Source organism: Taudactylus pleione, unplaced genomic scaffold (genome assembly GCF_031769625.1).
Source record: "Taudactylus pleione unplaced genomic scaffold, aTauple2 ptg000201l, whole genome shotgun sequence".
Classification (NCBI taxonomy): Eukaryota; Metazoa; Chordata; class Amphibia; order Anura; family Myobatrachidae; genus Taudactylus; species Taudactylus pleione.
The window spans coordinates 907,067-1,039,057 of NW_028284603.1; the positions used below are offsets into that span (position 1 = coordinate 907,067).

Below are 131,991 nucleotides of genomic sequence, written 5' to 3' on the forward strand. Positions count from 1 at the left end.
CGCTGTAGGGTACGCTCTGTGCAACGCATGCGCTGTAGGGTAACCTCTGTGCAACGCATGTGCTGTAGGGTACGCTCTGTGCAATGCAAGTGCTGTACGGTACGCTCTGTGCAACCCATGCGCTGTAGGGTACGCTCTGTGCAACGCATGCATGTAGGGTACGCTCTGTGCAAGGCATGCGCTGTAGGGTACGCTCTGTGCAAGGCATGCGCTGTAGGGTACGCTCTGTGCAACGCATGCGCTGTAGGGTACGGTCTGTGCAACGCATGCGCTGTAGGGTACGGTCTGTGCAACGCATGCGCTGTAGGGTACGCTCTGTGCAACACATGCGCTGTAGGGTACGCTCTGTGCAACACATGCATGTAGGGTACGCTCTGTGCAAGGCATGTGCTGTAGGGTACGCTCTGTGCAAGGCATGTGCTGTAGGGTACGCTCTGTGCAAGGCATGTGCTGTAGGGTACGCTCTGTGCAAGGCATGTGCTGTAGGGTACGCTCTGTGCAAGGCATGTGCTGTAGGGTACTCTTTGTGCAAGGCATGTGCTGTAGGGTACTCTTTGTGCAAGGCATGTGCTGTACGGTACGCTCTGTGCAACGCATGTGCTGTAGGGTACGCTCTGTGCAACGCATGTGCTGTAGGGTACGCTCTGTGCAAGGCATGCGCTGTAGGGTATGCTGTGCAATGCATGCGCTGTAGGGTACGCTCTGTGCAACGCATGCGCTGTAGGGTACGCTCTGTAGGGTACGCTCTGTGCAACGCATGCGCTGTAGGGTACGCTCTGTGCAACGCATTCGCTGTAGGGTAAGCTCTGTGCAACGCATGCGCTGTAGGGTAACCTCTGTACAACGCATGTGCTGTAGGGTACGCTCTGTGCAATGCAAGTGCTGTAGGGTACGCTCTGTGCAACCCATGCGCTGTAGGGTACGCTCTGTGCAACTCATGCATGTAGGGTACGCTCTGTGCAAGGCATGCGCTGTAGGGTACGCTCTGTGCAACACATGCGTTGTAGGGTATGCTCTGTGCAACGCATGCACTGTAGGGTACGCTCTGTGCAACACACGCCCTGTAGGGTAGAGAGCAAAACACGCGCTGTAGGGTATGGTCTGTGCAACACATGCACTGTAGGGCACGCTCTGTGCAACACATGCGCTGTAGGGTACGCTCTGTGCAACACATGCGCTGTAGGGTACGCTCTGTGCAACACATGCGCTGTAGGGTACGCTCTGTGCAACACATGCGCTGTAGGATACGCTCTGTGCAAGGCATGCGCTGTAGGGTACGCTCTGTGCAAGGCATGCGCTGTAGGGTATGCTCTTTGCAACGCATACGCTGTAGGGTACGCTCTGTGCAATGCATGCGCTGTAGGGTACGCTCTTTGCAACACATGTGCACTCTGTGCAAGGCATGCGCTGTAGGGTACGCTCTGTGCAAGGCGTGCGCTGTAGTGTACGCTCTGTGCAACGCATGCGCTGTAGGGTACGGTCTGTACAACGTATGCACTGTAGGGTACGCTCTGTGAAACACATGCGCTGTAGGGTACACTCTGCAACACATGCGCTGTAGGGTACACTCTGTGCAAGGCATGCGCTGTAGGGTACGCTCTGTGCAACGCATGTGCCGTAGGGTACGCTCTGTGCAAGGCATGCGCTGTAGGGTACACTCTATGCAACACATGCGCTGTAGAGTACGCTCTGTGCAACACATGTGCACTCTGTGCAAGGCATGCGCTGTAGGGTACGCTCTGTGCAAGGCATGCGCTGTAGTGTACGCTCTGTTCAGTGCATGCGCTGTAGGGTACGGTCTGTGCAACGCATGCGCTGTAGGGTATGCTCTGTGTAACACATGCGCCGTAGGGTACGCTCTGCAACACATGCACTGTAGGGTACGCTCTGTGCAAGGCATGCGCTGTAGGGTACGCTCTGTGCAAGGCATGTGCTGTAGGGTACGCTCTGTGCAAGGCATGCGCTGTAGGGTACGCTCTGTGCAAGGCATGCGCTGTAGTGTACGCTCTGTTCAGCGCATGCGCTGTAGGGTACGGTCTGTGCAAGGCATGCGCTGTAGGGTACGCTCTGTTCAGCGCATGCGCTGTAGGGTATGGTCTGTGCAAGGCATGCGCTGTAGTGTACGCTCTGTGCAAGTCATGCGCTGTAGGGAACGCTCTGTGCAAGGCATGCGCTGTAGGGTACGCTCTGTGCAACACATGCGCTGTTGGGAGTTTATAGGGATCTTCACTCACACGCACAAACAATTGCTTAACTCAGTGAACATCACATTGGGTTCAGCTATGAACCAGGCCCTTTATCCCCTATTCTGGATCCCAAGACCAAGGCACAACTTCACACAGGTCTGTGAGCTGTTTAAGAACCTCTGTGACTATGTCACTACTCAATAAGAAGACCTGGGCCCTGATTCAGACCTGCTCGCTAAGCTGCGATCGCTCGTTGCCAAAAGGGGCCGGGTATGCACATTCCGCGATCGCACTGTGCGGCTTAAGGATGCCCTCTGTCTTAGAGAGCGACGGCAGTGAGCGTACGCAGGATTATAAAGCCGTCCACCTTTCTCTCTTAGCACACGTCATCTCCAGGAAGTGTCTGATTAAACGGTAACATCGAGACCCATTGGAGCTGCTCGCGGACCTTGAGGTAGTCCCTACCCCACAGCAAGCACTGCGATCAGATCAGGCTCAAATACAACCATGTGACGTGTTCAATGACGCTACTTTGCTAATTATGCACACCCATTAAACTCCATTTAGACAGTCAGACACGCCTGTATTCGCACAACCGCTCCTCCGTTTACAAGCACATTCCCGTCACCACCCACAAACGGCGCTGTCACTCAAAGTGGCGTCCAGTCTGTGTACTGCGAGCGCATGATTCCCGGCCCCAGTGACTGGTTCGCGCATGTGTACTTTGATGCATATGCATGTGCGATAATCGCCCCTAGCGTGTCTGAATCAGGCCCTTGGTACGGAGGAACAAATGAGGGGGAGTTGGGACATTTTTGCCAGGAACCCAAGTTTGATAATAATCCGTCCCCGATGCTCAGACTCCATCCTTCCCATCTGTAGATCTACTGCTCGCAGTGTTAGTGCTCCTGTATGATAATACGGAGAGAGTCGCTCGTCAAACTGGCACTAGCTTATATAAGGCAGTATGACCTAAGGAGAATACAATGCACAATCCAATTATCGGTCCACAGATCGAAACTGGAAAGTCCTGGCCCTTTCTACCTAGGTGGGCACCAGCAAGATCCCAGTGAGTCTGCCCGATGTATTAAGGAGGCAATCATTAGGCAAAACCAGGTTGTTTTCACTTTTAAATGATTGTCACTTCAAAAACATTGGGCAGACTCGTTGGGAGCTCAGGGTCTGATTCAGAGCCGGACGCTATTCGCCCTCGCCTGTTCAGAAAAAGGGGCTGGCTATTTAAATTGACCGTTCGCTCTTTGCGGTCTGTTGACGCCTCGATGTCTGAACGAGCGAACAAAACATGCGCTCGCTATTTTGAAAAAAACACCCCCTGGCCGCTCGCATCATACGTCATCTCCGCTATTTATTTGATTAATCGAGTACATCGAACGGCGCATGAACTGCTCGCTATTCTTGTGGTAGGATTTTCCTACCGCAATCATGCGAGCAGTTCTGGCTAAAAGACAACCAAGTGACGTGGTCGATGACGCTGCTTGGTTAATTATGCACACCCTTAAAACGCCTGTTTTGACCTTTTGACACGCCTGCGTTCTGATCTCCACTCCCCGTTTTCAAGCACCTTCCCCTGTTACCACCCACATACGCCTCATTCTGTCACTCAAATTAGCAGGCATTCGCTGTTTTACGAGCGCACGATTTCCGACCGCACTGACTGGTTCACGCATGCGTATTACAACCCATACGCATGCGCAGATGTGCGAACATCGCTTGGAATGAACGAGCGGCCGCTTACGAGCGGCTCTGAATCAGGCCCTCAGTGTTGCCTGAAAGTCACAGGTTATTACATTACACCTACTGTACTGTAGGTCTTAAGACTTTTTGATCCTATCAAGGACTGTTTGGTCCATGACACTATGTCTAAGTCTATGTAGGCAGGTATACATTTTCTATTACAATGAAGAGATGGGAGTGTGGTGCTAAACTACTATGGGCCTGATTCAGAGCCGCTCGTAAGCGGCCGCTCGTTCGCACTGAGCTATGTTTGCCCAACTGCGCATGCGTACGGATTGTGATACGCATACGCGAACCAGTCAGTGCGGCCTAAAATCGTTTGTTCGCTATATAGCGAGTGCCTGCTATTTAGAGTGACAGGATGAGGCGTATGTGGGTGGTAACAGGGGAAGGTGCATGAAAACGGGGAGTGGAGATCAGAACGCAGGCGTGCTTAAAGGTCAAAACGGGCGTTTTAAGGGTGTGCATAATTAATACAGCAGCGTCATTGACCACGTCACTGGGTTGTTTTATAGTCAGAACTGCTCGCAATATAGTGGTAGGAAAAACCAACCACAAGAATAGCGAGCAGTTCAAACGCTGTTCGATGTACCCGATTAATCTAATAAATAGCGGACATGACGTATGGTGCGAGCGGCAAGGGGGCGTATTTTTCAAAATTTCGACCGCAAGTTTTGCTCGCTCGTTCAGACTTAGAGGCGTGAACAGACAGAAAAGTGCGAACGGTTCATTTGAATAGCCACCCCTTGTTTTTGAACGAACGACCGCAAATAGCGAGCGGCTCTGAATGAGGTCCTATGTTCCATCTGACGTTTCTCCTGCAATCCTCAAGCCTGTTGCAGACACCACTTGGAACAAGAAAATACACATAAGTCAATGAAACCCCGATTCAATTAATAGGGAAGTAATTCATAATACTTGTTGTGAGGACCACATGTCCTAGTGAGTTGTCTTAAATCACCTAGGCACATTGTTGTTATCAATAAGCGGTTTATTCTATAGATGGCAACACACACATGAGGATTATATACCCTTAAATATTCCCACCGTGTTGGAGCTAGTGTTGGACAGGTTAAGGGCAGTAGCCAGATTGTTATAGGTGGGAAAAATGATGTCTTAACTCTGTGAGTGTCCTTTCCTCATGGTGGTTGGTGCTGAGTGTCCTCCCTTCCTCCTCCCCCCATGGCAGTTTGTGCCAATCCAGGGCACCAGCACACACTGGACCTCATTCAGAGTCGGTCGTAAGCGGCCGCTAGGTCGTACGCCTAACGACCGCAAAACTGAAAAAAGGAAGCAATCGCACGGCCGGTCGATCGCAACCAAAGTGCCGCCCATACGTGAACAATGCACCTCCTCTAGCTAGCGAGTGATAGCAGCTAGCAATGGAGTCGATCGTTGTCAGTCGTTGTCCGTCGCTGTATGTTCATTTTCTTCTGAAGGTTGCGGCCGCTTATGTTGTGTGCAAATTACACCAAAAATTTACAAATAAATGCATAGAATAAGCCATCCCCATGAATCAATTACAAGCCAATTAGCAGTGTTATTAGCTACAACAAACGATTATTAGCTGCTTGCATTGTGTGGCACAAAATAGAAACATCAATCCTAACATCAGTAACATTCGATAGTATCGATTGTACTCTGGGGCTTGAGAGAGCACATACCCAACCTTAAGCTGTACGATCAGCCAGGCCTTGTACCTGCTCGCAGAGTGACGTTTTACTACTTCCGGCCTTCTATGTCGGTCGTAGCAGGTCATTTATGTACGCCCCTGAAACGCCCTGAAAACGGTGAGGAACGCCTGCGTTTTCAGACCACCACCCCCGTCAACACCCACCAACAGCCTTTCATGTCAATCAACTCCCGGAAGCCACTTCCTGCTCGTAAGCCGTACGATCAACAGCATTTTCGATCGCAAGGTCTCGTACACACATGCGCACAACTAACCGTACGCATGCGTGGTTTGGAAACATCGGATGCGTACGACTGAGCGGCCGCTTACGACCGACTCTAAATGAGGTCCACTATCTGAATAAAACACGCCACCTGGGAACATTTCAGAATAACTTGTCTAACTTATAGAACAATTAACATAAATATGCACTGCATACAATAACATGCATATATAGAAACAATAAATAATTATAAACTGAAAGGCATCAAAACAATGACACCTTGAAAAAGACTCAATTCTGGAGAGTTGAAACGCGTTGGTGTTATCCTGTAAGGGCGACATAAGCAGAGGGGAGTACTGGACTGAGGACATCTGTATGCAGACTTTGGAGGATTGCAGATTCCTGTACCCAGGAGTTTATTTCCATTAAGCGCATTTAGGTGTTACAGCAGTACACCAACTACATCTGTTACGCCTTTATTTTTAAATCAGTATCCGTTTTTTTTATTGTATCTTATTATGAATTTGTTATTATTAGGGGTGAGCGGGTTCGGATTTCTGAAATCCAAACCCCCCCGAGCCCCCCCGATCCGAGGCAGATCCGAGTCAGGCTCGACTTTTCCCGCCTGACTCGGATCTGAAATCGAGGCAAAACGTCATCATCCCGCCTTCCGAGTCTCGCGGGTTTTGGAACCTATATAAGGTACCCGCGTCGGCGCCATTTTCTCACTCGGCTGTGGACAGTGAAGAGGGAGGGTGGGAGTTAGGGCTGGCTGGGCTGTGTAGTGTAGTGTAGTGTAGTGCAGAGTAGTGTTGTGCTGTGCTGTGCTGTGCTGTGCTGCCCTGTTGTTGTCCACTACTTCAAAGTCCATAGGGGCTGGCTGTGTTGTGCTGTGCTGCTGTTGTTAATAGGGGCTGTGTCCACTACTTCAAAGTCCATAGGGGCTGGCTGGACTGTGTTGTGCAGTCAGTTCTCCATAGGGGCTGTGTCCACTCCAAAGTCCTGTGCAGTGTCCCAGTCCTAAAGGGGTGCTGTAGTGTTGTCCAGGGGGTGCTCTGTCCATCAGGGGTGCTCCCCCCAAGTGCTAAAAAAATAATATTTTTTGTGTGCTTGTGAATTGTGTGCGCAGTAGATGCACGTGCATCAACAAAGTAGTGCCAAGCGTGCGCCTGTGTCATAAGTAAAGGGACGGCTGGCTTGACCGTTAAAGGGTGCTGTAACCCCCAAAGTACACTCCAGTCCAAACCAAAAAAAAAATTATTTTCTGTGTTTGTGAATTGTGTGCGCAGTAGCCGCACGTGCATCAACAAAGTAGTGCCAAGCGTGCGCCTGTGTCATAAGTAAAGGGCCGGGTGGCTTGACCGTTAAAGGGTGCTGTAACCCCCAAAGTACACTCCAAACCAAAAAAATATATATTTTCTGTGTTTGTGAATTGTGTGCGCAGTAGCCGCACGTGCATCAACAAAGTAGTGCCAAGCGTGCGCCTGTGTCATAAGTAAAGGGCCGGGTGGCTTGACCATTAAAGGGTGCTGTAACCCCCAAAGTACACTCCAAACCAAAAAAATATATATTTTCTGTGTTTGTGAATTGTGTGCGCAGTAGCCGCACGTGTATCAACAAAGTAGTGCCAAGCGTGCGCCTGTGTCATAAGTAAAGGGCCGGCTGGCTTGACCGTTAAAGGGTGCTGTAACCCCCAAAGTACACTCCAGTCCAAACCCAAAAAATATATATTTTCTGTGTTTGTGAATTGTGTGCGCAGTAGCCGCACGTGCATCAACAAAGTAGTGCCAAGCGTGCGCCTGTGTCATAAGTAAAGGGCCGGCTGGCTTGACCGTTAAAGGGTGCTGTAACCCCCAAAGTACACTCCAGTCCAAACCAAAAAAATATATATTTTCTGTGTTTGTGAATTGTGTGCGCAGTAGCCGCACGTGCATCAACAAAGTAGTGCCAAGCGTGCGCCTGTGTCATAAGTAAAGGGCCGGCTGGCTTGACCGTTAAAGGGTGCTGTAACCCCCAAAGTACACTCCAGTCCAAACCAAAAAAATATATATTTTCTGTGTTTGTGAATTGTGTGCGCAGTAGCCGCACGTGCATCAACAAAGTAGTGCCAAGCGTGCGCCTGTGTCATAAGTAAAGGGCCGGCTGGCTTGACCGTTAAAGGGTGCTGTAACCCCCAAAGTACACTCCAGTCCAAACCAAAAAAATATATATTTTCTGTATATGTGAATTGTGTGCGCAGTAGCCGCACGTGCATCAACAAAGTAGTGCCAAGCGTGCGCCTGTGTCATAAGTAAAGGGCCGGCTGGCTTGACCGTTAAAGGGTGCTGTAACCCCCAAAGTACACTCCAGTCCAAACCAAAAAAAATATATATTTTCTGTGTTTGTGAATTGTGTGCGCAGTAGCCGCACGTGCATCAACAAAGTAGTGCCAAGCGTGCGCCTGTGTCATAAGTAAAGGGCCGGCTGGCTTGACCGTTAAAGGGTGCTGTAACCCCCAAAGTACACTCCAGTCCAAACCAAAAAAATATATATTTTCTGTGTTTGTGAATTGTGTGCGCAGTAGCCGCACGTGCATCAACAAAGTAGTGCCAAGCGTGCGCCTGTGTCATAAGTAAAGGGCCGGCTGGCTTGACCATTAAAGGGTGCTGTAGCCCCCAAAGTACACTCCAGTCCAAACCAAAAAAATATATATTTTCTGTGTTTGTGAATTGTGTGCGCAGTAGCCGCACGTGCATCAACAAAGTAGTGCCAAGCGTGCGCCTGTGTCATAAGTAAAGGGCCGGCTGGCTTGACCGTTAAAGGGTGCTGTAACCCCCAAAGTACACTCCAGTCCAAACCAAAAAAAAAAATATTTTCTGTGTTTGTGAATTGTGTGCGCAGTAGCCGTACGTGCATCAACAAAGTAGTGCCAAGCGTGCGCCTGTGTCATAAGTAAAGGGCCGGCTGGCTTGACCGTTAAAGGGTGCTGTAACCCCCAAAGTACACTCCAGTTCAAACCAAAAAAATTATATTTTTTGTGTGTTTGTGAATTGTGTGCGCAGTAGCCGCACGTGCATCAACAAAGTAGTGCCAAGCGTGCGCCTGTGTCATAAGTAAAGGGCCGGCTGGCTTGACTGTTAAAGGGTGCTGTAACCCCCAAAGTACACTCCAGTCCAAACCAAAAAAAAAATTATTTTCTGTGTTTGTGAATTGTGTGCGCAGTAGCCACACGTGCATCAACAAAGGAGCAGCGCCAAGCGTGCGCCTGTGTCCCATAAGTAAAGAGCCGGCTGGCTCATTTCTTAAAGGCTGGTGTAACCCACAAAGTGCACTACTCTCCAGCAAAAATAAAAAAATATTTTCTGTGTTTAGCCGCACGTATATATCAAATCGATATAACATAAATGGAGGACCAAACTTTCTCCGATAAAAATAAAATAGAGAAAGATCAAGAACCACTTCCTCCTAGTGCTGAAGCTGATGCCACTAGTCATGACATAGACGATAACATGCCATCAACGTCGTCTGCCAAGGCCGATGCCCAATGTCATAATAGAGGGCACATACAATCCCAAATGACAAAGTTCAGGAAAATGACCTTGAAAAAAACATTTAAATCAGCTGAAGAGAAAAATAAACTTGCCAATATGCCATTTACAACACGGAGTGGCAAGGAACGGCTAAGGTCGATCCCTAGTATGTTCATGACTAGTGGTTCAGCTTCACATGACGATGGAAGCCCTCCTCCCACTAAAAAAATCAAAAGAGTTAAGCTGGCAAAAGCACAGAGAAGAACTGTGCTTTCTAAGAAGATATCACAAATCCCCAAGGAGAGTCCAAGTGTGGTGGTGGTTGCGATGCCTGACCTTCCCAGCACTGGACGGGAAGAGGTGGCTCTTTCCACCATTTGCACGCCCCCTGCAAGTGCTGAAAGGAGCACCCACAGTCCACTTGCTGATATGCAAATTGAAGATGTCACTGTTGAAGTACAACAGGATGAGGATACTGGTGTAGCTGACGCTGAGGAGGAAGTTGGCGAGGAGGATTCTGATGGTGATGTGGTTTGTTTAAATCAGGCTCCGGGGGAGACAGTTGTTGTCCGTGGGATGAAAAAGCCCATCACGGTCATGCCTGGGCAGAAGACCAAACATTCCACCTCTTTGGTCTGGCAATATTTCTATCCAAATCCGGACAACAACTGTCTTGCCATATGTACCTTATGCAAAGGTGGAATAAGTAGGGGTAGGGATGTTAACCACCTAGGAACATCCTCCCTTATACGGCACCTGCAGCGCATTCATAATAAGTTACTGTCAAGTTCAGAAACTTTAGCTAAGACCGTAAGCAGTCCAGGGACACCTAAATCCCGTTGTCCTGTTGTATCCAAGCGCCTGCAAACCACACCGTCAACTCCCTCCTCGTCAATTTCCTCCTTAGTCAGGATCGGAAGTAGTCCTGCAGGCCATGTCACTGGCATGACTGACTCTCCTATCGGGGATTCCTCCGGAGGATCCTGCATTGCTACGCCTCCTGCTGCCGCTGCTGGAAGTCGTTTATCATCCCAGAGAGGAAGTAGGAACACCACTACTTTTACTAAACAATTGACCCTCCAACAGTCCTTAGCGAGGAGGATGAAGTACGACAGCAGTCATCCTGAAGCAAAACGTATAACTGAGGCCTTGACTGCTATGTTGGTGTTAGACGTGCGTCCGGTATCCGCCGTTAGTGCAGTGGGATTTAGACAATTGATGGAGGTAGTGTGTCCCCGGTTCCAAATCCCGTCTAGATTCCACTTCACTAGGCAGGCGATATCGAGACTGTACAGAAACGTCAGAAAAAGTGTCCTCAGTGTCCTGAAAAATGCCGTTGTACCCAATGTCCACTTAACCACGGACATGTGGACAAGTGGAACAGGGCAGACTAAGGACTATATGACTGTGACAGCCCACTGGGTAGATGTATCACCTTACACAGCAACAGCAGCAGCGTCACCAGTCGCAGCATCTCAGAAACGCCAGCTCGTTCCAAGGCAGGCTACGCTGTGTATCACCGGTTTCAGTAAGAGGCACACCGCCAACAACCTCTTAGAGAAACTGAGGGAAATCATCGCCCAGTGGCTTACCCCACTTAGACTCTCCTGGGGATTTGTGATATCTGACAATGCCACCAATATTGTGCGGGCTTTACATATGGGCAAATTCCAGCACATCCCATGTTTTGCTCACACAATAAACTTGGTGGTGCAGAATTTTCTGAAAAGCGACAGGGGCGTGCAGGAGACGCTTTGGGTGGCCCGAAAAATTTCTGCCCACTTTCGCCATTCAGCGACTGCGTGCCGAAGACTGGAGCGCCAGCAAACACTCTTGAACCTGCCCCGCCATCACCTGAAGCAAGAGGTTGTGACGCGGTGGAACTCAACCCTCTATATGCTTCAGAGGATGGAGGAGCAGCAAAAGGCCATTCAAGCCTATACATCCACCTATGACATAGGCAAAGGAGGGGGTATGCACCTGACTCAAGCGCAGTGAAGAATGATTTCCGTGTTGTGCAAGGTTCTCCAGCCCTTCGAACTTGCCACACGTGAAGTCAGTTCAGACACTGCCAGCTTGAGTCAGGTCATTCCCCTCATCAGGCTTTTGCAGAAGCAGCTGGAGAAAGTGAAGGAGGAGCTAAGACGGAGCGATTCCGCTCGGCATGTGGGACTTGTGGATGAAGCCCTTCATTCGCTTTGCCAGGATTCCAGGGTGGTCAATCTGTTGAAATCAGACCACTACATTTTGGCCACCGTGCTCGATCCTAGGTTTAAAGCCTATGTGGTGTCTCTCTTTCCGGCCGACACAAGCCTGCAGAGGTGCAAAGACCTGCTGGTGAACACACTGTCAGCTGAAGCGGAACGTGACACATCAACAGCTCCTTCTTCATTTTCTCCTGCAACTGGGGCTGCCAGGAAAAAACTTAGGTATCCTAAGCAACCCGCTGGCGGTGATGCAGGGCAGGCAGGACCAAGTTTGGACATCTGGTCCAGACTGAAGGACCTGGCAACAATTTCTGACATGTCTACTGTCACTGCATATGATACTGTCACCATTGACAGAATGGTGGAGGATTACATCGGTGACAGCATCCAAGTAGGCATGTCAGACAGTCCATACCTGTACTGGCAGGAAAAAGAGGCAATTTGGAGGCCCCTGTACAAACTGGCTCTAGTTTACCTGAGTTGCCCCCCCTCCAGTGTGTACTCCGAAAGAGTGTTTAGTGCAGCCGGGAACCTTGTCAGCGAAAGGCGTAGGAGGTTGCTTCCACAGAATGTGGAGAAGATGATGTTCATCAAAATTAATTATCAGCTCTTCCAGGGAGACCAGCCTCCAGAACGTACAGAGGGACCTGTGGTGGTGGATTCAAGTGGGGACGAGTTAATACTTTGTGAGGATGAGGATGTACACACTGAAGAGGGTGAGGAATCGGTGGATGAGGAGGATGAGGATGACATCTTGCCTCCGTAGAGCCAGTTTGTGCAGGGACAGATTAATTGCCAGCTTGTTTTGTGGGGGCCCAAACGAACCAATCATTTCAGCCACAGTTGTGTGGCAGACCCTGGCGCTGAAATGATTGGTTTGTTAAAGTGTGCATGTCCTGTTTATACAACATAAGGGTGGGTGGGAGGGCCCAAGGACAATTCCATCTTGCACCTCTTTTTTTTCTTTGCATTATGTACAGTTTGGGGCCTAGTTTTTCAAACTGCCATCCTGTCTGCCACTGCAGTATCACGCCTAGATGGGTCACGTGTTTGCGCCGCCCACTCGTGTCGCTTAGCATAGTCATCCAGCTACCTCGGTGCAACCTTTTGGACATAAAAACACTATTGTGAGGTGTGAGGTGTTCAGAATAGACTGGAAATGAGTGGAAATTAAGGTTAATGAGGTTAATAATAGCATAGGAGCAGAAAAACCTACAAATTCTGTGATTTTAGCTGTTTTTATGCTTTTTTTCAAAAAAATACAGATCCAAAACACAAAACCCAGAACCCAAAACACGGAAGGGTGGTTTTGGCAAAACCAATCCAGATCCAAAACACGAAGAAAGATCCAGATCCAAAACCAAAACACAAAAAGTGGCCGGTGCACACCCCTAGTTATTATAATTAAAACTGTAATACACTATGGTGGCATTTCTTTTGTCTCTTGTTTTCCATATATATGAATCCATACCGTAAGAGACTCTGAAAATCCACCTGACTACAGTGTGTTTGAAGCTCCTTAAGAAGATATTCAAGTTCCAATTATACTCCCCTACTACAAAGGAATTGGAACTATTAGACTTTGATTACGGATTATTGTGTGGACTATTGTATGGGTCAGAATTTTTTATTCTCCACCGTCGTTTTCTTTGGATCATCATCTATTTTGCGCTTGGGTGTCATTTTAGTTGATTGCTGTGTCTATTGAAGGTATTTTAGGGATTGCCTTGGTACACCTTGAGCAGCATTTCACGGCAGCGCAGGTTTCTATAAATCCTTTTTCTATCAAAACAATGACAGTTCAGGGTACACAGAAATGGGCGCTGGACCACAAGTGCCTTCATGCTTTAATCGCATCTCGTGGTTTCACATTCCTCCCCCTTCTTAAATCCGGTACATGAGTCCATTTGTCCTACTAACGGACAAGCGGCGGTGACTGGGCCAGGTGGGTAGAACGAACAGCATTTGGCTCATCTTGACGGGATAGTCCATCGGCATTCCCATGCCGGTTGCCCTTTTTGTGGGAAATGGTATAATTATACATTTGCAAAGCCAGACTCCATCGCAACAACCATCCATTTTCTCCTGCAGTCCGGTTGAGCCAACTGAGGGTATATGGTCAGTAACGACTGAGAACTCCCGGCCATTTAAATACGGTTGCAACTTTTTGAGTGCCCAGACTATGACCAAACACTCTTTTATGCATCCGAATACTTGAATAAGTTTGAGGATAGATAAGCACCCTTTTGATATGTAATTTTGTTAGGTAAGTTAAGGGTTAAAAGCTGGAGGGGGGTGCGGTTAGTTATTGGTCATTTGAGGAGTATAAGCCTATGGTAGGATTTCTGGGAGGGCTTAGAGGTCCCATATAAATAGTCTGGGGAAGGGAGCCATCTTCCTCTTCCCAGTTTATTCAACCAGGCTGGCTAAGTGTCATTTATATATTATATTTAATCTGCCTGTCTTTCCCTGGTCCATCTGCATTTTACACCTCATTTATCTACCCTTTTCTTACACCCTCTCTAGCTCCTGTCAGTATTTCTTTTATTGTTTATCTATTTTGCTTCCTTTCAGACTCTGTTCCACATTTTCCTCCTCCCTCCCCTGCTTTTGTGTTCATCCATCCCCTGTCCCCTGCCAGTATCTTCTCAGCCATGCCCAGCCATTCAGCCGCCCCCCACCCCCCGCCCGCCCGCCTCCTTATGGAAGCTCCCAGGCCTCTCCCCCTGCGGCCCCCTCGTCCCCTTCCAGTACCCCCCTCAGTTACTCCCAGGCCCCGCCGTTCAGCCAATGCCCCCCCCTCTGCCGCCTCTCACCACAGTGGCTTCCTCTTAGCGGGGCGCGCCCTGCTATAGGCCGCGACCGCGCACCTGTCTGCGCTCCCGCACATGGCCCAGATCATGGCCGTCTGGCTCTCCGGTGGCGCCGTGAGTAGCTCAGGCGGCCACAGCCCCCCGTCCCAGCACCGCAGATCACGGCCAGCCCGCTCCCTGCGCCGGCGGTTGGCCCCGGCCACAGGGTCACGGCGGCCATTTTATATATTTTCGGCCTACGCAGGGAGCCCTGCTTGGTCCTGTTCCCCCCTTCATCCGCCCCAGCACTCCCCGCTGTTCTTTAGTAACAGGGTTTTCCAAGGCCCCAGGTGCCCCACCCAGCAATCTTTCCCCTGTTGTTTGCCGGCACCCAGGGGCGGGAGTTATACCCCTTCGCCCCGTTTCTGGCTCAGCAGTAGGACAGGTCCCCATATTTATACACCACCACACTACACGCAGCATCCCCTTGAAATATACTGCCCCTTACCATCCTGCCCCTTCCGTGTACCATCAGTCCCCCCCTGCTGCAACTCCAGACCCTAACCCCCTTTTACAAGGTTTTTGCACCTTCCTATCAGGTTTTTTCACCCCTTTTCCCTGCCTCATGCCCCCGCACCTGTATATTCCCAAACTACACATATGTTGCAACCCTCCCCCCTTCTGTCCCCCCTGCCTTCCCCGCAATCTGCCCACACCCCCCACTGCCACCCATTGCCTCCCCTGTCCCCCATTCCGCAGGCACAGTTGCTGTGCGGTCCAATTCACCAGTTACTGTTTCAAGCCCCCAGGTAGGAGTTTCTGATCTTTTCAGTCGCGTTATCGAGGTCCAGCAGACGGATGATGCAGTGGTATCAGCGAGTCAAATCGTGGTGGGCGCACCGCGCAGCGAGGGACAGTTGGCGAACGCTCAGGAGGAAATGTCTGGTCCTTCGGCGGCAATTTCTGGTGAGCATGGTTTTTCTACATTTCGCAGCGCACATTCATCTTCCACTGATTCTAGCGATTCTTCCAGTTCATCTGATAGGCCGTGCAATTTCAGGCGTTACTTTGCGCAAAAAATAAAAAAATAAATAAAAATAAATAAATAAAAATTAAGGCAAAGCGGGGGAGCCATAAGAGGTCTAACACAGTGTCGGCAACTAAGGTGCCGGATGCATCGGGAGATTAGGTTCACTGCGCGAATATGGCTATCCTTAAGGGTTTAAGTTCTAAATTTAGGGAGCAGATCAAGAAGAGTAAATTTGTGCATATGTTTGCGGTTGCGGATTACGCAAGTAGGTCTTTGGATCGGACTTAGTCAGCTGGGGTAGTTGCGGAGGCGACATGTCGTTCTTACCAGAATTCGGTGGCGCGTGTATATGTTTTTGCGGCACGCCCCTTGAATCCAGGCCTGGGGAGTATTATGAATGTGCTAAAATACATGCACATGGTACACGGCTTAAAGGTACCGCTTGGCGGCAATACGATGCATTTAGGACACAGCAGGAGGGGTAGCAGTATTTTAATTCGGTTTCAAGGACGTCGAGGTTTGGCTTGCAGTCAATCAACTGCCTAACGCGCTTGCAGATTCCTCGGCTGGTCTGAAGCAGCCTTTTCTGATCCGCCCTGGATCTGCAGGCATCAGTTGCGTGTCGTGCTACACGTGTAATAACACGCAGCATCATGAGGGGCAGGCTGTGGATATTGGCATATCTGCATGCTCTGCGGGAGTGGTCACCCAGCCAAGATGTGCAGGGGGTCTGCGGCGCAGGAACAGGTTGAGGAGAATAGGGCAACGAGCATCGCGGAGGTGTTCAATGAAGCGCCGTTGCTGAGTAATTTGGGGGTTTTGAGGAGTTGTTTGGGTCGTTATCCCCTTGGGGAGGTAGCAGCCTTTTTTTTGGGGGGGCAAGGTTTTGGCGTGGGTTGGTGTTTACCTTTGACATGGGCGATATCTGGGTTTTCTAGGAGGATTCTGAAATCAGCGCATGTCCATCTGGAAGTCGTTAGGTGTACGGTGGAGGTGGAAGCCAGGTTAGGGCGCATGTGCGGCCACCTTTTTGCATCCCCCCCCTTTTCTGAAAGTTTAGGTGCACCGCCTTTAAGGCGGCGCCGTAGAGGGAACCGAGTAGATTTGGGTTGATACAGCATCTCTCTTGCCCAGATAGAAGGGTTGGGCTCCCACGCATGATGTCCATCAGATTGTCGTGTCGTTTGCCAATCTGTTTATAAAAAAAAAAAAAAAAAAACGCCCTGGAGATAGTACAAGGTTTCGGGGGGAGGGCTCTACTAGCTAAGGCAGATATAGAATCCGCTTTACGGCTGTTGCCCATTCACCCCGAGTCCTTTAGATATGTGGGAATTAAAGTAGTAGAGCTCTATTACGTAGACTGATGTCTGTCGATGGGCTGTTTCATTTCGTGTACTTTTCGAGGGTTTAGTTACTTTTTTGCTTGCCGGCCTTGTTCGTCGTTAGTAAGGTCTACTTATGCGCATATATTACTTGGATGTAGAAACCGATACCTTCATAGGGTTATGCCACTTGTCTATGGAGAGGGCGTGGCATTTCGGGGGAGTTGCTAGAAGCGTTCATTTCGGTAAAGAAGGTTTAGTTAATGTAGTTGCAATCGCTAAGTTTCGCATTTAGAGTCATACCTAGGAGTTGGGTTTTTTTTTCAGCAGATGGCTAGGAGGAACCTCAGCGGGGGTTAGGAAGCCTCATAACCTCATTCTGCATCTCTTTGGAGCTGAGTGAGGTTCTGCGTTTTTGGTTTGTTGTTTATGTGCGATTTCAATGGCGTAAAGATACGGCCTCCGGCATCTGTAGCCAATTCGAACTTCAACTGTTTACAGATGTGTCCGGTTCCTTAAGTTTTGGTGCATTTTGTAAGGGTGTGGTGCATGGAGCCCGGGCCGGTTACTTATGGGTTTCAGGGCCTAAACAAGAACATCCTTCTTTTAGAGAGTGTTCCCAATGGTAGGTAGCTGTAGGAGAGCAAGATTTGCAATAGGCGAATTCCCTTTTGGATAACTTAAGCGTGGTGTAGGTCGGTGCTAATCAGGGACGGACTTAGATCCGGCCTTACGGTTGTTGATGTATTTTACACTGCTAAGTGGGTAAGGAATATTGAATTTAGGGCATGGCAGGTTTCAGGCGCTGCAAACGGTATAGCGGACGCCTAAAATCTTTTTCAGTGGGACAGGTTCATTTTATCGTGCCTCCTGTTTAAATGGTTTAACCTTCCCTTTCCATGCCCGGCATTTCATTGGGCTGGCATCAAGGACCTCACACTGAAGTCATTGACGCCTAGTACATTAAAGACCTACACGGCGGTTTGGTACGATGGGCAGGGTCTTAGCTTCCAAGAGCTGGTGAGAGAGGACGATTGATGATTATATAGCAGATTTTGTCTGGAGCTGCCACGAAAGGGGTCATTCCAAGGCGGTTTGTCTTCAGCATTATCAAGTATCTCTAAATTTTTCCAGGCACGCCGTGGGTGGATCTGGCCAATTACATTATACTAAGCATGGGCAAGCTAGTTGCTGCTAATAAGCTTTATGCGCTAGCAGGTTTAAGGTTTAATAAGGTGGTTATTAAGCAGGTATTGATTTTATGCTAATTACATAGGTTTAAGACAGATTAGCTGGCCAAGGGGCGTTGCATTTCTATTCAGGCGCTTGCATATCTCGTGATTTTGTCCAGTTGCTCAGGCAGGGTGCTTTAATAATGTTCGCTCTCCAGGTGGCGGGCACTGGTTTATCCTTGCTAATCTAACCCCCTTTGTCCAGGTGGCAGTTTATAAGGGTGTTTCAGAATTATCTTATTGCTTTAGGTATAGCTACGGAGCTTTGCAGGACTCATTAATTTAGTTAGGGGCAGCAGCTTGCGCAGCGGGGGCAGGTGTTTCAGTCGACTTATTAAAAACAGTTAGGGTGGTGAGGTCGTATTTAAAGGAGGATAAGTTGCACTAGGTAGTTGCGCTCCTTGCGAGTTTGTTGGGAAACCCAGGGGCCTTATGCCTACTGCCGCTAGGGATTCTGAAAGGATTTTCAGCTTTTGCCCTCAAAGAGGTTTTGCTGTTTTTCATCTTCAGATGGGTCACCCAACTATTTTGTTTCCCTTTCCTTGGGGTTAAATTGTTGTTGTTATTATTACATACCAATTTCTGTCTGTATTAAATTCCAATATCTGTCTGTATAAATGTCAATTTATGTCTACGTGAACTCTCGGACAGGTTTGTCCGGGAATGCTAATTGTCGGGTGTGGGTAAATTCCTAATTTTTACTGGGCTAGCCAGCACCCCTTGGATTTGCAGGTCCAATTTTTTGTTGTGAGTGGGTAAGTTGCAATTGTTAGGATTACGAGAAATGCATTGGAAGCGCCTGCTATGGGCAGCAGACGAGACGTTTGGGGCCCCACTTGGGAGGCAATGATTTGGGCGCATGCATGGGTATTGAGCGGATATGGTCATTGCACACTTGTCATTTAGCATTGGCGGACGCGTCATGCAATACCCAAGTTTTTTACGTTACAGGGCGGAGAGCTTTCATAGACCCAATGGGGCTAAACTCCTGGGCGCGGGGCTAGTGCGGTTGATCAGTGACCTCTGCAGTTTCCCTTTATTTTCAGGAAGGTCACAGTTTGGTGGCGGGCCTGGTTCTGCGAACCGGGCTTTGGCGGGAAGCAGTGCTCACGGGCGGCCTATTATTAGCGCAGGAGTGCCTGTGGTAGCATCTTTCCTTTGAGAGCGGCCAGTTTGTCACCGCCTAAAGGGGGGACATGGTCTTTGTTCCAAGGGAGGGGCCAATGCTGTGCTAATTAGGGAAGGATGGTACTGCCCCAGGTCAGTCTGCGCAGGGCGGGGATCCGCCCCTATTATTTAGTATTGGTATCCATCGGGCTGTGGCCTTGGAGCACTGCTTTCTTCTTGCCACCTATTCTAAAATTTCAATTTGATCAATAAATTCTGGCTGTGACCTCTTTTAATTCCATACATGTGTCAGTGTGCTTATTCCTAGGTTTAGGATTAAGTTAAATTAACAAAAGGGAATAATAAAACAAATGGGTGACTTATCAATGGTGGAGTAGGCAATTTCCCTAGCCACCAGTGCCTTCATGCTTTAATTGCATCTCGTGGTTTCATTGGGGGGGACACATCATTTCTTCTTTAAATAAAGTTGTTTTTTTTAAAACACACAGTAACTGTTTTGTTTGCATGATTGTATATGATATACAAGCATGCAAACAAAACATGGTGTCAGAAGAAGTGTAAAATGGAATCTGCTAGTGCTTAGAGTGTGAGAGGATCCTGCAAAACTCTGCAAAGCTGTGATACTCAGTGTGTGATACTCTGCCTTGTGCTCTTGTCACATCAGACTGTGAGTAGCAATGGATAAGCTGTCTCCTCCAACAGGCATGCAAATGTCTGGTAACTTGTCTGAAAACTGGAAAAGATTTAAACAAAGGTTTAATATTTACCTTACTGCATGTGGAGCAGATAATGAGGAAGATAACACCAAGGCATCCATTTTCCTCCATGTGATAGGAGAGGACGTGCTGGACATTTATAATAGTTTTCAGTTTGCTGAAGGGCAGAATATGGTTTTAAACTCTATAATACAAAAGTCAGAAGACTACTTTGTACTAAAAAACATGTGACATATGAAAGATATAAGTTTTTCACCTGTGATCAGAAGAATGGAGACGGATTTGATCAGTATGTTACAGAGTTGCAATCACGCAGCAAACCTGTGAGTTTGGTGATTTAAAGGATTCACTCAAGGCTCTATTTGCTACAATCCGCATATTGAATGCATATTGTAGTGTGATATTAACAACTGAATTCACATTGCAAATTCAGGCAATATCACAGGGATTTACTACAAATCCCTTGCAGGGACAGAGCTTGCGATAAAGCTCTGTCCCTGCGAATCCCCTTCGGAGCCTTATCACGGTATTTTCACAAAAAATACCGTGACAAAGTGCCAGCGCATGCGCTGACCGGCCGCCGCTGCTACCCCCTGGCGCTAAGCCCCGCCCCCGCGATCGCAGGCCCCCCCGCGACCCACCCCTCCCTTAATTACACTTACCTGCATGATCTGGGCCTCCGGTGATGTCCTCCATGCCTCCGGTCAGGTGATCTCCCATACTGCACTGGGACCCAATCACCTGATGACCGGGCAGCAGTGCACTATGGGAGACCAGCTGACCGGAGGGGAGTCATCACCGAAAGCCCGATCACCGATCCCTGGAGTCAGGTAAGTACATTTTTTTTTTTTTTTGCAGTGATCAGCTTGCGGTCTGTTTAGACCACACAGCTGATTACTGGGACCGACTCCCGGCTCTGCTCTCCCCGTTAGAGCAGGGCAGGAGCCCGGTAACCGGGGTAGACCCTGTTTAGACCACACAGCTAATTACTGGGACCGACTCCCGGCTCTGCTCTCCCCGTTAGAGCAGGGCAGGAGCCCGGTAACCAGGGTAGACCCTGTTTAGACCACACAGCTGAGTACTGGGACCGACTCCCGGCTCTGCTCTCCCCGTTCGAGCAGGGCAGGAGCCCGGTAACCGGGGTAGACCCTCCAGATGGCGTTATTATCACAGGGCTTTCACCGATATTTTTTTACAATTTATTTTTAGTAACTTTGGCCGGATCACATTTCCCATTACAATTATGGGAAATGCGATCTGCTTACTAAAAATAAGTGATACTTAGGGGTTGGAGTAGACGAATTCTTTTTATTTTTTATTTTTTATAAACTCTTTTTATTGAGCAAATCACAAAGAAAACAGTACATTCCAACATTCAAAAATAAGGTACAGCACATAACATACTTTTATAATGGGAGCTGTACTATTTCAGAACAATAATATAATATAATAGAAGATTTCCTCAGTATAAGAAAATAAAGAATATAGAAGCAAGAGAAATATCTTGCAGCAACTGTGTGGCAATCCATTTAAAAATAGAAAAAAATAAAGAGAAAAAAGAAAAAGAAAGACTTTAAGAAAGACAAAGGAGAATAAAAGGAGAATAAAAGGAAGGGTGAACTCTATATAGGATCACTCTCTTTCAATATAAACATAATAGAGAAAAAATATATAAAAGGAAAATTTAATTGTTAAATGGAGAGGAAACGTTTTGGTATGTCAGCCAAGGGGACCATATTTTATCAAAGGTTTTGGATGTATTACATAATAAAGCTGTCATGTATTTCATCTTGTATATATACCAGATACGTGATAGTATTGCCTGCATTGGAGAGGGATGAGGGTTTTTCCAATCCGCTGCAATTTGGCAGGTCATAGCAGATACTATATGTCGGAATAACCTATTCTGAAACCGGGACAGAGAAGGCAGATTCAAGGGAAGTAGAAAATGCCGAGGATCAGAGGGAATCGTAATCTCGAAGAGGCGCGAGAGGAGATCGAGAACCTCCTGCCATATACTAGCTAGTTTGGGACAGGTCCCCCAGATGTGCAAAAAATTGCCCTCGCCACCGCAACCCCTCCAACATCTATCTGAAGCATCAGGAAACATTACTTGTAGCCGCGATGGTACATCACACCATCGATATAGCAATTTATAAATATTTTCCTTGATTTTGACGCAAATAGAACTGGTGGCAGCGTTGTCCCAGATCTCCGTCCAATCCTCAGCATCTATAGAGTGTCCCAAATCTCGTTCCCACGCTAACTCATGAGGATCCCGATTGGAGCCTACTTCTTCCCCTAGTAAGGAATAAATAGTGTTAATAAGACCCCTAGTGGAGGGTCGTCTCCAACATAAAGACTCAAAAGAAGTCAAAGATCTGCTAATCAGAATCGAGCTAATTTTGGAGTGGAAATGTCTAATTTGTAGGAATTGAAAAAAATCTTTGGATGGAACTGCCACTCTATCCCGGAAGTCAGAAAATTGTGGGAAATTAGTATCTATAGTGATATCATTTACATAATAAATATTGCCCGATGACCAGGCAGTAAAAGATGACTTGCATAAACCAGGAGGAAAAGATGGATTATGAAGTAGTGGTATCAAAGGGGACGGGGCTGGAGCGAACTTAAAACATCTATTGGTTAAATCCCAAATTGCTAAAGAACGGGAAATTACAGGGTGAGAAGAAACTGTCCGGGGATGATGAATCTTAGGTAGCCACAAGAGGGAGGATACAGTAGCCAGTCCCAACTCCTCGGCCTCGATAGCCACCCAGACCTTCCCCGCAGCGAAGTTACACCACTGAGCACAATGAGAGAGCTGCGCAGCATAATAATATTTTTTAAAATCAGGAATTCCCAAACCCCCACCCCTGGAGGGCCGCTGAAGCAACTTTAGTCTGATCCGCGGGCGTTTCCGGTTCCATATGAAATATGAGGTTTGGTACTGAAGGAATTTGAACACGTATGGAGGGATGTAGATCGGAAGGGTCTGAAATAGATAGAAGAGCCGAGGGAGAACGCTCATCTTAACTGAATGTATTCTACCTAACCAAGAAATAAAATAGTTGGACCAGTCACACAAATCAGACTTAATACAATCTAGAAGGCGAGGAAAATTTGCCTGAAACAGCTGATGATGATGATGAGTTAAGAAAACACCAAGATATTTAATCTTTTTGTTATGCCAAGTACAAGGGAGCATGGCCTCTAGGGTTTGCTTTAGGGTAACAGGGATATAGAAATGAAGAACTTCAGTCTTGGTAACATTAATTTTATAACCCGAGTGTTGGGAATATGAATTTATTTCCTCTAAAAGTGAATTTAGGAATTGGGCTGGGTCAGTGAGAGAAACTAAAATACCGTCAGCATATAATGCGATTTTATATTCAGAGGAGCCAGTGGAAACTCCTGAGATAGCTCTATTACAACGGATCCTTGCCGCCAGGGGTTCCATAATAAGAGCAAATATTAAGGGAGAGAGGGGACAACTCTGCCGAGTACCGTTAGTGATCCCAAAACTGGAGGAGTAGACACCATTAACCGAAACTCGTGCTGTGGGGGAACGGTAAAGTGCCACAACGCCATCTAAAAATTTGCCTGAAAATCCCATTTTGTCTAGGACAGCGAATACAAAATGGCCAGGAAATGCGGTCGAAGGCCTTCTCCGCGTCAAGAGCTAAAATCAGAGAAGGAAGTTTCCTTTTATGAATAGAATGTATCAGATCAATGGCCCGTCTGGTGTTGTCCAATGCCTGACGTCCAGGTATAAACACGACCTGATCCGGATGTATCAAATAAGAAAGCAAAGGAGCTAACCGAGTCGCTAAGATTTTAGCATAAATTTTGAGGTCGACGTTTAGTAATGAAATCGGTCTATAGTTAATACAATGAGTAGGATCACGATCAGGTTTAGGGATCACTACAATGTCGGCCCGAGTTGTATCAGGAGCAAAAGAAGCGCCCTCCAAAATATCGTTAAATAGAGATGTAAGATGTGGGGCAAGTTCCTTTGCAAACAGTTTATAATATTGGGCTGTAAACCCATCAGGGCCTGGGGCGGCAGAGGAACGCATTGATCTAATAGCAGCTATTGTCTCTTCATCTGAGATACGGTCATTGAGAATAGATAGTTGGGATTCTGAGAGCCTGGGAAGGGAAGTAGAGGACAAATATGAGCGCACCCCCTCGGCTCCAGCAGAAGTGGGATAGGAAGAATCTGATAAGTTATAAAGGGAACTATAAAAGGTCCGAAATTCCTCAGCCATAACCACAGGGTCATAGGTAAGAGAACCAGAAGATGGAGAGTGTAATTTGTCTATCGCACCTAATGCTTGTCTGCGACGCAGTTTATTGGCTAATAAAGAATCAATTTTGTCAGATTTATCATAAAAGCATTGACAAAGTTTTTGCAACATAAGCGCAGCGCGGCGAGACAGAAGGGCATTAAGCTGACATCGTAGTTTCTCAATTTGGGTTAGCACGGAGGCGCTAAGGGAATGTCTTATGTTGAATCAATAGTACTGAAATTTGTGACTCAAGGGAATGAATTTCCTGAACAGCCGCTTTCCTAACCGCTGAGGTTTTAGAAATGAGAAAACCCCGTATAGTAGCCTTATGGGCTTCCCAGAGGATACTAGAGGTAATATCAGGAGAGGTATTCTCCTCAAAGTAGCGGGTCATCGACACTTTTATTTCTAGCAGAGCGGGGGGGATGTTGTAAAAGGGAGTCATCAAGACGCCAGTTACGCTTCCCAAGAGGAGAGCGATGTACATCTAAAAGAATATAGACACCTACATGGTCTGTCCATGTAAAGGGGGAAATACCTGCTTCCGTAACCAGAGAGGTAATAGTGGAGGAAATGTGGATCATATCTATCCTGGAATAATGTTGGTGTGGAGCTGAAAAATGAGTATAGTCCTTGCTGTGAGGATGTTTAAGACGCCAGGAATCACAAAGGCCATAGTGTTTAAGGGAAGCCAGGAGAGTACGAGAAGCTCTAGGAAGAGACATCGGAGTAGACAAATTCTACTCCAATTGCCCTGTAATAACTCTAGGTGATACTAAAATAATGTAAAAAGGGTGTGAAAACAACCTTTTTCACTTTATTTTAGTCAAAATAATGTTAATAAATAGAGCCCTCAGAGAGAGATTGCTTAGAGCAAGATTTAACACCAGATAAGACAGTGAATATGTGCAGATCTGCAGAAATGACAAAGCTTCAAGCTAAAACCCTACACAAGGTAACTGATGGTGCTGTACATGTGGTGAAGAAAACAGAGCCAAACAGGACACCATTCTCTAAAATTAAACAGTATAAGTCACAGACTAAGGGGCATATGTATCAAAGCTTGATGTGAGATAAAATTGTGAAATATATATGACCGAGCAATCAACTTCTAACTTACATTTTGCAGGCTGTGTTTAAAAAATGATACTTAGGAGCTGATTGGTTGGTGATAGATATCTCACAATTTTATCTCACATCAAGTTTTGATACATATGCCCCTAACAGAGAAACGTGTAATAAATGTGGAAATAATCACAATCCTAACATGTGCCCATCTTATGGTAAAACCTGCATGAAATGTGGCAGAATGAATCACTTTGCCAAATGCTGTAAAACCAAAAGTGAAGCAAACACAGTGCACACTGTTACACACTATTACACACAGTGCACACTGTTACACACTATTACACACAGTGCACACTGTTACACACTATTACACACAGTGCACACTGTTACACACTATTACACACAGTGCACACTGTTACACACTATTACACACAGTGCACGCTGTTACACACTATTACACACAGTGCACACTGTTACACACTATTACACACAGTGCACACTGTTACACACTATTACACACAGTGCACGCTGTTACACACTATTACACACAGTGCACACTGTTACACACTATTACACACAGTGCACGCTGTTACACACTATTACACACAGTGCACACTGTTACACACTATTACACACAGTGCACAATGTTACACACTATTACACACAGTGCACGCTGTTACACACTATTACACACAGTGCACGCTGTTACACACTATTACACACAGTGCACACTGTTACACACTATTACACACAGTGCACACTGTTACACACTATTACACACAGTGCACACTATTACACACAGTGCACGCTGTTACACAAGCTGAGACTGAAGAGTTTTTTGTGGATTCCATTGAACTGTGCTGTGCAGATAAGAAGGAATGGATTGTTCCTTTAACAGTGAACGAGATTGTCATTCCCTTTAAGCTTGATACAGGTGCACAGGTTAATCTGATATCTTTTCAAGACTATAAGACTTTTAGAGTAAAACCTAAAATTCATCCAGCCAATGTGAAAGTTACAGGCTATACTGGTGAGAAAATTCCTGTAAAAGGTACATGCCTAGTGACATTGAAATACAGAGCACAACAATTTAAAACCTCTCTACTGATTGTGGATAGAGATGTGCAACCGATCTTAGGACTAAGGCCCTCATTCAGAGGCGGTCGCAAGAAATTACCGCTCGTTCTGAATGAGGGCGGCCGCTTCTTTTTTTTAAGTGCGGCCTCCTGGTCGCTAGCTAAGCTGTGGGTTACCACCCACAGCTTAGCGACCGACCAGGGTGATGGTCGCGATGGTCAAGACCATCGCGACCATCGGGGCTTGCGACGAGGCCCTAAGGATGGGTCTAGGCAGCCGCAAGCCCCAGGGAGCTTCCTGCTCTGATCGAGCAGGAAACTCCCCACTGACATCACTGCTGATGTCAGTGTGGCCGCCTACAAAACGGGGTGAGCTTTCGATCAACATCGACAGCCACCCCTTTTGTAGTGAGCTCCGGAGCGAGAGAGTTTCTCTCTCGCTCCGGGGCGGCCGCACGTGCAGTGCGGCCGTTGCTTTTGTGCAGGACCAAAACATTGAGTCGGTTGCGAGCGCTCAACGCTTGCGACTGACTCTGAATGAGGTCCTAAGTTCCTGTGAGAAACTTAACTTGATAAAGAAAGTTTTTATGGTGACATCACAAGTAGAAGATAAGTGCAAATCAGTGTTTACAGAATACAGTGACATATTTGAAGGCTTAGGATGTCTGCCGCCTGGTGAGCATAAGATAAATATATACACATGCTGTACAACAGACTACACCCACTTCCCAGCATTCCCCATGATCCTAGGGATCGTCACTGAAGATTCAGGCTTTCACATACAAGTTAGGGAGTAAATAACACAAAGCAAACCCTGAGCAAAAACCTTAATTGGGGATCACAGTCTTCTAATAGTATAATACAAATGTCCGCTGACACATGGACTAGAAAAGTTCTGAAATGTACTTCATAGGGAGAGAACTTCCCCATTCCCAAGATGCCGGGTATTTCTAAGGGTAGAAATAGCTTCTTAAAATCCAGACAGTCAGCCCAATCAAATTTGCCACTTTATCCTCTTCTCACACCAGCGTGCATATCCCTTGTTCCTCAAATGTTAAGAAGGGGAACAAAGATGGGTCGCAAATAGTGTGATACAGTTTTATTATGAGGGAAATTTCCTTAATTAAAACAATTGTGAATCAGCGTACCTCAAGACCAGGTGTATACAAACACCATCAAGCATTCAGTATAACTTTTACACAGGATACCTCCTGGGACCAAGAATCTACCTGCTGTAGCCCAGTCTGGATGGTCACCTCCTCCTGCATGCTACAATCGAGCAGGCGGCTTCAACGCCAACAACATTCCCACCACACCGTGGGATCCGTCCATTCTCATGGCCACCTCTCATTTACAGCCCAGAAACACCAATTTCATTGAATTTCTTACCTTTGCACAGTGTGCTGAAATTCGCAAGATCCGTCCGCAATTTGCACTTGCGTCTCGGCTCAGCGTCGGGGACGACTATCTTTTGCCAGTGGCCTGAACTTCCACCTTGTGTGATCACATTACGCTACTGCCCCACGCAGACAAACAGCTGACCGTGTTTTCATAGTGATTACACAACTGGAACGCTCTGTTTTGTGGCCGATATTTCACCAGTAAATGTGACGGATGCCAAAAAAAAAAACAACTAAAAAAACATGCAAAGAATTTCATGTTCTCTGGGGCAATAAGTGAGTTATTCCTATTTGTAAACATTTCTACAAAAATCAAGTGATCACAAACCCTGTTGATATATTTTCCTTTTAAATATACCAGTTGACTATTTGCCTCCTATGACTCCTAGGTCAAAGGCTAATGGTTCATGATGTCATTTATTTAATTTGCAGACTATTTGCTGTTTGTGTGTTGGAATAAAAGACAGACATTGCCCCTGGTTGCACATCTCGGCCCTCCTCATCCCCAATTATAAGTGGAACGGGAGCAGTCAGTGACAATTATTGCCAGCACTATGTCGCTCCTGCTGCGCTATCTGCTCCTCTGTCTGCTGTTGAAGTCCAGCGTTAGCAGCGACCTTTCTCCATCATGCAAATCCCTGAGAGATTACAACCACCAGCTGTCACAGGAAGAGGTGAGGTAACCCCTTGTCCGTCTGTCCACTCTGAGCCTATGGGGTAAATTTACTAAAGCGAGAGTTTTTAAAAGTGAGTTTTAGAATAGACGTTGCCAATAGCAACCAATCAGATTCTACTTAACATTTAACTAGCACCTTCTAGAAGATAATACCTAGAATCTGATTGGTTGCTATGGGCAACATCTCTACTAAAATTCACTTCTAAAAACTCTCACTTTAGTGAATTTGCCCCTATATGTCTAGACATGGCTTGTGTAGGTGGAGGGGGGGTGGAGGGCAATATGGCCTCAATGTGAATATAACAGGTAGGAACTCTCTTGTACTAGTTGGCGGGCCACTGGTATCTCTGCTACATTGGATCTCGGCAGACAAATTTGGGCTCCATCAGTAGCTCCTCGCTGGACCTTCACATCATCGATAAGGACCACGTGCAGGTCCGACAAGTTATAAAATAGTAAGTAGAACAGAAGAAACACTTTTTAAGTAGTCACAATATTCCATAAGATTTCAAATGTATTACTGAGACACCTGAAACCCTCCCTTTGTGACTCTCTCTTGGAAGCACCACTATTACAGTACATCGATTTTAGTAGCAAGCTAATGCAAATTTTCTATCAAATAATTTGTGGTATTATACATCCTATAGACACATCTACTATCAGTGGTTTAACCTTCTAAGTGGATCCTTCAAACTTCGACTTTAGTTTTTCCAGTAAATTGACCGACCACACTATTTACTACATTTAAATCACTTCTTACACTCCCCACATCGAACCCATCAGTGTACAAGATCATGCTTCCTATTTCAAGGATAAAATCCCAAATGAAATGGTATGCTCTTCTTCAGCCAGTGGCCTGCTCAGATCCTTCCCTGAAACCTCTGGTACCGACCATCGCTAAGCCCCGCCCCCGGTGCTAAGTTCCACCCCCCACGATAATGGACCCCCCGCTCTTTTTTTTTTAGCAGAGATCAGCGTGTGGTCTGTTTAGACCACACTGCTGATCACCGGGGCCGGCTCCGGGCTCTGCTCTGCCCGTTAGAGCGGAGCAGGAGTCCGGTAACCAGGGGGTGACCATGGATAACGCGACCTCCAGGTGGTGTTATCACAGGGTTTTCACCGGTATTTTTTCACATTTTATTTTTAGTAACTTTGGCCAGATCACATATTACAATTATGGGAAATGTGATCTGCTTACTAAAAATAAGTGATAATTAGGACTTGGAGTAGAATTTTACTAATTCTACTCCAATTGCCCTGTAGTAACTTTAGGTGATACTAAAATAATGTGAAAAGGGTGTGAAAACACCCTCTTTCACTTTATTTTAGTAAAAATAATGTTAATAAATAGAGCCCTATGTATCTACACTCTTCTCATCCTCCTACTCTGCTACCTCTCCTCTTGATCCTATACCCTCACAAATCAGTAAAACTCCTGTCTCCTGTGCTCATCCCAACCCTAACTAACATTTGCAATCTCTCTCTCTCTTTGTACTGGTATCTTTCCACCACTGTTCAATCATGCAGTGATTACTCCCATTTAAAAAAATAAATAAATCTGACCCTAAATCTCTCTCAAATTACCGTCCCAGCTCCCATGCCCCTCCAAGCTACTTGAAAGTCTTACCTACACACGCCTCACATGCTTTCTTCACTCGCACAATTTATTGGACCCACGTCAGGCCGGCTTTTGCTCCCAACACTACACAAAGTGAATGATCTGATCACTGCTAGGGCTAAAGGCCATTACTCACTTGTTATTCCTCTGGATCTCTCTGCTGCATGTGACACGCTGAACTTGCTCTTCTCTGAATGTACCTCCTCTTTGCTACCTCTATCAGAGCCTCATTTATCAATGAATTTTATAATTCATGATAAAACTCGGATATGATAAATGGTGCTCCAGCCACTCACTGAAGTACCGACCACCGGCCCCTGGATGCAGTGTTTTGTTTTTTTGTTTTTTACAGTGATCAGCCTGTGGTCTATTTAGACCACACAGCTGATCACAGGGGCCAGCTCCTGGCTCTGCTCTGCCTGTTAGAGCAGAGCAAGAGTCGGGGAACCGGGGGAAAGATCCAATAATGCCATCTCCAGGTGGCATTATTATCAAATCCCTCTGTATATTTTCACAATATATTGTTAGTAAATCTGGGCAGAAAACATTTCCCATTACAAGTATGGGAAATGCAATCTGCTTACTAAAAATATGTAAATTGAAGGTATTGGATTAATGTTTCACGAAAACTGCTCCAAAAGCCATTTAATACATTGATGTGATACTAAAATAATGTGAAAATGGTGTGAAAACATCTGTTTTCACAATATTTTAGTAAAAATAATGTTAATAAATATGTCCCTCATTGTTATGTCGGCCATACACGGCGCGATATTGAAACGTCACGATGATTTGTACGATTGCCCTTGAGATTCTTCCCTTGACATTCTCCATACGATGTTTTCAAATGGTGTGCGATTGATCGTTACGATCATACGATACGGATGCTAATGTGTATCACATTGTACACAATAGATCGCAATTGCTATACGACGGCGGGGATGCGAATCGGCATCAGAAACATACAGAGTCAACACACGATGTGCACGATTGATCGTTACGATTGATCGAAATCGTCCACATCGTGCAAAATATCGCACCGTGTATGGGCCGCTTAAGATACTCTGCTCTTCTCAATCTATAGTATACCACGTCTCTTGGCAAAATTATCAGCTCTTTCAGATCTCAATCATCTGTATGCGGATGATACTCAAATCTGGGGAAGATAGGTAGATCTGTCACCATCTGTGCTGGTCACTCAGTGGCAAACGCAGGATATCTAGAGGGGGGTTTCCAAATGCTTGATTTTAGAGTGTGTGTGGCCAGTCCATAAGTAGGGTAGAATTACCACTTAACCAGCTTTAATATGCGTCATACAAAGTATATTCCAGCATATACAGGACCAGTGATCACTATAAGCCATTAGATGGGGCAGTAGGGCCATCCTGCCTGAGGTGAATGTTTTTATCTTAGATGTGGGCACCATTCCAGAGCATGGGAGCAAGTCCGGGAGTCTGGAAGCAGCAGAGGAACCTAGCCCTGCCCTGGACATATATGTACATATTGGGCTCTATAGCAGCACATCCCTAATAGTGAATGTTTTCCAGATCTCCTAGTTGGTGCACAGGTGTATTTATTACTGGCTGATACATGTTAAAAGATCCACAGGTGGTGTTATTTATTTCACTTGTGATACTGAGAAGAACATACAGCACTAGTAAAATTATATTATATGACTATTTCTATTGTTGTCATGGTGTGTGCTGGGGAGGGGGTTTCCAGGCACACGGAACCCCCCCGCGTTTGCCTATGTCACTGAATGTCTTTCTGCCATTTCATTTTGGATGTCATCTCGCCACCTCAAACTTAATATTCCCAAAACAGAATTAATACTATTTGCACCGGCCAATAGTAGTTACCAGCCTGATATCTCTATCAGTGAGGTATGCGGTCAGGAAGCCGGCGGTCGAAATGCCAACCGCCGGCTCCCCGACTGTCAAATCCCGGCATGGGACTAATGATAGGCATTGAAATCCCAACGCCTATTACTATCCACCCGCCGAAATCCTGACGCCCGGCATACCGAACAAAGGTAAGCCGGGCGTCAGGAGCAGACAGCCGTGGGGGGGGAGGGTTAGGTTTAGAGGCTCCCGGGGGGGGGGGGGGACTTATGGTTAAGCACCCCTCTCGGGAGGGTTAGGGCTAGGAGAAAGGGGGGTTATGGTTAGGCACCCCGGGGGGGTAGGTTAGGTTTAGGCTGCGGGGATAGAAGGGGTTAGGTTTTTAGGCACAATTGGGGGGAGGTTAGGGTTAGGCACTAGGGGGGAGGTTAGGGTTAGGCACCCCTAAGGGAGGGTTAGGGGGGGAGAAGGTTAGGGATAGTATAGTTACTTACCTTGTCGGGATCTTCACTCTTTTGTCTTCCGGTGTCGGTATTACATCCGCCGGGCTCACATCCGGTGGTATGTCATACCGATTCCATCACTGATGATAGCATAAAGTTTTCAGCCTCCCAGGATGCACTAGGGTCCCCCTCCTATACCCCGCCCCCGAGCCAAGGCATCTCAGTTACGTACCAAGCCATAGGCCGGAGGAGGATAAGGAAGAGAGAGAAAAAAGATCTGGACACACACAAGAATCACATTCTCAACAGAGGGAGACGGAAAAACCGGTGACCAGAGTAAAGCCCATCTGCAGCACAGGTGCGACAGGGCGGGAGTCCTGTGGAACCCTATGGACTTCGTAGAAATAGAGATAACAAAGGTAAGTTCTTACCATATCTCATATTTTCTACATCAGGGTCCATAGGATATCCACAGGATACCTTGGGGATGTCCCAAAGCAGTATCCTTTAAGGGTGGGGATGCTCCTGTGCTGAAAGGAGAATCCGCCGCCCGAAGGAAGCATCCTGAGAGGCAAAGGTGTCAAACGCGTAATACCTCACAAAGGTATGGACCGAGGACCACGTGGCAGCCTTGCAGATCTGGACTGCAGAGGCCCCACATCGAGCAGCCCACGAAGGACCCACAGACCTAGTGGAATGAGCCCTCACAGAGGATGGAACCGGCAGGCCTTCATGAAGATAAGCTTCAGAAATTGCCATACGAATCCAACCTGCCAAAGTCTGCTTTGAAGCAGGCCAACCCTTTTTACGGAAGCCATAGAGGACAAACAAGGCGTCCGACTTCCTAAACGAAGAAGTGCGGTCAACATAAATCCTTAAGGCCCGCACAACTTCCAAAGTGGCCTCACCCACTGAAAGGTCAGGTGAGTTGAAAGCCGGCACAACGATTTCCTCGTTGATGTCGAAACTTGAAACAACTTTAGGAAGGAAACCAGGACGAGTGCGCAGCACCGCCCTGTTCCTATGAAAAATCAGAAAAGGGGGTCTACAGGAGAGAGCCCCTAAGTCAGAAACACGTCTGGCCGAAGCAATGGCCAGAAGGAAAATTGTTTTAGCTGTCAGCCATTTGAGGTCCACTGAGCCCAGTGGTTCAAACGGCGGTCCCTGGAGAGACCTTAGGACCACAGCTAAATCCCAAGGTGCCACCGGTGGAACAAAAGGTGGCTGAATTCAGAGAACACATCAGGGATTGCAGCAATCCTACGATGGAACCAGACGGACAGGGCAGACACCTGCACCTTCAGAGACGCAAGGCGAAGCCCATGGTCCAGTCCCGCCTGTAGGAAAGCTAACAGCCTAGACAGACGGAACTCCCGAGGAGCTTAACCTCTCGGTCGACACCACTGGAAGAACATATGCCACCCAAGATGGTATATCCTTGCAGAAGATGGTTTCCGAGCCCTTAGCATAGTTTGTACTACAGAGCTGGAAAACCCCCTGGACCTTAACATGGCCGTCTCAACAGCCACGCCGTCAAAGACAGCCGAGTCAGGTCCGGGTGAAGACAAGGACCCTGTGACAGTAGGTCCGGTCATAACGGCAACCGCAGAGGAATGTCCACGGACAGCCCCTGAAGGTCTGAGAACCAGTGCCGCCGGGGCCACGCGGGAGCTATCAACAGGAGCGTCCCTCCTTCCTGTTTGAATTTCCGGATTACCCGTGGAAGAAGGGAAAATGGAGGAAATAGATAAGCAAACTGGAACGTCCACTGGACGGACAGAGCATCCACCAGAGACGACTTTTCGTTTCTTGTGCGAGACCCGTACACCGGCAACTTGTTGTTGTGCCGTGACGCCATGAGGTCAATCTCTGGAAGACTCCACCTGTCCTCCAGAAGTTGAAAGACGTCCTGGTGCAGAGACCATTCCCCCGGATGAACGTCCTGGTGACTGAGAAAGTCCGCCTCCCAGTTTAGGACTCCCGGGATGAATACTGCTGATATGGCCGTGAGATTGCGCTCCGCCCAAACCAGGATTCGGGACACCTCTACGAGTGCCGCCCGACTTCGGGTTCCTCCTTGCAAAATTATGTAGACCACTGTGGTGGCGTTGTCTAACTGGACCTGCACGGGGTGACCTTGGAGAACCCGATGTGCCTGCTGGGGAGCATTGAAAACCACGCGGACTTCCAAGATGTTTATTGGAAGCTCTGTTTCCGCCTGAGTCCATCTGCCCTGGAACAAGTGTGGACCCGTGACTGCTCCCCAGCCCCGAAGGCTGGCGTCCGTTGTCAACAGGACCCAGTTCGCCACCCAGAATGGACGACCCTTGTTGAGATGGGTCGTCTGCAACCACCAGGCTAGGGACAGGCGAACTTCCGGAGTGAGCACCATCGTCTGGGACTTTAGACTCTGAGGCAGTCCATTCCATTTGGACAGGATCAATTGCTGCAGAGGTCTGGAGTGAAACTGGGCATATTCCACCATGTCGAATACTGACACCATGGAGCCCAGTAACCTCATCGCTGAGTGCAGAGACTTCCGGCGACTCTGCAGACAACTGCGCACCCTCAACTGCAAGGCAGAGATCTTTTCCCCCGTCACAAAGATCCTTTGCTGTCCGGAGTCCAATAAGGCTCCGAGGTGTAGAATCCTCTGAGACGGGATCAGGGTGGACTTTTGCCAGTTTATTAGCCAGCCGTGCCGTTGCAGTACCGCAATCGTCAGATCCAAATGGCGTAGAAGGAGTTCTGGAGATCCTGCTACCAACAGAAGGTCGTCCAAGTACGGCAACATGCGGACTCCCTGCAGCCGCAGGGAAGCCGCCATGACCGCCATAACCTTGGTTAACACACGTGGTGCTGTCGCCAGGCCAAAAGGTAACGCCCGGAACTGGAAATGATTGTTGCGGATTGCAAACCTGAGGAACTGTTGATGGTGTAAAGAATAGGGACATGCAGGTAAGCGTCCTGTATGTCCAACGACACCATGTAATCCCAGGTTCCAGCGCCAGAATGATGGACCGTAGGGTCTCCATCCGAAACCTCGGCACCCGTAAGGACTTGTTGAGTGCTTTGAGGTTGAGGATCGGTACGACCCATTAGGTTTCTGCACCAAAAACAGATTTGAATAGAAACCCTGGCCCCTCTGGGAGAATGGAACAGGCACTATAAGTCCTGCCTGGAGCATAGTGTGCAAAACCTTCCGCAATTCCATTGCCTTGTTCCGGTCTGATGGAAGACCTGTGATGAAGAATCGGGATGGGGGCCTGTGCCGAAAGGAGAGGGCATACCCGTGAGAAACCACCTCGTGAACCCAATTGTCTGTCGTGGTTACCGACCAACACTGGGGGAACTGCAGCAGGCCGCAGGCTTGTCATCTGACTTAGGGGCCTGACGTCTGGTACTCCAGGCCTGTTTCCGAGGCTTGGACGATTTTTTGAGGCCAGCCTGTCGGGGAAAAGACTGTGCTTTAGGCCTACCCTGGGCCCTGTAAGGCCGAAAGGACGACGTACCTGAACTGGAAGGAACTGCAGCAGACGGGAGACATGCAGATTTGGCTGCCGCCAGCGTGGCTACAATTTTGTCCAGATTCGGACCAAATAGGACTTCTCCATTAAAAGGCAAAGCTTCAAAGCCCTTTTTGGAATCAGCGTCCGCCTTCCAAGATCGCAACCATAAGGTGCGACGAGCAGCTACAGCCGCCGAAGAAATCCGAGAAGTTAGGGTACTGATATCCAAGGCCGCTTCATTAATGTAAGTGGCCGAATCCCGGAGATTGCCAACCAACTCGGTCTGCTCAGCCGAACAGTCGGAATCCAAAGACGCCTCCAAACTATCCGCCCAGCGCTCCATGGCTCTGGCTACCCAACAAATGGCCATAGCCGGCCTGGCTGCCCCCCCCCCCCCACGAGGGAATAAACAGACTTTAGGCAGATCTCCACCTTACGGTCCATAGCATCCTTCAAGGAGGACATGGAGGGCATGGGCAACGTGGCACTTCGGACCAGGCGTGTCACATGAGAATCCACCTGTGGAGGGGATTCCCACTTAGAAAAATAATTGTCCGCAAACGGGTAAGCCACCGCCAAGCGTCTCTGAGGCTGATACCGTTTACCAGGGTGTTTCCACGCCTCCTCTAAATGGTCTACTAACTGACCTGAAAGAGGAAACACTGTGGCGTCACCCTTAATATCCTTAAAAAAGGCATATTTTGACTTGGACACTGGAGGATCTTCATCCTCAATCACTAAAGCCGTGCGGACTGCCCGAATGAGTCCAGGAATATATACCTTGGACTTAGCATCCGACTATTTAGTACGGCGAGGTTCTTGGTCAGAAAGATCCAGAATCTCCCCATCATCAGACGTCCCGTCGTCATCCTCATAAGGAGCGGACAAAGACGCCACTGGCCGCTTATGTGGCCGCAACACAGACTCCCCTTGTAACACGTCCGACAAATGCTGTACAGAACTTGTCAGTGAATTAACCCACACAGGCTCCTGAGAGACCTGGGGAGGGGAAATAGGGAGACTGTGGGGTACCATCAATTGTCTCGGGAAACCCTGCATGGGTGATGAAACCACTGACTGCTGGGACAATCCCATCTGTGAGAACGCAGACTGTGGAGCTAACTGTCCCACCAGGGTTGTAAGTGCTTTGGCGAAACAAGCCCAGGGCGGCTCCTGTACCGGAGCCGTGACAGTAATTGGCCGCGCCAATAAATAACACTGTCGACATAGCCCCTCCGCGTTACCCTCCCCCTCCGCGTTACCCTCCCCCTCCGCTATTGGTACCTTACATGTAGTACACATAAGCTGGAGAAGAAAGTCACTCTCAGACATGATGGTAAGTATGTGACCCCTCTCACTGATACTTGTTAGTATAGTGGGAGAACCACTATCAGCGCTGATCCTCAACTACGCAGACACAGAGCCTGGTAGGACACAGCGCTGCATACACAGACCTGTACCAATGGAGGAGAGGTATGCCGGGGGACCCAGACCACGATGCCACCGATCATCAGCATCCAGCAGCGCTCACCATGCTTCAGCAAAGATGGCCACCGAGGAGCAGAGAGGAGGCCGGCCTGGGGGAGGAGCGCTGCCACAGGGTCAGTCAGCACAGTGCAGAGAGGGCAGTGTGCAGCGGGGGTGGAGCCGGCTGTGTACAGGGAAGGCGCGCTCCCCTGGCATGCAATTAACCCCTGGGATGCCGCAGCGCTACCACTTAACCGCGGTCCGCTGTCCCAGGGGGTAGTGGAAGCGCAGGTTAGTTACCTGGCTCCACGCTGCAGCCAGTCCCCAGGAAGCCCCCTGCCTGGGGACTCTGGACCATGTGCTCAGCAGGGACCCAGTGCGGGACCCAGCTGCTTACCTGCTGCCCCCTTGAATCCGACCATGGTCCAAAACATCTGGGGTCACCGCTAGCTGTGACCCCAGATGCTTACCAGCATCCTCGGATCAGTACCGGCGTTCTGGTACCGGCGGGGGTGTAGGGAAGACAGCATGGATGTCAGCACTGACTGTCCATGCTGTACTTACAGATGAGCAGCCACACCTGCTGTGAAGAAAACTTCAGGGGCTAATCTTAGCCCCCCTCTAAACAGGTGCATCCGACTCCGGCCGGGCACCAAACGAAACTGAGATGCCTTGGCTCGGGGGCGGGGTAAAGGAGGGGGACCCTAGTGCATCCTGGGAGGCTGAAAACTTTAACTCTATGGTGCCCGATGCCTGACGTCATCACCTATACCCAAGGGTATCCTGTGGATACCCTATGGACCCTGATGTAGAAAGTGGGGTTCCCCTGCATTTTTCACAAACAGCACCGGGCTCTTTCTAGTAGGGTGCGATGCCACAGCCGGGGGACCCTTTCACCGGGTCCCCCGTCAAAAGCATTCATCACCTAACCACTAGTCTAGGCCGAAGATGTGGTGACCCCCACAATAAAGGGGTTCTGCCTCTCCATGGCACCCGAGGCCTGGGCTGATAGCCCGGTGCTATCCTCGGCACTCCTGGGTGGTGGGTGCCAGGTTGATTGTGTAAAAAACAGAAAAAATAATATTGTCTTTTAAAGTAGGACTAGAGGTTCCAGCAAGCCTCCCCCACATGCTGGTACTTGGAGAACCACAAGTACCAGCATGCGGGGCATTAAGGGACTGCTGGTACCTGTAGTTCACCTGCAAAATAAATATTAAAATAAACACAGGACATGGACACTGAAGGTGAGAGGGTCAACTGGCTGTGCAATTATGCTCCCACTAGAAAGAGTCCGGTGCTGGTGGTGGAAAATACAGGGGACGAAGGTATAATACCTGCGCACTGGAGTTCTGGATTATATGGATGAAAAATATTGATATTAATTATTTTGGAGAGCAGCTGCACATAGAGGTGACCAACCTATTAATTATGCAAGTAGTGTAGAGATAATGTGCTGCGCTCTTCCTTTTATGTGTTGTGCAGGGGGGATGCGGTCAACATCCCTACGATCGGGATGCCGGCTGCCAAAATCCCAGCGCCGGAATCCCGACATGACTGGAGATGCTGACACCGAAATCCAAAGGATAGCGGGGCACGGTAAGTCTTAGCCGCGAGGTGGAGGGGTTAGGTTTAGGCGCCATGGGGGGAGTTAGGGTTAGGCTGCGGGAGGAGGGAGGTTAGGGTTAGGCTGTGGGAGGAGGGAGGTTAGGGTTAGTGTGTGGGAGGAAGGAGGTTAGGGTTAGGCTGTGGGAGGAGGGAGGTTAGGGTTAGTGTGTGGGAGGAGGGAGGTTAGGCTGTGGGAGGAGGGAGGTTAGGGTTAGGCTGTGGGAGGAGGGAGGTTAGGGTTAGGCTGTGGGAGGAGGGAGGTTAGGGTTAGTGTGTGGGAGGAGGGAGGTTAGGCTGTTGGAGGAGGGAGGTTAGGGTTAGTGTGTGGGAGGAGGGAGGTTAGGGTTAGGCTGTGGGAGGAGGGAGGTTAGGGTTAGTGTGTGGGAGGAGGGAGATTAGGGTTAGGCTGTGGGAGGAGGGAGGTTAGGGTTAGGCTGTGGGAGGTTAGGGTTAGACTGTGGGAGGAGGGAGGTTAGGGTTAGTGTGTGGGAGGAGGGAGGTTAGGGTTAGGCTGTGGGAGGAGGGAGATTAGGGTTAGGCTGTGGGAGGAGGGAGGTTAGGGTTAGGCTGTGGGAGGAGGGAGATTAGGGTTAGGCTGTGGGAGGAGGGAGGTTAGGGTTAGGCTGTGGGAGGAGGGAGGTTAGGGTTAGGCTGTGGGAGGAGGGAGGTTAGGGTTAGGCTGTGGGAGGAGGGAGGTTAGGGTTAGGCTGTGGGAGGAGGGAGATTAGGGTTAGGCTGTGGGAGGAGGGAGATTAGGGTTAGGCTGTGGGAGGAGGGAGGTTAGGGTTAGGCTGTGGGAGAAGGGAGGTTAGGGTTAGTGTGTGGGAGGAGGGAGGTTAGGGTTAGTGTGTGGGAGGAGGGAGGTTAGGGTTAGGCTGTGGGAGGAAGGAGGTTAGGGTTAGGCTGCGGGAGGAGGGAGGTTAGGGTTAGGCTGTGGGAGGAGGAAGGTTAGGGTTAGGCTCCACACAGGGGGGGTTAAGGTTAGGCACCACGGAGGGGAGTTTAGGGTTAGGCACTAAGGGGGAGGGTTAGGCACTTACCGGGAGGGTTAGGGTGCGGGGTAGGGAAGGTTAGTATTAGGGCGTAAAGAAGGAGGGTTAGGAGGTAAATAAGACAGGGGAACACTACTCACCATTCCTCTGTTGGGATTCTAACCATCAGGATGCCGCTGTCAGGGTACTAACAGCCTCATCCCCACCGTTGGTATTTCATACCGATTCTGTGCAGGTGTTTGTTGTTATCTTGTGCTTTAGGTATATACACTGGTTGGTGTGATAAAACTTCTTATCCCCTATGTATACACATAACAATACTGTTACTGCTGAAAGTCAGAGTAGAGGGTCAAATAGTGTACTGGTACTAAACGCCAGGAAGCGTGGGTAATGCAGGGGCTCTGGACTTATCTGATCATCCGGATTACAAGCAATCCTTGGGTCCGCCTTACTGCAAACGTCCCCCAGGGCTTGTCCCTCACAGAGAAACAGCTTCCGAGGGGATATGGCCGGTTTGGGCTTGTGGGGCCGGATGCCGGGTATCACCTCCACTACTGAAGTGATTTTTGAGGAATTCCTGTGCCACATTCGTACATGCTTTGGGAATAGCTCAGAATTATTTGAATATACAAGGGATCCCTACTCATTTTGTCCTCTCTATTTCCACAACCAGGACTGGCTCACTGAGCCAGTTGCTGATTGATGAAAACACAGGGGAACCCTACTTTTTTATTCACCCTGTATTTTCACTACCAGGACGACCCCAGATAAGCCTGGTGCTGGTTGTGCTTTTAGAGGGGGGCCCACGTAACAATATTTTAAAAATATATATATTTTTTTTTAATACAAAAGCAAGCTCCCATTCATGGTTACAGAATTTTGGGGGGGCTGCACCCACTCTGTGAAATGCCCTCCCACACACAATAAGACTTTCCTCTCTTTGTTCCCAATTGTAAAGTCCAACGGAATGCTATATAAGTAACTGTAATAAAAATAATAACAACAATGATTGTTGGTTCAACCGATAAAATGGCTGACTACACTGCCTGTAGGTATACTGTACTGCGTGTAGGTAAACTGTACTGCGTGTAGGTATACTGTACTGCGTGTAGGTAAACTGTACTGCGTGTAGGTATACTGTACTGCGTGTAGGTACACTGTACTGCGTGTAGGTATACTGTACTGCGTGTAGGTACACTGTACTGCATGTAGGTATACTGTACTGCATGTAGGTACACTGTACTGCATGTAGGTATACTGTACTGCGTGTAGGTAAACTGTACTGCGCGTAGGTATACTGTACTGCGTGTAGGTACACTGTACTGCGTGTAGGTACACTGTGCAATGTGTGTAGGTTAAAGGTACATTAATAGCATATTCCTACATGGTCAGTGGACTAGAAGTCCATTTGTCGCTGAGGTAGGCATCTGACCTGGAATATGGTCATATTACCTTATTACTAGCAGTGTTATTGTCCTATTGGATTGCAGTTGCTGCGTTCCTGACTGTCATTCCCTGCCGCTTGCCCTGACCTTAGGGCTTGTTTTTATATCTTTTGTCCTATTGTCTATGACTTGACCTATCCGACCTTTTTGTTGATCACTAGGTGTCCCCATAGTTTTTTTATTTTAGACTTTTGGAAGCCGTACTTTTAATGGAACTCTCAGACTTCTAACCAGTCCCAATCAAAATTTAGGTTACATTTTCTTTGCCACTTATGCGATCGGGTTAGTCTACACACACTGGTGTAATGGTGGGATAAATGTGATTATACCACAGGATGGAAGTGTTTTGTGTATTTTCACTTGTGTCCTCTTTGCCCCGCACTCTCCAGTTTTACCTACTGAGCCTCTTATGGAATCCGCAGCTCAGATACTAACAACTGAAGACTGTTCCCTGTAACCTACACCCCACATTACACTGACTACAGACCAATATCTGTGTATCAGCCTGTCTCTCCCTACTAGAAACCTTTATTATTATGACTCCAGCTCCAAAGTCTCTATACAACCTCTAACATAAATCGTTTTACTCCTTATACATATAAGTCACTACTGCACCTGCCCTTACTGTATATGCTGATACAGGATGTTCATATGCTCATATCGTGAATGCAATAAAGCTTTTTTAAATTTATTTATTTTGTCTCTTTTTAAGTAGTTACTATGTTCTGAGAACAGAGGAATATGATATGGAAATTACCAAAGAGAACAACAGCTACACACTGACAGGTACGTATCTATCATTCTGCAGGAGATATAGGACCTGATTCAGACCCGGTCGCTAGATGCGGCCGCTCGCTCCCAGCGTATGCAAATTCAGCTAAGTGACGTCAAGGCAGGCGATCGCACGGCAAGGCATAAGCACGCCCACTATGTCTTGGCGAGCGATCACTTTGGGTTTACAGATGCCCACCAGCCTGTCTTTAGCCGCCCACTAGCGAACGTCATCTCCAGGAAGTATATACAACCATTGGTACATCGGGTTCCATCGGATCTGACCGCAGCACTTACGGTTGACTGTACCCTACCGCAAGCACTGCGAGCACTTCAGTGTATAAGTCAACCAGATGACGTGTACTATGACGCTGCCTGTTACTTATGCACGTTTCTGAAATGACGTTGAAACACTCTGGCATGCACAGTGTACCTACACGCAGTACAGTGTACCTACACGCAGTACAGTATACCTATGCGCAGTACAGTATACCTACGCGCATGCCTGTGTTCGCTACTGCCCTGCCTGTTACCACCCACAAACGGCCTCTCCTGTCACTCATTCCACTGGGCTGTCTTTGCTGGGCGAGCGAGCGCTTCCCGATCGCTCGGACTAGTTTGCGCACACATGCATTGCGATGAATACGCATGCGCAATTGCATAACATCGGCCGCTTACGAGCGAGTGGCCGCTTGCGAGAGGGTCTGAATCAGGCCCATGGTGCAGTGTTTAGGATGCATTGTATCGGGGAGAGATGGGAAATAATGACAGAATGGATAAGGGTTTAATAACACCTATATTGTTCAGTTACTGGGAATTATTCAAGTCATTCGTGGTCCCTCCATACGGGTTTTAAATAGGAAAAAAATTATTTCTAGTGAGTTATACTATTAACTTTTTCCAAGGCTCATACATCTCTCCCTAAGGGCTCTATTTACTACAGTCCGCATTTGTAATGCAGATTGTAGTGTGATATTACCAACTGAGGGCCTGATTCAGACCCGGACGTTATTTGCGGACGCTCGTTCAGAAAAAGGGTCTGGCTATTTAAATTGAGCGCTCGCTCTTTGCGGTCTGTTGACGCATCTATGTCTGAGCGAGCGAACGAAACATGCGCTCGCTATTTTGTAAAGACGCCCCTTGGCTGCTCGCATCATACATCATCTCCGCTATTTATTAGATTAATCGAGTACATCGAAAGGCGTATAAACTGCTCGCTATTCTTGTGGTAGCATTTTCCTACCGCAATCATGCAAGCAGTTCAGGCTAAAAGACAACCAACTGACGTGGTCGATGACGCCGCTTTGTTAATTATGCACTCCCATTAACCGCCCGTTTTCACTGTTTGGCACGCCTGTGTTTGGATCTCCACTCCCCGTTTTCAAGCACCTTCCCCTGTTACCACCCACAAACGCTTCATCCTGTCACTCAAATTAGCAGGCATTCGCTATTTTGCGAGTGCACGATTTCCGACTGCACTGACTAGTTGGCGTATGCGCATTACAACCCATACGCATGCGCAGATGTGCGAACATCGCTCGGAGCGAACGAGCGGCCGCTTACGAGCGGCTCTGAATCAGGCCCTGAATTCGCATTGCAAATTCAGGCAATATCACAGGGATTTACTACAAATCCCTTGCAGGGACAGAGCTTGCGATAAAGCTCTGTCCCTGTGAATCCCCTCCGCAGCCATATCATGGTATTTTCACAAAAAATCCAGTGACAGAGTGCCCCGCGCATACGCCACCCAGCCTACGCTGCTACCCGCCGTCGCCAAGCCCCGCCAATCGCTAAGCCCCGCGCGGTCATGGACCCCCCCCTCCTCCCTTAATTACACTTACCTGCAGTTATCGGTCCTCCGGTGATGTCCTCTGTTGCTCCTGTCAGCTGACATCCCATACTGCACTGAGACCCTGTCAGGTGACGGCCGGGCCGCAGTGCAGCATGGGAGACCAGCTGACCGGAGGACATCACCAGAGCCCCGAACTCCGGTCCCTCTACTCAGGTAAGTTTGTTTTTTTTACTTTTTATTTTACAGTGTATCAGCGTGTGGTCTGTTTAGACCACACAGCTGATCACTGGGGCCGGCTCTAGGCTCTGCCCGTTATAGCGGAGCAGGAGTCCGGTAACCGGGGGAGACCCTGGATAACGCCACCTGCAGGGGGCTTTCCCCAGTATTTTTTCACATTTATTTTTAGTAACTATGGTCGGATCACATTTCCCATTACAATTATGGAAAATGCGATCTGCTTACTAAAAATAAGTGATAATTAGGGGTTGGAGTAGAATTTTACGAATTCTACTCCAATTGCCCTGTAATAACTATAGGTGATACTAAAATAATGTGAAAAGGGTGTGAAAACACCCTTTTTCACTTTATTTTAGAAAAAATAATGTTAATAAATAGAGCCCTTAGAAACAAATTGTAAGGACTCGGGTTGATTTATGAAGTGTCGGATTATAAAAACTGACACTTTTGTTTGTGTCTATGCCCAATATGTTATGTGCCGGTAGCCACAGTGTCAGCCTTATGTACTGAGCCACTTGTACAATTATAATGCAAAAAATGTACAAATGACAAAATCATGTCAGTAAGAATAACTTTGAGAAATGTTTCCTGATTGTAAGAAATTTTCATGGGCGCACATTATTGTAAGACACGCTTTTCTGTATTCCAATAAAAGTAAGCAGTGTTTTAATATACACATAGCACAAACCATATCATTTGCTACACCTGCGTTATAGACTTGTTGGCGCCAAAACGCGGACATGACTTTGTGACACTCCTGATGTTATCACACTGCTATAGTCATAATTATATATTCTTTCTTTTATTCCACAGCAAAGGATGATGACCATACGTTCACAATTTACCCTTTGAAGGACCATGTGGTACTGTACAAAGACGAAGATGGCGTCAGACTGTTCTGTAAAGGTGCGTATCCGCTAATAGACGGAGAAACGAGAGCACGACTACGACATTGCAATCGTGCTGTCGTTTCTCCGCCTGTGATGTGCCTACACTGAACATTGAGTTGTAGATAGCAGCGCCGATAATGACAGGGGCGCATGGCGCTGATACCGCTTCTGGGCTTCATACATCTACCCCACAGTGTCATAGTCGCTGCCAGCTCAGTCCTTACAATTTATTTATAAGGGGGAGATGTAACAAGTCTTGGAGAGAGATCAAGTTAAAAAAGCACTACTCCATTTGAATAATCATTTTTCCTATATAAAACCCTTATTATGGGAAAAATCCACACATTATGGGAATAATTCCCAGTACTGAATAACTGAACAATATAATCTCTTATTTCTTATTTCTCTGTTTCTGTACTAAATTGCTGGGGTTTTTTTACGCATTATTAAGTACCCAAAGGCAGCGTGTTCTTGGACATTGTGGTGAAATGTTGGTACACATGTTGGCAGTTATCTGGGTTGGCAGCGTATGAATCAGGACTGTTAAACATAGGGCTCAAGGACAGAAGAATTACGTACATGTGACTTTTCCACCCACATTCTAAAGCTCATACTACGGATTTTCCCATAGTTTAACCTCAAATGAACCCACATGTACTTAGCTTTAAAGGTTGTCACCCAACTGTGGGAAAATAGTGGAGAAACACAATATATGCAGCTTATAGTGACATAGTGGAGAGAAACAAGGGGGGGGGCATCGCTGACTTACAGGTGGCCCTACACTTATTGTGGGAAGAGAATGAATGAATGAGTGTAATTAGCGACACTGAATAAAGCTGTGAAGAAACAAAACACAAGGGAACCGATGATTGGATGGAGCACATTGATGTGCAGCCAATTATGTGACATGAAATGGATTCTGCTGTTTGGCGCATTCAGTAATAAATATTCAGATGAGATAATAAATAGCATCAAACCAGCTGAGGGGCTCACTGCCAGCCATTGTTTCCCAGAGAGTTGTTACATAACAATCTGTTGCTCTAGTTGCTAAATAGGAAGAATGTAACGTAATGATTTGTAAAATAAATCACCAAAGTCCAAGTGAGGAATCCAGAGAACAGCTGTTTATTTGGTGATGTCCCCTATACGTAGGCTGGCCAGATCATCCCTTTAATTCCGGACACATGTGTAAATGTGGTTCTGTGACTGATTGAAACCAGGTGAAATGGAGCCTTGAAGTCAGCCAGCTACAGAACCTCATACCTCCCAACATTTGAAGTTGCAAAGTAGGGACAGGTTGCGCGCCCGAAAAGGGGGTGTGGCTTAAGAAAAAGGGGTGGGGCTTATGGAAAACGGAGCGGAGCCTCACGGCTTCCCCCGTTTTTGTCACTTTGGCAACTCTCCGAGATGCTGGGCAGCCCCCAGGCTCTCCCTACACGAGAGAACAGATGCCGAGCGCATGCGCACGGCATCTGTTCTCCTCCAGCACACCCGCTGCTCTGCTATGCAGGGCGGCAGTTTGTGCTTTCCCCAACTTCCCCCCCACCGAGGGACACTGCGGCCCACGGGCGGGACAGCGGGACAGTCCCAGAGAAACGGGACTGTCCCGCTGGAAGCGGGACAGTTGGGATGTATGTAACCTGTATAATTCATATGTGTCCCAAATTAAAGGGATGCTATGGCAAAGCCTAGTGCATGGCATTGTGGGAAATGAGGGCAGTGACAATGTGCACAGCACTGTGGTGAGGAATTGGGTGGCATAGGGACGCTCCTTCCTAACTGTGGATCAGGTGGGGGCACATGACTATCCCATAAAAGGACGTCATTTCCCTGACACCTCTGAGGCCTGGACAGCTGACTGTACATACACTTGTTCCTCATTTATTATGCAGGCACGTCTTTTTTGCAATGTGGGTATTTTGCCCTGGTGACCCTGCCCCATTATATCCTTAAGGTTCCCTGTGCCAAGGAGGCTGAGACGGTGACTGAAGGGAGTGTATAAAAGTACATAAAGGATTTGTCAATTCGAAATGCGTCCCAAGATGGCGACCTGTTTGGTGGGGGATGACTTGCGGGCACTCGCCCCCTGGCGCAGTTTGTGTGGTGATGATGATGACGGCCGCTGGCTGTGTTTATTTAGTTGGACGTGTATAAGACACACCCAGCTATGCAAATATAGTATAACTGCTTCCGCTGCGATCGAGTTGTCTGACTACATTCATTTAAAAAAATAAAACATGATCCCTATTCTGCTAATATTTTTATATAAGTGTGCTCTATGCGGCTGGGTACTTATTATCTACATTTTCCAGCCATTTACTATAATATGTATGACTGGTTGTATTGTGTTTTTTTAGTATCTTTTTCCCACGCGCATCTTACATTTGCGCTTGGATGCTAATCGCTTCTAAATATGGTCCTTTATGTGTAATTTACTATTTTTCTTTATTTCAGCTGAAAGCAGTGGAAAAGCTTTTTACTCTGGCGAAGGCTTTAGACACCTCACTAAATGTCTGCAGTCTGAAATTATCTTAATACTTGGGTTCAATCCGCCCGGTAAGCTTGCAGAGCTATGTTTTATAGACTAGATGAAAATATGAGGTTTCAACTTGTGCCAGGACGAGGACTGTTCTGCTAGATCAGTGATTTTCAACCTTTTTCAAGGCACGCTACACAAGATTTTATAATTACCAAGACACACCATCTGGCGATACGGCGTGCGCGACCTATGAAAAAACACACTACATTGGCCCCCGCAGGCAGACCCGCCAAGAGCCGTGGCGGGCCCCGGTAATAGGGGGCGTGGCCTAATCGTGGGAGGCGTGGCCATGCCCCCTTGCCGAGAAAAAAAAAAGATTTGCAGCGCCGCGCGCTGGGGAGGGGGGGCGCTCTGAGCCCCCTCAGCCCGGCGCAAAGCCAGGGGGGGCGCGATCAGTGTGATCGCTCCCCCGCACAGGCATAGGAGACCGCTGTGGCTGCTGCTCAGCAGCCACAGCAGTCTCCACCTGCAGCTCAGCACACGCTGTGTGCTGGGCTGCTGGGAGGGGGGGAGCGGCGCCGGGCCCCTCAGGAAGCCCGGGCCTGGGTAATCTGTACCCGCTCCACCCCCCCCTCGGCGCCCCTGCCCGCAGGAACAAAACACACTATATTGGCCCCCGCAAGAACAAAACAATCACATTTGCTGCCCCCCACAGAAATAAAGCCACTTAGCTCTCCACAAAAAAAAAAAGAAGCAGATTGGCTCACCCCACAGGCGCAGTAGTGGGTGGGAAGAGCTGACTGGGTCACTAGCAGGGCGGGTAGGAAGAGCTGGCTGGGTCACTGGCAGGGCGGGTAGGAAGAGCTGGCTGGGTCACTGGCAGGGCGGGTAGGAAGAGCTGGCTGGGTCACTAGCAGGGCGGGTAGGAAGAGCTGGCTGGGTCACTGGCGGGGCGGGCGGACAAGCAATGCGGTGTGTGTGACCTGTGATGTCACGCCACCGCGTCTAGGCAGGTCACATCCCGGGCACGCCTGAGCCTCCCAGGAGGATTTCAGTGGCAGCCCGGGCCGAAGAACTGTATAGTGTACCCGGCGGCTCTGACTGCCGCGACACACTTCACAACTGGCCGCGGCACGTGCTCGAGGTTAAGGCCTCCTGCGGCATCGCGTTACAGAACCCATTTTGTAGTTCTGTGTATACCTCACCTACACACTGAGGAGGCAGCGATAGTGTGGACTTACCCTATATTCATGAGGATGCAGCCGCCAACTTTGTTCCCGATTCCACTAGTTTCATGCAGCCATGAGAAGTCATCATCTTTCCCTATAGACGGAGCTTTGTGCCTCATGTCTCAGTGATGTTACTGGTTCAGCCATAAGATGTCTGTCTCCACTTCTTAGTTACCTACTCTCTCTGAGTCTCTTGGAGACTCCTGACTTTTGCAGGCATACCTCCCTACATCTGGAAGTTAGAAGACGGGACACTGGTGTGCTTGCCCGCAAACAGGACGTGGCTTTGCATGGAAGGGTGTGATATCGCAGCATGCTCCCATTTACGTAACTCTAGGAGTGTGACCAGCACTCCGGAAGATGCTGTGCTGCCCCCAGACTTTTCCCCTTACTGCAGAGGTTCCCAAAGTCTGCCATTACAGTCCACGTTTTAGGGATATCCAAGGTTGAGCCCAGATGGTTAAATCAAATGGATTGTCACAGTCACCTGTGCTCAAGCATGGATATCCCTAAAACGTGGACTGTAATGGCGGACTTTGAGAACCTCTGCCTTACTGTATAGATCAGCGGTGACAGTGCTTCCCACCACCCCACCTTCCTTCGGTGGGAGAGTCCCCGAAAAGTGGGACAGCTGTGAGGTATGTGGTGGTAATTTTGGGACCCCTGAGAGAGGTGACAAGTCTACCGCAGGGGGGGCCTGTCTGTATGACGGACGAGAACGTGTCATTATGAAGTCACACCCACCTCTTCTTGTCATACCTTCCCCTAACATCAGAGGCATGAGACAAAGACATTTACGTTATTCTTTATGTAAGCAATAAGGGCCACTAGGCCTAAAATACAACTTATAAATAATATTTATTTAAAATTTGCCTTTTCAAGCCCAGTCTCTGTCGTACAAGGATGCCGACTGTGTTATCGTTTAGCAGTGGACAAGGCTATATCATGCAAATGACATTATCACGGCCCTGCCCCTAATCCGCCCCGCTGCACAACACCACACTTTTGTTTCCCAGAAGGGACGTCCTACAAGCAAACAAGTATGGTCTGGCCAAAGTAATATTTTGACGTGTTTCATATATGAAAAATATAAAGTATAAAACCGCAACATAGTGCAATAAAACAATTTATTATAAACAATGATGTATAAAAATCGATGAATTTCCAAGCAAATATCATGCAAATTCCTGACAAACTGCTATAATCACACAGGTAATGAATGGAGACGTTTACCAGATATTCAGGCATATAGATGGAAAGAGAGAGTTGCAGGCTCCGGAACCTCCAAATGCGTCCCTATCAAATGCCTTTATCCCAAGTCCCTGGTTGTGCCTCCTGCATTCACCTAGTAAAAGGTTCTTCTTCTGTCACAGACAGTTTGTCAGGAATTTGAATGATATTTGCTTGGAAATGCATCGATTTTATACTTCATTGTTTATAATAAATTGTTTTATTGTACTATGTTGTGGTTTTATACTTTATATTTTTCATATATGAAAAATGTAAACCTATAAACCTTGAAAACTTCTTATAAAGGGTTAGGAAGAGAAGATCATCATAAACAGGGAAGGGGTATATTTACTAAGGTGCGGTTTTTTAGAAGTGGTTTTGTTGCCCATAGCAACCAATCAGATTCTACTTAACATTTATCTAGCACCTTCTAGAAGGTAATAGCTAGAATCTGATTGGTTGCTATGGGCAACAAAACCACTTCTAAAAACCCGCACCTTAGTAACTATACCCCGAAATGTGTTTTCTTTTTGTGTATACCATATGCTCTATAGATTGAGAAGGGATTAGCGCCAGAATTCTTGTCACCTTTGTCATATAGGGGTCTATTTACTAAGCAGTGTTAGGAGACAGAGTGAAAAGTGATAAGTCAGTGATAAGGTGCCAGCCAATCAGCTCCCAACTGTCATCTCACAGGCTGTGTTTGAAAAATGACAATTGGGAGCTGATTGGCTGAAACCTTATCACTTCCTTATCACTTTTCACTCTGTCTCTTATCACTGCTTAGTAAATAGACCCCATAGTGCTTTGGGTTAAAAGGTGTTAACCCTGACTAGAAACTGGCAGCTTGGAATGTCTATTTTTGCGCCAGGTCTGTTGTCCTATTTTATTATTTCCATAAAGTAATATTTTGTTGGAATACTGACTAGGGATGGCCACCGACCATTGATGGTTTTGCAATCATCGATGCTGTACGGCCAATGGCTAGTGGTTTTGTCATTGATGGCATGACACAGATGCCGCACCATTGATGTTGGCACCCGTTTTTATGTGTCATCGGTTCCAGACATTCCTTATTCTGTCCAGTGTAATCCTATGTAGTGCGTCCTAAAATGGCTGCCTCACCTGGATCCTTTGTGGGTAGGATGAATAATGCTTGTAACTGATGACCCAAAATGGCTGCCACACCTCTGTATTATGTTCTAGTTTCTGTATTTCCTGCAAATCTAAACCTCCGTATTATGGCCCTGATTCAGAGCCGCTCGTTCGTTCTGACCGATGTTCGCACATCTGCGCATGCGTACGGTTTGTAATACGCATGCGCGAACCAGTCAGTGCGGGCGAAAATCGTTTGTTTGCTATATAGCGAATGCCTGCTATTTTGAGTGACAGGAGGAGGCGTATGTGGGTGGTAACAGGGGAAGGTGCTTGAAAACGGGGAGTGGAGATCAGATAGCAGGCGTGCTTAAAGGTCAAAACGGGCGTTTTATGGGAGTGCATAATTAAAACTGGAGCGTCATTGACCACGTCACTTGGTTTTTTTTTACTCAGAACTGCTCGCAAAATAGCGGTTGAAAAAACCAACCACAAGAATAGCGAGCAGTTCATACGCTGTACGATGTACTCGATTAATCAAATAAATAGCGGACATGACGTATGGTGCGAGCGGCAAGGGGGCGTTTTTGTCAAAATTACAACCGCAAGTTTTGCTCGCTCGTTCAGACTTAGAGGCGTGAACAGACCGCAAAGTGCGAACGGTTCATTTGAATAGCCACCCCTTTTTATAAAATGAACGACCGCAAATAGCGAGCGGCTCTGAATCAGGCCCTATGTTCATACTAACCGTTAAGCACCTTGAGTCCTATTGGAGAAAAACAATAAATAAAATGATTATTATTACTTTATATTATCCACCCATCTGTAGCTTAGGGCCTGATTCAGCAAGGAACGCAGGCGAGAATTCGCACGCACCCGGCTGATGTTTGCGTTGTGCACACGCATATGCATCGCACTGCGTGCGCACGAACTAGCCACTGCGATCGGGTACGGGATTGCAGGCTATACGCAGACCCATCCATAATTGAATGACAGGAAGTGCCACTATTGTGCGTATGGGTCCGATGGCGCTCGATGTTACAGATGTTTTTCGCTGTCTTGCGTGGTATTATGGATGTAAGTACAGAGAAAGGGGCGGCATTATGTAGTGCTGGATGTCTGCAATTTGTGGTGTGGCGGCACTGAGATTGCCTTCATTAGCATATTTTGGCAGCGGCCAGGTGCGTGCAAACGCAGCCTTCCATCTGTGCTGAATCAGGGCCCATATGGTGCGTACACACTAGACGACATGCTCCCTGAGCGATATCGTGTAGTGTGTCCCCGGCAGGCTGTGCTCAATGTCGTTCATGACATTGAGCGCAGCCGCTGAACGATATCATTAATGATATCGTTCAGCGCCGGGCTCTCTCCCCCATTCCCCAACATGCAGCAACCTGACGACGATGAACGATAATGACGAACGACCCGCGGGAACGCGCGTCGTCGTTATCGTTCATCGTTTTGGTGTAAAAAATGGACGATAAAGTGGACGACTGAATGATAACGATATCGTTCAGTCGTCCACTTTAATCGCCCAGTGTGTACGCACCATTAGTTTCTACCCTGTAGATGCAGCAGGCGGTGCAGTGCACACTTATCACTGATGAATAGGATGGGCACCAGGCCGGCAATTAGGTTGTATTAATAAATTATATAGATTTATTCCTTTACAGTTTCAGTAAGTGTCCATTAAACACACAGCAGCACAAATCAGGTACTAGACTCCCCCTCCCCCAGCACTCACTCCTATGCGGGACTCTCGGATACATTTTTTGCAGGACGTTACACTCATATGTCACTAATATTGTTTGATTACTTTTAGATCCGAAACATTCCGACAAGGACTGCCAAGACTATCAGCCAGTCTCCAAAGGAGCCACAGTGAATGAGGTACGAGTGATATCTCTCGGTTAAAAATGAATAATACCTGAGGGTCTGATTCAGAGACGGACGCAATGGCGATATTTACGCAGATCGAGCGATTGTTTGCCAGTGCCCATGCGTGTAAGCCGCAATGCACACGAGCTGCGATTGCTTTGCGATTACATTCACACAGAGGAGTCATGTGCAAGTGACAGGTAGTTTGGGGGTGGTAATGGGGAGGTGGTTAGAAAAATGCAGACGTGTCTGACCGTGTAAACGTCGTTTCTACTTCAGGGTCCATAGGGGGTCCACAGGGTTGACCTTGGGGTTATAGCTGGAACAGGATCCATGGGCACCACACAGTTAAGCTTTTAGCTCCCAGGATGCACTTGGGTCCTCCTCTATACCCCGCCCCCGAGCCACAGGCACCTCAGTGTAAGCTGGTGCCCGGCCGGACTCGGTCACCGCGCAGGAGCAGCCCCCAGAAGCTTTTTATTTTCTAATAGATTTTATTTATTTTAGTTTCTCTTTTTACTACAGACGGCAGCGAAGGGCTGTCTGTACAGACGCCCACGCTGCCGCTCTGATCCCCGACTGGCGCCGCGACGCCAGTATTGATCTGGGGATCGCGACGGGAGGACAGAGTCCGTACTAGCCGGACTCTGTCTACCTCCCAGGACTGCTGCCGGAGTCGCCGGGGATTCAGGTAAGCCGCGCGTCGCTGGCTAGCAGCGGCGCGCGGAATACCTTAAATGCAGTCCTTTAGCCTCCGGTCCTGGGGACAGACCGGAGGCTGCTGGCAGTGGCGGCGGGCCCCCCCATAACCCGTGGGACCACTAGACCACCAGGGATAACCGGCAAGCGGGAAGCCAGCATCCCTGGGGTTAATGGCCAGCCAGGGGAGGAAGCCTTCCCTGTTCAGCGGCTCCTCCCCTCAGCTCAGCGCGCTTTTCAGCCTGCATGTCTAGCGTCCCTGAGCTGCAGTTCACTCGGCCACTCCTCCTCTGAGGTCTCCAGCGGCCATTTTCCCAGTGGCAGCGCAGATCTCAGGGAGCACGCGGACCGGTCCCCCTGTGTACCTCTCCCCTGATTAAGGACAGCGTACACAGCACTATAGCCCTCCCAGACACTGAATCTGGGCAGGTTGATTGTAGTGTAAAGGTGCAGTGAGTATATCTTCCTGCATGGTATGTGACTTTTGCTAGTGCTGCCTGTCTGTGCTTATTTTCCGCTTACTGTCAGCTTATACCTATCCCTTTACTTCTCCTACAAGCCCTACAGGTGTGTGGGGGAGGGGCGTTTCTACTGACCTCACTTATATAGATCACGTATTTGTGAGGTCCGTCACATACAGTTGTGTGCTACTCAGTGCCATATTGTGGGCTGTTGTTCAGCACACCGGTGAGTGCGTTTTACTTCTACCCTGGTGCCAGATATATAATATATTCTGTCATGTCAGACGAGGAGGTTGAGCGCTCAGTGGCTCCGGTGTTGGCCTCCTGCGGACGCTGTTCTGCAGGAGTAGATAGGGAGGATTTGTCACAGGATGGCCTGTGTAGTCGATGCCAGGTGGCTCCTGGCCCATCCAGACCTTCTCTGGCGCAGGAACCACCGTGGGCGATGTTTTCTCAAGTGCTGGTGTCTATTGCGGACCGTCTGTCGGTCCCGACTGCTCTCCCTACTAGGGCGGTGCCCCAGCCGACCATCCCCCATTCCCCGGGTGTCCCGCAGTTATTGCGGAGTCCTCCTGGGTCTCAATCAGTTGGTCCCTATGCGGGGTTGTATATACAGGCTTCCCCTGTGCCGCAGCAGCCTGTGGTACCTTTTCAGGCCCCTATGGCGACGCCTCCACCATGGGTGGATGTGCTCTCCAACTCCGTGCAAAATTTGGCAGCCGCTTCCTCGGCTTTTCAGTCAATGTTGCAGACTGACATGCCTTCTAGGATTTCTAAACGCCCACTCAGAAGTTTCCTAGTTTCAAAAAGACTAAGGTGGCTTCTGCGGTGTTTCCCCTGTCGGATCAGTTGACGGATCATATGGCGGTAGCTTGGCAGGCGCCCAGTAAGAGATTCCTTCCTCAGAAGCGGTTGGCTTCTAATTACCCCTTCCCTGAGGCACATTGTAAAAAATGGGAAACTCCACCGGCGGTGGATTCCCATGTCACCCGTTTAACTCGGGGTGCCACCTTACCATTACCGTCGATATCCTCGCTGAAGGATCCCACGGACAGGAAAGTTGAGACTTGCTTTAAGTCTATTTACTCCCTCTCCGGGGCGGTGGCCCGACCGTCCATGGCCATCTCCTGGGTGGCCAAGGCCATTGAGGGGTGGGCCAATGCATTGGAAGATACCTTCCCGGACGACGCTCCGGATGTCCAGCGGGCGTTGTTGGGACAAATGAGGGACGCTGCTTCTTACATTGGTGAAGCTTCTTTAGATGCTAGTCTGCTGACCTCGCGGGTATCGGCTGCAGCGGTGTCTGGCCGCCGATTCTTGTGGTTGCGGTCCTGGAGAGCGGACTCTGATTCAAAGAAGGGTCTGGAGGCCTTACCTTTCAATGGGGAATTACTATTTGGTCCGGACTTGGACAAAATAGTGGACACCCTGGCTAAATCCAAGTCAGCCTTCCTCCCTTCGGCGGCACTGCCTGCTAAGGTTCGGAGTTCGGCTTTTCGTTCCTTTCGGGTTCAGGGTAAGGCGAAGGGTCAGTCCTTCCCGAGACAGTCTGCGAGTAAGACTGCCTCTAAACCCAAGAAGCAAGTCTGGAGTGCTCGGCGCCCTTCTTCCAAGCAGGAAGATAAACCTGCGGCCTGATGGGACGGGCCTCCCTCTGGGGGACCTCAGAGTGGGAGGCCGACTTCTATTTGCCCAGTGCTGGCACAATACCACAACGGATGCCTGGGTTCGAGAAGTGGTCTCCCAGGGGTACGCCCTGTCTTTTCGGCACAGACCACCCCACCATTTTTTCTGCACAAGTCCTTCTCAGGACAGGACCAAGGCGTTACAGGTTCAGGAGGCTATAGAGTCCTTGCTGAAAGCAGGGGTCATTGTTCCCGTTCCTCTATCACAACGAGGGACGGGGTATTATTCGTCTCTGTTTCTGGTGCAGAAACCCAATGGTTCTCATCGCCCTATCCTCAACTTGAAGTCTCTGAACAGATTCCTCAGAGTTCCCAAGTTCAGGATGGAAACGTTACGTTCCATCATTCTGGCGATGGAACCGGGGGATTACATGGTGTCCCTGGACATCCAGGACGCCTACCTCCATGTTCCGATAGCATCTTCACACCAGCGGTATCTGAGGTTCGCTATCCTTCAACACCACTATCAGTTCCGGGCGCTACCCTTTGGTCTCTCCACGGCACCGAGGGTGTTCACAAAGATTATGGCGGTCATGGCCGCACATCTTCTGAACCAGAATGTACGGCTGCTGCCGTATCTGGACGACGTCCTGTTGCTGGCGAGCTCCCCGGAGGTACTGCTTCAACATCTCCACCTGACGATCGCTTGCCTGCAAGCACACGGGTGGTTGATAAATTGGAAAAAGTCCTCCCTGATTCCATCTCAGCGGATGGTTCATTTGGGAGCCCTGCTGGATTCGCGTCAGCAAAGGATCTTCCTGACTCCAGAGAAGGTCGCCTCCCTACAGCTGCGGATACACAGTTGCCTGAGCCGTTGCCGCCTGTCGGTCCATTCGGCTATGAGAGTTCTGGGGTCCATGGTGTCGACATTCGACATGGTGGAATTTGCCCAGTTTCATTCCCGGCCCCTGCAGGGGCTGATTCTATCAGAATGGAACGGGTTACCTCACCGGATCCGCTCTCAGGTGCTGGTGTTGTCTCCGGACGTTCGGCAATCTTTGGCTTGGTGGCTTCAGACAGCTCATCTGGTCGAGGGGCGCCCATTTTGGATCCCGGACTGGGTCCTGCTCACGACGGATGCCAGTCTCCGGGGTTGGGGGGCAGTGACCGGCTCTTTGTCGCTTCAGGGTCGTTGGTCAGCGGAAGAAGCACTTCTCCCCATCAACATCCTGGAACTGCGGGCAGTATACAGGGCCCTGCAGTCGTCCGGCCCCACTCTTCACGGAAGGTGCAGTCCGACAACGCCACCACGGTGGCGTATATCAACCACCAAGGCGGAACTCGTAGTCAGGCAGCGATGTCGGAGGTGTCTCGTATCCTGACTTGGGCGGAGGGTCACATTCCGGCGATCTCAGCGGTCTTCATCCCCGGAGTCCTCAATTGGGAGGCGGACTTCCTCAGCCGTCACGACGTGCATCCCGGGGAATGGTCGCTTCACCCAGAGGTGTTTCAGCTACTCGTGGACAGGTGGGGACTGCCGGAGCTGGACTTGATGGCCTCCCGTCACAATCACAAGTTGCCCGTTTACGGGTCAAGGACAAGAGACGCAGGCGCAAGTCTGGTGGACGCGCTGTCGGTGAAATGGACGTTTCACCTGGCGTATCTGTTTCCTCCGCTATCCCTGCTTCCTCGGGTTCTGCGGAAATTCAAGCAGGACGGCGACATGCTCGTGCTGGTAGCTCCGGCGTGGCCCAGACGTCCTTGGTACTCCGATCTCAGGAGCCTCTCCATCGACGCTCCGTACCTTCTTCCTCAGCGTCGGGACCTGTTGTCTCAGGGGCCCTGCCTTTACCCGGATCTGGGTCGGCTGTCTTTGACGGCGTGGCTCTTGAGACAGCCGTCTTGAGGTCTCGGGGCTTCTCCAGTTCGGTTATTGGTACCATGCTCCGGGCACGCAAGCCTGCTTCAGCACGGATTTATCACAGAGTGTGGCACACTTACTGTCAGTGGTGTGAGTCCAGACATTATAATCCTCAGGTGTTCCGAGTTTCTAGGATCTTGGAATTTCTTCAGTCAGGATTGGATCTCGGCTTACGCCTTGCATCTCTGAAGGTTCATGTGTCCGCCTTGTCCGTGTGGTTTCAACGGCGGATTGCAATACTACCAGACGTTCACACCTTTTTCCAGGGTGTTCTCAGGATCCAGCCTCCCTTTGTGCCTCCTGTGGCTCCTTGGGACTTGGCGGTGGTGCTACGGGTCCTGCAGGGTCCTCCGTTTGAGCCTCTTGAGGCGGTGGAGCTCAAGTGGCTGACATTTAAGACGGTTTTTCTCCTGGCAATTGCTTCGGCCAGGAGGGTGTCTGAATTGGGGGCGCTTTCCTGTCGCCCTCCTTTCCTGATTTTTCACCAGGACAGAGTGGTGCTCCGCACTCGTCCTGAGTTTTTGCCCAAAGTGGTCTCGAAGTTCCACATTAATCAGGAACTTGTTGTGCCAGCTTTTCAGTCCCCTGGTCTTTCAGCTGGTGAGACTTCCTTAGATGTGGTCCGGGCGCTTAGAATTTATGTAGACCGGACGGCTTCGGTTAGGAAGTCTGATTCCTTGTTTATCCTCTTTGGTTTTCACAAGAGGGGTTGGCCTGCCAACAAACAAACATTAGCCCGTTGGCTTCGTTCCGTTATTTGTGAGGCTTATGCACAAGAGGGTTTACCTGTGCCAGCCTCTGTTAAGGCTCATTCCACTCGTTCTGTGGTTCCCTCTTGGGCTGCTAGACGTGGCGCTTCTGCTGTTCAGCTGTGTAAGGCGGCCACTTGGTCTTCTATTCAAATGTTTTTGAGGTTCTATGCGTTTGACACCTTCGCCTCTCAGGATGCTTCCTTTGGGCGCCGGGTGCTCCTTTCAGCACAGGAGCGTCCCCGCCTTTAGTTGAACTGCTTTGGGACATCCCCAAGGTCAACCCTGTGGACCCCCTATGGACCCTGAAGTAGAAAACAAGAGATATGGTAAGAACTTACCTTTGTTATCTCTGTTTCTACGAAGTCCATAGGGTCCACAGGGCGCCCGCCCTGACGCACCTGGCTTCAAATGGGCTGTGTGGCTGGTCACCGGTTTTCCGTCTCCTATTGCTGTGAGTATGGTTTCTTGTGTGTTCCAGTCTTCCTTCTCTCTGTTCCATATTCTCCTCCGGCCTAGGCTGCTTACCAACTGAGGTGCCTGTGGCTCGGGGGCGGGGTATAGAGGAGGACCCAAGTGCATCCTGGGAGCTAAAAGCTTAACTGTGTGGTGCCCATGGATCCTGTTCCAGCTATAACCCCAAGGTCAACCCTGTGGACCCTATGGACTTCGTAGAAACAGAGATAACAAAGGTAAGTTCTTACCATATCTCTTGTTTTCATGGGCGCGCATAAAGTAGCCATTGCGATTGCATTGGCAGCAAGAGAGCTTTGAGCGTGCGAGGAGAGATGCAGTGTTTGCGGTTGGTCAGTGTTTTCCGCAAGGGCAAGATGGCCGCATGATGTGCGTCAATGTTACAGATATTTAGGCATGTAAATGACGTCGTGCGCAGACGAGGAGGCAGCGGTGGGCGTCCCTATGCTCAGGTGATCTTTGCAACCATTAGCATATTTTCGCAGCTGCGTTCCATATGATCAGCCGCGATCGTATTAACGTCCATCTCTGAATCAGGCCGTGGGTCTGTCACCAAAAGGACTCGGGGCTGGTAAGATGGATACAAGGCTGTTGCACAGGGCTAGGTTACAAAGGGCCAGGTACATGACATTTGATATTATGGGATGTAGTCAAGAAGCCGGCAGTCGAAATGAAGACCGCCGGCTTCCAGACTGTGAAATCCCAACACCTATCATTATCCACCCGCCGAAATCCTGGCGCCTGGCATACAGAACGAAGGTAAGCCTGGCGTCGTCAGCGGACAGCCGCTTTTAGGTTTAGGGGCTCCCGGGGGGGATTTAGGATTAGGCACCCCCCCGGGAGGGTTAAGGTCAGGCTAGGGGAAGGAGGGGTTAGGGTTAGGCACCCCCGGGGTCAGGTAAGGGTTAGACACCCCCCGAGAGGGTTAGATTTAGGGTACGGAGAGGCGGGGTTATGTTTAGGCACCCCAGGGGGGAGGTTAGGATTAGACACTAGGGGGGAGGTTAGGGTTAGACACTGGGGGGGGGAGGTTAGGGTTAGGCACTAGGGGGGAGGTTAGGGTTAGACACTAGGGGGGAGGTTAGGGTTAGACACTAGGGGGGAGGTTAGGGTTAGGCACTAGGGGGGAGGTTAGGGTTAGACACTAGGGGAGAGGTTAGGGTTAGACACTAGGGGGGAGGTTAGGGTTAGACACTAGGGGGGAGGTTAGGGTTAGGCACTAGGGGGGAGGTTAGGGTTAGACACTAGGGGGGAGGTTAGGGTTAGACACTAGGGGGGGGAGGTTAGGATTAGACACTAGGGGGGAGGTTAGGGTTAGACACTAGGGGGGAGGTTAGGGTTAGACACTAGGGGGGAGGTTAGGGTTAGACACTAGGGGGAAGGTTAGGTTTAGGCACTAGGGGGGAGGTTAGGGTTAGACACTAGGGGGGAGGTTAGAGTTAGACACTAGGGGGGAGGTTAGGGCTAGACACTAGGGGGGAGGTTAGGGTTAGACACTAGGGGGGAGGTTAGGGTTAGGCACTAGCGGGGAGGTTAGGGTTAGACACTAGGGGGGAGGTTAGGGTTAGGCACTAGGGGGGAGGTTAGGGTTAGACACTAGGGGGGAGGTTAGGGTTAGACACTAGGGGGGAGGTTAGGGTTAGACACTAGGGGGGAGGTTAGAGTTAGACACTAGGGGGGAGGTTAGGGTTAGACACTGGGGGGGAGGTTAGGGTTAGACACTAGGGGGGAGGTTAGGGTTAGGCACCCTTAAAGGAGCGAGAGGGGAGGGTTAGGTAGTTTACTTACCTCCATCGGGATCTGCGCTGTTCGGGCTGCCGGCGTTGGGATTTGAACCCTGGGCTCACGTCCGGCGGTCATTCTTACCAATCCCGATCTTATTAGTGGTCTGATCATCTTAGAATAACTGTAGTTACAGTAAAAGGCTTGTGCTGCTTTATATAAATAAACACCATTTACATAACAGTGTTCTTTAGTGTTAGGCTACGGTTAGTGTTTCTGACTTCAGATGTGCGTTAGGTTTATGTTAGAACCATGCGTGTCTCAACTATACATTCTACAGTTGTCCTTAGCAGTGGGGCCGGTGATACCCAGTGCGGCAAGTAAACCCCCTGTATGCGTCGAAGTCACACATGCTCAAAAAGGGAGGGTGGTCTTGCTGGAAGGGCTGCAGCCTTGTGACATCCCCCTGGTTTCATCACTCTGGTGGCGACTCAGCACTCCCGGAGATACTGGGCTGCCCGGCATTGATACGTCACCTCCTTAGAGGATGACACTTGGCACGGTCCACACATCCCTAATGATGCCACTGATCCCTCACATATCAGGTTTGGCCTGGAAGGATTCCTTATCTTAACGTGCTAAACCCTCTCCTTTCTCCTCTCACTCTTGACAAATACAGGGGCCGGTAACCACGTGGAAACGCTCGTTTCTGCATAGTTAAGTTACCGGGCCATTCATCATGAGGAGTCCGATGGTATCCTTTGGTATTCAGCAAACTGCCGTGAACATGTGCCATCTTCAGACAGCGCTTGTTCTCAGATCCCCACTCCTTCCTATGGGAATGAGTTCCGGGGATGCGGATCTCTCCACCACCTCCTCACCCCATAGAGGGCGCACGCCTCCCAACATTATAATTTTAGCGCGCATCCATTCCAAGCCTAGTTAGTGAGGGAGTGCTGGGCTCGCCCCAAGCCTGACGTTACACAGGAGGCGTGCCATGTGGGCACACTCCCAAATAACGTCACTTAGTGGGGCGTGGCCTATGGTAATTATTTTTCATTTTCAGTCGTCTCCGGCACAGGGCGCAGCTACCCCTGGAGCCGGCCCTGTGACAGTTATGCTAGGTACACACTAGATGACTTGCAAACGATGCAATGTCATTAACGATTTCCCGGACAAACGATATAGTGCATTCACGCTGTGCGATCGATATATCTTGCATCGTTTGGTGGTTAGTTCCAGAGGCATCACTAGCAGGGGTGTATCTATAATGGGTGCAGGGTGTGCGGGGCACACGGGCCCTGCACCGCACACCCTGCACCCATAGTATTACTTACCTCTCCGGAGTCCCGCGTCGGAGCGGGGGTCCGTCGCTGTAAAAACTACTGGAAAATGTCCGCCGCAGCCATTTTCCCGGTGACCTGCGCATACTCTATAGACTTTAGGTGCACTCTAGTGCTCAGAGTCTACAACTCCGGCACTGGCCACGCACAGCTCAGCGCACTGCCGGCCGCCGGACAGAGAGGAGGGGGCCTGTGTCGGAGACTGCACACGGGCCCCCTCCTATCTAGAAATGCCCCTGGTCACTAGGGTTGGTGTCACCCGGTGTGACCCCCCCCCGACCTCCTGTATCACACCACATGCAATCCTTCATGTTTTGTACTAGTTTCACATGTAAATCATAATTCCCGTATAGTATCACTAAACGCAATGGCAATAGTAGTGAGATAAAGAGCTAACAAAATGAACATTATACCTTTAAATGACAATATCATATGCACAGGTAACATGAAATAACATTTACATAAGAGTTATGCAAATTAAACTCAACGCTAAATTATTTTTGCACCCTTGCCAGGTATTACGGATGTGAGTAAAGGTAAGTGGGCGCCATTATATTGTGCAGCGGCAGCATTTCGATCGCACACATTTGCATCATTTCACAGAACTGCGTGAGCGATTGCTACCGCATTAGCGTTCCGTGCTTAATCAGGCCCAAGGAAGGTTTCCTCACTTTTTAATTCACTTCTCGCAGGTCACATTTTGCATAAAATTAAATGATCGTGCTGAGCGAAAAAAAAATTGGGTCCCAGGGACCCTTCGCTCCTACTAGACGTAAAACGCACTATAGGGCATATTTTTTTGAAATGGGTAGAAGGGGCACAGGGGTGGGAGAGGAGACTACACAGGAGAGCAGAAAGGGAGAGAGGAACTGGAGGCACAGGGGTGGGAGAGACTACACAGGAGAGCAGAAGGGGTACAGACATGGAGAATGGGGGTGGGAGGGCATAGTGCAAAGGGGATGGGGGAACAGGGGGCACAAAGGTGGGAGAGGAGACTACACAGGAGAACAGAAGGGGTACAGACATGGAGAATGGGGGTGGGAGGGCATAGTGCAAAGGGGAGAAGGGAACAGAGGGCACAAAGGTGGGAGAGGAGACTACACAGGAGAGCAGAAGGGGTACAGACATGGAGAAAGGGGGACAGGGGTGGGAGGGCAGAATACACAGGAGAGCATCGGGGCACAGAGGGTACGGAGGTGGAAGGGCAGAGTACACAGGAGATCAGAAGGGGTACAGACATGGGGAGAGGGGAACAGGGGGCACAGGGGGAGGGCAGGGCAAGCAAAGGGGGGTGGGATTTGTTTTTATATTATTATAATTGTGTGAGTGAAGCATTGCAGCACTTGGCGGCTTCTATAACTGATATGGAGCGTCAATAAGTACGTAAAGGAAGCTTATCGTTCCATTCCTCGTGCTGCCCTTGGTCTTTCGGATCATTGTGTGGTACAAATGTTACCTTTATACAGGCAGAAATTTAGATCATTAAAGCCTGTAGCCAGGACAGTGAGGAAATAGACTGATGAACGACGTGGAAGCTCCAGATGTGCTCTGACTGCACTGATTGGACTGTATTTGAGGCTGCAGCTGTTGATGTAGATGATTTAACAGATACTGTAACATCATATATCAGGTTTTGTGAGGATTTGTGTGTCCAAACTATTATTATTATTAATATCGTTTATTTATATGGCGCCACAAGTGTTCCGCAGCGCCTTACATAGTACATAACCAAAAAAGTGACTACAGTAAAATACAATACAATGAAGGACAAGGACATGGATAATATACATTGCTACATTAGTGACCATAACACCCACTTAAGCAACAGAGCATAAGCACCAAGTGTTAGGTGCCCTAGTGGTGAGAAAGAAGTAGATGAACATAAAGTAAGGAGAAGCACAAGAGGGTAGAGGGTCCTGCTCGTAAGAGCTTACATTCTCAAGGGGAGGGACCCAACGAAAACTTTCCCTATTTTAACAATGATAAACCGTGGGTTACTGTAAAGCTTAGGCAGCTTAGTCGTGCCAAGGAGGAGGCCTACAGAGGTGGGGATAGAATCCTGTATAAACAGGCCAGGAACACTCTGACTAGAGAGATCAGGGCGGCCAAAAATTGTTTTGCCGAAAAGCTGAAAATTAAATTTTCAGCTAATGATCCTGTGTCGGTGTGGAGAGGCCTGCAAGATATTACCAACTACAGGAAGATATCTCTCCACTTTGGCATGAGCCAGATATTGGCAGATAAATTAAACAATTTTTATTGTAGGTTTGAAAAGTCGGATTTAATGCCTCTCTCTACCTCTGACTATGTCCAATTAGGTGGAATCTCTGGTATTCCTCCTCCATGTGGTACAGGTATTTTACCTGTTCTAAAGGTGGAGGAGATTGAAGTGGCCAAACAGTTCAGGAGGCTGAGGACCAGGAAAGCACCTGGCCCGGATGGTGTGTCACCAACTAGCCTATAGATCTGTGCTGAACAGTTGGCCCCTGTTGTTACAGGGATTTTTAATGCATCTTTGGAACTGTGTGAAGTTCCATCCGTTTTTAAGTGTGCCACTATTATTCCGGTGCCTAAGAAATCCCCTGTTAAGGGTTTTAATGACTACAGACCAGTCGTTCTGACTTCTGTGGTCATGAAAACATTTTAACGACTAGTGTTGACCCACTTGAAGGATACTGTAGGCTCCCTTTTGGACCCTATGCAATTTGCTTATCGGGCAAATAGGTAGGTGGAGGATGCAGTCAACTTAGGGCTGCATTACATCCTGCAACATCTCGACTTGCCGGGCATATATGTAAGGGTCCTATTTGTTGACTTCAGCTCGGCGTTCAACACAATTGTTCCAGGAAAACTTTACCCTAAGCTAGTCATCTTGGGGGTTCTAGACCCAATTTGTTACTGGATTATTAATTTTGATGAACAGGAAGCAGCAGGTGAGGTGGGGGAGGTTTACTTCTAGTGGTCGAATAATTAGTACAGGGACCCCTCAAGGGTGTGTAATTTCGCTTCTGCTTTTTTCTTTGTACACAAATGACTGCACTTCTAGTGAGCCATCTGTGCAACTCCTGAAATTTGCAGATAATACTACATCGTAGGCCTTATCAAGGACGGTGATGAGTCCGCTTATAGGAGAGAGGTTGAACGGCTGGCCTTTTGGTGTGGTCAGAATAATTTGGAGCTAAATCCACAGAAAACAGTGGAAATGATAGTGGACTTTAGGGGACAACCGCCTGTGATGTCTCCTGTTGTCATTAGTGATACGGTGGTGTCTGTGGTGGATTCCTTTATTTTTTTCGGTTCAGTGATTTCACGGGACCTAAAATGGGGAAATAATGTGGACGCCATTGTGAAGAAGGCTCAGCAGAGATTGTATTTTTTGCATCAGTTTAGGAAGTTTAATCTGCCACAAGAATTGTTAGTTCTTTTTTATTCAACAATAATCCAGTCTGTTCTTTGTACATCAATTATTGTTTGGTTCAGTTCTATTACAGATCTGGAGAAGAACAGACTACAGAGGAATGGTTAGGGCTGCGGGAAAAATTATTGGTATTGATCTCCCCCACTTCAAGAAGTATATATAACCAAGATTAGTAGGCGAGCTGGTAACATTGTGGCAGATCATGCACATCCAGGCTGTCATCTGTTCCAAATGTTACCTTCTGGTAGGCGGTATAGGTCACAAAGGGTGAGAACTTCTAGACATTTGAAGAGTATTTTTCCACAGGCTATTACTATGCTAAATAGATGAGGGTACAGGGGTGGTAGGGGCTGGCATTGTGGTATGATTGATTGGCATTGTTTTTGTGAGTTATTATGGGAGTGTGTTAATCCGGAACTAATTCCTTGTTTATATATGTATGTATGTATACTTGGCCAATAAAGCTGAATTTGAACACAGGAGAGCAGATGGGGTACAGACATGGGTAGAGGGGAACAGGGGACAGAGGGGGAGGGCAGGGTACACAGGAGAGCAGTAGGGGTACAGACATGGGGAGAGGGGAACAGGGGGCACAGGGGGAGGGCAGGGTACACAGGAGAGCAGAAGGGGTACAGACATGGTGAGAGGGAACAGGGGGCACAGGGGGAGGGCAGAGTACACAGGAGAGCAGAAGGGGTACAGACATGGTGAGAGGGAACAGGGGGCACAGGGGGAGGGCAGAGTACACAGGAGAGCAGAAGGGGTACAGACATGGGGAGAGGGTACACAGGAGAGCAGAAGGGGTACAGACATGGGCAGAGGGGAACAGGGGGCACAGGGGGTGGGCAGGGTACACAGGAGAGCAGAAGGGGTACAGACATGGGGAGAGGGGCACAGGGGGCACAAGGTGAGAATACAATATATGTAATATAATTTGCAGCAGTTGGTAATAAACATGTGCTAGCTGTATAATAACATTACACCACAGCCGCCCCATCATCAGTATAACAGGATACCAGGTACTGTCAGGGTGCTGTGGAATGGGGGCACCTCACCTCCTCCCCCTCCGGCAGCAGTAGCCGGTTCTGGTCTCTCCCCGATCCTCTTCGGGCACCAGCACAGGTCACTGCACTCCACCATCTCAGCCACCGGTTACCCAGGATAAGAGTAGACCGGAGCCAACACCAGAGCAACCGGCCTAAACCAATCCAGCGCCGAGCGCTTCCTCAACCAGGGCTGACCGCTCCCCCAGCCGGCAGCATCTCCCTAACCTATAGATTGCAGCGCACACAGTGTGTCCTGAGGGACCTGGTCATTTATAAAATCCAGGTCCCTCACCTGTATCACCTAACAATGCGATCACTGAAATTTGCAAACCGTCACCCTGAGAACCTCAATTTGCCATTTTTAATTGGATCTGGCATTTCTTAGGTATGCACATTACTGCGAAGCATGCGAGTGTCGTAACAAAAATGCATTTGCAGACTCGCACTCCCCTACAGTAACTGAGGTAAATATATATATATATAATTGGGTACACACTGGATGATGTTGTCCTATCCAGCATACTGGACCAACATATTGTTCACCTCAGCGTATATCGGGCAGTGTGTATGCCCGATATGCCCGACCCTGCCATCGTCAGCAATGTCTTCTGGTCGGCCCTGATGCAGGAACGACCAGCAAATAATGCTAGCGATGCCATGTTTCCGCATGGCAGCATGGCATTCGGCATCGCTAAGTGTGTATGCACGTGCCAATGCACGATCACCATCGCCAGGGATGACGGGTTGGTTACATCATCTAGGGTGTACACAGCTCTAGTCAGTCGTATAGCTTTTGTCACATATATTTTTTTTCTGAAATAATATTGGATTCATATTTAAATGAACTATTTGTTTGTTACAAATAAATGGTAATTTCAGTGCAATCCAATTTACTTCAGCGAAAAAAAATAAGAATAAATATTAAATACATATATTCAATTAAAAGACAGACAGTAAAGTATATATATATATATATATATATATATATATATATATATATATACATACACAGTATATATGGCAATTGGTAAATAAACAAGTCTGTAAAATACATACTATTAATAACTTTCAATGCACACTGGCACTGGCACTGGCAGGCAGCTGTAACGGCTGACAGCTGAACCAGCCATGACTAAGCCTACACTGGGTGGAAGCGCACTTGAATTCAGGTCATGGCTTCCTCCATCTTGGAATAGCACTCAGGGCCTGATTCAGAGCCGGACGCTTTTTAGAGCGGCCCCCCGCATAGCTGTGGGTGGCCACCCACAGCTTATGCGAGCGGCCAGGAAGATGGTCGCAATGGTTAAAACCATCGTGACCATCGGGCTTGCGACGAGACCCTTGTGGTAGGGTCTTGTTGCCGCAAGCCCCAGAGAGATTTCAACTCTCACAGAGCCGAAATCTCTCCCACTGACATCACTCGTGATGCCAGTGGGGCCGCCCCCAAACGGAGGTGTTCACATGGTAACGCCTCCATTTGGGCAGCCACTCCCCCGGCCCACCCACCAAAGGGGGCGTGCTGTCACTCAACATCGACAGCACGCCCCCTTTGGTACAAGACCCAGAGCGACGGTTTCCCCGTCGCTTCGGGTCTCGCGCATGTGCACGTCGGAGCCGGCTCTGTCGTGCGTATGTGCACTGGGCCACCATCGACCCGCTTGCGAGCGCGTCTGATTCAGGCCCTCAGTCTCCTCTCCTCCTCTTTCTCCCTCCCAGAATGACCAGCCGGCGCCATGCAAAGGCAACCAGTGTGGGCTTGTCATTGAGTTTGGGAAGAGCGGACTCCAGCTCATGGAGTCGGCGGGGGTGCAGTGGTGATTGATTGCAGCCGCGGCGCTTGGTGCCGGGTCGGAGATTGTGAAGGTGGGAGCAGACGCGTCTGTGGATGGGGGGTGTGGGTGTGAGTGCGGCTCTTTTTGGTGTCACTCCTTGAAGGGTGACACCCGGGTGCGGACCGCAGCCCTCTAGTGAGGACACTGGTTAGTTTGCTAACTATATAATGTAACCATATCACCTGGTCGTTCGGTAGTGCACCATTTGTGGCCAATCGTTAACGAGACTGATAGAACTACTTGCATGTACAAAAGGGGATGTAGTTAGTTTGCCGGTGGGCGGGGATGCCGGCTGATGACATCCTGGGATGCCGGCAGGAATCTCGACAGCCACTATCCTGATCGTAAGTATTGCGGGGCGACTTAGACGTTAACCGCTTAGGTTTAGGCACCACTGGGGGGTTAGGGTTAGGCTTTGGGGGGGAGGTTAGGGTTAGGCACCAAGTAGCAGGATTAGGCTAATTACAATGATATGGGTGACCACAAAAACGATACAGAATTACAATAATGTTAATGAAATAGTTGCGGGCTGATAGCTGCAGCGCCAAACTTGGACCCCACTAGTTTATTAGTTTGTTGATGGCATAAATAGACACCAAAGCCACCTACCCTGCGACTGATGGTGCATTCTGGGACATCATTAGACTGAGCTATGAAAAACGTTCACTTTTTTTTTTTTTTTAATGTAGGCTTCTACGCCAGGGCTTCCATGTTGTCCTAGGCCAGCCCTGGGCAGGAGGTTTTTCAGCAGAATTGCCCAAAGTGCCATCATATGTTTCTTTATCATCTACTTATTTAATGAAACACATTTGCCCATCAATGCACTAAGATCCATAAACATGGCCCTACTTTCAGCAGTAAACCCCTCCCCCTGCGCCCATCAGTTATTCCATGGTAAAAGCCATTGTATAGCTTACACCAAATGTCCTCAGGCTTCGTGTCCCAATAACATGGCTCTTTTTTTAAAAAAATCAGATATTAGGGAAAAAGGCTTTGCTCCTAAGCGCCTATACGAGGAAAGAATACGCCAAGCGGGATCAGTCGCTGCAGTTTATCTTACAGAATCTTGAGCTTGAAGGCGACAAACTGAAGGGAAAATATTTATTTGGCGCGTAAGTATAGAAAGGATGGATGGAAAGATGGATCAATGGAAGGATGGATAAAAACGAATGGTGAATTGCTGCCTGAAAGAGCTGGTGTCATGGGTTTATTTACCACCAGTGCCCTATCTGTTTGGCGTTAGCGTGCAGATGATGAAATATTCTTTGTATAGCGCTGAGTAATACGTTGGCACTACACTCACACATACACATAGATAGATAGAGGTGCCTCCTGGTGCATTCAATTTAGTAAATTCTTCCTATTTAGAGAAATATTTACAGCGGGATACATCACGCATCGCATTCGGGATGCGTGCCGGCGTTAGCAACTCCAGTTTGCATGGAGAATACCACAAAGGACAGCTCTCTCAGTAAGAGCTGTCCTTTGTAATGGTGGGACTCCTGGGTCTATGACCCAGAAACCCCTCTGGCATCCTTCTGCGCATGCAGGGGGTGCTGGGAGGGATCCGATTGGATCCCTCTCACGGCACTCTCCCGATAGAAGCCCATAGGCTTTTATAGGGTAACGCCATCAGGAGATGGCATTACCCATCTCAACCAAGCCCTGAAACGCATTCCGAGGCTTGGGGCATATGAGAAATGCGATCAAACCTGCATTTTTGGGGTTTGGTGGCTATTGCTCCCCTTACTGCACCCCGCCGCTAAAGAGCACATGTGCTATTAAATAACCCAAAGGTCTTCCTTGGGTATATAGCGCTCATGTTACATGAATACCAGGAACACATCTCAGCTCCTCTGGCTTCTCATACTACGCCAGAAGTAATCCATATAGTAAAAGAAAGTGAATAATATATAGTGTAGTATATTTGTAAAAACATGAATTTATTCCAACAAAACAAAATATATTAGGAGTACATTAAACTATTGCACAGAGTATATCAGTGCAAATAAAGCTTTTCTGAGCCCAAGGAACATCACCAGGATACAGTTCCCCAAAACAGGAGCACAGCCTCTACGTGTTTTGCCCATCTATATCAGCTAGGACTTCATCAGGAGCTGCCGGAGCGTTCTCTACTGCTTATAAGATCGCAGTCGCAGGCTGAGGTATGCCCCGAAACAAGTTGCAACATACCTGAGTTTGAGCCGCCACCCCCCCATTGACGCTCACAAATGGTCCCTGCCTGACAATCACCTTCCAAATGAATCCCCACTGTGACAGGACCATTACGACACAGTGTGACATGCCGGGTACACACTAGACGGTGTCTACTGTGTACAATATCGGCAGCGCCTGGACCCGGTGGGTTTGCCGGATTCAGGAAGTGTATACACACTTGTCGATGCTGGCAGCAATGGAATGACGGCAGAGGCATTCTGCACCATGGTCCCCGATAACGATACCGCCTGTCAGACCTGTATGCAGGTCCGACGGAGGATGTTACTAATGACGTGCGGGAGCGCGCATCGTCAGGGACATAGTGGGTACACACTGGCCGATGTGGACGATATGTCAGCCTGAGGCAACATATCGTCTAGTGTGTAGTGTAACCAGCTTAACAGCATGCGCAGTACGAAAAAACACGTCAATTTGCGAAAATACTGGCATTGCGACCATTTCTGAATCAGGCCTATATCCCTCTAACCATCTATCCCCTGTATGTGAAGAACGCCAGCAAGCAGGATAGCTCTTCCAACGACCACAAAGGAACTTTGGCAGAAGTAGTCTGTCTTTATGTACTGAAATAGTCGCAGTCCTGACAATATTAGATAGATATGAGATAGATTGATAGTTAGTTCTCAAACTTCCTATAACCTCTCATCCTTGTATGTTTTTTAGGAAGGGGTCATTACAAAGTCAGCATTCACCTGCAGACATGAAAGAAGAGAATGGAGTGATTACTTTACGCGGTAAGAGATGGGACTATTGGCCTGAACCGGTATACATAACAAATGCAGCTGGGTCACTCAATAGACGCACTCATGCTATGGCCTGGGCTGATTTCCACTACAAAGTCTATGTATGGGCAGACAGATCACTTTTAGGAAATTAAAGTTCACCCATTAGATGCTAGTGACATCACTGATAGATGCTAGTGACATCACTGATAGATGCTAGTGACATCACTGATAGATGCTAGTGACATCACTGATAGATGCTAGTGACATCACTGATAGATGCTAGTGACATCACTGAGGCACTTTGTTCCTAGTAAATGGATGAACTGCTTTCTTACTAATATTGGTTTGGCGAACAAGATGGCTGCTACCACTGTGAGTAGTGAAGCAGTGCATTATGGGATGAGGCTAGGGGAAGAAATGAAGATAAGGTAGGTAAGATGTGCAGATTAAAATGTAAAAAAAAGGGGAGGGGGGGGCCTGACACTGCCAAAGAGACCACCTAGGTGAAAAATGTATATAACATAAGTGTAACATGCACAGGTAAATCAAATCATATATAATATCCAACAAAATATTTATATACAAAACAATGGTGCTGCTGGTAAAAACAGGGTGGTCCCCTAAACCGTTGCAGAAGTTCACATATAAATAACAAAAGTAACAGCACAGATGTGAGCAATATAAACATGTATAGAAAGGGCTGAGCCGTGTGAGATAAAATGTATATGAATAAATTTGCCATAAGGGTCATAAAAACACAAAAATTGATGCACGCACTAAGGACCTCATTCAGAGTCTCTCGCTAGGGCGCGATCGCTCGCTGGCTAAAAGGGGCCGGCTATTTAAATGAAGCGCTCGCACTGTGTCTCGTAAGGACGCCCACTATGTGTTAGCGAGCTACGGCAAAGTGCGCTCGCAAGTGTCTAAAGACGCCCCCTTTGCCATTCGCAACACACGTCATCTCCGGGAAATGAAGGATTAATCGGGACCATGGAGAGGCATCGGAGCTGCTCGCTACCCTTGGGGTTGCCTTGCCCTACCACAAGCACTGCGATCAGTGCGGGCTGAAATACATGCAGGTGACGTGTACAATGACGCCACTTTGCTAATTATGCACGCCCTTTAAACGGCGTTTGGGCGGTCAGACACGCCTGCGTTCGCACATCCATTCTCCCGTTCACAAGCACCTTCCCCTGTTACCACCCACAAACGGCGCTATCTGTCACTCAAAGCAGCGACCTGATAGTGGCATACGAGCAACCAAAATCAGATCACAACGAATGGCTTGCGTACGCGCACTGCGAATTATACGCATGCGCAGATGTGAAACAAAATTGCTCGGAGCGAGCGATCGCGCCCTAGCGAGAGACTCTGAATGAGGTCCTAAACATCATCTCATATAAATATTACTGCAGACGCAAAAATCACATATGTATAATATATATAAGTCCCAAATAAGCTGCATTGTGTAAACAGTCACTGTTGTTCTGCTGTGCAAATTCTTTGTTGCAGAATAAAGGGGATGTAGTCAGGATCTCGACCGCCAGAAAGCCAACGGTCACAATACCGACTGCAGCAGCATCCCGACGGTCACAATACTGACTGCAGCAGCATCCCGACGGTCACAATACCGACTGCAGCAGCATCCCAACGGTCACAATACCGACTGCAGCAGCATCCCAATGGTCACATTACCGACTGCAGCAGCATCCCGACGGTCACATTACCGACTGCAGCAGCATCCCGATGGTCACATTACCGACTGCAGCAGCATCCCGACGGTCACATTACCGACTGCAGCAGCATCCCGACGGTCACAATACCGACTGCAGCAGCATCCCGACGGTCACAATACAGACTGCAGCAGCATCCCGACAGTCAGAATACCGACTGCAGCAGCATCCCGACAGTCAGAATACCGACTGCAGCAGCATCCCGACGGTCACATTACCGACTGCAGCAGCATCCTGACGGTCACATTACCGACTGCAGCAGCATCCCGACGGTCACAATACCGACTGCAGCAGCATCCCAATGGTCACATTACCGACTGCAGCAGCATCCCGACGGTCACATTACCGACTGCAGCAGCATCCCGACGGTCACATTACCGACTGCAGCAGAATCCCGACGGTCACATTACCGACTGCAGCAGCATCCCCACGGTCACATTACCGACTGCAGCAGCATCCCGACGGTCACATTACCGACTGCAGCAGCATCCCCACGGTCACATTACCGACTGCAGCAGCATCCCGACGGTCACATTACCGACTGCAGCAGCATCCCCACGGTCACAATACCGACTGCAGCAGCATCCCAATGGTCACATTACCGACTGCAGCAGCATCCCGACGGTCACATTACCGACTGCAGCAGCATCCCGACGGTCACAATACCGACTGCAGCAGCATCCCAATGGTCACATTACCGACTGCAGCAGCATCCCGACGGTCACATTACCGACTGCAGCAGCATCCCGACGGTCACATTACCGACTGCAGCAGCATCCCGACGGTCACAAACCCGACTGCAGCAGCATCCCGACGGTCACAAACCCGACAGATCCTGATGGTATTAAAATTAGCCACTAGGGGGAGGGTTAGGGATAGACTGTGGGACTGGACGGGTAGAGTAAGGATGCGGAAGGGGTGGGTTAGGCTGCGGGAGGGGTGGGTTAGGATGCGGAAGGGGTGGGTTAGGATGCGGGAGGGGTGGGTTAGACTGCGTACACACCTATAGATATATCTGTCTGCTGGGAAGGAACATCTGGTAATGTATTGGAACAAATAAAACTAGAAATTTTCTCCCAAACACTGAAAGACGGACAGGATTTTCCTTCCCACCAGACATATCGGACAGATATATCTATAGGTGTGTACGCAGCCTTAGGATCAGGATGCTGGAGGGCTAAGTTAGGGTTAGGGGGAGAGTTAGGGCAAGGGTTAAAATACCTACCAAAATCTGTTGGGATTCTGACCGTCGGGATCCCATATCCAACCTGGATAAAGAGCATTTATTGTTTCCACATATGTAATCCAAACGCGATGGAGCTGCTCAGATACCACGAGGGGTGGATAATTTCCCTACAGCTGTGTGCAGTCCCTTTTGTGTGTTTGGTAGATCCCTTAACATATAATATACAATCTGTATTGCAGACTTCTCTGAAAAAAACAACAACGCGTTTCTCTGTGTTACACATCATCCTAACGAGTTTCTCTGTGTTACACATCATCCTAACGAGTTTCTCTGTGTTACACATCGTCCTAACATGGTTTTCTGTTACACATCATTCTAATGCGTTTCTATGTCTTACACATCAGACTAACGTGTCTCTCTGTTACACATCAGACTAACGTGTCTCTCTGTTACACATCAGACTAACGTGTCTCTCTGTTACACATCAGACTAACGTATCTCTCTGTTACACATCAGGCTAACGCGTTTCTTTGTGTTACACATCTTCCTAACGAGTTTCTCTGTGTTACACATCATCCTAACATGTTTTTCTATGTTACACATCTTTCTAATGTGTTTCTCTGTCTCACACATCAGACTAACGTGTCTCTCTATTACCCAAAGCATTTCTCTGTGTTACACATCAGGCTAACACATTTCTGTTACACATCAACTAACGTGTTTCTCTGTGTTACACATCAGACTAACGCATTTCTCTGTTACACATCAGGCTAATGCATTTCTCTGTGTTACACATCAGGCTAATGCATTTCTCTGTGTTACACATCATGCTAATGCATTTCTCTGTTACACATCAGGCTAATGCATTTCTCTGTGTTACACATCATTCTAATGCGTTTCTATGTCTTACACATCAGACTAACGTGTCTCTCTGTTACACATCAGACTAACGTGTCTCTCTGTTACACATCAGACTAACGTGTCTCTCTGTTACACATCAGACTAACGTATCTCTCTGTTACACATCAGGCTAACGCGTTTCTTTGTGTTACACATCTTCCTAACGAGTTTCTCTGTGTTACACATCATCCTAACATGTTTTTCTATGTTACACATCATTCTAATGTGTTTCTCTGTCTCACACATCAGACTAACGTGTCTCTCTATTACCCAAAGCATTTCTCTGTGTTACACATCAGGCTAACACATTTCTGTTACACATCAACTAACGTGTTTCTCTGTGTTACACATCAGACTAACGCATTTCTCTGTTACACATCAGGCTAATGCATTTCTCTGTGTTACACATCATGCTAACGCATTTCTCTGTTACACATCAGGCTAATGCATTTCTCTGTGTTATACATCAGGCAAACATGTTTCTCTGTGTAACACAGCTTCATCAGAAGCATATTTAGAACTAACACCCATGCACATCTAAATACCTTGCTTAATTATAGCAATTACGTCCACCTGGAGAGTAGTGGGTGGGTTAGTAATGTTATTATAACCATATCTCACAAGATTCTTAATTAAAAACGTGATATATATATATATATATATATATTGTGATAGGATCACTGGTAAAGTGGTCTGTGACAGGGACATTTATCCCAGATTCCTGTCTTATGTGTTTTAAATCCCCAGGAGAAAGTCTGCAGTGTAGCAGGCTTGAGTCTCGGCTTTTTGAAAAGCCGGTTTGGGACCTGGGGGTTGTGGGTGAGAGGAGAGGGAGGGCTCCACCCACGGCCACTCCAGGTTTTGGTTTCGCAGCCTGGTAACAGGCTTGTTAGGGTTTCCACCTGAGAGTGGCCAATATAAGCCTAGTGTGTTGAGGGCTGATTGTCTCACCTGGGAGAGCAGGCAGGGAGTTTGCTCAGAGACACTTGAAAACCTAACTGTGAGTGTTGTGCTGTGCCTTTGTTGCTGGTGAGGGCATTAGGCCCTGCCAGGTTCTGGTAGTAAGGGAACCACCTGTGAAGTTAGTGCCCCGACAGGGCTAGGATTTATGTTTTGTTTTCTTTATGTTATTTCTGACATTGTGCAATAAAGACTGGCGCCGACCAGCTTGTACTCGAATCCAGTCTGGCGTACTGTTTCCCAGCTGCTGTGTGTGTAAGGAAGGAGTCCTCTACCCAGGAGAGGGACCCCCTAACCTGACTGTGTCACAATATGGTGGAGAATGCGTGCACCCACACACACTGAAGTTGCAGCGAGAGGAAAACTTTCCGTTTAAAAATTAAAGGGACAGACACCCAATTTGTGAGTGTGGAAATAACGCTGTGTCCTTGGAGTCCCATAGAGGAGGCGTCAGCCAATGCTCAGAGAGGCAAGGTTCAGCTTCCAACCTACACCCCAGGACAAAATGGAGGAAATTATTAAGGCCTTGCTCCAAGCTACAGCAGCTCAGCAGGAGACGAACAAACTTCAGCAGGAGATGAACCAACTTCAGCAGGAATCTACCAGGGCTCAGCAGGAATCCACCAGGGTGTAACTGTTGGCCTTGGAGACAGCCCAGAGGCAACAACAGGTCGCCATCGCGGAAAACAGCCAGGCCATAAAAGAGGTGGTATAGCACCTGGTCGCCCGGCCCAGAGATGTTAATACTGGTCCTCCCACCACCACTCACTACGTACGAGCCAGTCACTTCCTCCAAAAGATCAAAAGATGACTTCGGGCGATGATGTGGAGGCCTATCTCGCCGCATTTGAAAGAACGGCCGAAAGGGAGAGTTGGCCCAAGGAGCAGTGGGCAAGTCTGGTGGTTCGTGCCAAACGGGTCCACCGCTGGGAGTTCCATATGGACAAGCCTCCACGTTCACAGATGCATGACCTCGTCCATCTGTCCTCAAAATGGCTACAGCCCGAGACGCTGACGGGACCACAGATCGTGGAAAGGGTCGTGATGGACCGGTACCTGCGATCATTACCTGTGACTCTGCGCAAGTTGGTGAGCCATGCAGACCCTAAGTCCGCGGACCAGTTGGTCGAGCTGGTGGAGAGGTACGTGGCAGCTGAGGAGCTGATGAGTATGCCCCACCGAGCCCCGATGGCGCACCGGCGAACTCCCACAGACACTGGTAAGACTGTTCCAGGGGAGAAGGGTGCACGGCGGTAGAATGTACCTAAGACTGAGGGTGTAGAACCTGGAGACAGGCCTGCCAGGCCAGGAAGGTTCTTGCCCCGTAAACGACTAGACATTAATATGATTCAGTGTTTCCGGTGTGGTGACTTCGGCCATATTTCCGCTAATTGTTCACTTACAACTGAACCTATGCAATGTGATACTGCTCATGTCTACCGCAGGGCGTCTTTCTTTGCACAGACAGCCTGTACGGCTGACCGGCAGGCTGAGACTGATAAGCACATGTGTGTACTCACTGTAGATGGCAACCGAGTAGAGGCACTGTTAGACTCTGGTAGCTTGGTGACACTTATGAAAGCTGAGCTGGTGAACCCCTTGAGGCGTAAAGGGAAAACGGTTGGTGTGACCTGCATACATGGGGATACTCGATATTATGTTACTGCCGAGGTGAACATCGAGACACCCTGTGGCTCTGCTATAGTTTCTGTGGGTTTGGTGCATGGACTGATGTGCGATGCAATATTGGGGAGAGACTTTGCTCACTTCTTGAAGTTGTTGGAAAGCCTTTTTGTTCCAGAAGTGAACAACCCCGATCCATTTGAGAAGGTTGTCGAATGTAGTGGAGGAGGGAGTTTCTTCTGAGTCAGAGTTATTCCCTTTTTCTACTATGATTGGCGAACTAGAGAATGCGGAGCGTGACGGTGGCCCGCCAACTGATGTGCCTCCCATTGAGGTGGGAAGTGTTGTTGGGCCAGTTGATCGTCTGCCTGATTTAGAGGTCAGAAGAGAGGTCTTTGCCGTGGAGCAGTTGAATGACCCTACTTTGGTAAAAGCCAGGGAGAATGTAAAAGTAGTTGATGGTAAACCCATAGACCCTGATAGTCCTTTGTCCTATCCCCACATGGCAATGTGTCAGGATTTGTTATATCAGGTGACTAAGAAGGGGGAAGATGTTGTGGAACAACTAATAGTTCCCAGAGCCTACAGAAGAACAGTGTTGGATCTGGCCCATGGTCATATAACGGCAGGCCATCTAGGGGTAGAGAAAACCACTGAGCGAATAATGCAGAGGTTTTTCTGGCCCGGGCTTCATAAAGAGGTATCTGACTTTTGCGCATCCTGCCCTGAGTGTCAGTATCATGCTCGCAGACCACATTTTAAGGGTCCACTAGTTCCATTGCCTATTATAGAGGTGCTGATAGTGAGAGAGCACCTGGAACAGGCTCAACAGGCACAGCAGAGGGTATACAACAGCAATGCTCGGTTACGCAGCTTTGCTCCTGGAGACAGAGTGTTAGTGTTGGTTCCCACGGTGGAAAATAAACTTTTGGCTAAATGGCAAGGGCCCTTTGAAATCTTAGAAAGAGTGGGACAGGTCAATTACAAAGTTTACCAGCCGGGGAAAAGAAAGCCGGAACAGATATACCATATAAATCTGTTAAAGCCCTGGAAAGATAGAACGGTACTGTCGGCCGTCCGAGCCCCTCCAGTAAAACCAGGGCCTTAGTTCCCGAAGTGACAGTGGCAAAAACCCTGTCGGCAATTCAACAACAAGAGGTCAAGGAGTTTCTGATCAGAAATAGGGTGCAGTTCTCTGACGTACCTGGGAAAACCTCGGTCGTTAAACATGACATCATCACTGACCCAGGGGTTAAAGTTAATCTAAAGCCCTATAGGTTACCAGTAGCACAAAGAGAATCGGTGTCGAAAGAAATTAAAAATATGCTAGAGTTAGGGGTTATTGAAGAATCACATAGTGAATGGTCAAGTCCCATTGTGTTGATTCCAAAGCCCGACGGGAGTGTGCGTTTCTGCAATGACTTCTGAAAGTTGAACAGTGTTTCAAAATTCGATGCCTACCCGATGCCACAGTGGAGAAGGAGGCGTTGGCCATAAAGTGGGCGTTAGAGGCTCTCAGGTACTACTTGGTTGGAAGAAAGTTTAAATTGATCACTGATCATGCCCCTTTGAAGTGGATGTCCGAAAATAAGGACAGTAATGCGAGAATTACGAGATGGTTCTTGGCATTACAAACTTTTAAATTTTCAGTGGAACATAGGCCAGGAAGCCAGCTGGCCAGTCCAGACGCGTTGTCACGCGTTCATTGTTTGGGGGCTTCAGTTGTTCCGCCCTACAGGTCGAAACAAAGGGGGGGGATATGTGATAGGATCACTGGTAAAGTGGTTTGTGACAGGGACATTTATCCCAGATTCCTGTCTTATGTGTTTTAAATCCCCAGGAGAAAGTCTGCAGTGTAGCAGGCTTGAGTCTCGACTTTTTGAAAAGCCGGTTTGGGACCTGGGGGTTGTGGGTGAGAGGAGAGGGAGGGCTCCACCCACGGCCACTCCAGGTTTTGGTTTCGCAGCCTGGTAACAGGCTTGTTAGGGTTTCCACCTGAGAGTGGCCAATATAAGCCTAGTGTGTTGAGGGCTGATTGTCTCACCTGGGAGAGCAGGCAGGGAGTTTGCTCAGAGACACTTGAAAACCTATTTGTGAGTACTGTGCTGTGCTTTGTTGCTGGTGAGGGCATTAGGCCCTGCCAGGTTCTGATAGTGAGGGAACTACCTGTGAAGTTAGTGCCCCGACAGGGCTAGGATTTATATTTTGTTTTCTTTATGTTATTTCTGACATTGTACAATAAAGACTGGCGCCGACCAGCTTGTACTCGAATCCAGTCTGGCGTACTGTTTCCCAGCTGCTGTGTGTGTAAGGAAGGAGACCTCTACCCAGGAGAGGGACCCCCTAACCTGACTGTGTCACAATATATATATATATGTATTAAACGAAGATTATTCTGCTAATCAAAAGAAGTCACATGACCACATTTTGCCCATAAGGCTCTGCCCATATTATTTAGATGTTGCTGTTTCCATTGTCTGCAAAACAACAGTGACTGCTTACAATACACAGCATTCCAGCTCATATGGGACTTTTATACACATAAGTGATTATTATGTCTACATCAATACTTATATGAAATTATGTGGTTTAGCATGTGCTTCAGTTTATATGTGTTTTTATGACCCTTATGTTAAATTAATTCATATACATTTTACCTCAGATGGATCAACCTTTTTCTATAAATGTTTATGTGGCTCTACGCTGTTACTTTTGTTATTTAGGTAAGAAGGGTGCAGGAGTTGAGTTGATTAGGGGTGGGAAGTGTAGGCCGGATGTAGCTTAACCCTGCCCTCAGCAGCTGCGCAGCCCCGTCCCCATTTTATTTATTGGTCCACAGCTCGCGGTGCTCCCAGCAGTGGTGGGCATTGAGTGCAAATCATCGATTTTATCGTCAGGTTGTCCAGCATGTTTGTCAGATGATAGATGTCTAAACAAGCAGCGTGAGCGCGTATCGCTGGTCGTTTTAGACATTTTTATAAACGACTTGCGAACGATTAATGAACAATTTCGTTATCGTTCAATCGCTGAATTTAACCGTCTAGTGGATGTGTGCCTTTAGATCCAGATGTGAGTCACATGACTTCCTGGCTGGGTGCAGTGAGCAAGTGTCCCCATTGCTATCTTCTATGTCTCTCCTCGCAGACTTCTTAACCAACACAACGATGAATGCGTACAGCATGGATAATAACTGCGTGGCGTACACAGCCTCTCCCCAAACTGAGAATAATTACACCGGATTCTTTGCGATATACTGTAAGTATAGCTCATACTGTGGGTTCTTTGTATTTATTACCCGTTAATTATATAGTGCACGCGTTTTCTGTGGCGCTTTACAGAGAATATTTCAGTCACTCACATCAGTCCCTGCCCTAGTGGGGCTCACACTCTATATTCCCCATCACATAAACACACAAACACCCTGGGGTTAATTTTTGTCAGCAGCCAATTAACCCATCAATAGGTTTTTGGAGTGTGGGAGGAAACCGTAGCACTCCCAGGAAACCCACACAAACACGGAGAGACTATACAAACTCCACACAGATGGAGCAGGCCATGGCCAGTAATTGAAGTCATGATCTGGGTGCTGTGAGAGGCAGTAAGACTAACCACTATGCCACCTGTCACAGCACTGACGGAGGTGGGAGGTTGTGACAAGGCTTTTATCGAGCTGCCACCATGAAGAGTATTAAGTATAGCGCTTTTGCGATCGCCAGACACGTGAATTCATAGAACACAGAGGTAACGCTGATACATGTTGAGGATTTATTGAGAAAACATCTCCAGGGTTAAGTTAAAAAGAACAAAAGGTAAATAAACAAGACATACAGATATAAATGCACAGATTGATTTCAAATAAAAGAAAAGGATAAAAAGTCAGAACCCTAAATTGTCTTACCCTGAGGTTTAGGTGATCTGCGTGGAGGGAGACCACGTGAGGTAGAAGATCGGAGCACTCCTCGCACAAAGCTAATCCCTTGTAGAGTGAACGATATATCGTTCAGTCGTTCAATTTATCTGCTAATGGATAGGCCCTGAACGGTGATAGATGCGCACTCCCGCGCCCGATAATTTTTTTTTTTAAATTGAGTTTATTTATAAAACTTTTGTATTTTTTAACAACACATATCAAATTCTAACACAAGAAAAAAAATAAAAACCCCCCACCCCTATAAAACCCCTTAAAAAAAAAAACAAAAAAAAAGAAAACCACACACTTAATAAACAGCCATTTACATATAATGTCGTTAATACATTAATATCAATTCACCACTGACATCAATACATAAACAATATAGAGCAAAATATTATCACAGAAGAAGAAATCTCAGCTATTCAAAGATACAGAAAATATGAGATATGTTAAGAACTTACCCTTGTTATCTCTATTTCTACGAAGTCCATAGGGTTCCACAGGATACCTTGGGGTATAGGTGTGACGTCAGTCGCAGGGCACCAAAGAGTTAAGCTTTCAGCCTCCCAGGATGCACTAGGTCCCCCTCCTATACCCCACCCCCGAGCCAAGGCACCTCAGTTAGTTACCAAGCCATAGGCCGGAGGAGGAGAAGGAAGAGAGAGAACAAAGATCTGGACACATACAAGAATCACATTCTCACCAGAGGGAGACGGAAAACCGGTGACCAGAGCAAAGCCCATCTGCAGCACAGGTGTGACAGGGCGGGAGTCCTGTGGAACCCTATGGACTTCGTAGAAATAGAGATAACAAGGGTAAGTTCTTACCATATCTCATATTTTCTACTTCAGGGTCCATAGGGTATCCACAGGATACCTTGGGGATGTCCCAAAGCAGTATCCTTTAAGGGTGGGGACGCTCCTGTGCAGAAAGGAGAATCCGCCGCCCGAAGGAAGCATCCTGAGAGGCGAAGGTGTCAAACCTGTAATACCTCACGAAGGTATGGACAGAGGACCACGTAGCAGCCTTGCAGATCTGGACTGCAGAGGCACCACATCGAGCTGCACACGAAGGACCCACAGACCTAGTTGAATGAGCCTTCAGAGAAGGAGGAACCGGTAGGCCTACATGAAGATAAGCTTCAGAAATAGCCATACGGATCCAGGCTGCCAAAGTTTGCTTTGAAGCAGGCCAACCCTTTTTACGGAAGCCATAGAGGACAAACAAAGCGTCCGACTTCCTAAACGAAGAAGTGCGGTCAACATAAGTCCTTAAGGCCCGCACAACATCCAAACAGGCCTCACCCACGGAAAGACCCGGTGAGTTAAAGGCCGGAACAACGATTTCCTCGTTAACATGAAACTGGGAAACAACTTTGGGAAGAAACTGGGGCCGAGTGCGGAGTACTGCCCTGTTCCCATGAAAAACCAAGAAAGGGGATCTACAAGAAAGAGCCCCTAACTCAGAAACACGTCTGGCCGAAGCAATAGCCGGAAGGAAAACAGTCTTAGCTGTTAGCCATTTAAGATCCACTGATCCCAGTGGTTCAAACGGCGGTCCTTGGAGAGCCCTCAGGACCACAGCCAAATCCCAAGGCGCCACAGGTGGAACAAAGGGCGGCTGAATGCGGACAACACCTTGCATAAAGGTGCGCACATCCGGGATTGTAGCAATCCTACGGTGAAACCAGACAGATAGGGCCGAAACCTGTACCTTCAAAGAAGCAAGGCGAAGCCCATGATCTAGTCCCGCTTGCAGGAAGGCGAGAATCCGAGACAGACGAAACTCTCGCAGTGCATAACCTCTCGGTCGACACCACTGGAAGAACGTATGCCACACGCGATGGTATATCCTCGCGGAAGACGGTTTCCGAGCTCGCAACATGGTACGCACCACAGAGCTGGAAAACCCCCGGGACCTCAGCATGGCCGTCTCAACAGCCACGCCGTCAAAGACAGCCGAGTCAGGTCCGGGTGACGACAAGGACCCTGAGACAGGAGGTCCGGTCGTAGCGGCAACCGCAGAGGACTGTCCACGGACAGACCCTGAAGGTCTGAGAACCAGTGCCGTCTGGGCCACGCGGGAGCTATCAACAGGAGCGTCCCTCCTTCCTGTTTGAATTTCCGGATTACCCGTGGAAGAAGGGAGACCGGAGGGAACAGGTATGCGAACCGGAACGTCCACCGGACGGACAGAGCATCCACCAGAGACGCCCCTTCCTCTCTTGTGCGAGACCCGTACACCGGCAACTTGTTGTTGTGCCGGGACGCCATGAGGTCGATCTCTGGAAGACCCCATCTGTCCACCAGTAGTTGAAAAACGTCCGGGTGCAGGGACCATTCCCCCGGATGAACGTCCTGGCGTCTTAGAAAGTCTGCCTCCCAATTGAGCACTCCCGGGATGAAGACCGCTGATATGGCCGGAAGATTGCGCTCCGCCCAAACCAGGATCCGAGACACCTCTATGAGAGCCGCCCGGCTTCGGGTTCCTCCTTGCCTGTTTATGTAGGCCACGGTGGTAGCGTTGTCCGACTGGACCTGTACCGGTGACCCTGGAGAAACCGATGTGCCTGCTGGAGAGCATTGAAGACCGCACGGAGTTCCAAGATATTGATTGGAAGCTCCGCTTCTGTCGGCGTCCACCTGCCCTGGAACAGATGTGGACCCGAAACTGCTCCCCAGCCCCGAAGACTGGCGTCCGTTGTCAACAGGACCCAATTTGGAAAATCGAACGGACGTCCCTCGCTGAGGTGGGACGTCTGTAACCACCAAGCAAGGGACAGACGAACCTCCGGGGTGAACACAATCGTCTGGGACTTCAGAGACTGAGGCAGCCCGTTCCACTTTGACAGGATCAGGTGCTGCAGAGGTCTGGAGTGAAACTGGGCATATTCCACCATGTCGAACACCGACACCATGGAGCCCAGTAACCTCATCGCCGAGTGTAGAGACACCCGGCGGCTGTGCAGACAACTGCGCACCCTTGACTGTAAAGCAGAGATCTTTTCCTCCGTCACGAAGATCTTTTGCTGTCCCGAGTCCAATAAGGCTCCAAGATGCAGAATCCTCCGAGACGGGATTAGAGTGGACTTCTGCCAGTTGATTAGCCAGCCGTGCCGTTGCAGCAGGGCAATGGTCAGGTCCAAGTGGCGTAACAGGAGCTCTGGAGATCCCGCCACCAATAACAGGTCGTCCAAGTACGGCAACATGCGGACTCCCTGCAGCCACAGAGAAGCCGCCATGACCGCCATCACCTTGGTGAAAACACGTGGTGCTGTCGCCAGGCCAAAAGGTAATGCCCGTAACTGGAAGTGGTCGCTGCGGATTGCAAACCTGAGGAACTGTTGATGGCGCAAAAGAATAGGGACATGCAGGTAAGCGTCCTGTATGTCCAATGACACCATGTAGTCCCCAGGTTCCAGCGCCAGAATGATGGACCGTAGGGTCTCCATCCGAAACTTTGGTACCCGCAAAGACTTGTTGAGTGCTTTGAGGTTGAGAATCGGACGAAAGGACCCATTGGGTTTCTGTACCAAAAAAAGATTTGAGTAGAAACCCTGGCCCCTCTGGGAGAATGGAACAGGCACTATAACTCCAGCCTGGAGCATAGTGTGCAATACCTTCCGCAGCTCCGTAGCCTTGTTCCGGTCTGATGGTAGACCCGTGGTGAAGAATCGAGCCGGGGGTCTGTGCCGGAAGGAGAGGGCGTACCCGTGGGAGACCACCTCCAGAACCCAAGTGTCTGTCGTAGTGACCGACCAACACTGGGCGAACTGCAGCAGGCGGCCTCCCACCCTGGGATCCCCCAAAGGGAGGCCCGGACCGTCAGGCCGCAGGCTTGTCATCTGGCTTGGGGGCCGGACGTCTGGTACTCCATGCTTGCTTCCGGGGCTTGACCGATTTCCTAGGGCCAGCCTGATGAGGAAACGACTGTGGTTTGGGCCTGCCCTGGGCCCTAGATGACCGAAAGGACGATGGTCCAGAACCAGAAGGAGCAGCGGCCGACGGGAGACAAGCCGATTTGGCTGCCGCCAGCGTGGCTACAATCTTATCCAGATCCGGACCGAAGAGAACTTCTCCGGTAAATGGCAACGCTTCCAGACCCTTCTTGGAATCTGCGTCCGCCTTCCAGGATCGCAGCCACAAGGTGCGACGAGGAGCTACCGCTGCTGAAGAAATTCTAGACACCAGAGTACTAATGTCTAGAGCTGCCTCGTTGATGTAGGTGGCCGAATCACGGAGATTGCCAATCAACTCCGCCTGTTCGGCCGGACAGTCGGAATCAAAAGAAGCCTCTAATGAATCCGCCCAGCGCTCCATCGCTCTGGCAACCCAGCAAATGGCCATAGCCGGCCGTGCTGCCCCCCCCGCAAGGGAATAAGCGGACTTCAGGCAGATTTCCACCTTGCGGTCCGTAGCATCCTTAAGGGAGGACATGGATGGCATCGGCAATGTGGCACTACGGACAAGACGGGTCACGTGAGAATCCACCTGTGGAGGGGATTCCCACTTAGCAAAATAATTATCCGCGAACGGATAAGCCACCGCCAGACGTCTCTGCGGCTGGTATCTTTTGCCAGGCTGTTTCCACGCCTCCTCTAAATGGTCCACCAACTGACCCGAAAGAGGAAAGACTGTGGCATCGCCCTTCACGTCTTTGAAAAAGGCATACTTAGACTTAGCCGCTGGGGGAACTTCGTCCTCAATCACCAAGGCTGTGCGGACCGCCCGAATAAGTCCAGGAATATATACTTTGGACTTAGCATCAGCGTCCTTAGTATGGAGAGGTTCCTGATCGTAAGGATCCAGAATCTCCCCATCATCAGACGTCCCTTCATCATCCTCATAAGGAACGGACAGAGACGCCACCGGCCGTTTATGAGGCCGCATCACAGACTCCCCTTGCAACACATCTGACAAGTGCTGTACAGAACTCGTCAGGGAGTTAACCCACGCTGGCTCCTGAGAAACCGGGAGCGGGGAAATAGGGAGACTGTGGGGTACCACCAATTGTCGTGGGAAACCCTGCATGGGTGACGACACCACAGACTGCTGGGACAAAACCATCTGAGTAAACGCGGGCTGCGGAGCTAACTGGCCCACTAAAGCTGTTAGCGCCTGAGCGAAACAAGCCCAGGGTGGCTCCTGTACCGGTGCTGTAACCGTAAGAGGCCGCGCCATGGACAAACACTGCCGGCAAAGGCCCTCCGCGCTACCCTCCCCCTCCGCTAACGGTACTTTACACGTGGTACACTGTAGCCAGAGGGGAAAATCACTTTCAGACATGATGGCACCACGTATGTGACCCCTCTCACCAATTATATATTAAATAGGCGAGAGACCACCCTGCAGCACCGCACCGCAAGGGCTTAACAGAAAGAACAGGGACAGTAATAAAGCTGACAGTCTTGAGAAGAAAAGTTACAGGCAGCGCTAGCACAGTCACATACAATGCAAAGAAAATCAATTCCTGCACTAACAGCGCTGATCACTCAACTACACAGACACAGGGCCTGGTAGGACACAGCGCTGCATACACAGACCTGACCACAGCGGAGGAGAGGTATGCGGGGGGACCCAGACCACGATGCTTCCAATGCAGGCTTCCAGCAGCGTTCACCATGCTTCTGAAAAGATGGCCGCCGAGGAGCAGAGAGAAGGCTGGCCTGGGGGAGGAGCGCTGACACAGGGCCAGTCAGCACAGTGCAGAGAGGGCTGTGTTAAGCGGGGGAGGCGCCGGCTGTGAGACAGGGAAGGCGCGCTCCCCTGGCATGCATTTAACCCCTGGGACGCCGCAGCGCTACCGCTCTGCTGCGGTCCGCTGTCCCAGGGGGTAGTGGAAGCGCAGGTTGGTCGCCTGGCTCCACGCTGCAGCCAGTCCCCAGGGAGCCCCCTGCCTGGGGACTTAGGACCATGTGATCAGCGGGGACCCACCGCGGGACCCCGCTGCTTACCTCTGTCCCCCTTGAATCCGGCCATGGTCCGGAACATCTGGGGTCACCGCTAGCTGTGACCCCAGATGCCCACCAGCATCCCCGGATCAGTACCGGCGTTCTGGTACCGGCGGAGTGTAGGGAAGACAGCATGGACGTCAGGACTGACTGTCCATGCTGTTCATCCAGATGTGCAGCCACAGCTGCATGAAGAAAAAGCTTCAGGGGTTCTTCTAGCCCCCACTCCAACAGGTGCACCCGACTCCGGCCGGGCACCAAACTAAACTGAGGTGCCTTGGCTCGGGGGCGGGGTATAGGAGGGGGACCTAGTGCATCCTGGGAGGCTGAAAGCTTAACTCTTTGGTGCCCTGCGACTGACGTCACACCTATACCCCAAGGTATCCTGTGGATACCCTATGGACCCTGAAGTAGAAAGATCATTTCAAATAATTCAAAATATCAAGACATTATTGTGCCGTCTCGCTGGTCACTAATCTATCAGCATCTGAGATCTCCCCACCTCCACTGACATAATGGGAAGATGAAATCCATGGGCCCCAAATACGCTCATATTTCAGAATACAGTTACGCTTAGTGTATATAAAATGTTCGTGCCCCACCACTTCATTCATCAACCCACACCATTCAGCAAAAGTGGGGCTTCTAGCTGCCATCCAAGAACAGGCACTACAGACCTTTGCCAAAGTCATCGCATTAATCACATACTGGCCCGTTGAACGATTAACCCTGTCCACAAGACCCTATCCAAAAATACACATTTTAGGGGACAACATGGGGATACCACGTACTGTGTTGGTGACACAGTCATTGACCTGGGACCAAAACCGCTGGACAACAGAACACTCCCAGAGGAGATGCCAAAATGAGCACTGAGGAATAGAGCATTTAGGACACCTATCAGACGCTCTAGATCCAAATCTATTCAACAATAGGGGAGTAAGATACACCCTGTGTAATAAGAAAAATTGTATCTGTTGAAATCGCACTGCAGATGTGGCAGTCACATGACTATTCAACATTAGAGACCACTCATCGTCATCTAAAGGAACCAAATCATCCACCCACTTGAGTCTAAGTGGCGCTAGGGTATCATCAGACTTAGTAGTAAGGAGGTAGGAATAAAGTCGAGAAATTAACCTTCTACCACTGGTCGCTTGCAGCATAACTTTAACAGGATCAGGTGTAAGTTGCGGCGGGCCAGAAGAAAACTGACCGGCTAAAGCATGTCGGAGCTGTAAGTAGCGGAAAAACATAGTATTCGGGACCCCAAATTCAGTCCTAATATTATCAAAAGTTTTTAAAACCCCATCACTATACAACTGTCCGATGGAAAGAACCCCCCTCCTAGACCACAAAGAGCTACAATCTAATAGGGCCAGCTCTCTAAGAGTCGAAGAATGCCATAAAGACAAATCAGGATCAGTACCCTCTGCCCCCACTAATGTACGGGCCTGTTTCCACAATCTATGAGCCTGTGTGACCAATGGAGCTCCCCCCGTAGGGCACCTGTCATCGAGTAATAATTGCAAAGGGGAACACTTTCTAGAAACAGTATGTACCAAGAAAGTAGATAGATCCCGGCTCCCCCCCACCACCACCCACCCCTGTAAATGAGCCAATTGTGAAGCCAAATAATAAAGGCGGAAATTCGGTAATGCCAGGCCACCTAACTCTCTGGATCTACATAGAGTTTTAAGTTTAATTCGAGGACGTTTCTCTGCCCAAACTAGGGAAGAGATATAACTATCTATCAATCTAAATATACGAGGAGAAATATAAACAGGGGCCTGCTGAAAAACGTACAAAAATTTAGGGAGAACAACCATTTTTACCAAATTCACCGGACCCGTGACAGTCAAGGGAAGTTTATTCCAAACATGCAACTTAGATTTCAAGAAGTCAATTTGTGGCTGAACATTAAGTGGGACAAAGTCCGACATGGATGACGTTACCCAAATTCCCAAATATTTAAACCTGGAGGTCCACTCCAAAGGAGTACTCACAGCACTAACAGGAGTAGAAGGACCATGAACAGGAAGAATGCAAGATTTGTCCCAATTAATGCGCAGCCCAGAAAATCGTCCAAAAGCATCTACAACAGAGAGAAGTGCGATTAAAGACTCTGATGCATCAGACAAAAATAGCAGCATGTCATCTGCATAAAGAGCCACCTTATCGATCCTTTGCTGTATTTGAATTCCCCGTATTCTAGGATGATTTCTGATAAGACACGCCAAAGGCTCAATGGCCAGGGCAAATAGAGTTGGGGAAAGAGGACACCCCTGTCTAGTACCCCTAGAGAGACGAAAAGAAGGAGAAACATATCCATTAATACAAATCCGTCCTAAAGGGGAGGAATACAGTAATTTAACACAGGCTATAAATCTACGTCCCATCCCAAAACGAAACAGGATTTCCCAAAGATAGTGCCACTCTACAGAGTCAAAGACTCTGGCGGCATCCAAGGACACCACCACAGCCCCGTCATCCAAAGAATCCGCCAACTGTAAAATCGAATATAATCTCCTAAGGTTCTGTGAGGTAGACTTCCCGGGCATAAAGCCAGTTTGGTCGGGATGCACCACCTCATCAATTACCTTACTAAGCCTAAGTGCAAGCATTTTAGCCAATGTTTTAATATCCGTAGAGAGGAGGGAGATCGGGCGATAGGAGCCAGGATCAAAGGGGTCTTTGCCAGTTTTAGGAATCATAACAATAATGGCCTCTGACATAGAGCATGGAAGAGCACCCAGGTCACACAGCTCATTAAAAAGGTTAAGAAGTCTGGGAAAAAAGAAAAGGGCATGTTTCTTATAAATTTCAATGGGAATCCCATCTACTCCTGGGGCCTTACCTCCCGGAAATGAGGAAACAGCTATCTCAACCTCCTCTACAGTGAATGGGGAGTCAAGAAATGCTCTGCTATCCTGGGAAATAGATGGGAGGGATATATGTCCCAAATATTCAAATAATTAATCTAAAGTATAGTGGGCCTGAGAGCAATAAAGACTAGCAAAATATTCATAAAATACCTTCGTAATAGCTGGTGTAGAGGAGTGTAGATTACCTAGAGAATCCCGAATTTGAGCTACAACTGTGGTGGGTCGGACCTCTCTAGAAAGATACGCCAGAAAAGCCCCCGATTTATCCGAGTCTGAATATTGACTATGCCTAGCAAATAGCAGACGCCTTCTGGACTTATCTAAGAGGAAATCAGATAAAAGTTTAGCAGCCTCCATATATAAGGATCTAGCAGTAATGGAACCCGAAGACAGATAACTCTGTTCCAACAAAGCACAACTATTTTCCAGCTCAGTCTCTTTTTTTTAATGAAAAGTTTTAATGCTTATCACCCTACCAATTAAAGAGCCTCTCAAGACAGCCTTAAAGGCATCCCACAAAATGTCGTAAGTAACAGAGCCAGTATTCTCAGCAAAAAAATTAATCCATTGGGATTCCAATTCCGAGCCCACACCCATTAATGTAAGCCAGAAAGGATTACATTTCCAAAAAGAATGGCCTCGTGGGGCAGTAACATCAATAGTCAATGCTAAAGGGGCATGATCCGACACACCCCGGGATCGGTACTCCACCTCCACAACCTGCGGGACAAGCCTCCCGGATATCAGGGCAAGGTCAATCCTAGAAAAGGAATGATGAGAGGCTGAAAAGCAAGAGTACCGAGCCAAGCGAGGATGCCGAACCCGCCAAATATCCACCAGCCCAAGCTCGTCCACCAAATTGGCAAAAGAATGAGGGGAGGGGCCAGACACATTCGAACTTTCACGCCACCTATCTAGGGCAGGATTTAACACATTATTAAAATCCCCGACACAAATAACCGGGGTATCCGGAGATAAAGAAATAAATTCGGCAGACTTTTTCAGAACCTCACTAGTATAAGGAGGGGGAACATAAACTGCGAGAATATGGAATGGGGAGGAATGAATAGAAGCCCGTATAAAGACATATCTACCCAAGGGGTCCACTCTAACATCATCCAGCACAAAATTTAGAGATCTGCGAACAAGGACTGACACACCTCTGGAATGAGAGGAGTGTGTGGAGTGATAGGCCCAGCCTATCCAGGGTTTACGCAGTGCCAAGACTTTCTCACCCACCAAGTGTGTTTCCATCAAACAAATAATATCAGCCTGAGCCTTTTTAACCTGCGTCAATACTAAGGAGCGCTTAACTCTATCATTGAGGCCCCGGACATTCCAAGAGAGAATTTGGAGAGGGGAACCTAAACTAGTAGACATCATGGAGTTAGCCTCAGATCAGAGTGAAGAGGAGATACAATCAACTGAGACATCACAGCATGAGGCGACCAGCGAGACATGGCAACACTGCATAATAAAAAAAACAGTAAAGACTGAGAATTAAGTAAATACCAGCATATTATTTTAGAAAATGACATTACAATGACATAAAGTAAAGGCAAAAAATAAATTCCCATACAATAACCCTGAGGAAAATCCCACATCCCACGCTGTATATCCACCCCAACCAGATATACCTAGATCCCTAACCGACCAACTACTAACCCCAAACCAAAATACCCGATAAACCCCTTATTTTATTTAATTAAAACATGGAGTAAAATAGAAAGGAGGGAGCAATTCTTACCTCAGCCGTAAGGTGGAGTAACAGCCAGGCCCAGTAAAGCATTGCCCTCCCCGGCACCCTGCACCTAAAATAACTATATAAACGGGTACCACAACACTAATACCAGTTAAAGAGCTTGCCAAAGCTAGTAATCATTAGATTATCAGATTATCTAAAAAAGCAAACACAGCTCACGATATAATAAGTCCAGGTCAGTCCGGAGGAGCGCCTTCAGCACGGCCCCTAAGATCCAACCACGACGAAGCTTCACGTGGTGAATCAAAGAAATGAGATCGACCATCGGCCACCACACGCAGACGGGCAGGAAACAACATGGTGTAGGAGAAGCCCAGATCACGTAAGCGACGTTTAATCTGTATAAATTGGGACCTAGACTTCTGGACCTCCATAGAAAAGTCCGGGAACACTGCTACCCGATTTCCATTATATTCCAAAGGACCACGTAGACGAGCCATACGAAGAATCGAATCTGTGTCCTTGAAATGCAAGATCTTGGCAATGAATGTGCGGGGGGGAGCACCAGGAGGCAGAGCCCTGCCAGGGATACGGTGCGCTCTTTCTACGGCAAAGTGGGCAGTAAAATCATCTCTGTCAAAGGTGTCTACCAACCATTTTTCCAGGAACGCCTCTGGTTGAGACCCCTCCGACTTCTCGGGCAGACCCACAAAACGGATGTTATTTCTACGAAGTCGGCCCTCTATATCAGAGATTTTGGTACGACAGGCCACCATCTGGGACTCCAAGGTTGTAAGCCATCCCGCAACTGGAGCAGTAATATCCTCTAACGTAGAAATGCGGGTCTCAGCCTCACCAACACGCTCTCGCATCGTCTGCATATCATGACGGATAAGGGAAAGCTCCACATGTACTTCAGAAATCTTGCCAGACAGCGTTTTCTCTGAAGATGTAATAGCCTGCATTAAATTTTGCATAGTGATTTCCGGCTCCGAGGGAGAATCTTCAAGAGCAGGCGGAGAGGAGGGCTGAGAATGAGACGGGGTCCCTGAAGAGCTAGATCCCGTAGCCCCGCTGGTTCCAGAACGGGAGAACCTCTCCAGCCGCGCAGCAGCAGACTGTTGGGAATTTTTCCCCATAATCACTGGACCCCAAGGACAGTTGCAGGGAACAGCAGGCAACCAGAATCAATACAGGATAATGATCAGCAGCTAGGTACAGGAGGAGGAGGGTTTATAATGTCCCAAGTGACCCCAGAGATTCAGGAAGAAGATGAGCCACCTCTCCTATCTGTCCAGGACACTAACCAGCAGAGCGCTGCACCCAGCACTGAAGGCAGGAGCCCCAAAGCAGCTTGATCCGGATCCAAAATGGCGGCCGCGATCGGGAATCGCGGGTCCGCGACGGCAGGCACAATGCAGCAATTTCTATGGGGAAGGGATCCCCACCTCCCCAGCACTCCAGGCCACCCTCCGGTGTAAAGAGGAGACAGGCGCCGGAGCCAGGAACAGCCTCAGAGACCAGGGACCGGATCCAAGATGGCGCCCGCGACGAGGAGACGCTGCAGGGAGAGATCTTCAACTCCCACAGCACAGCAGCCAGCGCACCCAGACTGACCCAAGGACTCCTGCAGCAGGCAGTGGTAGGTACCAAAGGAGAAGGTAAGTGCCAGGGACCGGGTAGAGGGGTCAGGATGCTGTAGCGGATATTCAGGGCCTAGGAGCTGCGCTATCAGCTGCCTACTACCAGCTCATCCAGGCCACGCCCCCGGCCGATAATTTTTATCTTTCTTCTCTCCAACATGTTGGTCATTTATCGCATATCGCTGACAGATATTACAAACGACGAACGATATTAACAGCAGCTACAAAGCACCGGAGAGAAAAAAATCCATTCCCTGAATGATGTCTGGCGATATCGTTCATCATTCGTCTTTTGCAAAAATCTGTCATGTACATGACCGATATCTTTCAGCACAGCCACCGGAATTTTCAGTAGATATCTTTTGTCTTTCATCGTTCAGAAAAACATCTGCTAATGGATAGGCCCCTTAAGTAGAGTGGGTGGCTGATGCTTATAGTTCCACAACTACCGTCTCCCACAGCAAGATCTGTGTAGATGCAAATTAGGACGTCTCCAGGAACTTAAACGTCATATAACTACCTGGTTTGAAAAGTATTTTATGGCAGGAAAGCTGAAGTAACTAAGCTGATAAAATGACACTATCAGCCAGCCTGTCTGTGTGCAGGGCCTGAACAAGGGCCCACTACTTTGAGAAGCAAACACTATTTCCAAGGAAGCTTTGCCTCCAAACATAGCACCTGGCCACTTGGTCCAGCAATGCAGACAGTTTTTAAACTAGCAATTTATACTAAACAGACATTCATGAAATATAAGATTTGGTGAGAACTATAATAATCCATGGTCACGGCCAGATTATTACTCATAGTACCGTGAGCACACTTTAGCCAGGGCACACAGAATGCATAGTCATGACACGTGACTTTGTGGAATCGCCGTAACCCAGGCATCGTGCTGCCCTTAATATGTAATCTCTTCAATTTCTCTACCCTACCTCTGTGTGCGTCTGAGTGATGGACTCTTTCCCCATTGTTTAATAATCATTTACCAGAGGACGCACTAATAGGACATCTAGGGGCATATTCAATTAGCCGCGATAAGCCGTTTTCGGCGAAAAGTTCTTGCCGGTGACGTCATTTCGCCAGACGAGAAGTTATCCCCGTATTCCTAAGCTAAAAATTAGCGAAATATACCCCAGAAGGGTCCCCAAGTATGGCCCAGATGTTTTTCTACTTCAGGGTCCATAGGGGGTCCACAGGGTTGACCTTGGGGTATAGGTTGGGAACCAAATCCGGGCAGCACGCAGTTAAAGTTTTTAGCTCCCAGGATGCACTTGGGTCCACTCTCCCTATAACCCCACCCCCAAGCCAGAGGCTCCTCAGTTTAAGTTGGTGCCCGGCCGGAGTCGGGTCACCGTTTAGTGCAGTGGGGAGCTGATTAGCAGCCCCTAAGCTTTATTTTTTCTAAAGGACAAAGTTTTTTATTTTTACTTTGGATTGTTCAGAGTGGCAGCGTCAGACTGTCCATAGAACGTCTAAGCTGCCACTCCGTCACCCCGCTGGCGCTGAGACGCCAGTACAGATCTGGGGATCTCAGCGGGACCCCAGAGTCTGTACTAGCCGGACTCTGCAGGTGCCCAGGACTGCTGCCAGATACACGGGGAGCAGGTAAGGTTGCGGTGATCCACGCATTTGAAATGCAGTCCTGTGCCTCCGGTCTCTGGGGACAGACCGGAGGCACCGGCAGTGGCAGCGGGCCCCCCAATACCCCGTGTGTCCACTAGACCACCAGGGACGGTGCAGGGAGCCGGCGTCCCGGGGGTTAATAGCCGGCCAGGGGAGGCAGCCTTCCCTGTTACAGCGGCTCCTCCCCTCAGCTCAGCGCGCCTCTCAGTATCCATAGTCTGGCGTCGCTGAGCTGCTTCCTCCGCGGGCCACGCTTTTTCTGAGGTCTCCAGCGGCCATTTTCTCTGTGGTGCAGCAGAGATCTCCGGAGATGGCAGTTGGTCCAGTCCCCCTGCGTACCTCACCATCAGGTCAGTGTACACAGCGCTGTAGCCTTCCCAGACACTGAATCTGGGTAAGTTGCATGCAGTGACATAGTGCAGTATATTATGACATGTTTATGTATATATGTATATGCATGGTATGTGACTTATGCTAGTGTTGACTGTCTGTACTTTATTCTCTCACCTGTCAGTGTATATCTATCCCTTTTCCTTATCTGCCCTAATACAGCTGTACTTAGGGTGGTTCTGAGACCTCACATTTATATACTTGTTAATATTTGTGAGGTTTGTCACATACTGTTGCGTGCTGCACGTTGCCATATTTTGAGTGGAACTGTGTGTTGCATACGCTGAAAATGGGTTCCTGCAGCTAATTTTTAGTATCAGTCAGGACCAGTATAGCGCTGCTTGATCGCAATGTTTGGTCAGATATGTCTGACCAGGAGATAGAGCGTTATACTGCACCCATTTTTACTATCCTGCAAGCCATGTGCTGCAGATGTTAGTGCGGAGGATTTGACTCTTAAAGGGTTCTGTATGTGGCGTCATCGGGTGCCGGCCCCTTTCACGACCCCCTTGGGCGGTTTGTTTTCTCGGGATCCTCTCAATTGCGGATCGCCGGGTGGGCCCCATTGTTGTACCTCACTTGGGGTTACTTCACCATACTGCCCTTTTCATCTCGGGGTATCTCGCAGTTTCTTGCACTCTTCCCCTGTGACACAGACTACCGCTCCCTGCAGGGTTTTTCGAGTATATGAATTCTCCCTGGTACCACAATAGTCTGTCATTACCCTCGCAGGGATTACCACAACAGCCACCCTGGGTGGATGTCATTTTCTACGAAAAGCTAATTGGCGTGGTTGACGTGCATCCCGGGGACTAGTCTCTTCCCCAAGAGAGGTTTCATCTCCTGGTGAGCAGGGGGGGCCCTCCTGAGGTGACCCTCATGGCCTTCTGACTCTATCACTATGGTGTTACAGTCCAACTCTGGGGATTCTGAAGCAACCTTCAGTGACTCTTTGTCGGCGAAGTGGTCCTTCCAATTTGCGTACCTGTGTTCTCCGGTCTCCATTCTTCCTCGAGGGAAGTGTTTCAATCGAGACGGAGATGCTTTCCTGCTGGTGGCTCCTGATTGTCCCAGATGTCAGGGGTACTTGGTTTTTCAGAGTCTCTCCATCGATACTCCATTCCTGATGCTTCACTGCCCAGACCTGTTGTCTCAGGGTCCTGGGGTTTGCATTCGACCTGGGTCGTTTGTCTTTGACTGCGTCCCTACAGTGCTCTTACGGCTTCCCTGGCTTTGTCATCGTTGGAATGATTAGAGCACATGGATCAGCTTTTGCTGGGACCTACCACAAACTGTGGCAGCCATAATTCTTATGGTATTATACCTGTCGATACGATCCTCCGGTGTCCAGGATTTCCAGATATTCTGGCATTCCTTCCGGCTGGCTTGGGTTTCACCTTCGGCCTGGCCTTCCTGACAGTGCAATCTCTACACTGTCAGTATGATTAAGATATGGAATTGCTCCACTCTGGTATCCAGTTCATCCTTTTGGTGTGTTTTCTGGATTATGCCTCCATTTGTCCTCCCTAGGGACTCCTTGGGAGTTAGTAGTGGTTCTTCGTTCCCTCCGGGGACAGTCAATGGAACCGCTGGTTGTGATAGCCATTACATGGTCTATTGCTTTGGCTCTCTCTCTTTCTCTCAGGGTGTTTATATCAACCAGGTGAGTGTCGGAATTGGGAGCATTCTCATGTGGCTCCCTCTTCTGGAGGGCATCATGTCAGGGTGTGAGTTGCTCTCACCATGTGTTTCTTCTTAGTGATTTTTAGGTTCCATATTATTCTGGAACTTATGGTACGGCCATTCAGTCCCCAGTCCTCTCGGCTGGTGTGGCCTCATTGACTGTGGTCCGGCCTCTGTGGATTTATGTGATCCGTTCAAGTTCCTTACGGAAATCGGACTCCTTATTGGTGGTCTGAGATTTCTGGTTTTAACAGGAAAGGATGGCCGGCCTATGGCCAAATGTTGGCTGGATGGCCTCGTATGTCTTCTCCCTGGTTGAACTGCTTTGGGACATCCCCAAGGTCAACCCTGTGGACTCCCTATGGACCCTGAAGTAGAAAACAGGAGATATGGTAAGAACTTATCTTTGTTATCTCTGTTTCTACGAAGTCCATAGGGTCCACAGGGCGCCCGCCCTGACGCACCTGGCTTCATATGGGCTGTGTGGCTGGTCACCGGTTTTCCATCTCCCATTTCTGTGAGTATGGTTTCTTGTGTGTTCCAGTCTTCCTTCTCTCTTTTTCTCTCCTCCTCCGGCCTTTGGCTACTTACAAACTGAGGAGCCTCTGGCTTGGGGGTGGGGTTATAGGGAGAGTGGACCCAAGTGCATCCTGGGAGCTAAAAGCTTTAACTGCGTGGTGCCCGGATTTGGTTCCCAACCTATACCCCAAGGTCAACCCTGTGGACCCTATGGACTTCGTAGAAACAGAGATAACAAAGGTAAGTTCTTACCATATCTTCCTGTTTTTTTGATTGCAGGTGCTTGCAGCAGGTGGATTTTTGACATTTTATAAAACTTCACTTTAGCCACTTTAAAATATGCTAACACCCATTTTCATGTACCCCAATTTTGCTGGGACTACTTATTTTCACCAAAAAATGCAAAATGCTATTCTTCACCACTTTTGTAAAGACGCTAAATAGCAGCTATTGAGATAATTTAAGTACCCCAAATACCATCAGCAGGGCTATTCGGGGGTATCTATAGTGATCCCCAATGTCAGTGTATCTTTTGGGGGGTGTCAGGCTGATTTCCCCAAATCTGACAGCACTTTTCGCCTGTTTGAGTTTCGCCGGGTCCCGTTTTCACATCCTTTGGAATTGAATTGGGCGTAAAGTGGTCGCGCTCTCGAAATGACTTTTCTCCAAAAACATGCGATGTAGGCGGAAAGTCTGGGAGGCGAAACGAATATAATTGAATATGCCCCTTAGACCCTGAGATAGGAGCACACCGGCCTTTATCCGGGTGTATGCCAGGAATGTAGAAGCAGTTTTGCTAAACATAATAACATCACACAGGGCTTCATCCTGTACTGGGCACCAACACTGACCCAATACACCAGTAGTGACCGTGAGTTCAGACTGTGGAGATGATGCAGGTCTATGGGTGAGCAGCTGTTTAGGGAAAATCTTTGGGACCCCAGTTCAGACCGTGGATACTTTCAAGCAGCCCAGCCAATCTAGAAAATGGCAAAGTGACTGTCTAGTCCAGAGGTTGTATCAGGCCACTGTTGAGTCCGGAAAACAGTGAACAGGCCGTTATCTAAGGACCAAGATTCTAGAGGGAACTTTAATAATGTGCCTTTTGAAACCGCCTCACAACGGGGTGTGGATCAATAGATCTGCAGTAAAACAGGTCAACAGTCATTTGGTCAACATGAATAAATTGTGACAGTACAGAAGGTTGACAGTTTCAAAAGGTCAACACATAAATGGCCGACGTGTTTTTTTTTTTTCTAACTCTAATCTTCACTCTAACCCTAAACCTCACCCTCCTCTTGGTGCCTAAACCTGATCGTTCCCCTTCGTGCCTAAACCTAACCATACATTAAGTGCCTAAACTTAACCCTCTGGGAAATGCCTATCCCTGACTAATAAAAAAGGATGTGCCAACCGTTTCCATGTCGGCATTTTGAACATGTCGACCTTATGTACTGTTGACCTTCTTCCATGTCGACCATATGACTGTCGACCTTTTTAATTGTAGATCATTCATCCAGATACCCTCACAATGTGTTTTTCAGCCCCAAATCGCAAGATATACTGATGGAAAGCTTTCAGTTTTACCCCCTTACATTTCTAACAGCCCCGCACCTTACTTATTGGGGAGTATAATGCAAGCGCACATAGCAGGAAATTATAGATAACCTGCATTATATTAGCACGTGAGGTGCCAGTAAGAAACTCGTCACTAAATGACTCTCCCCCATTATGTCAGTGAGAGGATTGGACGCAGGGGTATCATTGTGGCATCATGTGAGGCATGGAGCACACCCCCTGCAAATGTTACCTGGACCCGGTGCTAGCTGTCAACCTGACTTTACCCTATGCACAAATATACACAGGATGTTTTTAATTTTTTTGCTCAAAAAGTTGCCCATGGCAGATCTCACCCTAGGAGGAGTTTGGCAAAGCCCAGAAGAAACACTCACCGTAATCCAAGCAGCTGCTACCGGACCAGGCATTAGGGAGACAATGTCAAGCGACCTTGGAAGTGATGTTCCTGAAACGCAGCCCCCCATCCTCTCAGACCCCCATCACACCACAGCGTCTGTGGTGAAGAGTCCCATCTAACACTCCGAATCTCTTTCCCTCCAGTAGGAGTATCGAGGTCAACCACCAGAGAAGGGGTATCCGAGTTCTGGGACTTAACTTTACCTGTTGGTAAAGGAAAAGATGGGATACTGGGCCTGATTCAGAGACGGACGCCCTGAAAGAGCGCTCGCTCTGCATCAGGGCATCTTTTTTTTTTTTTTAGTGCGGCCTCCTGGCCGCTCGCATAGCTGCGGGTGACCACCCACAGCTATTGCGAGCGGCCAGGTAGATGGTCGCGATGGTCAAGACCATCGCGACCATCGGGCTTGCGACGAGACCCTTGTGGTAGGGACTTGTGGCTGCAAGCCCCAGAGAGCTTCCGCGCTTGCAAGCGGGTCGATGGTGGCCCAGTGCGCACGCGCGAGCCCCGGAGCGAGCGCTAAAAGCACTCTCTTCGGGACTCACTACAAAAGGGGCGGCTGTCGATGTTGATCGACAGCTCGCCCCATTTTGTAGGTGTGGCGGGGGGGTGGCTTCACAAACGGAGGCGTTCCCATGCGAACGCCTGCCGTTTGTGGGCGGCCCTACTGACATCACTAGTGATGTCAGTAGGTGGACTTCCTGCTCTAATAGTGCAGGAAGTCCACTGGGGCTTGCGGCCACGAGACCCTACCGCAAGGGTCTCGTCGCAAGCCCGATGGTCGCGATGGTCTTGACCATCGCGACCATCATCATTGCCGCTCGCATAAGCTGTGGGTGGTAACCCACAGCTATGCGAGCGGCCAAGAGCCAGCAAAAAAACCCCAAAACACACGCCCTGATTCAGAGCGAGCGCTCGCTTTTTGCGAGCGGCTCTGAATCAGGCCCATAGGTCAGCCAGCACAGTTCCCTGGTGGATGAAGGAGAAATACTTTCTGAGATGCTTTAGATCTGCCAGTCAGATACAGACCCCACACAAACAACATAAAATTGTAGTGAAAGAAAGAGGCAGGAGAGAGCCACACCTGCCCTAATAGCGCTCCTAGCAGTGCCAGAAATCGCTTGGCATAGTAGGAAATAACCACTGATAATTAAGTAGTTACTGACCTGCCTTAAAAGCTCTCCTGACCAGCCTAAACCCCACTGTTCACTTACAGTCCAGGTTAGGCTACCAGTTCCGTGCAGCAGTGTATCTGATATGCAGCAGACACTGATTCTCCCTGTAATGGCCGCCAGCACACTTCCAGAGAAGCGCTGGGGCCGCTGGGAGGAGCAGGGCTCTGGCTTTAAGCTCCGCCCCCCCTGCTATGGCGCCTATTTTAAAAATATGCACGCTTATACACTTGGCTGCTCCACTAATCGGAGCAGCTCTGCTGCGTCACATACCGCCTATGTAGGGTTAACCTGGCTACCACGCTAGTTGGGGAGCCAGGCAGTACTCACAGAGCTGCCGGTGGCGGTAATGACTGCTGGGGGTCCACTATGCGTGCTGCAAGCAGCGGCATGCGGCACCCCTTATAAGGAGATGGAGGTCTCTGTAGTCAGGGAACCCAGGCAAAGTGCGTGTCTTTGCGAGCGGGTCCCCCCGGCAGCTCCCGCGATGCAGACAGGAAGTGCAGCTGCTGCCTATCTGTCCTTAATGTCTTCAGCGCAGCAGCGCTCTTGAAATACTAAACCCTGAGGAGGAATGTAATACACGTCCAGCTCCCCTCGGACACCAACTAAGACTGGGCTTTTAGGGGGGGTATAGAGGGGGAGGAGCTAGTCACACTTCAAAAAAATTTAAAGTGCCAGCTCCCACTTAGCACCGTCAAAACCCCACTGTCTTGGAGCCTTCAGTCCCCTAGTGGATGAAGGAGAAATAGGTCCTATACGGTCACAGTGACAGCCGCTGCATGAGGAGAACACGGGACTCCATAGCTGTATGCAGGCGATAGACTGGGTCTGGTGCTAATGATCTGAAATGAATACTCTGAGGATCAATCTCATGTAACATGCGGTAACACTTCCAATGGTGACAGCACCACAACACAGGGCAGCCACCTGTCAGCCGATGGGCATTATTTCTGGTAGTTTATCACTTGTCATTGCGATTATGTGGTAACCTTGATGAATTATATATTCCCTAAAATGTAACTATCTGCCCTAGGTGGGTCAAACATCTCCTGGGAGGATATCCATAAAGTTGAACAACACGCCAAATGTCAGAAATTCCCGTACACCATCCTCCGAAAGTATTCTACAAAGATAGGTATAAGTATAACGCAGGATACCCGAATAAGGCCTCGTACATGCGGAGACGTTCCATGCGTCTAAGGTGGGTATTGTCATGGAGCGGTGAATGAGCTGGACCTCAAATATGAAGTGTACTTAGGGGCTCATTACTAGGCGGATGTAAGTCTGTTGTCGACGGATCTTGTGTTTTTTTTTTTTTCACACTGCGTCTGCGTCGACACTAAGCGCACGCATCTGCCGGAGATTCCCGAGTCATAGCCGTCCCAGTTGCATATCCACTTGCTGCTGAAATGGCGCAACTGGGTGATAATGGGGCGTTCGCACCTAGGATAAGTGACAAGACAGCGAGTGCCGGTAAGTATTAGGATTAACGGCAGGTGTAGACGTTAGGGGTTAGGCACTAGGGGGAGGCTTAGGCTACGGTAGGAAAGGGAGGGTTAGGTTTTGGCTATGAGGGAGTTAGGATTAGGCTGATGGAGGAAAAGGTTAGGGTAGGGGTGTAACTAGACCTAGGGGGCCCCATAGCAAAATGTTCACATGCCCCTAGGACAACGCCCCTCCCCCCTCGGTCCTCACTACCCCCTGCATTACCCCTCTCCTCGACTTACCTCCTTCAGCGTGTGCTGCGCAGGGCAGGCACACACCCTCTCCCAGTCGGCTCCATCTCACCTCGCTGGCTGATGCTGGGAGGAGGCGGCCATGCCTCCTCCCAGTATGTCAATGAGAAGAGCCGGAAGCCAACCAGGAGGTCAGGTGTGGCTGCCCTGCTGGAGGACGCAACCACTGCTGGCCTGGCACGCTAGGTGCAGGGTGTGGGCCGGGTCCCATAGCAGCCGCACCACCTGCACCTACGGTAGTTACGCCAGTGGGTTGTGGTTAAGCTGCAGGAAAGGAGGCTTAGGGGTTAGGACACTTAAATAATTGTATTGGTATTCTGACATTGGGAAGACTTTATTACCTGTGGCTCTTCTGCATGTCTCAGACTCTGTTCTACTTTGGGCAGAGAGAGCCTAGAAAACTCCTTCTCTTCCGCAGTGCAACCGGAAGACACAGTATAAGTCCCAATGGCAGGATGAGCCCTAATCTCTGCCATCCAAAACCTGGTGCAACATTCAAACCAGTCTGCAGATTAGAAATGGCTGTGTACCCTCCCAACCATCCCGATTTTCAACGGGACCGTCCTGTTTTTCGTGGCACTGTCCCGCTGTTCTACCCATGAGCCCCCACCGCTGGAGAAGAGGAATGGCATCCATTCAGTGCAGGGAGAAGGCTGGGGGCAGCCCAGCTACTGAAGGAGTGCTGGGCTTGCCCCCAGCCTGAAGTTAAATGGGAGGCGTACGGCCCCAATTAGCATCATTTAGGGGATGTGGCTTATGGTAATTGGGCCACACCCCCTTTTCGGACACAGGCGGAGTCCCTCTCTGCACAGGGGGTGGCTCCTCCCCGAGCCGGCCATGCACCCTGCGGCTTATTGCTCCAAAAAGTGTAAGCAACACCCTGGGGGAAGCAGCATGTCCCAATATACCTGTCCCGTTTCCTCAGCTTAATGTGATGGGAGGTGTGGGTTAGAGATGTATAAGGGGGTAACAGTCACTGACCATAACCCTTTCTATGCATCTCTGCAGCTTTCCCCTGTGAGGACGTCATTCATCCTGTTGAACATGTGACTGTAGAACAGGTAAGGAAGACGCCAGGGCGCGCTATGAGGGCGGGGAAGGTACAAATGGCTGATATTATGAAAGGGACACGATCATTTAATTCTTAAATGCAAAAAGCTGCTGTTGCCGACCATAACGCACATCGAGCTCTGCATAAGGGACATACGCTATGTTTGATGGCGACATTTTCAGATTCACTATTCACATGGAAAAGATTATAGATACTATACAATGTCGCCATTTAGCTGCTCAAACCGACAGAATAACTGTCACCTGTTTGTCTTACTCAAATGAATTTAACATTTGTACGTCCAATGCTGGTTACACACCGGACGATATGTTGTCCGATCTCGCGAACCGGACCGACATATCGAGCACATCGTCTAGTCTGTACTCGCTATGCCCGCCCCGCTGGTCGACACACGAAGAACGATGCAGGTAAGGTCAATTGTGCCGGTGAACGACAACAGTGTGTACTGACCTCCTGATATACCAATCGTTGGCTCCATCAGCGTTCGCATCAGGCGGTCGGCTAGTGAGTACCCACCTTAGAGTTGGTTTGACCAACCACTTTGGCACCGTCAAGCATTGCCCTGGCTGCAGTTGATGAGATCTGGCATGACGAGGGGCTGTTAGGGTGGCAGGGACGACGGCACTCACAGGATGATGATGATAATGTGCATTCACGTCCTGGCAGACTATACCAGCAGGCCCGATACCGATGTGACCTAAATCAGTGGTTTCGTTATCAGCGATCGCTGCCAATTGCCTGACACCAGCCGAGGGCCTGCAGCCTGCGTAGTCAGCATTAGGCACAGAAAAGGGATTTATGGAGTCAGTTTATAAACTGCTGGGCTTTGCTTCTTCCTTATCAGTTTCCTGCTGTTCACGCTGATGGCTGTAGTACAGCTGCAAACTAGAGTAAAAGCGCGACAGGGTGACCATAAGCTAGTTACACACTGGACCTGAGTCAGACCCGGACGCTAGGCCGTGAACGAACACTATGGCCGATAATCGCATGTTTGCGTATGCGTCAATATGTGCGAGTCACTCACTGTGCTCGGGACGGGAATTGTGCACCTGTAGTACACAGAGTGGACACTACTATGAGTGACAGATAGCGCCGTTTGTGAGTGGTAACAGGGGAAGGTGCTTGTGAACGGAGGAGTGGATGTGCAAACGCAGGTGTATCTGGGCGTCTAAACGGCGTTTTAGGCATGTGCATAATTAGCATGGAAGCGTCATTGTACACGTCACTTGGTTGGATTTTAGAGAGCACTGATCGCAGTGCTTGAGGTGGGGTAGGGTCTACCTCAAGCGCTGCGAGCAGCTCCGATGGCTCTCGAGGTCACCGATTAATCACGCACTTCCTGGAGATAACGTGTGCTAAGAGAGAAAGGTGGGCGTCTTTATACTGGCATCCTTACACCAGATAGCGTGATCGTGGCATTTGCATATACAGCCCCTTTTGGCTACGTTCGTTCGCGGCTTAGCGTCCGGGTCTGAATCAGGCCCGATTTTTTTGTTAGGGACGACAAATGGGGCAAAGTTTCGGCAAAGTGAAAGCCCCAATATCTGTGCTACACGTTATGCAATTGTTTATTAGGAGCGAACGGTTTTCCACCACTCCACACTTTTTGCACGTTTTGCATATGTCTGCCCACACGGAGGATGACATAAATGCAGGAGAACATAGGAAATACGGGCAGATTATCAAGAATGCTCGATATCGGGAAATGGAGGCAGAGATTGGTCTTGACCGGTGAAATGCTGAAACGATCGTACACTATAAATGAGGCCGATCACATGACTATTGGCAAATGGGCCCAATAATTGTATAGTGTGTAGCTAGCATTATGGGTCACTGTGTCTGGTGGACCAATTTTGAAAATCGTCTCCACTTGACCATCTCCGATTTTGTGGAAATTTTGCAGAAAGGTTGTGTATATACAGTATGTAGAACTAGCTTTGGTAAAGTTTCAGCTCACAGTATGCACTAGTAATGGAGCAATTGTAAATTACATTATGACAGGAACTAACTAACGATAAAGGCCCTCATTCAGAGCCGTACGCTCTGAGCAGAGCGCACGCTCTGAATGAGGGCTGCCCTCCATGAAAATGGAGCGTCCTCCTGGACGCTCGTATAGCTGTGGGTCACCACCCACAGCCTATACGAGCGTGCATTTTGATGGCCGCGATGGTCGTGACCATCGAAACTGCGAGCTGGAGCCTGCGGTTGAGGTTTTCAACCGCAAGCTCCGGAGTGATTTTGGCTCTATCAGATCCAAAATCACTCCCACTGACATCACTAGTGATGTCAGTGGGCCAGCTTCTGACGGGAGGCGTTCCCGTGGGAACGCCCCCGTCAGGGAGGCACGCCCCCGGCATGCCCACCAAAGGGGGCGTGCTGTCAATCAACATCGACAGCACGCCCCCTTTGATCAGACACAACGAGCGAAGGACTTTCCTTCGCTCGTCGCGTCTGGCGCATGCGCACGATGGAGCTCCCTCCGTCGTGTGCATGCTTAGTGCAGAACATCGACCCACTTGCGAGCGGACAGCCGCTCGCGAGTGGGTCTGAATCAGGGCCAAAGTCTGTTATTTTATGAATGTGACGGTGTCAACTTGGATAGTTAGCTATACTAAATGTCATACTAATATAATGTTTTCCTTTGGAGAGATGGGCAGCTGAATTCCAGAAAAAAATGTACACGATGGATGTTTTGGCCTCATACTGTCAAAAAAAAGTACTTTCACAACGTTTGCCCTCATAGATCTGCCAACGCAATGACTTGAACATTGCCGATTGTGCACCGCAAAGTCAGTGACCATTTCACCTACCTCCACTACCAGGGCTAAATCTCCACTACTGTGACCTGAAGCTTTATCAAAGCTAGTCCTACTTATGTACCAACCTTCATACAAAATTTCAACAAAATCAGAGATGGTCTAGTGGGGGCCCCTGGTCCACTTAACATGGAGTGACCCTTATTCTAAATGTTTAACCGCAGCCTGAGGGATTCCGCATAGGGGGGTATAGATAGTAAAGATGGTGGCGGGTAGGAAATCAGGGCAAACAGTTTCTCTGTTATTTCCCTCACTGTGTGAATCTCACACGGTTTCCATTCTCTTTCTCTCTCCCCAGTTGGCTGGTCGCTGGCACTATGTTGCATCTGCCACTGATTTTGACGTTCGTAAGGAATCGGAAGGACAGTGGGTGCAATTTGAGGTTCAAGACGGAGAACTCAATCTCACAGATTCATTCAGGTGACGCATTAAAGCTAAAATGCAATGACAACGCCGGAATCGTAGTCCATATATAGGACAAGGTCGGGTAAGGCAGGGATCGTAGTCCATATATAGTACAGGGTCGGGTAAGGCAGGAATCGTAGTCCATATATAGGATAAGGTCGGGTAAGGCAGGAATCGTAGTCCATATATAGGACAAGGTCGGGTAAGGCAGGAATCGTAGTCCATATATAGGACAGGGACGGGTAAGGCAGGAATCGTAGTCCTTATATAGGACAGGGACGGGTAAGGCAGGAATCGTAGTCCATATATAGGACAAGGTTGGGTAAGGCAGGAATCGTAGTCCATATATAGGACAAGGTCGGGTAAGGCAGGAATCGTAGTCCATATATAGGACAAGGTCGGGTAAGGCAGGAATCGTAGTCCATATATAGGATAAGGTCGGGTAAGGCAGGAATCGTAGTCCATATATAGGACAAGGTCGGGTAAGGCAGGAATCGTAGTCCATATATAGGACAAGGTCGGGTAAGGCAGGGATCGTAGTCCATATATAGGACAAGGTCGGGTAAAGCAGGGATCGTAGTCCATATATAGGACAAGGACGGGTAAGGCAGGAATCGTAGTCCATATATAGGACAAGGTCGGGTAAAGCAGGGATCGTAGTCCATATATAGGACAAGGACGGGTAAGGCAGGAATCGTAGTCCATATATAGGACAAGGACGGGTAAGGCAGGAATCGTAGTCCATATATAGGACAAGGTCGGGTAAAGCAGGGATCGTAGTCCATATATAGGACAAGGTCGGGTAAAGCAGGAATCGTAGTCCATATATAGGACAAGGTCGGGTAAAGCAGGGATCGTAGTCCATATATAGGACAAGGTCGGGTAAAGCAGGGATCGTAGTCCATATATAGGACAAGGTCGGGTAAAGCAGGGATCGTAGTCCATATATAGGACAAGGTCGGGTAAAGCAGGGATCGTAGTCCATATATAGGACAAGGTCGGGTAAAGCAGGGATCGTAGTCCATATATAGGACAAGGACGGGTAAGGCAGGGATCGTAGTCCATATATAGGACAAGGACGGGTAAGGCAGGAATCGTAGTCCATATATAGGACAAGGACGGGTAAGGCAGGAATCGTAGTCCATATATAGTACAGGGTCAGGTAAGGCAGGAATCGTAGTCCATATATAGGATAAGGTCGGGTAAGGCAGGAATCGTAGTCCATATATAGGACAAGGGCGGGTAAGGCAGGAATCGTAGTCCATATATAGGACAAGGACGGGTAAGGCAGGGATCGTAGTCCATATATAGGACAAGGTCGGGTAAGGCAGGGATCGTAGTCCATATATAGGACAAGGTCGGGTAAAGCAGGGATCGTAGTCCATATATAGGACAAGGACGGGTAAGGCAGGAATCGTAGTCCATATATAGGACAAGGTCGGGTAAAGCAGGGATCGTAGTCCATATATAGGACAAGGACGGGTAAGGCAGGAATCGTAGTCCATATATAGGACAAGGACGGGTAAGGCAGGAATCGTAGTCCATATATAGGACAAGGTCGGGTAAAGCAGGGATCGTAGTCCATATATAGGACAAGGTCGGGTAAAGCAGGAATCGTAGTCCATATATAGGACAAGGTCGGGTAAAGCAGGGATCGTAGTCCATATATAGGACAAGGTCGGGTAAAGCAGGGATCGTAGTCCATATATAGGACAAGGTCGGGTAAAGCAGGGATCGTAGTCCATATATAGGACAAGGTCGGGTAAGGCAGGGATCGTAGTCCATATATAGGACAAGGACGGGTAAGGCAGGAATCGTAGTCCATATATAGGACAAGGACGGGTAAGGCAGGAATCGTAGTCCATATATAGGACAAGGACGGGTAAGGCAGGAAGGTCTTTACTAACAATATAAAAGTTTGAAGTCTGGGTAACACAGAGACAATCGGGGTAAGGTACAAGACAGGATAATACACAAGCACAACCTGCTGCTGAGGAACCATAAATAGCCCCGAGCAGGTTCTAATAAAGACACGTCTGAGATTACCGGCTGCGTCTGTACGCACGCTGGCCATGTACTGGGAGGGCTTTAATAAGCGCATAAATAAAATGCTCCAATCCCAGGAAGTATATATAAAATACCCCTATATGGGTGGGACAATGCAAAGAGCAACCTATCTTAGTTGTGCATAATTATGGAACAGAAAGGGGCGCAATATCGGAAGTGGTGGCAACGCAGTTACAGGTTCATATTGTTTCACTTTTTGCCAGTTTGTGGAGATTGTGTTCACACAGAAATTAGAAACAGCACTTTGGGGAGTATTCAAACCCCGAGGCTAATTGCCACGCCGGAGCTATTTAATAAGCGGAGATTACCCCATGCAAGCTAAAGTCCATGGAAAAACCACAAAATCAGGTTCACGCACGGGGTAAAAAAAAACCTATTAATTCAGTCGTTTACACGGAAACCCAATGATTCCCGATTTTTCTGTACAGGAAACGGGCTATTTAATTGATTAGCCTATCCCCACGCCGCAATTCTTTTTACCAGCAATTAGTTGCGGGGTAACCCCAGGGCTAATTGAATACCCCCCTTTTCATTGTGCGTTCTTTATGCTGGGCATACACTGTCCAGTTATCGTTCCGACAACCGATAATCATCCAATCGGGCCGATGAGTCAACAGCGTATCACCGCGACCGATCAGTAGTTATCGATCTGTCGGACATGCTGAAATCGTCCAACATGTCCGATAGAACCGATAATTGGTCGGCCGCATCTGGCAGAGAACGCGCTGACATTACCCATTCCTCCACAGGGGAGGATTGGGGAAAAGTTTCCATTTGATCTCACAGTGTATACCCAGCATTACCCACTAGGGCGGCGATACCAGGATTTGTTTAGTTGTCACCCTATTTCACCAACCACTATTCCTTCCTCAATCTTGCTCCTTCTCCCATCAGGTTTCGTACAGAAATCCCAGTGAAACTATCGGGAAATACATTGAGTGTCCTCACAGGTATGAAGTCACCTATGTGTATGAGGCCCCCATGTCCTTCCCTGGTGCTAATCGGGAACACAATCAGACACCAGATTCAACATTTGTTCCCTCCCCAGACCTGGCAGATAAAGTGACAGTCACGTTTTATGAAGTGGGCGAGGAAGTCGTGTTGGTTAACATCCACATCGAGTGCAGCTGGGGAAAATATTACTCGCTCAACCTATTCTGTAAGTAGAATAACACCTGGTATATGTAGGGTGAGGGGCACTGCGGTGACATTGGAGGTGATGTGGGAAGTAGAGCAAATAGTGGGAATGCCGCATGTTCCAATAAGCCTCATGTAATGCACTGTGCAGGATCTGTTATCATCTCGCTTCATTAATACTTTCCAGAGTAGATCAGTGGAATGTCCACAGCGGCACAAAGTATTTCAGTGAGTGTACTGGACTTGTGGGAGGCTGTGCCCTTCCCGTTTACTCATGTCACTGTGTAAGTTTACTGCAGCACCATGATGTGAGGAGGGGAATGGAGGCAGCAGGAAGCCATAGAGTTATATAGGAGGAGCAGGGTTCCCAGCAGCACAGAGTATATCAGGAGATGAGTGATGTGTTAAGCTGGAATCAGTATGGTTTCCCGCCAGGCCCCTGCCTGGCAGTTGGAATCCCGACACCAGGAGGCCGGCAGAGGAGGAAATCCCGATCGTCGAAGGTAAGTATTCACTAACCTATTTCTAACCCCCTAACCCTCCTTTAGGGGGCCTAACCCTAACCTTCCCCCCTAGCCTAACCCTAATCCCCCCTCTAAGCGCCTAAACCTAATCCCCCCGTCCCCACCACCTAAACCTAAGTCGCCCCCGGGGTTTCCTAACCCTCACCCTAGCCTAACTCTAACCTCCCGGGGGGGGGGGGCGCCTAACCCTAAGTCCCCCCAGGAGCCCTAAACCTAACCCTCCCCCCCCCGCAGCGGCGCCCCGGCATCACTTCGATCGGGATGCCAGGCGCCGGTCTCCTAGCGTTGGTAAAATGACAGGCGTCTAGATGTAGACGCCGGTCATGTAACCATCGCCGGGATATGACAGTCGGGAAGCCGGCTGTCGGGATTAGGTCCGCCGGCGTCCCGACTGCATACCGTTAAGCTGGGTACACACTGACACATACATTGGCCGATCAATTGATCGGCCAATGTATCTGCTGCCCGTCGGGCAGTGTGTACCCGGCGTTCACCGACATATCACATTGTCTGTGCTGCACAGCCGATGGACAGATATGTCTGCAGACCTATCTGTCCACCGCCCATACACACAGCGGCAGCCGCGAGGAGGGGGGCGGGACACGCCCCCTGGTCGCCAGGACCTGCGTGCAGACACAGATGATGGTTGTTCAGTCTGTACAAACAACCATCATCTGCAGATACCGTGCCTTGCAATAGTATTCACCCCCCTTTGCATTTTTCATGTTTTGTTGCCTCACAACCTGGAGTTAAAATGGATTGTGTGAAGGTGTGCATCATTTCATTCACAGAACATGCCTACAACTGTGACGTTGTGTTTTTTTTTAATCAAACAACATTTAGGACAACATAACAGAAAACTTCAGCGTGCATAACTATTCACCCCTCTAAAGTCAGTACTTTGTGGAGCCACCTTTTGCGGCAATTACAGCTGCAAGTCGCTTTGGATACGTCTCTATGAGCTTGCCATATCTTGCCCCTGGGATTTTTGCCCAATCCTCAAGGCAAAACTGCTCCAGCTCCTTCAAGTTGGATGGTTTCCGCTTGTGAACAGCAACCTTCCAAGTCTGACCACAGATTCTCAATTGGATTGAGATCTGGGCTGGGCCATTCCAACACATTTACATGTTTCCCCTTAAACCACTCGAGTGTTGTTTGAGCAGTATGCTTCGGGTCATTGTCCTGCTGGAAGGTGAACCTCCGTCCCAGTCTCAAATCACAGGCAGGCTGAAACAGGTTTTGCTCAAGAATATCCCTGTATTTAGCACCATCCATCTTTCCCTCGACTTGAATCAGTTTCCCAGTCCCTGCTGCTGAAAAACATCCCCACAGCATGATGCTGCCACCACCATGTGTCACTGTGGGGATGGTGTTCTTGGGGTGATGGGATGTGTTGGGTTTGCACCAGACATAGCGTTTTCCTTGGTGGCCGAAAAGTTTGATTTTAGTCTCATCTGACCAGAGCACCTTCCTCCATACATTTGGAGAGTCACCCACATGCCTTTTAGCAAACTCAAATCGTATCTTCTTATTTTTATCACTAAGTGATGGCTTTTTTCTGGCCACTCTTCCATAAAGCCCAGCTCTATGGAGTGTACGGCTTATTGTGATCACATGCATAGATACACCAGTCTCTGCTGTGGAACTCTGCAGCTCCTTCAGGGTTACCTTTGGTCTCTGTGCTGCCTCTCTGATTAATGCCCTCCTTTCCCGGTCTGTGAGTTTTGGTGGACGGCCCTCTCTTGGCAGGTTTGTTGTGGTACCATGTTCTTTCCATTTGATGATGATGGATTTGATGGTGCTCCGGGGAATCATCAAAGATTTGGATATTTTTTTATAACCCCACTCAGAATTGTACTTCTCAACAACTTTGTCCCTGACTTGTTTGGAGAGCTCCTTGGTCTTCATGGTGCGATGCCTCTTGCTTAGTGGTGCTGCAGCCTCTGGGGCCTTTCAGAAAAGTTGTGTTTATACTGACAGATGATGTGACACTCAGATCTCACACAGGTGGACGTCATATCACTAATCGTGACTTCTGAAGGTAATTGGTTGCACCAGAACTTTTGAGGGTCTTCATAGCAAAGGGGGTGATTACATATGCACATGCCAATTTTCAGAATTTTATTTATAAAGATTCTTTTTTTATATATTTTTTTCTCATTTCACTTCACCAAATTAGACTATTTTGTGCAGATCCATCACATAAAATGCAGATTAAAAAAATAAATGACAGGTTGTAATGTAACAAAAAAGGTACAAAGCCAAGGGGGCTGAATACTTTTGCAAGGCACTGTATATCTGTATAGTGAGTACCCACCATTAGTGAGGACAGGGCTGTATGTGACAGGGACAATGACATGATGTGAGCGGGGGAAAGGAGGCAGCAGGCAGCCACAGACAAGGGGGTCTATTTACTAAGCAGTGTTAGGAGACAGGGTGAAAAATGATAAGAAAGTGATAAGGTGCCAGCCAATCAGCTCCCAACTGTCGTTTTTCAAACACAGCCTGTGACATGGCAGTTAGGAGCTGATTGGCTGGTACCTTATCACTTTCTTAACTGCCATGTCACAGGCTGTGTTTGAAAAATGACAGGTGGGAGCTGATTGGCTGGCACCTCATCACTTTTCACTCTGTCTCCTGCTTACTAATACCCCTTTTACACCAGAGCAAAAACTTGGGTTTTTGCTGGGTCTACCCAGGTCGCAGCTCAGTGTAAAAGGGTCCCTGAAAAATAACCCAGGTCAAGTGACCCAGCAATCCAACCCAGGTAGCTACCAGGGTTGGACCCAGGATGGACCCGGGTAATGGTGCAGTGTAAACGGTGCAACCCGGATTATCTGACCTGGATCATGCCTAAAATGAGCTGATTGGTGGTTGTGGGGCATTCACCTCCCACTTTTTATGACATCACAGGTTTAGCAGGGCTGACCCAGATCGAAGGTGTAGTGTAAATGGGTCTGACCAGGGTTGGAACCATGTCCAAAAACCCAGGTCGTACCTGGGTTTTTGGTGGAAAAGAGGTATTAGTAACTAGACCCCCGAGAGTTATATAGTGGGAAGAGCAGGGTCTTCTGCAGCACAGAGTATTTCAGGAGTGAACTTTATATTTTTTTAGTGAGGACAGGGGCAGTAACATAATATACGGCGGGAAATGAGGGCAGCAGGAAGCCCTAAGATCTGGGCAACATCATAAACTAAATTAGTCCTTACACAAAAGGTACTATCTTGCCCTGCACATTTGTGCTGCTACAGGTATACTGTATAATGTAACATTAAGCTTTAGTGGACTTTTGCATACTGCCATATTATTATTACCAGTTATTTATATAGTGTACACATATTCCGCAGCGCTTTACAGAGAGAATATTTGTTCATTCACATCAGTCCCTGCCCCAGTGGAGCTTACACTCTATAATCCCTACCACATGCGCACACACGTGTTCATTTTTATGGGGAACCAATTAACCTACCAGTATATTTTTGGAGTGCGGGAGGAAACCGGAGTACCCGGAGGAAACCCACGCAAGCACAGGGAGAATATACAAACTCCACACAGTTAGGGCCATGATGGGAATTGAACCCATGACCTCATTGTTGTGAGGCAGTAACGCTAACCATTACACCATCTATGGTTAAATGACCCTATGGCAAGCTGCAGTGCTACAAATTGTTATGGAATATGGAACAATGTCACAAGAGTGATTGGTTTCTAAGGATGCGCAAAATTGAAGAGATCATACTGAAATTTACACAAGTGTTGAGCAAGTTCTATCTTAATTATACATTTTTAATTCAAAAACATAAATAATCCTAATATGTGACTATGCTTAAAGAAAAATACAAATATGTAACTCCACTTCCATTGTAAAAATATGTATAAATACGTAGGGCGCAGGGAATATAACAGCCTGCGAGATAGGAACAGGAGCAATTCCAGAAAGGCCGCCTGATTTTATTTTATTTTCTTAAAGCAGAAATCATTTAAAAAGCAAAAACAACCTGGTTTTGCCTTTTAAATGACCTGCCGCTTTCAAAGAACAGGCATAGGCGCCGGAATTGCAGGCTATTAAATTTCCCCTACAGACTATCACTAATATACAAGCTAAAGTGATATAAGGCCAGCAGCCAAAGTTAGGCATATGCCTATAGTCCCATTAGAATGTTTTGCTACACCCACTCTTGGTAAACAGATCAATTACTGGGCATCAAGCAATTAGGTCTATCTATTGGTGCCCCTGCCAACCTGTTACAGGAGTGGGGGCTAACTATTATTCACCATGGGTGTCCTATTAACAGTAGGGGATATATTTACTAAAGTGTGGGTTTATAGAAGTGGAGAAGTTGCCCATAGTAACCAAACAGATTCTAGCGATTATCTTCTAGAAGGTGCTAGATACATAAGTAGAATGTGATTGGTTGCTATGGGCAACAACTCTTCTATAAACCTGCACTTTAGTAAATATACCCCTAGGTGAGGGGGCTTGCCTTAGACTGTGACGCCCAGCCTAGCCACAGCCCGGATCCACCCTGATACTCTCCAACACACCGGCTCCTCTGGCAGGTGCCAGGTTAGACAGATTGCCAAGTCCAGGCACCAACCATTACCTCCCTGTGTCCCGGTCAGATTATAATGATGATTTAGTTAGGACGCGGCATCTGGTCTCACAGATAAGAGTACAGTGCTGTATTGGCTTCCTTTAGTGCCCCGCTCAGTAAGTTATAATTATGTGTGAACGTTGGTCGCTTTGCCTCTCACAGCGGCAGTAACTTGTACCACGGGTAACGGAGATCAGTCAGGGACATTAGAACACTAACCAGTGAGAAAGCCTGTATATACAATATGTACCATGCTGGCAATGGTTCAGCTGAGATATATATTTAGTCACAGAACCTCTGTTTATTATTGATTGGTAACTGGATAATTACATCTATTTTTCTAGCTAAATCGGGAAATGCAGATGCTACACAGATTGAAAGATTTAAGAAAGTGGCCTCCTGTGCCAATCTCCCAGTAATATATACTAAGAAATAAAGGTGAGAAAGAACCTCCATATATAGATACAAACATAATAAATATTATCCCAATATTGTCAGTACAAGTCTGCAGTATAGGAAATTACTGCCACAGCACTTACAGGGCTGGGGTTCCCCCTACCGCCACAACACTTACAGGGCTGGGGTTCCCCCTACCGCCACAACACTTACAGGGCTGGGGTTCCCCTTACCGCCACAACATTTACAGGGCTGGGGTTCCCCCTACTGCCACAACACTTACAGGGCTGGGGCTCCCCCTACCGCCACAACACTTACAGGGCTGGGGCTCCCCCTACCGCCACAACACTTACAGGGCTGGGGCTCCCCCTACCGCCACAACACTTACAGGGCTGGGGTTCCCCCTACCGCCACAACACTTACAGGGCTGGGGTTCCCCCTACCGCCACAACACTTACAGGGCTGGGGTTCCCCCTACCGCCACAACACTTACAGGGCTGGGGTTCCCCCTACCGCCACAACACTTACAGGGCTGGGGTTCCCCTTACCGCCACAACATTTACAGGGCTGGGGTTCCCCTTACCGCCACAACACTTACAGGGCTGGGGTTCCCCCTACTGCCACAACACTTACAGGGCTGGGGCTCCCCCTACCGCCACAACACTTACAGGGCTGGGGTTCCCCCTACTGCCACAACACTTACAGGGCTGGGGCTCCCCCTACTGCCACAACACTTACAGGGCTGGGGTTCCCCCTACTGCCACAGCACTTACAGGGCTGGGATTCCCCCTACTGCCACAACACTTACAGGGCTGGGGTTCCCCCTACTGCCACAACACTTACAGGGCTGGGGTTCCCCCTACTGCCACAGCACTTACAGGGCTGGGGTTCCCCCTACTGCCACAGCACTTACAGGGCTGGGGTTCCCCCTACTGCCACAGCACTTACAGGGCTGGGGTTCCCCCTACTGCCACAGCACTTACAGGGCTGGGGTTCCCCCTACTGCCACAACACTTACAGGGCTGGGGTTCCCCCTACTGCCACAGCACTTACAGGGCTGGGATTCCCCCTACTGCCACAACACTTACAGGGCTGGGGTTCCCCTACTGCCACAACACTTACAGGGCTGGGGTTCCCCTACTGCCACAACACTTACAGGGCTGGGGCTCCCCCTACTGCCACAACACTTACAGGGCTGGGGCTCCCCCTACCGCCACAACACTTACAGGGCTGGGGTTCCCCCTACTGCCACAACACTTACAGGGCTGGGGCTCCCCCTACTGCCACAACACTTACAGGGCTGGGGCTCCCCCTACTGCCAGGGGCGTATCTACCCATTGGCCAGGATGGCACTCGCCAGGGGCGCCGACCAAAGGGAGGGCGCCGCCCGACAGTGCCACCAGTAGCCAAGGGGTGGACAAGTCCTTCGGCCCCACAAGTGTAGGGCAGACCGCAGTGAGAGCGTTCTGCCCTACACAGTTTACAAACAGACAGCCGCCTGCGGTGGCTGTGTGTTTTTAGTAGCAGCCAGCTAATGAGAGTCATACAGACTCTCATTAGCTGCTGCGTCGTCCGCAGAGGGAGCCGGCTGGAGCTCACTAATGAGCTCCGTGTTCCGGCTCCCCCCGCAGCATGTGACGGAAGAGACGTCATACGTCATGATGTCTCTCCCTGCAGCAGAAGAGCGGGCCGGGACTCGGACAGCGGCAGTCGCGTCAGGAGCGGGAATCAGGAAAGTAGAATTTTTTTTCCGTTCTTTGTGTGTGTAAGCCTGGCATTACAGGGGGGGCACTGAAATAGGGGGTGGCCACTACTGGGGGCAATTTATGGGGGGGCATTACTAGGAGCACTGTATAGGGGTGACCACTACTGGGGGCACTGTATAGGGGGTCTACAACTGGGGGCACTGTATAGGGGACCTACTGGGGGCACTGTTTAGGGGGCTACTACTGGGGCAATGTATAGGGGGGACTACTACTGGGGGCACTGTATAGGGGGGACTACTACTGGGTACAATTACTGGGGGCAATGTATAGGGGACTATTACTGGGGTCTATTACTGTTGGCACTGTATAGGAGGGGCTACTACTGGGGGCAATGCAGCATAGGGGGGATTACTACTGCGGGCACTGTATACGGGGGCTACTACTGGGGGCAATGCAGCATAGGGGGGATTACTACTGGGGGCACTGCATAAGGGGGGTGGCGGGGCGCCAATACATTACATTGCCAGGGGCGCTTGGATCCCTAGATACACCCCTGCCTACTGCCACAACTTACAGGGCTGGGGTTCCCCCTACTGCCACAACACTTACAGGGCTGGGGTTCCCCCTACTGCCACAACACTTACAGGGCTGGGGTTCCCCCTACTGCCACAACACTTACAGGGCTGGGGTTCCCCCTACTGCCACAACACTTACAGGGCTGGGGCTCCCCCTACTGCCACAACACTTACAGGGCTGGGGCTCCCCCTACTGCCACAGCACTTACAGGGCTGGGGTTCCCCCTACTGCCACAGCACTTACAGGGCTGGGGTTCCCCCTACTGCCACAGCACTTACAGGGCTGGGGTTCCCCCTACTGCCACAACACTTACAGGGCTGGGGTTCCCCCTACTGCCACAGCACTTACAGGGCTGGGGTTCCCCCTACTGCCACAACACTTACAGGGCTGGGGTTCCCCTACTGCCACAACACTTACAGGGCTGGGGTTCCCCTACTGCCACAACACTTACAGGGCTGGGGTTCCCCCTACTGCCACAACACTTACAGGGCTGGGGTTCCCCCTACTGCCACAGCACTTACAGGGCTGGGGTTCCCCCTACTGCCACAGCACTTACAGGGCTGGGGTTCCCCCTACTGCCACAGCACTTACAGGGCTGGGGTTCCCCCTACTGCCACAACACTTACAGGGCTGGGGTTCCCCCTACTGCCACAGCACTTACAGGGCTGGGATTCCCCCTACTGCCACAACACTTACAGGGCTGGGGTTCCCCTACTGCCACAACACTTACAGGACTTATACTCTGAAGAGGTTATACGAATACATGTTACGATGTGTGGATAAACCTGATTGGATGGTTGCTAGGGCTAGTATAGTCCGGTTGGTTTATGCTCTGTACTGAGTGGTATATTCATTCAGACTTCAATAAGGTGCCAGTCCAGGAGACATGGCTATTACTGGCGCCAGCAGAGACTCTCTAGGATAATGAGGGTCCAGGTTAGGAGACCCCGTTAGACAAACTTTAATCTTACGTGTATCCAAATGACATGGAACAAACAGCAAAACCACTGATGCCCTTTCTGTTTTCCCAGGGAAGAAGACGCCTGAACCAGAGTCAGAAAATCAAATAGTTTGAAATTAGTGTCTATCTATCTATATAAATGAAAATGTGTCCTTCTGTCTTTCTATACAAATCCACAGTTTACAAGCCAAGATAGTGAAATTTGACATACGAGCGTATTACAGGTCAGGTCCGGAATTAGAAAAGGATTTAGCCCACAGTTTACAAGCCAACATCCCTCATGGTTCTACACCTAAAACACTATAGAAGAATAAAAGCATTGTCCGGTTTGGTTTATTGTTAGACGCAGATTTGGACACCATTCTTCTTGGCCCATCTGCAAGGTCAATAATAAAAATATTAAAATGTTATTTTTGTTTCATCTCATAATTTGATTTTATAACATGCATTTTGCTCCATACTAAGGAATTATGGAATTTTATTCTGTAGCATATAATCTAAGTCCCTGATCATCATTTACTATGGCTCTCGCGTGGAGTTTACAGTACCTTCTAAATGCTGTATGAATTTATTAGGGATGAGCGGGCTCGGTTCTCAGAGAACCGAACGCACCTGAATTTCGGGGATCCGGGGCGATCCGAGCAAAGTTCTGATCTCCCTGCCTGCCCCGGATCCCTCACACGAGGCAAACCCTTGCGATGCCGCTGTCGGGTCGCGAGGTTTTGTATTGAGCGGGCTTAACACCGATTGGCTGAGAGATCCGTCTGTCGCGGCTCTCAGCCAATCAGCGTTAAGCCCATTTAATATGAACACAGGAAGCAAAAGAAGATGGCGCCCGCCATCCCTCGCTACCTGACACCACCGGCACCCCCCGCTGCCGACACCTCCACTGGCAGCATCCCCCGCTGCCAACACCACCGCTGCCGACACTGCTGGCACCCCTGCACTGCTGCCCCACGTACTGAGGACACCGTTAGCGACCCCCACACTTCCGGCACTCCCACACTGAAGATACCACCAGCACCGCTGCACTGCCGACACTGTCTGCACACATGCACTGAGGACACCGCTGGCACCCCCACTCTGCTGACATCACTGGTACCCTTCACTGAGGACACTGCCAGCACCGGAGCACTGCCATTCATGTACTGAGGACACCGCCAGCAACCCCCGCACTGCCGACACAGCCAGCAAACCTGCACTAAAGACACCGCCGGTACCCTTCACTGAGGACACTGCCATTCAATGTACTGAGGACACCGTCTGCAACCCCCGCACTGCCGACACAGCCAACAAACCTCCACTAAAGACATCACCAATACCCTTCACTGAAGACACTGCCAGCACCGCCATGTACTGCGGACACCGCCAGCAACCCCGCTCTGCCGACACTGCTGTCACAGTAAGTGCACTATTGGTGTATCCAACCCACACTGTATGACACACTGTATCCGTGTTGGAAATTGGAAGCTGAACTGCCACGTTAGTGCCGCCCACTGTGTCACTTAGCTTAGTCAGCCAGCCAGCTGGATGCAACCTTTTGGCCTTAACTAAATAAAAAAAGGCTTATTATGAGTTGGAATATGGTAAAAATTGCTATCTGCATCCATGAGGAGAGATCCATCTGATTTACAATCAGGCCCATAAAGATGGCAACTAAACTGGGATGCAAAAACGCAGCTCTGCAGCACAACTTTTTATTTATACTTGCTCATGCATGAGCTTACACAACTAGATCGTGTCAACAGTGGCGACCAAACTTTTTTGCCTACATCCTTGGTTGCTGGACCGCACTATGGAACACACAGAGGCTACTTCCGGTTCATTCCTTTGTCTGCCCCTGAAGGGTAAAACCGATTGGATGAATCTTATACACCGTGGAGACCCTGAATGCCGGAAACAGCTGCACAAGGAACTGGAAGTAGTTGCTGTGCATTTCATAGTGCAATCCAGCAACCAGGAAGTACACAGTCATCCTGGTATCAGAACAACAGAAGCTCTTGGCCCTATTTACACTGTACATCCGACACATTTTGAATGCTTCTATCTCCGAAGTTTGCTTTACACCATTACAGACACTACTTACTTCAAAGACCTTAGGGCTGTGGATGGGGACGTTTGTCACACTTTTCGTGAGGCCTGCCTAAGGAGAGGTTGGTTGGAGGATGATGTGTAAACAAACATTCTTAAAAATCCCGGGCAACGCTGGGTACTCCAGCTAGTATACAATAAATCCAGGCAGTATGCACAATTTCCCCATACAGAACAGAATCTGCACTTACGCCTGTGCCATCAGTGTGCCCATTATAAATAATAAGTTCCTCTCGCTCTGTAGAAATGGTGAATTATATGACGTAGAGAGGTCTGATACAATCGTACTATGAGACTGCATACAGGGGGCTAACAGGTAAATGGACAACAGCCTGACAACACAATGGTGCTTCCTTGTAACACTGTTCCCTGTGTACTTTAGCTGAGCCATTGATGCCCATACGCTAGCATAGAGGTAACATGGATTCCTCCCAATGTGACGGCTGGTGGGGGGTCTGTGCCAGTATATAGGCAGTAACAACTGTCTAATATGCTTGATAGCCGACACTCAATGGCTTTCGCCATTTGGTCTGCATACTGTCCTGTAATGAATAAAACCGTGCATACTAATAATAAACGCAGAAACGTGTATTGTATATAGCGTCTTTTTATGCACTTGTGATAGAATACGTCAGTGACCACAGCGCTCACTGTTTCAGTGTAACTACTGCTTTATTCACGATAATCTGTGCATCCACAGAGAAGATACCTGGCTTCCCAGATCACAATGAATGACGTATGATGTAAAAGTAGAATTACTGTGTATACCTATACAAGCATCATCTTGTGGTGTCAAAATATATTGCAACCTGAAACACAACACATCATCTCTCCACAACTAACAGTATATGGTGTCATGCCCAAACTACACTGGAGACAAGACAGCCCATTCATTCTGAGCTGTAACACAGATGGTCCAATAACTTCCTCCTAATATTGCCAGACAGGACGCCGCCGCACTTTGGGCCTTATTCAGAGGGACGCAGATGGAGTCACAGTGGCATGTTTTGGTTACCACCCATCTGCGACTTTATGCAAATACCGCTACAACGTCCGACCATCTTGCGACTGGCCGCAAGACGCCATTTTGCAAATGGCCGCCTAAGCGCCATTTTAGATAAACTCACACTTCAGTATATGTGGCGATATTACTATTAGCATCATGCGATTGCATCTGTGACCATCGCCATAAGTTACGGCGATTCACCAAAAGCCCGTTTCATGACTTTACGTAGTTTGGGTGCTCTGGATAAAGTGTATATTATTATAATTCCCTTAAAGGATATATTTTCAAAATTGGATTGCATTAGCTAAACAGAGCAAATGGCCACGTGACAACTAGCCTGTGTAGACAAGCTTCCTGGATATAACGTCTGCTCTCACTCCAGGTGGCCCTGCTCGAATACACACCTTACATTAGCAGGCTTCCTGCAATAAAATACCTTCAAAGCCAAGATTGTTATCTTAGGTTTGGGTCTTGTAGCTGTGCTAATATGCATTTACACAAGAGCCTGGGAGAGCAAAGGACTTTACTTTTGAGCCTGGGAAGGGTGGGGGCTGCTGAGAGAGGGGGGCGTGTGGAACTATAAGGCTCAGCATTCCACACTGCTAGGTGTTCACTTAGTTTAAGTGAGATTTAAGTGCACCATTTCTCATACTCACATTAATACGCACAATTGCGCTGGTAACTAATCGCATATTAGCGAATGCATAAGATCCTGTATGAAATCGCTGTTTGTTAGCTTCATCCGCACGCATCTGCCAAGTTAACTAGAGTCTTTACATCACACCCCGCATACTTACACATTACATATTCACATAAAAGGTTTAATAAGCTTTAAGGTGTAAGATTTAAGTTTGTTCAGTTAGTATAAATGCTGTGGAATAAAGATTATTTGGTAATTAAGGTTTTATACATGCTAAGTAAGCAGTGTTTGGTTTTGTACTGATGCGTACTCTTTCAACAGAATTCCGGTATTATCGGTGTGGAGATCGCATCATGCATTCTCAACTTATGGACCGCAGAGACTTCAAGCAACAAAATGTATATTATATGAACAACTGTTAGGATGTTGCATGGGGCGGGAAACCAGAGACCCTCAGTTGTTGGAGGCTGGGTTGTGTCTATTTGAATCAGCCTGCTAAATGCTCTGTAACAGATGCATCCCCCTTGAGGACCAATGGCATCAGCAACAAACTTCTCTATTGTGTTGTCTATTTCTGGGGGGTATAAATATGTGTGCTCCAACACTGGGTCTTAGTCTTCTTGCTGAATGCTGACTGACGAGGGGTTTCTTGCTGATGCCTAACATCTGGACCAGGGAGTGCTGCGTATGTATAATTGTACTTGGGTCTGTATAATCTCTTTGCGCTTAGATTATATGAGGATCATAGCGTGTAACTGCTGTACTTTTACTTGAATAATACTTTGTGCTTTGCAACCACAGATTCTAGGTCTGAAGTCTTTACTTACTGTATGACTGCGTACGCAAAATAGCATCATCCTTAGAGGTTTATAGGTAGGATATTAGAAGGTATAGACAGGGGTATATAGAGGTTCAATTTCAATATCGTTAGGAGGAACAAAGGGTGGGAGTTGGGCCATTTTTGCCAGGAACCCAAATTTGATAATAATCCATCCCCGATGCTCAGACTCCATCCTTCCCATCTGTAGATCTACTGCTCGCAGTGTTAGTGCTCATGTATGATAATATGGAGAGAGTCACTCGTCAAACTGGCACTAACTTATACAAGGCAGTATGACCTCAGGAGAATACAATGCACAATCCGATTATCGGTCCACAGATCGAAACTGGAAAGTCCTGGCCCTTTCTACCTAGGTGGGCACCGGCAAGATCCCAATGAGTCTGCCCGCATTAGGCAAAACCAGGTTGGTTTTGCTTTTTAAATGATTGTCAGTTCAAAACATCGGGCAGACTCGTTGGGAGCTCAGTGTTGCCTGAAGGTCTTAGGCTATTACATTACACCTACTGTAGGTCTTAAGACTTTTTGATCCTATCAAGGGCTGTTTGGTCCATGACACTACGTCTAAATCTATGTAGGCAGGTATACATTATCTATTCAAATGAAGAGACGGGAGTGTGGTGCTAAACTACTATGTTCCATCTGACGTTTCTCCTGCAATCCTCAAGCCTGTTGAAATACTGGCGGCTGGTTCAATCCCAACAGTGGAAGCCCGACAGGAGTAAGTACCCTAACCCTCACTTAGTGGTTCCTAACCTTAACCCCCTCTTACCGCTCCCTAAACCTAACTCTCCCGAGGGGGTGCCTAACCCTAATCTCAGCCTGGGGTGCCTAACCCTAACCCTCCCCCCTAGGGGTGCCTTACCCTAGTCTCCCCCCAAAACCCAACTCTAACCCTGCCTTCCCACGACTAACGCTAAGGGCGTCCCAGACTTACCTTCGTTTGGGCTGGCGTCCTCAGCGTTCCGGCGTCGCTATTTCGACACCTATGTTAAATCCCTTGCCGGAATTCCGCTATCGGATTGAGACAGTCTCATAACTACATCCCTTCCAGACACCACTTGGAACAAGCCAATACACATTAGTCTATGAAAACCCGACTCAAGCGCAATTAATAAGGAAGTAATTCCTAATACCTGTACGCATATCCCAGGTGTAATCATATAGAGACTATTTAATAATGGCAGAGGGCTGGATTCAGAGATATACACTAATGCGCCGCAGCAGCAGCCATCCTGTACACAACCGCTGCGCCAAAATATGCGAATGGCGCAGCTGCTGTGAGATGTATCGAGATGCCCACCTGCGGCTATGCCAATCTAAGCACCTGCGTACAGACGCAGCATCGCGCAGAATGTCCGCGCGAGCAGAGACGCCGGAGCCATTTTATATGGCATACGGGATCAGACCCAGGCTGCCCTGAAAACGGTCACGTCTGTGGTTATTGCCACCACTCCTATCTCTGCGAGCGACGCATGTACAGTCTAATGATAATCACTGAACTGCACAAAATATGAGATATGGTAAGAACTTACCCTTGTTATCTCTATTTCTACGAAGTCCATAGGGTTCCACAGGATACCTTGGGGTATAGGTGTGACGTCAGTCGCTGGGCACCATAGAGTTAAGCTTTTCAGCCTCCCAGGATGCACTAGGGTCCCCCTCCTATACCCCGCCCCCGAGCAAAGGCACCTCAGTTAGTTATCAAGCCATAGGCCGGAGGAGGAGAAGGAAGAGAGAGAAAAAAGATCTGGACACATACAAGAATCACATTCTCACCAGAGGGAGACGGAAAACCGGTGACCAGAGCAAAGCCCATCTGCAGCACAGGTACGACAGGGCGGGAGTCCTGTGGAACCCTATGGACTTCGTAGAAATAGAGATAACAAGGGTAAGTTCTTACCATATCTCATATTTTCTACATCAGGGTCCATAGGGTATCCACAGGATACCTTGGGGATGTCCCAAAGCAGTATCCTTTAAGGGTGGGGACGCTCCTGTGCAGAAAGGAGAATCCGCCGCCCGAAGGAAGCATCCTGAGAGGCGAAGGTGTCAAACCTGTAATACCTCACGAAGGTATGGACAGAGGACCACGTAGCAGCCTTGCAGATCTGAACTGCCGAGGCACCACGTCGAGCTGCCCACGAAGGACCCACAGACCTAGTGGAATGAGCCTTCAGAGAAGGTGGGACCGGTAGGCCTTCATGAAGATAAGCTTCAGAAATAGCCATACGGATCCAGGCTGCCAAAGTTTGCTTTGAAGCAGGCCAACCCTTTTTACGGAAGCCATAGAGGACAAACAAAGCGTCCGACTTCCTAAACGAAGAAGTGCGGTCAACATAAGTCCTTAAGGCCCGCACAACATCCAAAGAGGCCTCACCCACGGAAAGACCCGGTGAGTTAAAGGCCGGAACAACTATTTCCTCGTTAACATGAAACTGGGAAACAACTTTGGGAAGAAACTCGGGCCGAGTGCGGAGCACTGCCCTGTTCCCATGAAAAACCAAGAAAGGGGGTCTACAAGAAAGTGCCCCTAACTCAGAAACACGTCTGGCCGAAGCAATGGCCAGAAGGAAAACAGTCTTAGCTGTTAGCCATTTAAGATCCACTGAGCCCAGTGGTTCAAACGGCGGTCCTTGGAGAGCCCTCAGGACCACAGCCAAATCCCAAGGTGCCACAGGTGGAACAAAGGGCGGCTGAATGCGGAGAACACCCTGCATAAAGGTGCGCACATCCGGGATTGTAGCAATCCTACGGTGAAACCAGACAGATAGGGCCGAAACCTGTACCTTCAAAGAAGCAAGGCGAAGCCCATGATCTAGTCCCGCTTGCAGGAAGGCGAGAATCCGAGACAGACGAAACTCCCGCGGTGCATAACCTCTCGGTCGACACCACTGGAAGAACGTATGCCACACGCGATGGTATATCCTCGCGGAAGACGGTTTCCGAGCTCGTAACATGGTACGCACCACAGAGCTGGAAAACCCCCGGGACCTCAGCATGGCCGTCACAACAGCCACGCCGTCAAAGACAGCAGAGTCAGGTCCGGGTGAAGGCAAGGACCCTGAGACAGAAGGTCCGGTCGTAGCGGCAACCGCAGAGGACTGTCCACGGACAGACCCTGAAGGTCTGAGAACCAGTGCCGTCTGGGCCACGCGGGAGCTATCAACAGGAGCGTCCCTCCTTCCTGTTTGAATTTCCGGATTACCCGTGGAAGAAGGGAGACCGGAGGGAACAGGTATGCGAACCGGAACGTCCACCGGACGGATAGAGCATCCACCAGAGAAGCCCCTTCGTCTCTTGTGCGAGACCCGTACACCGGCAACTTGTTGTTGTGCCGGGACGCCATGAGGTAGATTTCTGGAAGACCCCACCTGTCCACCAGTAGTTGAAAAACGTCCGGGTGCAGGGACCATTCCCCCGGATGAACGTCTTGGCGACTTAGAAAGTCCGCCTCCCAATTTAGCACTCCCGGGATGTAGACCGCTGATATGGCCGGAAGATTGCGCTCCGCCCAAACCAGGATCCGAGAGACCTCTACGAGAGCCGCCCGACTGCGAGTTCCTCCTTGCCTGTTTATGTAGGCCACGGTGGTAGCGTTGTCCGACTGGACCTGCACCGGGCGACCCTGGAGAAACCGCTGTGCCTGCTGGAGAGCATTGAAGACCGCACGGAGTTCCAAGATATTTATTGGAAGCTCCGCTTCTGTCGGCGTCCACCTGCCCTGGAACAAGTGTGGACCCGAAACTGCTCCCCAGCCCCGAAGACTGGCGTCCGTTGTCAACAGGACCCAATTTGGAACCCAGAACGGACGTCCCTTGTTGAGGTGGGTCGTCTGTAACCACCACGCAAGGGACAGGCGAACCTCCGGGGTGAGCACAATCGTCTGGGACTTCAGAGACTGAGGCAGCCCGTTCCACTTGGACAGGATCAGGTGCTGCAGAGGTCTGGAGTGAAACTGGGCGTATTCCACCATGTCGAACACCGACACCATGGAGCCCAGTAACCTCATCGCTGAGTGTAAGGACACCCGGCGGCTGTGCAGGCAACTGCGCACCCTTGACTGTAAAGCAGAGATCTTGTCCTCAGTCACGAAGATCCTTTGCTGTCCTGAGTCCAATAAGGCTCCAAGAAGCAGAATCCTCCGAGACGGGATTAGAGTGGACTTCTGCCAGTTGATTAGCCAGCCGTGCCGTTGCAGCAGTGCAATGGTCAGGTCCAAGTGGCGTAACAGGAGCTCTGGAGATCCTGCCACCAATAACAGGTCGTCCAAATACGGCAACATGCGGACTCCCTGCAGCCGCAGAGAAGCCGCCATGACCGCCATCACCTTGGTGAAAACACGTGGTGCTGTTGCCAGGCCAAAAGGTAACGCCCGAAACTGGAAGTGGTCGCTGCGGATTGCAAACCTGAGGAACTGTTGATGGCGCAAAAGAATAGGGACATGCAGGTAAGCGTCCTGTATGTCCAATGACACCATGTAGTCCCCAGGTTCCAGCGCCAGAATGATGGACCGTAGGGTCTCCATCCGAAACTTTGGTACCCGCAAAGACTTGTTGAGTGCTTTGAGGTTGAGAATCGGACGATATGACCCATTGGGTTTCTGTACCAAAAATAGATTTGAATAGAAACCCTGGCCCCTCTGGGAGAATGGAACAGGCACTATAACTCCAGCCTGGAGCATAGTGTGCAATACCTTCCGCAGCTCCGTAGCCTTGTTCCGGTCTGATGGTAGACCCGTGGTGAAGAAGCGAGCCGGGGGTCTGTGCCGGAAGGAGAGGGCGTATCCGTGGGAAACCACCTCCAGAACCCAAGTGTCTGTCGTAGTGGTCGACCAACACTGGGCGAACTGTAGCAGGCGGCCTCCCACCCTGGGATCCCCCAAAGGGAGGCCCGGACTGTCAGGCCGCAGGCTTGTCATCTGGCTTGGGGGCCGGACGTCTGGTACTCCATGCCTGCTTCCGGGGCTTGACCGATTTCTTAGGGCCAGCCTGTCGAGGAAACGACTGTGGTTTGGGCCTGCCCTGGGCCCTAGATGACCGAAAGGACGATGGTCCAGAACCAGAAGGAGCAGCGGCCGACGGGAGACAAGCAGATTTGGCTGCCGCCAGCGTGGCCACAATCTTATCCAGATCCGGACCGAAGAGAACTTCTCCGGTAAACGGCAACGCTTCCAGACCTTTCTTGGAATCTGCGTCCGCCTTCCAGGATCGCAGCCACAAGGTGCGACGAGCAGCTATCGCTGCTGAAGAAATTCTAGACACCAGAGTACTAATGTCTAGAGCCGCCTCGTTGATGTAGGTGGCCGAATCACGGAGATTGCCAATCAACTCCGCCTGTTCGGCCGGACAGTCGGATTCAAAAGAAGCCTCTAATGAATCCGCCCAGCGCTCCATCGCTCTGGCAACCCAGCAAATGGCCATAGCCGGCCGTGCTGCCCCCCCTGCAAGGGAATAAGCGGACTTCAGGCAGATTTCTACCTTGCGGTCCGTAGCATCCTTAAGGGAGGACATGGATGGCATCGGCAATGTGGCACTACGGACAAGACGGGTCACGTGAGAATCCACCTGTGGAGGGGATTCCCACTTAGCAAAATAATTATCCGCGAACGGATAAGCCACCGCCAGGCGTCTCTGCGGCTGGTATCGCTTGCCAGGCTGTTTCCACGCCTCCTCTAAATGGTCCACCAACTGATCCGAAAGAGGAAAGACAGTGGCATCGCCCTTCACATCTTTGAAAAAGGCATACTTAGATTTAGCCGCTGGGGGAACTTCGTCCTCAATCACCAAGGCTATGCGGACCGCCCGAATAAGTCCAGGAATATATACTTTGGACTTAGCATCAGCGTCCTTAGTATGGAGAGGTTCCTGATCGTAAGGATCCAGAATCTCCCCATCATCAGACGTCCCTTCGTCATCCTCATAAGGAGGCTCCTGAGAACCCGGGAGCGGGGAAATAGGGAGACCGTGGGGTACCACCAATTGTCGTGGGAACCCCTGCATGGGTGACGACACCACAGACTGCTGGGACAAACCCATCGGAGTAAACGCGGGCTGCGGAGCTAACTGGCCCACTAAAGCTGTTAACGCCTGAGCGAAACAAGCCCAGGGCGGCTCCTGTACCGGTGCTGTAACCGTAATAGGCCGCGCCATGGACAAACACTGCCGGCAAAGGCCCTCCGCGCTACCCTCCCCCTCCACTAACGGTACTTTGCACGTGGTACACTGTAGCCGGAGGGGAAAATCACTTTCAGACATGATGGCACCACGTATGTGACCTCTCTCACCAATTAAGTATTAAATAGGCGAGAGACCACCCTGCAGCACCGCACCGCAAGGGCTTTAGCAGAAAGAACAGGGACAGTAATAAAGCTGACAGTTTAGAGAAGAAAAGTTACAGGCAGCGCTAGCACAGTCACATACAATGCAGAGAAATAACAATTCCTGCACTAACAGCGCTGATCACTCAACTACACAGACACAGGGCCTGGTAGGACACAGCGCTGCATACACAGACCTCAGCCACAGCGGAGGAGAGGTATGCGGGGGGACCCAGACCACGATGCTTCCGTCCAGCGCTTCCAGCAGCGTTCACCATGCGTTCTGGAGAAGATGGCCGCCGAGGAGCAGAGAGGAGGCTGGCCTGGGGGAGGAGCGCTGCCACAGGACCAGTCGGCAGCATGCAGAGAGGGCTGTGTGCAGCGGGGGAGGCGCCGGCTGTGAGACAGGGAAGGCGCGCTCCCCTGGCATGCATTTAACCCCTGGGACGCCGCAGCGCTACCGCTCTGCTGCGGTCCGCTGTCCCAGGGGGTAGTGGAAAGCGCAGGTTGGTCGCCTGGCTCCACGCTGCAGCCAGTCCCCAGGGAGCCCCCTGCCTGGGGACTTAGGACCAGGTGACCAGCGGGGACCCACCGCGGGACCCCGCTGCTTACCTTTGTCCCCCTTGGATCCGGCCATGGTCCGGAACATCTGGGGTCACCGCTAGCTGTGCCCCCAGATGCTCACCAGCATCCCCGTATCGGTACCGGCGTTCTGGTACCGGCAGGGGTGTAGGGAAGACAGCATGGACGTCAGGACTGACTGTCCATGCTGTACATCAAGATGTGCAGCCACAGCTGCACTGAAGAAAGCTTCAGGGGCTCTTCTAGCCCCCACTCCGACAGGTGCACCCGACGCCGGCCGGGCACCAAACTAAACTGAGGTGCCTTGGCTCGGGGGCGGGGTATAGGAGGGGGACCCTAGTGCATCCTGGGAGGCTGAAAAGCTTAACTCTATGGTGCCCAGCGACTGACGTCACACCTATACCCCAAGGTATCCTGTGGATACCCTATGGACCCTGATGTAGAAATATCCACTTTGTGTCCCTCTCTCTATACATCAGGCCCTGAGTATCTGTCACTGGGCAAATAAAGCCTCCGATCATTACATCTGGCATCAGGGACGGGTGTATAGGAGAGGAGTGTGACATTACCCCAGTTATCCACAAAACGCTGTATAACGTTCCATATGACAGGGAAGAAATCTACCATTTACTGCTTACTGCTGCTTTTTACTCATTATGGGCCCAATTCATTCGATGTTCGGGAATCTGCGCAGGCGCCAGACCTGTTCTGCGCGCGTACAGAACGGGTCTGCGCGCGTACAGAACGGGTCTGTGCGCGTACAGAACGGGTCTGTATGTGAGGCCGCACGTAAACTGGCAGCAGATTGTCAGTGATTGACAGTCTGCTGCCGTTTGGGGGTGGGGAAGGGGTGGCGATGACCTCAGTTTCCTGAAAGGGCCAGGATCTATGTCGGCTGTCAGAGTTTTCCTGCCCTTTGCCTCGCAGCTGCGGTGGCCGGCTGCATGACCCCATGGGTCACCTTAGCCGGCCGATGGTCCGCAGAGTATCCGATGCTGCGTTGCACAACGCAGCTCGGATACGTGATGCTCAAGAGCTGTATCACATTCCTCCTTAATGCCAGTGTTCCGTGACCATTACAGAGGCTGGCCCTCACTGGTCACCACAAACCACAAGTACTGGGATCCACCTGAGCAATACAGGGGGGCCTGGTGGCAGAGTATCACAGAAGTACTAGTGTGGGGAAGAAAAACCAAATTAGTGCTGCAAACCACCCTCCCCTGTACCAGAGGTTCTCTGATTCAGACCCGCTCGCTCGATGCGTAGGCAATTCCGGGACGGCAGGCGATCGCACGGCAAGGCATTAGCACGCCCACTATGTCTTGGCATGAGATCGCTTTGTGTATGCAGATGCCCACCAGCCTGTCTAAATGCGCCCACTTACGCACGTCATCTCCTGGAAGTGTATGCAACCATCGGTACCTTCGATGCATATGCCGCTCTTGAGGTTGACCATACCCTGCCGCAAGCACTTCAGTGTACAATTCAGCCAGGTGACGAGTACTATGACGCTGCCTCTTAATGATGGACGCCTCTGAAATGGTGCTGAGACGCTCAGGCAGGCCTGTGTTCGCACCTCCACTCCCCCGCTTTTAATGGCCAGCCCGT

At 49.2% G+C, this 131,991-nt stretch overlaps 1 protein-coding gene across 1 annotated transcript; it reads left to right on the forward strand.

Moving 5' to 3' along the window:
• Positions 1-28,153: 28,153 nt before the first annotated feature.
• Positions 28,154-118,995, forward strand: LOC148518149 (uncharacterized). The gene is made up of 16 exons (XM_088477471.1): positions 28,154-28,282; positions 28,612-28,739; positions 41,920-41,990; positions 44,818-44,904; positions 47,349-47,450; positions 52,750-52,817; positions 69,071-69,207; positions 70,994-71,064; positions 80,602-80,712; positions 101,949-102,050; positions 103,660-103,712; positions 106,838-106,959; positions 109,906-109,961; positions 110,060-110,170; positions 115,613-115,706; positions 118,978-118,995. Exons 1-15 carry the CDS (start codon positions 28,163-28,165, stop codon positions 115,702-115,704), a joined length of 1,431 nt encoding a protein of 476 aa, XP_088333597.1. The 5' UTR covers positions 28,154-28,162; the 3' UTR covers positions 115,705-115,706; positions 118,978-118,995.
• Positions 118,996-131,991: the final 12,996 nt, after the last annotated feature.

Bases quoted from the DNA above. Each gene is read 5' to 3' on its own strand.
- LOC148518149 (XM_088477471.1), top strand. From the start codon at position 28,163: ATGTCGCTCCTGCTGCGCTATCTGCTCCTCTGTCTGCTGTTGAAGTCC. The intron at 28,283-28,611 runs GTGAGGTAACCC...CTCTTGTACTAG, and splicing joins ACCAGCTGTCACAGGAAGAG to TTGGCGGGCCACTGGTATCT. The intron at 47,451-52,749 runs GTAAGCTTGCAG...GATTACTTTTAG, and splicing joins ACTTGGGTTCAATCCGCCCG to ATCCGAAACATTCCGACAAG.